The sequence below is a fragment of the Dreissena polymorpha genome, chromosome 7 (genome assembly GCF_020536995.1).
Source record: "Dreissena polymorpha isolate Duluth1 chromosome 7, UMN_Dpol_1.0, whole genome shotgun sequence".
NCBI classification, from domain to species: Eukaryota; Metazoa; Mollusca; class Bivalvia; order Myida; family Dreissenidae; genus Dreissena; species Dreissena polymorpha.
The window spans coordinates 109,329,712-109,473,890 of NC_068361.1; the positions used below are offsets into that span (position 1 = coordinate 109,329,712).

At 35.5% G+C, this 144,179-nt stretch overlaps 3 protein-coding genes across 3 annotated transcripts in view; 1 reads left to right on the top strand and 2 right to left on the bottom strand.

Moving 5' to 3' along the window:
• LOC127840026 (protein SCAI-like) overlaps positions 1 to 4,075 on the top strand; it is a 13,524-nt gene extending 9,449 nt beyond the window's left edge. Inside the window, exon 7 of the mRNA XM_052368414.1 lies at positions 1 to 4,075. This exon is cut by the window's left edge and continues 1,161 nt beyond it. The gene's annotated coding sequence lies outside the window, so the exon portion shown is untranslated.
• A 6,001-nt stretch (positions 4,076 to 10,076) lies between these two features.
• LOC127838264 (coiled-coil domain-containing protein 18-like) lies at positions 10,077 to 104,539 on the bottom strand. Its single transcript, XM_052365891.1, has 35 exons — positions 104,363 to 104,539; positions 99,725 to 99,932; positions 98,560 to 98,691; positions 97,476 to 97,580; positions 96,326 to 96,435; positions 94,777 to 94,905; positions 93,488 to 93,584; positions 91,683 to 91,804; positions 89,683 to 89,786; positions 88,480 to 88,673; positions 84,813 to 84,958; positions 81,815 to 81,951; positions 78,297 to 78,311; positions 76,776 to 76,855; positions 76,039 to 76,179; positions 72,965 to 73,126; positions 72,269 to 72,358; positions 68,500 to 68,634; positions 67,403 to 67,624; positions 66,846 to 66,986; positions 64,710 to 64,870; positions 63,851 to 64,094; positions 63,057 to 63,172; positions 22,631 to 22,730; positions 22,004 to 22,120; positions 20,603 to 20,746; positions 19,692 to 19,771; positions 17,492 to 17,609; positions 16,278 to 16,421; positions 15,319 to 15,435; positions 13,197 to 13,292; positions 12,283 to 12,403; positions 11,273 to 11,704; positions 10,836 to 10,911; positions 10,077 to 10,229 (listed from the first exon to the last, which is right to left on the bottom strand). The coding sequence occupies exons 1-35, from the start codon at positions 104,485 to 104,487 to the stop codon at positions 10,106 to 10,108; spliced, it is 4,785 nt and encodes a 1,594-aa protein (XP_052221851.1). The 5' UTR covers positions 104,488 to 104,539; the 3' UTR covers positions 10,077 to 10,105.
• LOC127838265 (uncharacterized) lies at positions 39,311 to 44,035 on the bottom strand. Its single transcript, XM_052365892.1, has 3 exons — positions 43,232 to 44,035; positions 41,554 to 42,557; positions 39,311 to 40,149 (listed from the first exon to the last, which is right to left on the bottom strand). Exons 1-3 carry the CDS (start codon positions 43,561 to 43,563, stop codon positions 39,797 to 39,799), a joined length of 1,689 nt encoding a protein of 562 aa, XP_052221852.1. The 5' UTR covers positions 43,564 to 44,035; the 3' UTR covers positions 39,311 to 39,796.
• Positions 104,540 to 144,179: the final 39,640 nt, after the last annotated feature.

The window sequence follows — 144,179 nt, forward strand, 5'->3', positions numbered from 1 at the left end:
CCATTTGCACAATGTTATATATATATATGCTGCATCATGCGAAAATGGGTCTTATGCCATGTGCGACTTGTCTCCAGACCAGCCTGCACAATCCTGCATTCTGGTCAGGAGCTCTGCTGTACATAAAGTCAAGCAAGGTTTCATGGTCCCATTAACAGACAGGGTAACCCCTTGCCAGACTATGCAAATGCCCAGCCTGGTCTGGAGCAATTCTGGCCGCATATGGCATAAGACCCATTATCGAATGACACAGCTCATGTGTAGTAGATATATTTATTACAGACACCGATAATACTGGTAATGCTAGGCACCTGAATGATAGTGATTTATGCTATGAAAGCCTGTTTGTGCATCATGTATAGAGTTAAAATCAAATACTGTCTTTCAGTGTCATAGTTCATGTATATTGTATATATGCATGTGTGTGCCCATTTACCTTTATATTCATAAACACAGCTTTTCCAACAAACATGTTTTTTTTAATCTGCTTTTTTTCTGCCACCTTATATCAAAGCCCTTATATAACACACCCTTATTGCCAATTTACCACAATTGTTTATAAGTATAGTTGCAGCTTTTTTTTAACATAATCATGTTTAATAATTTTGTCATATGTGATTGTTTTTTCTTTGCAAGCATATGTTAAGTGCCATTTTCTGTAAAATACTGTTTTGTTCTGGAAATAGTGTTGCACTCTGGAAAGGCAATGATGTGTAAGTTGCGTGAAATCCACTATCACACTGTAGCTATTATTCGTTCATACAATTTATTTCCCATGACCAATTTCTCTTCCAACCTTATTGCAAGATATTGTTAAAACACCACCCTACTTATAGATTTTCCACAGTTATTTTATGTATAATCTCAGAACATTTTAAGCATACCAAAATATACGTTCAGTGTTTTGATATGTTGAGCTTTTGATCTGTTTTATCTTTACAAGTATTTTTTTCTGTACATTAGTTCCATGGTATACTGAATCATGATTTTGTAATAGATGTTTTGGGTTCTAAAAAATTATTTGTTATTCCATATTTATTTGGAACTATATCAAACGCATTCCGTTTTTACCATAGTGATCGTTTTAATATCATTCCAATCATATTTAAAGAATTGTGATTTATAATTGATCACTTATTTACTTCAGACTATTCCATATGTGGCAGACCAAATAACTTTCAAACTGTACACATACATTAAATTCCAGTATTTTGTTGTTTATTTTTGTTTGTTTTGTGCCACGTTAGTCTGTATTTTTGGCTAATATAACATAAATTTTTCAGTTTATTTGTTCCAGTTTTAATCCAAATTTCATGATAATTTGTTTGGAAAAAAAATTGATGGAGTAAATGAATTCTTTTTTGAAAAGAACAATAAAATAAAGAACATGAAAATAAATGTTGACACTTTGTTTAATTCTCAAAATAATGGGGTAATCACAAAACAACTTGTATTTATCTCAATGAAGTGTTACGAAACATCTTGTATTTATATCAATGAAGTGTTACAAAACAACTTGTATTTATCTCAATGAAGTGTTACAAAACATCTCGTATTTATCTCAATGAAGTGTTACAAAACAACTTGTATTTATCTCAATGAAGTGTTACAAAACATCTTGTATTTATCTCATTGAAGTGTTACAAAACAACTTGTATTTATCTCAATGAAGTGTTACAAAACATCTTGTAATATCTCAATGAATTGCTTTACACTAATTCTTGATGTGCTATAATATTGTGTTCATGTTTTGTTGTTAGGTTTTGTTGTTCTCATTATGGGGCAAACACACGAAACCATTATAAATTATTCCATGTGTTTTGCGATTTGTTTCTTGTGGATTTTTTTTTACATTTTGAACACATTCCTGTTTTTTGCGTTCAATCATATGGAAAATATCAGAAAGAACATGTGGAAGTACTGTTCAGAGATTTTAATTGATCATTGTTATCTAGTGTCATACAAGACAATGAAATATTTCGCTACAGTGAAATAGAAAGGTATTGTTTAGCCTTCATGTGGGAATAAGTTTAATGTTTATGTTATGTTCTTGTCTGATTTATTTATGTAATTATCTTGCCATAGCAACTGTGTTTTTAATTTGTTATTATTTTACAAGATTCTGAGGTTTTGTGGAGCATTATGACATGTGCCATGAGTCAATTAAATGCTTTTGTTGAAAAAATATATGATCAGATATTATATACACTATATTGGTAGCTTAGCGGATTAAAATTTACATTGAAATGCGTGGTTTAGATACTAAGCAAGTGGGCATCAAATAAAAGTTGTGCATTTATTTGTTACTTTTTTGGTCAGTTTTCATATTTACCTTTCAAACTATTGCTCTTTCAAATAATAATTGTAGAAATATTTTACTTGCATTCTGTGAAAACTTGCCTTTATGCATGTGCGTAGTGTCGTCCCAGATTAGCCTGTGCAGTTCATACAGGCTAATTAGGGATGAACATTTTTGCTCTTAAATCAATTTTTGTTTAGCAGAGACTTGCTTCAAACAAAAAATTACACAAAAACCTAAAGTGTTGCCCTGATTAGCCTGTGTGGACTGCACATGGTAATCTGGTATGACTTTACGCTCATGCATTAAGCCCAGTTTTGCCAGAGCACTGCCTATAAAGTTGACTAAGCTAGTAAGTAGAAGTGTTGTTCCCACAACAAAGTTTACACTAATGTACAAATACATGTGTGCATTAAGTTCATTCAAGAATATGTACCTACAGTGTACATGTTAATCAAACCTTTGTTTTATCTAAATTAGTATTTGAAATAAGTGTTTCGAATAAATTTCAGTTTGAAAAAGTGAGTGTTGTAGTTATGGCATTATTTTGTTTCATTTATTTTCTGTGATATTATTGTCTGTGTTATATTTATTTACCTTTTTTGTATTTTCCCCTTTGTTACAGAAGGCTTATCAGTGTAGATAATTTTGAGGTTTTCAAGTTGTCCTATTTATAGAAGTAAAATCAGATCTTGCTAGCAGTGATACAAGACACATATGTTGTTTGCATTTGCCTTTTTCTGTTTAATAATAAAATGGTAGCTGAATTGTCATGTATAAAAATCCATTTTTTTTATTGTCAGAAAACATTTGTCTCAATTTATGAGCAGTTTTAATCAAACTCATATTTGCTTAAAATTAATATAATTTTTCTTCTCATTAACTTCGAGGCAAAATTCCATAAACCAATTTCTTGATTTATTATGCCCCCTTGAAGAAGAGGGGGTATATTGTTTTGCACATGTCGGTGGGTCGGTCCGTCCACCAGATGGTTTCCGGATGATAGCTCAAGAACACTTGGGCCTAAAATCGTGAAACTTCATAGGTATATTGATCATGACTGGCAGATGACCTCTATTGATTTTTAGGTCACTAGGTCAAAGGTCAAGGTCACAGTGACTCGAAATAGTAAAATGGTTTCCCGATGATAACTCAAGAATGCTTTGGCCTTGGATCATGAAACTTCATAGGTACATTGATCATGACTGGTAGATGACCCCTATTGATTTTCAGGTCACTAGGTCAAAGGTCAAGGTCACAGTGACTCGAAATAGTAAAATGGTTTCCGGATGATAACTCAAGAATGCTTACGCCTAGGATCATGAAACTTCATAGGTACATTGATCATGACTGGTAGATGACCCCTATTACTTTTCAGGTCACTAGGTCAAAGGTCAAGGTCACAGTGACTCAAAACAGTAAAATGGTTTCCTGATGATAACTCAAGAATAATTAGGCCTATGATCATGAAACTTAATAGGTACATTGATCATGACTGGCAGATGACCCCTATCGATTTTTAGGTCAAAGGTCAAGGTCACAGTTACAAAAAACGTATTCACACAATGGCTCCCACTACAACTGACAGCCCATATGGGGGGCATGCATGTTTTACAAACAGCCCTTGTTAATTTGAAATCAATTGTTTTGAATCTAGCATAATTACCAATAACAAACATTTTATATTTGTTTATCTTCACCATGTAACTCAGTATTGTATCTCTTCAGTTTGAAGTGTTTTTACCATTTACTTGAATAATAAACACTTTGTAATTAGCTGTGTGTTTGTTATAATGTAATTGTTTTATGCCCCGGGTTGAATGATCAAGGGTATATTGCTTTCGGCCTGTCTGTCTGTCATTGAATGTGTCTGTCATTCTGTCCCAAAAACTTTAACCTTGGTCATAATTTTTGCAATATTGAAGATAGTAACTTGATATTTGGCATGCATGTGTATCTCATGGGGCTGCACATTTTGAGTGGTGAAAGGTCAAGGTCATCCTTCAAGATCAAATATATGGCTTCAAAGCGGTGCAGTGTTTCTGACAAACACATCTCTTGTTTAAGTGATGTCACTCTTCGTGGTACGCAGGCTTCCTACTGGTCCCTACTTTCCCCTCCTTTTTTTTCTTAACCCTACTTTTTTCAAAAATAGCCCTATTATCCCTACTTTTTCATTTTGCAAGTAAAATAAATAAAATGTAAAATGAAGGCTTCCATGATTCTTCTTTAGATATTTTCAGAATTTCCATCCATTATGAATCTTTTGTAACGAGTACAGTTCAGATGTATTTGGAATCTTTGTGACATAGCCAAATTGTGGGGGCATCTGTGTCCTATGGACACACATCTACTTTAAAATTAATAAATTGATTAGAATTTGATTAACACCGTGGCTTTCGCAGTTTGATATAAGACACTGCATTGACCAACTGCTTTGACCAGCCTTGATTTGCTTTGTGTCAATACTATGTTGCAGCAGTGACATACTAACAACATAGATCCATACAATGTCCATTTTAATACTATAACTAGTCAGTTTCACTAACATGAAAAATTACTCGTAACCACTCTTAATCATTTAATTTGTATATGCATTTGCGTTAAATGGTGGACAATTGTGTTTACTAAATTCTTTAACACATTCATTGTCAATATTGGCTGTATTTTGGTTTTGAAAAAAGAAATCGTAATAATACTGGATTATTGGGTAATGAATAGAATTGGAACATGCAAAGATCTATCAATATAATATGTTTTTACATTGTACAGTATACTAAAAATGTGAAAATCTTAAAATGTTCTCTTCTTTTTAGACCTCATTTTAATTTTTGTGCTCTGAGAATAGCAGTATTTTGTCCCTCAAAATGTCTAAATTTGTTAACAGTCCCCTTGATCCCCGGTTTTATCAGTTACTATTCCACAAAATCCTTCGCAATCATAATGACATTTCTGTATGGTTTGAAACTAATTTTGCTTAACCCTTTACTCCATGTATACTCATTTTAACACCTTAGGAAACGGAATAGACCTTAGTTTATGTTTGCTTATACACTTATAATAAAAATATAATTCTTCACTATTGCCTGTGGTGAGATTCTTTGTTTTAGTACTAGTGCAAGAATACTGAAAAATGGTAATAATTTTCTTATTTAGCCCTACTTTTTAACAGTAAAAATCCCTACTTTGCCCTACTTTTTGCTAAAATCTTGCCCTAGCTTTTTGTGGAGAGGCAGTAGAAAGCCTGGGTACGTTGTTCTCTTAATAACTATTTTTGGAAGTTAAAGTTATTCTAGCCCAGGTGACCTGGTCCAAAATCAAGAAATAGAAATAAGACATTGAAAGAAATTAAATCTTTAAATGAAAGAATTTTAATCTTTAAATGCTAGCGATTTTGTTTAAGCAGTCATGTATATACTGAACAAGTTCTATTTGGTCACTTGATAAAGTTAAAATAAATGATAAACCAAAAAAGTTTATTACACATGGAGACTTCAGACGCAACACTTTTCAAACTTAAATATCTAAGTTATGACTTATGAGTAAAGATTTTGATTTAAAATGGTGCTCATGATTTTTTGACTACATTCTATGCAAGCATGTGAGGAAGGTAGGGTTTAATCTTTTTGCTTGTGGAAATGGTGAAACGCGATATAATTATAATTTTATTTCAATTTCATCATACAAGTTGGTTTCCTACACCAGAAAAAAAATCAATTAAAAATAAAATGGCTTGTATGAATATTCAGGAGCGCAACCACGCAGTGGTGTGTTGCGGGCCGGTCAGTCATATCACATTTCAACATTTCCACGTGTAAATAAATCATACCTACACGTTGCTAAAGCGTAAGATCCTCGCCCATTAATTATTTTATAGTGAGCTTACACAGAATGTAGTTAAATGATCATGAAAAGGTCAAGATCACCAGGACATGCAATATTAAATAATAAAAAAATATCTACGATGTGTTAAATAATCTCATTTTTAGCTCATCTATTTTTTGAAAAAAAATTATGAGTTATTGTCATCACCTTGGCGTCGGCGTTGGCGTCCGGTTAAGTTTTGCGTTTAGGTCCACTTTTCTCAGAAAGTATCAATGCTATTGCATTCAAACTTGGTACACTTACTAACTATCATGAGGGGACTGGGCAGGCAAAGTAAGATAACTCTGGCGTGCATTTTGACAGAATTATGTGCCCTTTTTATACTTAGAAAATTGAAAATTTTGGTTAAGTTTTGCGTTTAGGTCCACTTTTCTCAGAAAGTATCAATGCTATTGCATTCAAACTTGGTACACTTACTTACTATCATGAGGGGACTGGGCAGGCAAAGTTAGATAACTCTGGCGTGCATTTTGACAGAATTATGTGCTCTTTTTATACTTAGAAAACTGAAAATTTTGTTTAAGTTTTGTGTTTAGGTCCATTTTATTCCTTAAGTATCAAAGCTATTGCTTTCATACTTGCAACACTTACTAATTATCATAAGGGGACTGTGCAGGCAAAGTAATGTAACTCTGACTGGCATTTTGACAGAATTATGTGCCCTTTTTATACTTTACCCCTAAAGTATCATACATATTGCTTTCATACTTGGAACACTCTCAAACTATCATAAGGGTACAGTAAAAGGACAAGTTGCATAACTCTGGTTGTCATTGTTACGGAATTATGGCCCTTTTTTGACTTAGTAACTTTGAATATATGGTTAAATTTTTAGTAACTTTGAATATATGGTTAAATTTTGTGTTTCGATCCACTTTACTTCTTAAGTATCAAGGCTATTGCTTTCAAACTTCAAATACTTTCATGCTATCATAAGGTTACTGTACCTGGCAAGTTGAATTTTACCTTGACCTTTGAATGACCTTGACTCTCAAGGTCAAATTATTAAATTCTGCTACAATTGCCATAACTTCTTTATTTATGATTAGATTTGATTGATACTTTGATAAAACTACTCTTACCTGACATACCACAATAGACTCCACCCAAACCATCCCCTGTGCCCTCCCCCCCGCCTAATTTATTTTTTATTTTTTTAAAGATCATCTCACAAATGACCACCACACCCTCACACTATACCCCCCCATCCCCCAAACCCCACCCCCCCCAATTTTTTTATTTTTTTTTTAAGATCATCTCACAAATTACCACCACACCCTCACACTATACCCCCCCCCATTTTTTTTTTAAACGGTTATGTTTGAAATACCGTCCAACCATCGCACCCAAAAATCCCCCCCCCCCCCCCAATTTTTTTTTTTTTCGCTTTTTTGGAAGATAATGTAATAAATGTCCACAAACCCACACTATACACCCCTCTTCACTCCACCCCTCCCTCCTTTGTGATTGAAAATGAGAGTCCCTTCACCTTTAAAAAGAAAATAGATGAGTGGTCTGCACCCGCAAGGCGGTGCTCTTTTTTTACTTTAAAATCACATGCATGGAAATGGAGCAATAACGTTGAGAGGCAGAGAACTTGGAATAAACAAATACATGTATGTTCCTCATTGAAGGTATGTTTATTTCATATAAAACTCTAAACAACTATACATACAAATTTTACAAAACATATAAATATATGCTGGATTTATGACAAACCAGAAAATTCATATATTCCATAAAATACCGTCCACCTGATTTTATGCATATAACTTGTTCATAGCCCAAAACATGTCAGTTTTAAGGGTTTCCACATCTTATCATGAGACAACTAGTGTAAAACTGAACATTTGTATAAAACAGTAACACAATCAATGTTCATACATTACAATTGAGATTTTACCTTTTGTTAATCTACAAAAAACGTACATTTATCACATACCATACGACCTGCATCATGCGAAAATTGGTCAGAGCTACTCTGTCCTTTATAAAGTAATGCAAGGTATTGTGATATTGTAAAGAGACAGCATATCTCCAGACCAGAGTATGCAAATGCTCAGGCTAAGCACCTTATGGCATAAGACCCATTTTAGCAAGACATGCATCATATATTGTTTTCACAACAGTAGTCATAAATATTTTTATCTTTTATATTAGTAAAATAAAATTTTAAACATTGTAATTGTGACCAATTACGTGTGAGGCTTTATTATGGTGAATTAGATCATGGAAATCCATTTATTACATTGCCAAAGGCTTGCTTACTGAAAAATTCCTTAACATGTTCATTAAAACAGTATATGAAACAAAAACCTAAGATCCTATATTAGCATGACAATATTACTTACTTACAGACTAGAAGTTTAAGTCGAGTTACATGCGTTATGAACATATTTTCTGCTCAATTGTAGTTACATTAGCCGTCAAAGTATATAAATAGGGAACAACTACTCAATGTCATATAACAATATTTAACAAATGATTCATGTATAAAATGCCCAGAAGAATACTTGAACAAAATAACAGAAATTGAGATTAGATATGTGTTAGAGATTTGTATATTACCGATCAATAAAACTTTGAACAAAAATCTATAATTGAGTCTAAAACATACATTTAAATACATTTTTCTGCATAGTATTTCTACATGAGATATGGTAGTTTCAGGCTTAACGATTAAAATGTACACTCAGATCAAAATCACTTAATCTTAACAACAAATATGGAATGTATGTAGGCTACACCAAACAGCTGCCATATATGATACAACAGAGCTATTATTAAGAGTTCGTTTATATGAATTTATTCAGAGATCATACAGTGTAAACTCTTCTTTTACAGATTTTTCCCCCATTTCAAATACCATTTGTATGATTCTGATTTGTTTCAAACCCTGAGGTAATGTTGATGAATTGCCCTTTCAACTTCTTACTTTAATTAAGTGTGTAGTTGTTCGAAGTAGAATGAAAGCAATGGACAGTGGGTTTGATTGAAATCAAACATTCAAAAGGGATACATCTAAGTATGATTGTAATTAATAACATGTAGTTGCTCAAACACACTGTAAAACGAAAGAAATAATTACACAGTGTGCATGTTGTTTTTGGTAAACCATTAGAAAGTTACGTGAAACATGAAACAAATTAATACTTCTTGGGAGAATAAATAATATAATGAAAAAATGCTAAGTCCAAACTTTAGATGCATATTCATACACCTAACAATATAGGTTCATACAGCTATATGTCCATAGTTTAAATGCCTTAATAAAAGACACGTTTTTGATGTTTAATTTATCACAGACATTTATGGTTGTTAATTCCAACTCCATAGCCACATCCTTATGTAGATTTCCTCTCCTCTATACTATTACGGTCCCCCAACCCTATACAACCCTATAAAACAAATCAGAACTTACCCACATCTACACAATTAATTCCCCCAAACCATGTACCCCTAAAAAAATTACCCGCCGGAACCCAGCCATTTTTTCATATACACTGCACATGCAACTGATACCATCTAAATTGCCAAAGCCAGGATCAAATAATTTATTTCCCATGTATGCAAAATGCTTATCAGCCATATTGAGGTTTAAATGTGACACTGTTGAAGCTGCTTTATATTGAGACGGTGATTGAAATAAGCACAAGACCTGTAATGGTAAATTTTGAATCTTTTTTGCCCACGTTCTCAGTTTCATATGAAGCATGCATGCATCATCGTCTTGGTCTCCAGAAATAATATAAGAATTTGGTCTTGCTTGGTCAAACTGCTTATTTCTGTGTCTTATGTCAGACACAATAACTTCCGACTTAAACCTTGAAACATTCATTTATTAAATGCCTAACCCCCCTCCTCCCCATCACAAACACGATAAATATTTCTGAATACAATTGTCTATTTCTACGCTACATTTCAAGTGTCATCTGCTGTGCCACACTCTTCATTGTCATCGTCCAAGTCTAGATTCTGTAGCTGCCTGTCAATGTCCTTCTGTCTCTGCTCATTGGCCCGCAGTTTGTCCTGTAACGCCTTCATGCTGAAACATCAAATGAGTCCGCACAGGCTAATCAGGGACGACACTTTCTGCTTTTATGATATTTTCAGTTTAAAGAAAGTCTCTTCTTAGCAAAAATCTAGTTTAGGCAGAAAGTGTCGTCCCTGATAAGCCTTTGCGGACTGCACAAGCTAATCTGGGACAACATTTTACGCACATGCATTTAGCCCAGTTTTCTCAGAACACGACACACATACATTAAACCCAGTTTTCCCAGAATGGGGCTCAAATATGCAGGAATTGAAATACATGTAGACAATAATTATCATGTGTTAGTCAATGTTAGATTGGCAGAGGGGCTGCTGTTATCTATAACCAGTTTGATAATTAATTTCATAGGAGCCATTGTTTATTACTTGGAGGTTATAGAAGAAAATGTGTAAGTTAATGATTTTCCCAGATGGACGGACAGACAGACAGCATGGAATGGTGAATGAAGCATACCCCACTCTACTTTCTACTTTGTGTGTTTTTCTTTTTTTGGTGGCGGGGGGGGGGAGAAGAGGGAAGTATATAAAAAAAGATTGTAGAAATAAAAGGCATTTCAAGCCCCCTGTGGGGTTAGCAGTGTTATATCTTTCAACATACCATTGCTCAGGGTCAAGATCAGATGTTTCAAGGTCAAAGGTATCGGCACTGTACATCCGCATTGCGGTCACTGGTTCTGAAACAAAAACACTTATTTATCAAACCTAAGTGAATAACAAAACATCTCAAAATTACTATGTTAAATCCAGTTCAAATTTTAGGAAAAAGAATATTAAATATTTTCAAAAGCGAAGAAATAAATGTTAACTTCAACTAGAAATAGAATTTTTATCAAATGCAAATTGCCCCACAAATAATGAGCCACTCAATTGCACCAACAATATTAAGAGTTATTTACTTAAGCTTTAAGTAATGATCTTTGTAAATTATGAGTATACATGTCATACATATATTTTTAATTTATTTACTTAAGATTTATGGGTCAATGTAAATTATGAGTATTATGTTTCTTGATCATCAAGAAAAATAAAACAAACCTTGTCCAATTTCACCCGGAAATACTGGCTCCTCTTTTGGCTTAGGTTTATCTGCAATGACTCGAGAAAATGCACTGGTTTTCTGCTCTTTTTTATTTCCAGCAGACTCTTTAGAATTCCCATATACTGGCCGATCTTTCTTACTGGTGACTCCCTTTGGCAAGACTGGTTTCGGTCGGTGAAGACCTGAGGTTTTTGACTGGTTATCTTCAGCAAAGTTCAAGACACGCACTGGCCCTGTAGGCTCAATATTTTCCTGATCCGCTTTCTCAGAATTATTGTTCCTTCCTCGAGGAATGTAGCGGATTTCCACCTCTTGTTCGACTTCAAAAGCCTGTGTTCCATACTGCTGGGTTGGAGCAGACACCGTCACGTCTGTGAGAACGATTTCCCTCCCCTGGCCATCACTTTGCCGATGTGACCGCGACATGCCTGTGTAATGATAAACTGAACTAGAGTTTTGTCACAAACATGGCTAATATCCCTGCATATCAATAATTTATCACTGACGAGGACAATCATGTCTTGAGCTTTTACTTCTTGGGGATCACATATTTTAATTTGAATAGAATCTCCTGCAAATGATGAACATGCTTGCTCCAAAACAATTGCTTGCAAAGGTATAACAAATGCTAGATTTATAACTATAAATGCACTGCATATGCAGAATATTGGCCTCACATGTTTGCAATATTTAAAAATGAAATAGCGAATCAAACCGAGCAATGGGTGTTAGACACTTGAGAGTTTTAAGTGCATACACAAAAGCTTAACTTACCAAGGATGGTAAATATTCCCTCAATGTAATAAATAATGTTGTATTCTAGGAAAACTGGGCTTAATGCATGTGCGGAAAGTATCGTCCCAGTTTAAGCATAGCCTGTGCTGTCCGCCTTAACAGGATTTTTGTTTAGAAGAGACTACCTTTTACACACATGCATTAAACCCTGTTTTCCCAGAGCAAGGCTCAAATATACTTATAAAACAAGAGCCTCACAATGTACACCTACCAAGGATATCTGATTCCCTGCCCTGGATGTTGGACATGAGAGAGGAGTCAGACATCCTCATTGCTTGCAGTGTTCTCTCCAGCCCTGAGATCTTGGCCTGCAGGCGAGCAATCTCCGAGTCCTGTAACATGCAGACCAGAACGTTATACTATTGCTGCAAAACAGGGCTTTTCTTGCACAGTCTTTGGCGTTAAATATCCATTTTTTGGCATTTTTTTTTTTCGGGGGGGGGGGGGGGGGGGGGGGGGAAATCATTCCAAAAGGATAACAAGAGCTGTGTTTGTGAAATACAATGCCCCCCACCCATATATTTGACCTTTGACATTGAAGGATGACCTTGACCTTTCACCACTCAAAATGTGCAGCTCCATGAGATACACATGCATGCCAAATATCAAGTTGCTATCTTCAATATTTGACCTTTGACCTTGAAGGATGACCATGACCTTTCACCACTCAAAATGTGCAACTCCATGAGATACACATGCATGCCAAATATCAAGTTGCTATCTTCAATATTGCAAAAGTTATGGCAAAGATTAAAGTTTTGGGACAGACACACACATACAATGACAGACAGACACACACATACAATGACAGACAGACAGGCCGAAAACAATATACCCCCGATACCCCCGATCATTCGCGATACCCCCGATCATTCGATCTGGGGGCATAAAAACTCTGGCGTTAGAACAGCTTTGCATTTTAGACTGAATATGAGTTATTCACTCCTGTTTGCATTTTTCCATAACATGATTTTTGTTTAAATTTTAACATAATCAAAACGACAGGATTATTTAAAGAACTGGCCCGATGCAAGCACTACCTTGAATATTATTTTGATTACCCACTTAGGCATGCTTCCAATATATAATATGTGATACCTAAAGAACAAGGCTTTGGCATTTTACCTTAAGTATGATTTGTTCACTGGAATTTTCCATCTGCTCCTTGCGTGACTCCATCTCTTCATTGATATTGTCAAGCTCTTGGGCCGCCAGTCTCACCTATGGAGAGCATGTACACAAATATGAGCAGCGATCTGGGAAATCTGGGCTTAATAAACCTATGTAAAGTGTCGTCCCAGATTAGCCTGTGCAGTCCACACAGGCCAATCTGGGACAACACTTTGCAATTTTATAGAATTCTGTGTATAAATAAAGTCTCTATTTAACAAAATTCCAGTCTAGGCGGACTGCACAGGCTAATATAAGACGATATTTTACATGCATTAAACTCACTTTTCCTAGAGCATATTTTCACCAAACACAATAGTCAACAAGTATTTACCTTATAGACACAGTATTAGGAAAGTTAACTGCTCCAAAAACTTATAAACATTTGATGCACACTGACTGATTGCCAAAGTGTCTGATAAAGAGACCACCAAGAGCTGCAAAGCCACACAGAAGCTATATCACAATTGAAAACATCATGACAAAGTTATGGTAAAAAACTTTGACAACAAGAAACCGTCGGAGACAGGTGATGCTCCCCGTAGTTTTTTTTTGTCACAATATTGCACTATATATTCAGATAAAAGGACACGTCTTGAGGGGCATAACTTTGGACAAAAGTATACGATGGATGGTTTAGCAACTTAAAAATGTCAAAGGGCCATAACTCTCTAAATAAATCATCTAACCAGAACCCACTTATAACATGCGCATCTCCTCAAGGTAGTTAAGCTTCCCATAAAGCTTCATTATAAAAGTTTCATTTAATTCCCGTAATAAGTTGCTGAGAAATAGCTCGGACAAGAATTGCACTATATGTACAATGGAAAATTTCAAAGGGCCATAACTCTGTGAAAAATCATCCGACCAGAACAGGCTGATAATATGCACATCTCCTCTTGGTAGTGAAGCTTCCCATAAAGTTTCATTGAATTCCCGTAATAAGTTGCTGAGAAATAGCTCGGATAAGAAGTGCACTATATGTACAATGGAAAATTTCAAAGGGCCATAACTCTGTCAAAAATCATCTGACGAGAAACAGCTGATAATATGCACGCTCCCCCCAAATTTTTTGGGGGGGAGCATAAAAATCAATGGACTGGAACGAAACTCATGCCAAATATCTGAAAGCCTTTCATATAGAATTCTCCAGAGAATGATTATTATAGAGAACAAGGCCCATAACTTCGCCGAAAAATTAATTGGACCGGAACGAAACTCACACTTCATTTGCAAGTCATGTAGGTAGACTTACATACCTAAATCAGCTAAATATCTGCAGGCTTTCTTAAAAAATATCTTGAATCGGTTATTACAAAGTAAATAGATTATAGAAGGCCCATATCCTCGCCAAAAATCAATGGACTGGAACTTAACTCAAAGTTGATCTGTAAGTCATGTAGATAGAGTCACATACTTAAAATCAACTGAACATCTTAAAGGGTTTCTTTAAAAAACAACAACACAAACCGTAATTGAACAGATAATCCTAGGCCATAACTTCGCCAAAATCAATGGACCTGAACAAAACTCTGACTTCATTTGTAAGTCATGAAGGTAGACACTCATACCAAATATCAGGTAAATATCTTAAAGCATTTTGGAAAAAAAGTCCAAAATACGGAATGCTAGATGGACAGACGGAAGGAAAGCCCAATGGCTATATACCAACCTACCAGGGGCATATAAATATGCCCTCGTTAGCATGGAAATAATAACACTTCTTGTTCTACATTCTCATAGTCAACTTTTTAAAAAGCCAGCATATAATAACTGAATTTGTCTGGCTCTTGTAATTATTTACTTAGAATAGTACAAGCTAATAAATTCCATCATGCACACACAATTACCAAGGCCTGTTTTCTCAATGCTTTTCAGCAACATGTTCAATCAATTATTACAGTTTCTATTTTGTGTTATGGTCATTTAACATTACCATGTTAAAGACAAGTATATTGCTAAATGTGTAATTCTGCAAGCAGAAAAATAATATAAACATTAAAATTGATCTAAATTTTTTTCCTTAGTCACAACTGTTTCCAGGGTTTCTAAAGGAGGTGTAAAATACAGTACACACCTGGTCTGCGTAGTGTTTCTCCATCTCTCCCAGCTGTCTGGTCTTGTCCCTCAGCTGTGCCTTCAGGATGTCATTGGCCTCACGGTAGTCTCCCATCTCCTCTCGCAGCGCACTCACCTGTGGGGGTGAAATACAGTATTGTAAATAAAGCTATGGGTACACTTTCTGCAGGCAAATATCATTCATAAAATTTAAAACAATATTTGTTGCGCCTCAAAATTGTATCTATATTGGTAGTCTCTTATCTCCTTTCCCAACAAGCGCATCTTTGGTAGGCAAATGTGGTATTGTGAACAAACACAAGCTCTACAATGGTGTGAAATATGGTATCATTAATAAAGCAATGTGCTAACATATGGTAAGAAAATACTGTTTCATACATAAAGCAACATTCTCTCCTATGAGGGAAAACATGGTTTTATAAATCATGCAATGTGCTCACATACAGCGTGCAAATATTGTAAAAATATATAAAGTACAGCCATCCCCGACAGCAAATCTACAATTTTTGGCAGGTCTTATGTTACTAAAATTATTTAAGCATGATTTAGTTTTTCTGTACACCACAGCCAATTGCTATTTTTCTACTTGTGATTTTAACAAATGCGGTACTTATTATCTCTACTTTTTCACAATAGTAAAAGCTGCTCATTAATTTTTTACAAATGAGCCATGCTCTGTGAAAAAGGGGTTTAATGCATGTGCATTAACTGTCGTCCCACATTAGCCTGTGCAGTCCACACAGGCTTATCGGGGACAACACTTTCCGCTTTAATGATATTTTCTGTTTAAAGAAAGTATCTTCTTAGCAAAAATCAAGTTTAGGCGGAAAGTGTCGTCCCTGATTAGCCTGTGCGGACTACACCTGCTAATCTGGGATGGCACTTTACACAAATAAATTTAACCCCCTTTTCATAGAGCATGGCTTAAGTACAAACCCATGACACTTCTCCCCCTACCTCAGACTGGTACTTGCGCTCTCTATCATCATGTTCGTCTGAGAGTTTCTGTACCTCCACGGAGGTCTTAGACTGTGCCTCATCCACCCTGGCCTTGGCTGCACCCAGCTCCTCTGCCAGTCTGGCCTTGTCGGACTCATAGCTCTGTAACACACATGTACATTTAACCCTTTCACCCTACATATGCACTTTGACGTGTTTGAAGTCCATTAGAAAATCAAATTAAATTTAAGACATTTCTTAATAGATTCAAGTTTTAAAGGTTCAGTTTTCAACCCTCATAATACTGATGGGCAGCAAACAGCAAAAAACCTGAACAGGCTGCGATTTAATCACAAAATGTTCTGGTTTAATGCTGGTTGCATATAGCCATTTTCACTTTAATCCTCTGCCAGTCTGGCCTTGTCTGACTTCATAGCTCTGTGACACACAGGTACAGTTGATTGAGCCTAGCCCTGAGAAAACTGGGCTTAATGCATGTACTTAAAGTGTCCTCCTAGATTGGCCTGTGCAAATCGCACAGGCTAAACAGGGACAACACTTAACAATTTTATTGTAGTTTTGGTTTAAAGAAAGTCTCTCTTTAATGTAAATCAAGTTTAGACAGAAAGTGTCTTCCCTGATAAGCCTATGCATACTGCACAGGGTAATCTACGACGACTCTATTCAAGGCACATGCATAAAGCCCCATTATCCCACACTGAGGGTCAATTACAGTTAATGAGAACAATAATTACATAGTACAATCTTGCTCCTTAACTAGCAGAATTATGGTACGGTCTATGTACCAGGTGTGTGATTTTGCAACCACCTACTGACAGTCAAATACCATCACCCATTAAAGGAATCACCAAAGCTCTTCACTTTTAAATAAAGTTAAGAATTATTTGTAAAAACTTTCTGGGCATTCTGGGAAAACTGGGCTTAATGCATGTGCTTAAAGTGTAGTCCCAGATTAGCGTGTACAGTCTGAACAGGCTTATCATGGCCAACACTTTCCGCTTTCAAGGAATTTTTTCATTAAAACAAAAATCCAGTCTTGGTGGAAAGTGTCATCCCAGATTATCCTGTGGATACTGCACAGGTGAATCTGGGACAACACTTTACAGACATGCATTAAGCCCAGTTTTAACAGAAAAAGGCACACATATACTTACATTATCACTATTTTTCTTAATTTTCAACTCATTCTTTAAACAGACATATGGCCTGACCTCGAGTGTGTTTCTCAATTCCTCGAGTTCTCTCTGCCACTTCTCCTGCTCTCTGTTCGAGTGTGCCAGCTCCCGTCTGGTGGACATGAAGTCAGTGTGCTGTTGTTGCAACTGCTCCCTGTAATGCAACATGTGTAAATAAAGCTTACTAACCCTTTCCCACAAAATGGCTATATGCAACTAGCATTAAACCAGAACAGCCTGCGAGTAACTCGCAGCCTGTTCTGGTTTTATAATGTTTGCTGCTCATCAGTATCTTGGATTCAGAAATGATTCCTTAAAAGCTCGTATTTTGCCAGAAAAGTCTAAAATTTAATATAATTTTCTAAGGGCCTACAAAACTGTCAAACTAGTGGTAAAGGGTCAATACAGTGAGTTGTAGTTTAGCAACTTAAAATAAATCAGGCACAGATTTAAGAAGGCTTTGTTGACATTGGTCCGAAATATGAATTTGTTCTGAAATCACAGTTTGGTGAAATAAAACAGCAATTTAAGCTACAGTTTCTTATTTGAAACAGTGTTTTCGTTATTTTTTTTATAAATTGGCTGTATGCTACTTGTATGCAATTTTACAAGAGGCATTTTAAGATGAGAAATAAGTCAAGCCAATGAACCTTGTAAGTCTAAGATACTAAGTTATTCAAGGTAAACAACCTTGTAATTATTATTTCCTGAACAATTCATGGGAAGAAACCTTGCAATTCTAAGTTCCTTAACAATTAAAGGGAAAAAATATTGTCAGTATAAGTTCCTTTAACAATTCAAGAGAAGCATAATTGCAAGTCCAACAAATATTGGGGAAGCATCATTGAAAGTCTCAGTTACTATGTTTTTAAGACTCATCTACTTAGCAATTGATGGGAAGCAATATTATTAGAATCAGTTCCATAACAATTGATGGGAAGCAATCTTGTTAGAATCAGTTCCCTTAATATTGATGATCTTGTTATAATCAGTTCCATAACAATTGATGGGAAGCAATCTTGTTAGACCATTCCCTAGCAATTGATGGGAAGCAATCTTGTTAGTCAGTTTCCTTACAATTGATGGGAAACAATCATGTAAGAGCAGTTCCCAAACAATTGATGGGAAGCAATCTTGTTAGAATCAGTTCCCTAACAATTGATGGGAAGCAATATTATTAGAATCAGCTCCCTAACAATTGATGGGAAGCAATCTTTTTAGAATCAGCTCCCTAACAATTGATGGGAAGCAATCTTGTTAGAATCAGTTCACTTACAATTGATTGGACAGGAAGCAACCTTGTCTCAATTCCGAAACAACTTTATTGTTAATAAATGAGAAAAAAAAGTCTTAGTTCAGTACCAAATCAAGGGAAGCAACCTTGTAAGTCAAAGTTCAGTACCAAATCAAGGGAAGCAACCTTGTAAGTCTCAGTTCAGTAACAAATCAAGGGAAGCAACCTTGTAAGTCTCAGTTCAATTAAAAATCAAGGGAAGCAACCTTGTAAGTCTCAGTTCAACAAGAAACCGTCGGAGACGGGTTATGCTCCCCAAAGTTTTCTTTTGTCACAATATTGCACTATATATTCAGATAAAAGGAAACGTCTTGAGGGCACAGTAGTTGGGGGGACAGTAATTTTTTTATAGAAAATTTCAAAGGGCCATAACTCTGTGAAAAATCATCCGACCAGAACCCGCTGATGATATGCACATCTCCTCTTGGTAGTGAAGCTTCCCATAAAGTTTCATTGAATTCCGGTCATTAGTTGCTGAGAAATAGCCCGGACAAGAATTGCACTATATGTACAGTTAATGGAAAATTTCAAAGGGCCATAACTCTGTGAAAAATCATCCGACCAGAACCCGCTGATAATATGCACATCTCTGCTTGGTAGAGAAGCTTCCCATAAAGTTTCATTGAATTCCGGTCATTAGTTGCTGAGAAATAGCCCGGACAAAAATTGTGCACGGACGGACGGAAGGACGGACGGATGGACGGACGGACAGACGAAGCGGCGACTATATGCTCCCCACCAAATTTTTTGGGGGAGCATAATTACAAATCAAGGGAAGCAACCTTGTAAGTCTCAGTTCAATTACAAATCAAGGGAAGCAACCTTGTAAGTCTCAGTTCAATTACAAATCAAGGGAAGCAACCTTGTAAGTCTCAGTTCAATTACAAATCAAGGGAAGCAACCTTTTAAGTCCCAGTTCAATTACAAATCAAGGGAAGCAACCTTGTAAGTCTCAGTTCCTGAGTTATCTCCACATTCTCTTCTTTCTGCTCATCAAGTTTGGTCTTCTGTCTCTCAACAAGCTGAAATATACAATAAAGCAATTAATTCTTTCAAAGATGGAAACTATTAAAATTTAAAAAATTTAAATAATTTTTCACTCAATTATGGCTTCAGTGTTTTTTTCGTTTGGGTTTTTCGTATTTAAACTTGGTTTATGTCACAACCAAATGATTAGATGTCCGTCAGATATGTTCGCCAAACAAAACTTTCGTAAAATAAAATACATGCATATCTTGTAATTGAGTGTACATGGTCTAATTTGTCCTCCATTGGAATTTTTTCAAACATAATTTTTTAAACTATTCATTTTACTAAAGCCTTTTATTATTTTTGTTAAACAATTAATATTACAAAATGAAATCTTTTGATAAGTTTCATGGATTCAGCAGAAATTTTCTACAAATATTTACACTTTCTTATCACTTTTATCCATTATAAAAATTGGAATGAAAATATTATTATTTAAATGAGCCCACTCAGTACAAATTTTTGCCGCAAAATTCCGTAGAATAATTGATAAATTAGTAGTCCCCTCCCAATGCCTTAAATAGGTTTCCAAAGTAGTATAAAGGAGTTCAAGCAATTATCCTCTTTTAAAATTTGATGTATGTTTTGGGGGTTTTTGGTGGCCAGGGTTGAGTGAAATCTCACTTGTAATAACTTTCTTTTTTTTTAATAGTTCTTTACAACTTGTCATCAAAGCAAGTATATATCAGCTTAAGTCAATGCAGCAAACATGTGCGGTTAATATACCAACTTCTGCATTAGTGAGTATAGTGATTATACTGCTGAATTTTTTAATTTAACCAGATTCTAGAGATAAGGAAAGATTAACAGTGAAATTAAAATACCGTTTCAAGTTCCTGGAGTTTTGCAGTCTTTGACTGAAGCTCCATCTGCTGTTTGTTACAGAGTTGTGTCCCCTGCTGGTGCTGAAGGGTTACTTCTCTTAGTTGTGACTGCGTCTGCTGAAGCTTATCATCCAAATCGGCAATCTAAAATTTTTTAATCATTTAAAAAAAAAATAATTTTGTTTTAAGAAATGCATTATTGAATGCATGAATGCTGTCTTGCAAAACATGTTGCAAAAAATCAAACTCCCAGCTACTGACCCTCTGGGTCGCTGGAAGTTGCAACTCTTTAAGGTTTTTTTCATGTAAACTCACTGCCTGGAATCCAGGTGGCACTCTCATCGGTAATATAAGCCACATAAAATGTTCTTGCATAAATAAACAAAAACATATATAAATATATCCCTAATGCACAAATTAAAACAACCCACATAGTGATCTGGTGTGCTTGCAGAATTATTATAGTAATCCAAGTTTTCAAACAAGTCAACGGTTCATGAAAATGGGTACGTTTTTGCAATGGAATATTCAGAATTTTTAATATGCTAAAAACAGATATTTCATATTTGAAAATAAATTGTGATACATCGACTATCTTTATAGCAATGCAAGATAAATCTTGTGTCTTATCAACGTGATACATTGACATTCGTGCAAGAGATTGAATCTTCCATTCAAAACCTTTTGGATTGATAACGTTTTTAAATCATGTTTTTGTTTTGAGCACTTAACTGCAAAAGACACACATATTAATGTAAATGGTAACAGGTATGTTTTTTGTTACGATGTATGAATTGATTGAACTTGAATTTATAGTTATGCGTGAGAAAATTTCTTGTACATGGTTTTGCCTATACCAGGGAGAACTTTGATTTGTTTGTATGTACTCATAAAAGCTCAAAGCATTCAAGAATAACTATCATTATATTTGGATCTAAGCATACTTCAAATCAAATGCAACATATACATTAAACAATTGTCCTTCAATCTTTTATACCCCACAACAGAAAATGACAACCAGAATATGAGTAAAATGGATTTTACTTTGTTTGAATGTTGTTGTTTATAATAAAATGTGTCTTGTTCTGAGAAAACTGGGCATAATGCATGAGCGTAAAGTGTCGTATCAGATTAGCCTGTGCAGTTCGCACTGGCTTATCAGGGACGGCACTTTCTGCTTAAACTAGATTTTCGGTAAAAAGGGACTTCCTTTGGGGACGAAAAATACCATTAAAGCGCAAAGTGTTGTCCCTGATTAGCTGGTGCAGACTGCACAGGCTTTTCTGGGACGACACTTTACGCACATGCATTATGCCCAGTTTTCACAGAACAAGACACAAATTATTTAATGTACATATCCATTCTTCCTTTGAGGCAAGTTATCAACACTACTGCCCACACCTGTTTTGTCCTCTCTTGAACCTCCACCTCATGTTTCTGGACATTCTGGTCCAGTTTCTGTATGCGTCTCTCCATCTCCTCATGCTCTTTGCTCAGTGTGGACTCTAAGTGACCCACCTACAGATGGGTGACAGATTGAAAAATAAATCATTTTTATTAGATAATATGACTAAAAACTTTAACAAACAGAGGGACTATTCTTTACTGAATGTCTAAAACAGTACTGTTGATCTCCCCCTTTTACATTTTAACTAAACAAAAGAAGATGAGTAAAGGTTTATGGATGTCTAACCTAAAACAGGGTGGTAACTAAATGTGGTGCGATTCAACAAAATGAAGGGAGGTAAGTGATTGTACTTAATATGCTCAATTGAATAACAGTGGTAACTGATTGTACAGTTGAAGTTCAATTGAATAAGGGAGGCATTAACCAAACATTTTTAAACTTGGCCAGAAGAAAAGGAAGGTACTAGGGAAGTTTTTTCTTGAATAAGGGAGGTAACTTAGTAAATCTTAAGTTGAAAGTCAATATTATAAGCATGATAACTAGGTTGCATAGTTGAAGTTGGACTTAACAAAGGGAGGTAACTGAATGAAATGTTAAAGAGAGACAACTCTGTTGCCTACCAGAGCCACACGTTCCTCCAGCTGGAGTTGTCTCTCCTCCAGCAGGGCCTTCAGACTGACAGTCTCACTCTTGGAGCTGCTTAACTCCTCTTGAATGGACCTGCAATCAATGTGAAACACACAGGATGATTAAGTGGCTTATCATCCCCTAATGTTTCTTGAGGGGGGGGGGGGGGCTGTAAAAAGTTGCAAGTTAATTTATCATTGACTATCACTAATATATTTTTGTATACAAAAGAATGTTTGGAAATACATTTATTATATAAATCCAACTTTTTAACAAGACTGTTAAATCACTAAAATTGATTGTTTGTTGCAGATTTTTTGTAAAATAATTTTCAACATTCAATCAACACTTTAAAAGGATGAATCTTTTTAGTTTTATGTTGCAATAGAAGATAGAGATGTACGTTCTTTAAAGATATAAGGCTGAATCAACAAGAAATAGTCGAAAAAAGGTAGAACACGGATGCCGTTAATTTTGCCTTTGTCTGAAAACTCCAAAAATTGAGGTTTGCAAATTCACTGATTAATGTATTTGTGACGTTTAGGCCACTAACAGAAATATTTTAACTGATGTATGGAAGATAAGAATTGTAACTTTGCTAAAAAAAGGGCACTCAAGCCAAAATATGAAAGTAAACAAAATACCATGCATGTTATTATTTTTGAAAAGTTTCAGCCCTCTTGCAGCAATACTTGTTGAGTAACAGGCAACATGTATTAAAATCATGTCCTTTTTTATACAAAGAGGCCACAACTCTGTTTTTGTCCATAAGTTTAAAGTAAAATATTGAAGTTTCCAATTTTACAAAGGAAGGAAATACCAACCGACAAGGGCAAATATATTGCCCACCCCCTCATCCTTATAAAAGGTGGCATTAAAATGACATCAGCAAGGAGCAGGTGGCATAGCCCGTTAGAAGACCTTGGTATGGCATATATTTTTAACACTGTTAATTAATTTGGTCCAAAGTATGAATACATAATTATGCCCATCTCATTCTTTAAATACTAAAGCAATAAATTGTCTGCATCACTGGGTACTTCTGGGCACAAATTAATGTAATGGGACACGGGGGATGTTAGCTGTTTTTCATCAAAAGACAAACAAAAACAAGTTTCCAACAGTAAGTGGTAAAGGGCCAGACACAAACTTCATGCACAACTTTCCAACATGAACTTTCAGCAATATACTCTCTGATGCTGGACTCTCTCTCAAGTGATCTGATAGATAACATTATATTAAATTAACAGTTAGTCAAGTATGTCAATCTTGCATTCCACATTCGGTTGATAATCTTTTGCCATGTCTGAACTAGAGTAGTAGGATGTTTGCAAATAATTGTGACATGACTGACAACTGCCATATTTGAACCTCAGATACAGGCAAAATAAAAGTATTCGCAAAAAATTGCGAGTTGTTAAAATTTAAACTCGTATTTTGTCTTTCCAACTCGCAATACAAGTTATAAAAAAAATGCATCCTTTGGTAGATCTAAACTCGAAAAATAAATTCCTGAACTTGTAGTGATACTGTGGTAACAGATACACAAATATAAAACTGGTAGAACTATGTTTATTTTAACTTAAGGTTTAAAAATGCAAGAACAGTGCAAATAACGCTATTTTATGGTATACTATGATCTAGGTCTTTCACAGCAACTCATTCAGCCCTTGTGACATCTTGTCAAGTATTTTTCTTTTAAAATTAAAGTATACAGTGATTGCACAGCTCAACAAGACCACCGCCTTGCGGGTGCAGACCGCTCATCTATTTTTTTTTTTTAAGGTGTAGGGACCTATCTCAATTTCAATCACAAAGGAGGGAGGGGTGGAGTGGAGAGGGGTGTATAGTGTGGGGGTGTGGTCATTTATTACATTATCTTCCAAAAATGCAAAACAAAATGCAAAAAAAAATATTTTTTTTTTTTTTTGGGGGGGGGGATTCTTGGGTGGGATGGTTGGACGGTATTTCAAAAATAAAATAATAAAAATAAATATTTGTGTTTTTTAACCATGTTTGAAAAAAACAAGAGAGGTGTTTGTCAGAAACACAATGCCCCCTATTGCGCCGCTTTGAAATGTTTGTTTGTTTGTTTTTTACCTTTGATCTTGAAGGATGACCTTGACCTTGAACTTCCACCAATCAAAATGTGCAGCTTTATGAGAACGCCGCTTTGAAATATTATTTTGTTGACATTTGACCTTGAAGGATGACCTTGACCTTGAAGGATGACCTTGACCTTGAACTTCCACCACTCAAAATGTGCAGCTTCTTAACGCCGGTTTGAAATTTTATTTTTTTTACATTTGACCTTGAAGGATGACCTTGACCTTGATGAATGACCTTGACATTGAACTTCCACCACTCAAAATTTGCAGCTTCATGATAACACTGCTTTGATTTTTTTTTGATTTTTTTTTACCTTTGACCTTGAAGGATGACCTTGACCTTGAAGGATGACCTTGACCTTCCACCAATCAAAATGTGCATCTTCATGAAACTGCCGCTTTGAAATTTTTATTATTTTTTTTTTACCTTGAAGGATGATCTTGACCGTGAACTTCCACTACTCAAAATGTGATCCTTCATGAAATACACATGCATGCCAAATATCAAGTTGCTATCTTCAATATTAAAAAAGTGATGGCCAATGTTAGTTTTTGGACGGACAGACGCCATATATTTGACATTTGACCTTGAAGGAAGACCTTGACCTTCACCTTTTACCACTCAAAATGTTCAACTCCATGAGATACACATGCATGCCAAATATCAAGTTGCTATCTTCAAAAGTGAAAAAGTTATGGCCAATGTTAAAGTTTTTTTTCGTGGTCGTTATTTATTAGATGATGGAGTCTAATGTGGTATGACAGGTAAGAGTTTTTTTGTCAAAGTATCAATCGAATCTAATCAGAAATACAGAAGTTATGGCAATTTTAGCAAAATTTAATAATTTGACCTTGAGAGTCAAGGTCATTCAAAGGTCAAGGTAAAATTCAACTTGCCAGGTACAGTACCCTCATGAGAGCATGAAAGTATTTGAAGTTTAAAAGCAATAGCCTTGATACTTTGGAAGTAAAGTGGATCTAAACACAAAATGTAACCATATATTCAAAGTTACTAAGTAAAAAAAGGGCCATAATTCCGTGAAAATGACAACCAGAGTTATGCAACTTGTCCTTTACTGTCCCCTTATGGTAGTTTGCGAGTGTTCCAAGTATGAAAGCAATATCTATGATATTTTAGGGGTAAAGTGGACCAAAACACAAAACTTAACCAAATTGTCAATTTTCTAAGTATAAAGGGCCCATAATTCCGTCAAAATGCCAGTCAGAATTACATAACTTTGCCTGCACAGTCTTCTTACGATAGTTAGTAAGTGTTGCAAGTATGAAAGCAATAGCTTTGATACTTAAGGAATAAAATGGACCTAAACACAGAACTTAACCAAAATTTTCAATTTTCTAAGTATAAAAAGGGTACATAATTCTGTCAAAATGCAAGCCAGAGTTATCTAACTTTGCCTGCCCAGTCCCCTCATGACAGTAACTAAGTGTACCAAGTTTGAATGCAATAGTATTGGTACTTTATGAGAAAAGTGGACCTAAACGCAAAACTTAACCGGACGCCGACACCGACGCCAAGGTGATGACAATAGCTCATAATTTTTTTTCAAAAAATAAATTAGCTAAAAATGAACTGTCTGATCAGCAACCAGACGTTTTAACTTCTTTTTGGGGTGAACAACTATGTCCCAATATAGTACACATCTGAAAAATCGGTTGGGGTTACATTCTGCTTTTTGTTTTAAACACAAAACATATAACAATCTTAGATTGGTTGCTATTTTAAAAGTATGACGTTTATCGGATGCGCACACATCGCTCTGTGTTGGTTTCGCATGTTCAATGGGAATATCCTGTATATATGCATCATATTGTGTGTTCCCTCATGCTATTAACATGCACCTGGCCCTTCCGACAAATGGCGACAAGTTGTGTTTATTCAATTCTTAAACAAAATATTCATTCATTCTTGGTCTGCATTTGTGTCTAAATATTTAAGTGCTGGATTAAATAATAATCTGGGATAATCAGGTAATATATGCAATATGTGATAATCTTAATTTTTCTCCAACTTGCAAAAAATTGCAAGTACCTAATTTGTGCACTCGCATTTTAGACGCGTTCTTTGAAATTAACTCGCAAATGGCCAGTTTGCGAGTGCTTAATTACAGACCTGTAATTTGAAGGTACATCTGGCTTTGTTGAAAGAACAAAATGTTTCTATGTGGATACTGTTTTACCACGCCTTATAAGAAGGTCCATGCATAATACCACAATATTGGGGACCCCGTCTTATAGTCCATCTGTTTTATAATCTAAGAAGTACGGTATCAAAAAAACAAACAACACAAATACCAATAGTTCTAATAAAGCATTAGCAATTTAGCTAAAGCACAATGGCAGGGGGGGGGGGGGGGGGGGGGGGTGGCCTTCCAATCATATGCCCTTCCCTTTTAAAATATTTGAATTTTAAATACAGACACAACCTACATGATAATATGATAAACATGCAGTATTACTTGGTTTAAGTATAATTTTATTTTTTAATAAGATTCACACCTCATGCAATATATGCTTGATCAATGCTTGAAAAAAGTAAAACATCACAAGGTACAAAGATTGCCATTTTACCATTTTTCACAAAAGAGATTGCCCCCTTTCCCATTTGCAGGCCCCCTGCCACTTGTTTAGTTTGGCCTAATCCCTGAGAATAAATGACAGAACAATATTTAAAATATAACATTTGTTCCCGACAAACAACACATACAAGAAGTAATACTAAAAAACTAATCAGAATAAACAGTATAGATAGTTGTTATAAATAATTTAATTATTGTACATAACAAAAGAAAAATTCTTCAAGTTTTTTTCCTTACATATATGTTGACTTCACTGACTCAATGTGCCATTCAAACAAAAACCTGGAAATTGCAAATTTCAGTGTTTAGTTCAAAGTTTTTTCCACTGGAAGAGCTATTGCAATTCGATAACACTGATTTTATTGTTTCTAAATAAGCCCACAATGATCTGGTCAGTTTTTGTGTTGTAGCAAACAGATGATGGGTTGGTCATTCCATTTTTCTTTGACACCAGCGTTGCCAGTTTCTTTATTCCCTCACAATCCACCTGTATGACAGTATGGGAGTCGGTTCCACAGACAAGGACTTGTCCTGAAGGTGTAACATGTACACCATATGGGGTTATCAGTTCAGGGTCTGTGAAGGTGGCTTTCAGTGTGCCATCTGTAGCCAGAGTGATAAGCTTGTCATTAGTGTTGTTGGTGACATAGATCCTGTCCACAGCAGGATTCACTGCACATTTGAACACTGCAATACATTAAACATGTTATAAATAGGTAGATCAAGATTATAATATATACATTTACACTTATGTTCATTTCTTATTTTTGTTCTCAATAATAATTTTACAAATGTTCATTAGTGTTTAACAATATCAGCAGAGGTAATCTTTTTATCTGTATGTATAAAAATACATTTGCCTGTTAAATTGCCTTTCTTATCCTCATACAGCCTTTCCAAGTGATCCAGTCAGAGTGTATTGGTACAGGGCAGTGTCAGAGGTGTAATACAAGGCTCCCTCATGATGGGCAATACCAGCTGGAACTTCCTCCCACTCACCAGCTGCCCTTTGCTCACAGAGATAAACTGGACATCATAAGCAACAGTTACAGCCACCTCACTGGATGAGATTTGGCAAATGCCGCTTGGATAATGAGACACATCACAGTGACTGGAAACATTGCAATGCTGGTCCAACAGCTTCACTCTTTTGTTAAAACGATCTATAACAACGAAATAGCTGCTAGGCAGGCTGCACATGTCAGTGATGACGCAAGTCTCCATTGTGTCATTTGATATTCTCACAATATACTCATTGCTCTTGACAGTCATCACCTGGTCTGGATTTATCTTGACTGTGAGAGACTGCATACGGTCTACAATTCTTCCAAGACTTGCCTGTTCAGACAGGTACTTCTCAATGTCAACGTTTGTCTGGAATATTATTGAACTATGAACACTCACTGTTTTCTTCTTCAGAAATGACTCAGACTCTTGTATTTTATTTAAACATTTTCTGCTGGCTATGAGCTTAAGTTCTTTCTTGTTCTCATCACAAAAGCCCTGTACAGCTTCACTGAGTGTTTTCAAGTCATCTGTCAATCTGCTGCAGCTGTCAACGCCTTTCTTCAGAGAAGTTTGACCAATAAGGACCTCATTTCATCCAGTTCTTTAAGGTTGCAGTTTCTAGAGAATCCAGGTAAGCATTTAATTTCTTTCGCAGATCTCGGATTTCTTGCCGGTTTTCACTCCATGATGCCTCCACAGCCTGAATGCTGGCCTCTTGTTTACTTTTGAAAGAATTAAGTTCATCAAGATTAGTTTGAAGATTCTCTGACAACTGTTGCATGTCTACTGACATCTTTTTTCATGAGTCACAAATTAGAGCCACATTGGTGCAATGTCTGAAAAAGCAAAATGTACCATTATTACCACAAGTAAAATAAACATGTATGGAATACCTAAATAAATATCAAATATCAAGGGGTATCAAACTTCAATACTTATAATATTCAAAACAGGCGTTGTATTGACAAACATTGAAAGAATAAATTAAAATCTTTTCCTGAGAGAAAAATTAAACTTGTGTACTACATAGTTTAAAGGTATATAAACAAGACTTGGACAGTAATGATAAGCAAGATGAGCAACATAATCTAATACCACTGAAAAACCTTATTGCTTAACCCTTTCCCACTGAAAAACAAAGTGAAAATGGCTATGAGCAAACAGCATAAAACCAGAACTGCCTGCGAGTAACTCACAGTCTGTTCAGGTTTTATGCTGTTTGCTGCTCATCAGTATCTAAGGGTTGGAAAAGAAGCCTTAAAAACTTGAATCTAGTTAAATATAACTTTCAAAAGGACTACACATGCGTTAAAATATGTATCTAAGTGGTAAAGGGTTAAAAAAAGATAATAATCAATTTATTCCCAAATCTGTAATCTAGACATCTAAGATTCATATCTTTAAACCACACAACCATCACCTATGTAGCATTATTTAAAATAACTGTTAAAATGCCTAAAACAATTGTAACAAGGGACAAATTTAAATTGTCACAAAACCAGGTTTTCAATAAAAACAAGGCCCATGTTCGAACTTGGCCATCTAGATCAAACTTGTGACCAAGTTTGGTGAAGATCGGATAAAAAGTTTTTGAATTAGAGAGCGGAAACCATTCTCAATGTTTAAAACGCACTAAGTGACCCCGTGACCTAGTTTTTGACCCTAAGCTGAATGTTAAAACATACTATGTGTCCCCATGACCTAGTTTATGACCCGACAAGGCCCATGTTTGAACTTGGCCTTAAGATCATCTAGATAAAACTTGTGACAAAGTTTGGTGAAGATCGGATGAAAAGTATTTGAATTAGAGAGCGGAAACCATTCTCAATGTTTAAAACGCACTAAGTGACCCAGTGACCTAGATTTTGACCTGGCAAGGCCCAAGTTCGAACTTGGCCTTAAGATCATCTAGCTAAAACTTGTGACCAAGTTTGGTGAAGATCAGATGTAAACTACTTCAATTAGAGAGCGGACATCATTCTGAATGTTTAAAACCCACTAAGTGACCCCATGACCCAGTTTTTGACACAGCAAGGCCCATGTTCAAACTCAGCCTTAAGATCATCTAAAAAAACTTCTGACCAAGTTTGGTAAAGAAGGGATGAAAAATATTTGAATTAGAGAGCGGACACCATGCTGAATGTTAAATAACGCACTAAGTGACCCAATGACCTATATTCAAACTTGACCTAGACATCATCTTGATACAACTTCTGACCAAGTTTGGTGAAGATCAGATGAAAAAAACTTGTAATAGAGAGCGGACACAAGCTTGTTCGGCCGCCCGCCCACCAGCCCACATTCGCCAATCTAATAACCAGTTTTTTTCCTTCGGAAAACCTGGTTAACAACTGTGAAATGAAGCTGAATAATTAACATACATTCTATATTGATTCCATTAAAAGCCGCCAATTTTCCCCATTTATTGCATGACAGAGTGCACCTTACCTGTGATTCATAAAAGCACATTCAGTGCAACACAGCTGACTGTGATCCTGGCAAAACATCTTTAGTTTCATATCCTTGTGGACATCACATTTCAGTAGAAACTCCTCTATTGTCTTTGTAAGAGGCCATCTATTTATTTGTCCTCTTCCATATTTAAAATGATTCGCATATAATTGATCATGGTGATACATGCATTTTGCACAGAAACACTTCATACATGATACACAAAAATAATCAGCACTTTGTTCAATATTTTTACTTTCGCAAGCACCGCAAACATAGTCCTTTACTAAATCTGAACTGTTATGAACTGAACATTCAGAAGTTGCCATTTTGAAATAGGTACTGGGAACTGCTCTTTTATTGAAAAGTATTAATTCAATATTATGATCCTTCCTTGTAAATAAAATGAATATTTGTGAAGTAACACACAGTTTTCAAAACTAATACCCTCTGCTAAACTTCAACCACTCAACCTTACATTACATGAATAAAACAAGCTATTTGCCACAAGCCTATTTCAATACACACTGAAGTACACAGTCAAATGTCAAGTTACAAAATGGCGATAAACATACAATTTGGCTCAAGGTTTTACTGATAGCAGAGGGACAAACCATTTTCTGAATGAAACCACAGGTGTTAGGTGCTTAGGATGCAAAAACCATAGCCCAGTCGGATATGTACAAAGATTACTGCTTTTTTAATGACTTAATCCTTTGTATGCTGGGAAATTTGTCGTCTGCTAAAATGTTGTCTGCTGAATTTCTAAAATTAGCATTTCTTCGATTTTTTTCACAGAATACTATCAGAATGGCAAACAGTTTGGATCCTGATGAGACGCCACGTTTTGTGGCGTCTCATCTGGATCCAAACTGTTTGCAAAGGCCTTCAAAATTTGGTTCCTGAGCACTGAAAGAGTTAATGATATAACTGTCTTAGCAGCTTGTGAAGCCCTAAAGCAGCATCAACATAAAAATTTTTGGAGGCAAAGCCCTCAACAGAGACAAAACATTCAAACCTGTAAATGACTACAGAGTTCATCACCTGAAAGTCGACCCCTGTCCAGCACATGCTGATCAGCTGTTCAAGTGGTAGATCTGTCTCACGCTCTGCCCCTAGATTAAAACCCTTTCCCACTCAGAGACAAAGTGGAATTGGCTATGTGCAAACAGCATAAAACCAGAACAGCCTGCGAGTAACTCGCAGTCTGTTCAGGTTCAATGCTGTTTGCTGCTCATCAGTATCTAAGGTTTGGCCTTTGAAACTTAAATACAGTAAGAAAGGTATTAAATTAAATATAACTTTCAAAGAGACTACAAATGGTAAAATACGTATCTAAGTGGTAAAGGGTCAAGACCCAGTTTTGTCAACTGACATTTTTGTGGATAAAGAACAATGCTGTGTTTGCAAGAAGTACTGACAGTGCACTTCTCTGGACAAACATTCCCTAGTTATTTGTACATGGGCGCAGTAAAATGTCCCATGCTGTTTTTTTATAGTAGTTTTTATAGTTTATTTACCGTTTCATTCACAACATTTTTAACAAGTGTTTGTTGCTGTTATTTAAAATTATTTACACCACATTTCTGAACATGAGCGCTTGAAATTACACCACATAGATTTCACAAGATTTGGAAACTACAAACTAATGTCATACTTTTGATTTCAGAATTGTCAATACTTATGTGTTTTTTATGTGTATGTTATTAAATAAAATATGTTAATGTCGTGTTTTAATTTTCTTGATAGTAACCATATATGTATTTAAACAATAATACACAGCTGAGCTGGGCCAGACGTCTATAATCAGCCCGCTGCCAGCATAACGGCCTGAGGGCCTTTGGCTAAAGTAGTTCAGGGCAACAGATAAGGATCGTTTTATCGTTTTTAAGATTCGTATTTGACAGAAAACAAATTGAAACAAGAGCACCGCCTTGCGGGTGCAGACCGCTCATCTATTTTCTTTTTAAAGGTGAAGGGACTCTTATTTTCAATCACAAAGGAGGGAGGGGTGGAGTGAAGAGCGGTGCATTGTGTGGGGGTGTGGACATTTATTACATTTTCTTCCAAAAATGCGAAAAAAAAGGAAAAAAAAATCGGGGGGGGGGGGGGGGGTGGGGGGGGGGGGGGAGGGGGGGGGGGGGGATTCTTGGGTGCGATGGTTGGACGGTATTTCAAACATAAAATAATAAAAATAAATATTGTGTTTTTTAACCGTTTCATAAAAAAAATGGGGGGGGTGAGGTAGGGGGGGGTATAGTGTGAGGGTGTGGTGGTAATTTGTGAGATGATCTTAAAAAAAAAAAAAAAAAAAAAATAGGGGGGGGGGGATTCGGGTGGGGGGAGGGGGGGTGGGGGGGATTCTTGGGTGCGATGGTTGGACGGTATTTCAAACATAAAATAATCAAAATAAATAGTTTTGTTTTTTAACCGTTTAAAAAAAAATTGGGGAGGGGGGTGGGGTGGGGGGGGGTATAGTGTGAGGGTGTGGTGGTAATTTGTGAGATGATCTTAAAAAAAAAAAAAAAAAAAAAAAAAAAGGGGGGGGGAGGGGGGGTTGGGGGGGGGGGCATGGGCGATGGTTTGGGTGGAGTCTATTGTGGTATGTCAGGTAAGAGTAGTTTTGTCAAAGTATCAATCAAATCTAATCATAAATAAAGAAGTTATGGCAATTTTTGAGAAATTTAATCATTTGACCTTGAGAGTCAAGGTCATTCAAAGGTCAAGGTAAAATTCAACTTGCCAGGTACAGTAACCTCATGATAGCATGAAAGTATTTGAAGTTTGAAAGCAATAGCCTTGATACTTAAGAAGTAAAGTGGATCGAAACACAAAATTTAACCATATGCTCAAAGTTACTAAGTCAAAAAAGGGCCATAATTCTGTAAAAATGACATCCAGAGTTATGCAACTTGTCCTTTTACTGTACCCTTATGATCGTTTGCGAGTGTTCCAAGTATGATAGCAATATCTATGATACTTTAGGGGTAAAGTGGACCAAAACACAAAACTTAACCAAACTTTCAATTTTCTAAGTATAAAGGGCCCATAATTCCGTCCAAATGCAAGTCAGAGTTACATAACTTTGCCTGCACAGTCCCATTACGGTAGTTAGTAAGTGTTGCAAGTATGAAAGCAATAGCTTTGATAATTAAGGAATAAAATGGACCTTAACACAAAACTTAACCAAAATTTTCAATTTTCTAAGTATAAAAAGGGCACATAATTCTGTCAAAATGCACGCCAGAGTTATCTTACTTTGCGTGCCCAGTCCCCTCATGATAGTAAGTAAGTGTACCAAGTTTGAATGCAATAGCATTGATACTTTCTTAAAAAAGTGGACCTAAACGCAAAACTTAACCAAAATTTTCAATTTTCTAAGAAAAAAAGGGCACATAATTCAGTCAAAATGCACGCCAGAGTTATCTAACTTTGCCTGCCCAGTCCCCTTATGATAGTTAGTAAGTGTACCAAGTTTGAATGCAATAGCATTGATACTTTCTGAGAAAAGTGGACCTAAACGCAAAACTTAACCGGACGCCGACGCTGACGCTGACGCAGACGCCGACGCAGACGCCGATGCCGACGCCAAGGTGATGACAATAGCTCATAATTTTTTTTCAAAAAATAGATGAGCTAATAAAAAATCAATCATACAGTTAACGATCATGAAAATGGAATAACAAATTGCAATTTATTGTTCATCATTTTAGTTTTACCGTTTCCAGTTGTACCGCTTTCAATTTTAATGAGTACACTACATTGTGACCTTAAGTGCCGCCGTTATATTTGTTGTAAGTTTATATATACACTGTTTTTTTGGCCCATGTCTTTATAAAAATTTACTTTCGTCGAAAAAACTTCTGGAAAGTTTTGGCAGCTAAATGCGGAATGTTTATGAAACTTTCATTCATTTTGTGTTCATCCAATATTTTACAAATTGTACTGTGGCGACCGGTAACGTCCAGGAAAGATGTTGTGGAGAGTACACTCTCAGATTTAATAGCTTTTGAAATATTCGGCTCATATCACCATGGCAATTACATGTCTGAAAAACAAATAAAAGCGTCTAAAAATAATGTATACAGGCTTGTCGTTGATGGAGAAGGTTCGGAAATGCGCCTTTAAAACAAACTAACTAATTTACATCCATGATTTGTCAATAGACATTTATAAATAGTTACAATCATTGACAATATGAATTTATCATGACTATTAATTGAATTAAGAATTGATGAGAATTATCAATGCTCCAAAATTAAGAGCTCATCTTATCAAGAAATATTGAGCTTTTATCAAATGGTAAAAAACTGATTACAAATAGTTTTAAGGGAAAAAAACTATTTGTTTCAAAAAGCTTGTAGTGAAAACAAATAGACATGAAATCTTCTCTGTTGCCCTGATGCATCATATTTAAATTTCAGAGACATGATTCCAACAAATTGTAACAAATTCCAAATCATTATTTTTTCAAAACCATTCCATTGTTTGTTCACTTGTTTGTTTCTTTGCCACAACCCGGAGAGGCTATTTGTAAGGTTTTAAATGATAAACTATTCAAATTTGTGTGGCAAGGGCCTTCAAAAATCAAAGCAAAAGTCGTAACAAAAGATTTCGATAAAGGGGGACTCAAAATGGTGGACATAAATGCATTTATGAAAAGTTTTAAATTATCATGGATAAGAAAAGCTATTCAAGGCCAAAACAAATTTATATCCTTAGCTAGAAAAATATTTGACTTAAATATACTATGCAATACAGGCAGTTTATACGCCACTTCAGCTGTAAAAAAAATGACCAACACTTTTTGGATAGATGTTTTTACCATATATTCTGACTTTGTTAAGAGTATTAATATCGACTCTGTTGATAAACTGTTAGATTTGCCTTTGTTTTTAATAACATTCTATTAATCAACAATAAATACATTTTTTGAAAGTATTGGTATGATAATGGCATTCAGTATGTTAAAGATATTATTAAAGACTGAGGGCAGATTTTGTCACTGCAAGAGCTAGAATTTAAATTGAATAAACCAGTAAATTTTTTACATTATGAAGGTATGAAGAGAGTTCTTTCCACATAGATGGCCTCAGTTCAAAATGTAAAATTAGAAGAGTATAAAGTTACATTCATATCCTATTGTGTTGACCTATATAAAACCTTTTATTTTGAATTCATGTAATAAATTACTATACAACATGTTAAAATCAAACTCTGAAATCCCCACATGCCAAACAAAGTGGAATGACTACTTTGCAGAAGATTCCATACAATGGAAAAGAGTCCATGGACAAGTGTTTAAAAAAACTAATAATACATGTATTCAATGGTTGCAAACTAGGATTATCCACAGAATATTGGTAACAAACTCACTCCTTTTAAAATGGACTTGTCAGATAGTAATATATGCACTTTTTGCAAAATGTCAGAAGAATCAATTACTCATTTATTCTGGGAATGTGACACAGTAAAAATACTTATGAAAGATATATCCGATAGCTTAAAAAATACAAATACAGTAGTCTCTCTGTAAACCAGACGGTCTGGGGACCGGCGTGATTGTCCAGTTTTCAGAGAGTTCCCGTTTACCAAGTGTATGCATATTGCCGAAATATAAATTGGATTCATTGTGTACAAAATCACATAAGAATAAAACAAACCATATACATTTACATGTACCATGTGATAACTGTACTCGTGTAATGATTATGTTTATAGCATTCTTCAAAAAATGTGTTTTGATTCCGTGATCAGTTTAATCTTATCCTCTAACGTAAGCTCTACGCGTCTGCGTTTAGCTGGAGGCTTCGACATTTTAGATTTGAGAAGACTTGTAGATTTGAGATTAATAATGCTCAAGATGCGCTTGAAATTAAGAAGCGGCAATGAATGAATTTGCAGACAGATGGATGAATATTTAACAGTAATATTTCTCACAGTTTTATCTGACAAACAAACAAACAACCATTTAAGCGTTTAAAACATGGCTATAAGATCTTTTAAAATACCCAAGAAGATCACAAGAAACGGCATGCATCATTTTTTTAATTAAATTGTTTATCATAAGCTTAATAAAACGATCGATTCAATCACTTTTTGGTGTTACCGCACGTCTATTATATACGTTCACAGTTTGTTTTACATTACTTAATCGGACTTCCATAGCGCGGTAACGACTTGACACCTTTATGGTATGTTTAATCCAATTATCGATAATTGCGCGAGCAAAATGTGTGACACCGCACGCGCTGTGCTGACTAGGTATTGTAATTTTCACGCCTCGGGCATCTTGAGAGTTTAGACTGTCCGGTATACACAATGTATTTTATGTTGAAAAAGACCAAATTCATGGAGATATCCGTTTGGTTTCCAGTTTTGAGAGAGTTCGGTTTATTCAACATTTTTTAACAAAGAAATAAAAGGAGAAAATACGGGACTGGCCTGACCATTCGGAATCGGGAGATTTCCTGTATTCAGAGAGTCCGGTATTGGCAGAGTCTACTGTATACAAATAGTAATAAACTGCAAAAAGTTCCTTCTTGGAGATACAAATGAAAATGACAACTGCTTTATTCTGCTCATGGAAGTTAAAAAGTACATTTTTGAATGCAATAGGAAAGAAGTTATTCCACATTTTCAGGGATTAAAAGCTAGCCTAAGATTAGCTTTAAATATTTATGCAACCACAACAAATGAATCGAGTAAAGAATATTTTTGGACAGTTATAAGAGGAATATGTAATTCGTAATTACATGATTAACAAAAATAACTGTCTATAACTCCCAATATATATGAAATGTGCAAAGTTTGTTTACTTGATCAAATTTTACTATGTTGTTTGCGTATTGATCATATATTTAAATTGATTGTGTTTGTAAACTGCACTCTTATTGTAAACCAAAACTTTGTTATTTAACAACACTAGCAAATGATACATAATTGGGTTTTGTCCTTAACTCTCATTATATAATTTATGAAATGTGCAAGTTTGTTTACTTGATCAAATCTTACTATGCTGTGTGCATATTGATCATAAATGTAAATTAATAATATTTTAAAACTGCACTCTGATTGTAAATCCAAACTTTGTTATTGATTAACACTAGCAAATGATACATAATTGGGATTTGTCCTTAATTTTCATTATATATGAAATGTGCAAAGTTTTGTTTTACTTGATCAAATCTGACTATGTTGTGTGCATATTGATCATAAATTGAAATTGATTGTTTTGTAAAATGATACATAATTGGTTTTTATCTTGTTTGAACTTGTAACCATAGTAAAATTGTTGTGGTTAATCAAAACCCTTTGTTGTTCAAGACGCACTTATTATTGTGATGTACATAATGAATATTTAAGTCAAGTCGATGAAGTAAAAAAGGTTGAATGATGATATTAATTCAAACTGTATAATGAATTTAATGATATGGTGAAAACACATTACATATGGTAGATTAATATATGAATGTGCATTACTTTGTAAATTATGTATGTATATATATTATGGAATGAATAAAAGCATTTAAACAAGAAAAAAAATAAAATACTTTTCCAAAACATAATTTATGAAGTACATCTCAGGCAGGCTTTTCCAAGGCAGTTTTAGCGCAGCAACACTACTGTATCTTCCCTTCAAAATCAATGTTAATGCAACGCTTTTCATATCATGTTTATTCATCTCTTGAAATTTTCACAAGCGCTTGCAAGTTCTGATGTAACTGTTGTTTGCATTCTGCTATGGACCCATCAAATGATGGACATTTAAATGAGCTGTTTGTGTAAAGGTGCTTACACACATCTTGTGCGAAATGAACTGGTTGAATAATAACTAAATTTGGTCCAGATTTTTGCGTCTTCATAGTACATCATATTCCAGCTTGCGTTGAGTAGAGCGACAAACATTAACCTAATTTGTCCAACATCAAGCATTTACAATTCAACGTCATTCTGCTTGCAACAACTTACTCTCTCAGCATCCAATTTCTTTAAAGGGATCTTTTCACGCTTTGATAAATTGACAAAATTGAAAAAAGTTGTTTCAGATCCGTAAGATTTCGTTTTAGTTATGATATTTGTGAGGAAACAGTATTACTGAACATTAACCATGCTCTAATATAGCCATTATATGCATCTTTTGACGATTTTAAAACCTAAAAATTATAAAGCGTTGCAACGCGAAACGATTGAATAATTTGGAGAGTTCTGTTTTTGTCGTTAAATTTTGTGAAACTACGAAGATTGCTTATATAAGGTATAAAATACGTTCAGCATGTGTACTCGGCGGAATAGCTCAGTAGGCTAAAGCGTTTTTACTTCAGGACTCTGGCAGGACTCCAGGGGTCACTGGTTCGAAACCTGCTCCGGGCAATGTTCTTTTCCCTTTTTTAATTTTTTTCTTGATTTTTTACTGGAGCTTTTATGATCCAATGTTTACATTTATCAATATATAGCATTTAATGAATAAGTTAAAAAAATGCCAAAATCTGTGAAAAGGCCCCTTTAAAATAAGGTTCATACCTCATGGAATATATGCTCAGCAGATGCTCGAATATATGTACTTCGTTGGAAACAGCACAATATATATAAAGTTTTCAATACTACAAATTTTCTGGAAAGAGGATGCACTGCCCATTTTAATACCCCCTGCCATTTGTTTAGTATGGCTATATGCCAGCATAAATGACACAAACATTTTTCACTTTAAACAGTTGTTTACTGACAAACTATGTATTAAATGAAGCCAGACTAAAGAACTTATAAGCATCAACATTATACATGCAGATAGTGGCATTCAAATGATTCTATCTTAAGAGCATTAGAACAACACATTTAAATAAAATAAAAATTATTTAACAAAAGATAGAATGTATAAATACCCTAATTTTCTCTCAAACTAGATAAAAATGTCTATGGCTAAATGAGCCAATCAAAGTTAACATGAAAATAACATATAACACCGTATTAATATCAATTTTTTCCTATTGAAGACCTATTGCAATTCCATAACAATGATATTATTATTATAAATTAGTCCAACAATGATCTGGTGAGTGTTGGAGTTGTAGCAGACAGACAATGGGTTGACAACTCCATCTTTGTTTGATACCCGAGTTGCCAGTTTCTTTTTCCCCTCTAGATCCACCTGTATCACTGTACATGCGCATAATTCACATACTAGCACTTGTCCTGATGGTGTTACATGGACACCCCATGGGTTTTGTAGTTCAGGGTCTGTGAAGGTAGATATCAGGGTGCCATCTGTAGCCAGAGTGATGAGCTTGTGCTGCGGCTTATTGGTGACATAGATCCTGTGCCCAGAAGGGCTCACTGCACATCTCCAAACTGAAAAACATGTAACATGTTATATATAGGAAATATAACATGAATGATGTTCTCCTATGGGTTGCATTGCGCAGTACACGTTAATAGTGAAATTGTTATTACCGGTAACAAGCCCACAAGGTAAGGGGACTATAATTCTACAAAATCATTAAGTGTGATACAAACCATTACAACACAACGGCCATGAAAACAATTGATGTTGACACATGTATAATTCCTGTCCATTGTAAAGTAAAAAGAATAATGCAAATTGGTTATTTTGTCCAAGACGTTGTCTGACTTTCTTTGTCTGTCAGCTTGCATTTCTTTCTGTACAATGTAATTGACAATTTAAAGATTATCATTATATTAAAATTAAATTCATGAAAAACATTATGAATGTATGTACTTGAAAGCAAACGACTTAAAATGTAATTTTAATTTTCTTACCATTACAAGTGTTTGTAATGTTGATTGTCTTGTATAGGTGAGTTAGAATTTTCAATCACTAATCCTACAGTGCAACTTTAATTTAACACCCCTGATTATTTTCACTTTACAACAAATATCAATTCTTATTAATCATATAGCTTTTTGCTTTTTTGAAAAACCATTAAGTGATGCGTATTTTTTTCTTGAATTTTTTTTTGTTGATAAAAAATTACCAGGAAATAATTAAAATGGAGAATAATATTCATGGGAGAAAAACTGTAATTTTATACAGGCAAAGATTATCTTACTTATCTCAATTTTAAGGGTTCAAAAACTTAACATAAATATAGCATGTTCATATTCGCATAGTTCCATTATAGTCTTATGTTTATGTTCAGAATTTATAAATCATTTGTTGCATTTGTGAGTTGTTATGTTGCTTTTCATTGTTATAAGGTAATTAGAATTGTTTTCATGCTATCAGATGTCATTGTATCATTATGATGTGATTCTGTACATTTATATCATCAAATACAATTTTTTTGCATTAAGACTTTCATCGTGGTTCAGATCGTATACAAATTTTGTATAAAGACTTTCTTTACATCATTGACCATCTGTGTCTATTACTTTGTAGTAATGTGTGTACTCAAGAGCTTAAAGCCCAATGTATGTTGAAATCAAATCTAAACTCTATCATCATTAAAAAGTCTTTTTTCTCACTATATTTTTGATAAGCAAACGATTTTACACTTTTAGATACAGATTCTACTCTGGTTATCTGTATTTCATATATATACAATAAATACACCAGTATTTCAGTCAGAATATCTATAGGTATCTCATAAATCAGTTAATCAGGATAATTGTATATGCATTCACATTATTGCTCTTTTCTTATTTTTGTTCTCAAAACAAATTTCAAAAGTGTTCATTAGTGTTAAACTATTAAGATAATCTTTTATTCGTATTACAACACAAACAAACATGTACCTGTATTTGAACCACTTGCATCCTCATAAAGCTTTTTCACAAGTGATCCATTAAGAGTGTAGTGGTACAGGGCAATTCTAGAGGTGACATACAATGCTCCATGATGGTTTGCTATACCTATAACTTCATGCAGTAACTGGAACTTCCTCCCACTCACCAGCTGTCCATTGCTCACAGAGATAAACTGGACATCTTTATAAACAGTCACAGCCACCTCACTGGGTGTGATTTGGCAAATGCCCTCTGGACCACTGTGCACATCACAGTAACTGGAAATATTGTAATTCTGGTTTAACAGCTTCACTTTTTTATTATCGTAATCTGTGACAATGACCTGGCCACTTGGCAGGCAGCAAATGCCTCTGATACTGCAAGTCTGACTTTTGTCACTTGACATTCTAACAATAAACTCAGATTTGCTCTTCACAGTCAAGGTCTGGTCTGGATTCCTGTTGAGTGTGAGAGACTGCATACTGTCTACAATCTTCCCCAGACTTGCCTGTTGAGATAGGTACTTTTCAATGTCTGTGTTAGTCGTGAATATAATTGAACTCTGCAACTTCCTATGGTTCTCTTTCAGATATGACTCAGACTCGTTTATTTTGTCCAGACATTTTCTGCTAGCTATGAATTCAATATCTTTTTTACTCTTATCACAAAGGGCATTTACAGCTTCACTGAGTTGTTTTAGCTCATCCTTCAGTCTGTTGCAGTTGTCAACATCTTTCTTGAGAGCAGTTTGCAATGTGGTCCTAATGTCATCCAGTTCTTTCAACGTTGCGTTTTCTAGTTCATCCAAAGCAGTATTTAATTTCTTTCTATGCTCTCGGATTTCTTGCAGTTTTTCACTCCATGATACCTCCAAAGACTGAATCATGGCCTCTTTTGTTTTTTGTGACATATTGATGTCATCAAGAATAGTATGAAGATTGTTTGACAACTGTTGCATATCCACTGAAATGTTTTTGACAGAATCAGAAATCAGAGCCACATTGATGCACTGTCTGAAAAAGAGCAACATGAGTCATAATTACCACAAGCATCATTTAATTTTTAAATGGTGTACAATTTATAATTTCCAAAATCGGCGTTGTCTTGACAAACATTTTCTGTCTAAATTAAAATGTGTTCTGCAATGAAATTAAAAAATTATGTCAGAACAAAGAAGGAAGGTTTTATAAATAAGATTTTGACAATAAATGTAAGAAAAGGGAACAATAACATCTGGCAGGCTATCAATAAAAAAGTCTAATTGATTTATGATTATGCTTAACTAACAATTCATGCCCCATTGTGTAATCTAGATGTCTATAAATTATGTCTTCAAACATTGCAACAATGACCTATTAAACATTTTTGAAATTAACTGATCAATGCATAAAACAACTGTGATGTGTAGCAGACAAAAATAACATAAAATATTTGATTGATTCCAGAGAGCGCAGCCAACTTTCTATAACCTCAATAACATACAATCCAAATCCCATATTGAGCTTGAAATACCCACTAATGCAAAAAAGGAAAAACATGAGTGACCCATTTATGCAGCAATGGTAGATACATGCAAATTAAAACTTATGATATTGATGCGATTGTGTAAGAATTTAAATGGACCATTTGTGTTTGTACTGTCTGAGATTGGTTTTCCCCATTTATTGCATGACTGTTTCCAACTTACCTGTGATTCAGAAAAGCACAATCAGTGCAACACAGTTGACTGTGGTCCTGGCAAAACATTTTCAGTTTCTTCTCCTTGTGGACATTACATTTAAGAAGCAAATCCTCTATTTGCTTTGTGAGAGGCCATTTATTTGTTTCTTCTCTTCCATATTTGGAATGATTCACATATAACTGATCATGTTGATAAATGCATTTTCCACAGAAAAACTTCCTACAAATTTCACAAAAATAATCAGCAATCTCTTGAATATTTTTACATTCACAGGCTCCACAAACATAGTCCTTCACTAAATCTGAACTGTTATGAACTGAACCTACAGAAGTTGCCATTTTTAAGTAGAAGTTGTAAAATGAAATTTTATTGACAAGCTACGTATGTGCTATAATCCCTTCCCTGCAAATAAAATGTATATTTATGAAGAAACACACAGTTGTCAGTAACTAACTATGTTAAACCCTCTACTTAACTTAAATCTTGCAAAAAATTATTTTTACAAGTTGTTTACACTCACAACCTTATTTAAATGAACACTGAAGTACAAAGTCCACAGTCGAGTTACACAAAGACCATGTATATATTAGCTGGCTTAAGGTTTCGCTGATAGCACACAGACAAACCATTTTCTGAAAATAGGGTGAAACATGATACTCAGATATCAAGCACGCTTCTGATTTATGATAAACCTTAACGTGTATTGATTAATCACAGTTGCACATACAGTTTCACAAAATGTTCTGTTCAGAACTGCTTATAAACTTGGAAACATTACGAACCTTAAATAGCATTTAATTTAAGATAAAAGTGTCCACTCCTGAGTTAAACCTGTCAACTCACCCCATTAAGTTTAATCTGTGCTTTTCTAAATCAAATTGAATACTCATCTTCATCTCAGATAAACAGATTTTCAAGTTAATATGAGTTAAGAAAAAACAATTAATTAACAATAGCATCCTACATTGAACTGATAAGACTGAGCAAAGGAATTTCATTTTTTTCTTCTACAAAACGACTATATTTTAGAGCTCATGGATTTACAAACAAAAGTAGCCAGGATTCAAGTTTCAATGTTTATTGCTATATGGCCTCCGGCCCTTGCAAGTACAAATAACATCATATAGCAACAAAATTTCGAAGTATACAAAGTATAAGCAAACATACATATATACACTACCTCTAGCGCAATTTCTGCCATCCACATCGCATCACTGTGATTCAGCCCAGAGTGAACAATAACTATATCACCACGATACACCGTTGAACACAGTGATTTTGCTGTGGCGAATTGCGGTGTCAGTCGCGGCGTAATCGGGAAATTGATCTTACAGTGGGCCACCACGATTGTGGTGTGCCACCGCGATCGTGGTGGACCACCACGGTCATGCCTTTAAATACTGATTATGTTATAAATATGATTTTGTTATACATGTATAATTTTTTATGTATTTCTATTTATTGTACATGTGCTGTATAACAATACGAATAAAACGCAGGTTTTCTTACGAAATAATGATGGACAATGGGATGTCTACATCCATTTACTATATCAATATAAAATGGAGAATTTGGTGTCTACATGAATTTACTATATCAAATAAAATGGAGAATTTGTTGTTTACATTTATTTACACATAACAGAACAGATGGTATTTGAACGCATCTTCTCACTTCTGTCGGTATTTTTTATTACAATCAAAACAAATATTCACACTCTCATTTACTCGATTATAAAGACGGTGATATATTTTGATATAATAAGGTTAATTGGTAAATAAAGAAACTGTAATTTGACATTCACAGGAACTTATAACCAATTAACATATCTTTTATAATAAATAAAGTAATAATCAACTCTACATGGGAGTCACTAAAATAGTCAAAATCAAATTACACGTTACATGTTGATATGTAATTATTGGCAAGCTATACTTGCACAAACAAGAAAGCATTCCCAAAGTTTTAACAAAAACAAACAATTCTTAAAATAAACAACTAGTAAATCTTCACTTAGAAACTGTAGAAACAAAACATAAAGTACATCACGCTCGATGTACGACATGTCAAATGATTCTGGAACGAGGGTAAACAATAGAAAATAATGACGATTGTTAACAATCAAGTTACAATGTATACAAATGTACATAAAAATGTAACAAAACATTCTAGAACTTTGCAATAATTATACGGTCTGCAATATCGAAATATACATGTTCATTCACATTTATCTGTATTTCGCCGCAAACCACTAAAGCCGTGGTGGACCACCACGATCATGGTGGTCCACCGTGAGATCGATTTCCCGATAACGACCACGGTGTTCAGCCACTGTCAACGCAATCTATTTTGATGGAAACACCTTCCAATTGCGGTGATGTTCCACGCCCACGAAAAATTGTCCATCATGGTGGGAGTGTGGTTCTGGGCAGAAATCGCGCTAGACGTAGTGTAATGGTACAGCTATAAATAATTAATTAGCTGCTATTTAGTAACTCATTTCTTCTTTCAAAAGCATAATACAAGAACATAGCAGTACCCCTGATCACCTTTTCTTCCCAGGAGCTCATGATTATATTCAATTTATTTATAGTAGCAGGTGAAAAATACTTAATTGGTATATACCATTCTCAGAGGTCTAAGTATGTTGTGCATATTAATAGAAAATGAAATTCATTTTCAAAATCAGTTTTGCAAAAAGGACAGAACCTTTGGTCCCTGTCCAAATAGCGGCCCTTTTCAATCATGAGCTTATGGGAAGAAATTTGAAAACATACAATTAGGCATTTCGAAATTTACGAATTGTTAATATTTTTAAATATACCTCAAAATCAAAGTTACTTTTAAATCCATGGTATGTTTTAAGTTTAGGGGCACTATTAAACTTTTCTACCCACTGCTGTACAAAAATATCCTTTAATCGTTGAGCATAATTATGCAAGAACAATGGTTTATTAACAACCGATTGTGTTTCCCACACATATTCAAAACCTATGGATTGCATAATCTATTACAGGTTACAGCATAAATGCAAAATCCACTCTGAGCTTAGCAAATTGGCTTGCAAGGCATACACCTCTGTACTGTAGCTCTCAAATCTAAAGAAAATGTTCACAAAGACCAGCATATAAAACCCTCAACAATCATTGAGTGATGCGATTGTTGATCCGGGTGATGCCATGCACCATTATAATTATCTGCATTAGAAGCATCTGCGCACAACACTGAACAAAACAAAACAAAATGTAGGTCTGTCTCATGTTGAGCAACTAGATGAAGACGAAGCAATGTCAACTGATGACAACACAGCGGATGGAGAAAAAACGCTGTGTTTGCAAGAAATACTACAGCACTTCACAAACAAGACATTTCCTGTTGATTTAAACATGGGAACTGTGCAATTTTGCCAACCCGAGACACATTCCATATTCTGAACATCTGTAAACGCTGTCAATAAAAACACCCTATATGTACCCCATATTGTCGATAAAAACACCTTATTCAATGTTGCAAAAGTTAATTAAATAAAGTTTTTTAACGTTTTATTTACATTTTTTGTTAAATGTTTGTTTCTGTTAACAAGAATTTATTACATCCCATTTCTGACCAGTCAGCAATTGAAGTGACGTCATAGAAAATTGGTTCATTAGACTTGGAAACATGTGTCACACTTTTGTTTTCATAATTTTCTTTACTTGTTTGAAGAACAATAATTTTTTGCGTCAAAACTTAGATATTTTTATAATCTTCAACAAGATATTTTTTCCTTCAAAATGTTTTATCAATCATTCAAAAATGACTTATAACTAGAAGTGTTTTTTAGTTAAGGATTGATAACTACACTTGTTTGTTTTTAAATATTTTCTTTAGTCCAATTATTTAACCTTAATAATTATTTAGTATCATAAACACATATATACCATTAATGCACTTATGTATAAATAAAAACCATATAATTCTAGCTTGATCAATATTTATGTTTATATATGATAATTAAGTAAAAAAACGGTTCCAAAATGGGGTGAAAAAAAAGATTGGCCAACTTGAAATGTCTGAGAATCTTTAATTGTTCAGTAAATGTTTCTTTAACTTTGATTTTGGATTTAGAATACCATAACAATAGGCCAAATATTAAAACAAGAGGGCCATTATGGCCCTGAATCGCTCACCTGACTAACCTTGCTACATCAACTTAAATTCTATCAGACCCATATACAATCTCAAGAAAGATTTCATTAATTAATACATTCTGACAAAATGTCATAAAGACGTGATGAAAACTGTGACCTCTTTCATCTTCACAAGGTTTTACTAGAATTGGCCCGGTGACCTAATTTTTGACCCCATATGACCCATATACCATCCAAAATCAGATATTATCAAGAAAAACATTCTGAAAATACTTCATTAAGATCAGATGAAAACTATGGCCTCTATTGTCTACACAAGGTTTTTCTATGATTCGACCTAGTGACCTACACAGGTGGAAGTAACGTACCCTGGATAGTATTTTTTTTTTTTTTTTTTTTTTTGGAGCCCAATATATTCAAATAAATATATAAAATCATGTTTAATGAGAAAAAAAATGACAAATGGCCATGAAAAAAAAAATCCCCACCCTCTGATATTGGAATCATAACAAGGTCATTAACTAGAATTTATCATAGACCTGTCTTCGCTGGCCGCAAAAATGTCAAAAGTAGCTTTAATCTAAAGCATCCATTTATCCTCCTATGGGCAATTGGACAACCTTCCAAAAAAAGTTAACTTCAAAAATATCTGTCCAGCCGTTAACTCACAGTCTGTCAAAAAACGAGCAATATTTCGAGTCCGTTTGTCAACCCGAATAAATCTTCTACAGACTTTCAAACAATATTTTTGAGTTTTTGCCCCTTCATCGATAGCTCGCGTCCTATTCCTTTGAAACAACGAAGCGTGTCAAATAATGCATGCATATGCAACCACTTACCCCTAAAAACTAATTCCAAAATGTTATATTTTCTTTGCAACAACTGTTTTAACTCTAAATTTGATTTACTTGAAAACGAAAGAAGCCATCGCTCTTGAACCCGGCTTAGCAGTGAATTACACTGACAGAGCCAGGCACATAAATATCCAATCAACAACAACAACGATGTTTTAATAAATGTGAATAAATGGAAATTACTTATCATTCTGATTGTATTGGAATAAGTTTTTAGGGGTGTGTGGTTGCATATGCATGCATTATTTGACACGCTTCGTTGTTTCAAAGGAATAGGGCGGGAGCTATCGATTAAGGGGCAAAAACTAAAAAATATTGTTTGAAAGTCTGTAGAAGATTTATTCGTGTTGACAAACGGACTCGAAATATTGCTCGGTTTTCGACCGACTGTGAGTGTACGGCTGGACAGATATTTTTGAAGTTAACTTTTTTTGAAAGGTTGTCCAATTGCCCATAGTAGGATCAAGGGATGCTTTGGATTAAAGCTATTTTTGACATTTTTGCGGCCCGCGAAGACAGGTCTATAATAAAGTCTAGTTAATGACCTTGTTATGATTCCAATATCAGAGGGTGGGGATTTTTTTTCATGGCTCTTTGTCAATTTTTTCTCATTAAACATGATTTATATATTAATTTGAATATATTGGGCTCCTAAAAAATATATATATGAAAAATACTATCCTGGGTACGTTACTTCCACCTGTGGTGACCTAGTGTTTGACCACAGATGACCCAAATACAATCCCAACCCAGATTTCGTCAAGATTTACATTCTGGTTAAATTTAATTACGTTTGAATGAAAACGGTGACCTCTACTGTCTACAAATTATTTTTTTTTATTTGACCTAGTGACCTAGTTTTTGACCCAAGATGACCCAAATTCAATCCCAACACAGATTTTAACAAGACAAACATTCTGACAATATTTAATTAAGATCTGATGAAAACTGTGACCTCTATTGTCTACACAAGGGTTTTCTATGATTTGACCTAGTAACCTAGTTTCTGACCCAAGATGACCCAAATACAATCCCAATCCAGATTTTATCAAGATCAGCATTCTGACCAAATTTCATAAAGATTGGATTTAAACTGTGACCTCTATTGTTTACACATGTTTTTTTTTATTTGACCTAGTGACCTAGTTTTTAACCCAAGATGACCCAAATACACTCCCAACCCAGATTTTATCAAGATAAACATTCTGACCAAATTTCATAAAGATTGGATGAAACCTGTGACCTCTATTGTCTACACAAGGTTTTTCTAATATCTGACCTATTAACCTAATTTTTGACCCCAGGTGATCCAAATACAATCCCAACCCAGATTTCATCAAGATAAACATTTTGATCAAATTTTATAAAGATTGGATGAAAACTGTGACCTCTATTGTCTAAACAAGGTTTTTCTATTATTTGACCTAGTGACCAAGTTTTTGACCCCAGATGACCCAAATACAATCCTAATCCAGATTTCATCAAGACAAGCATAACATTCTGACCAAATTTCAAAAAGATTGGATGAAAACTGTGACCTCTATTGTCTACACAAGGTTTTTCTATTATTTGACCTAGTGACCTGGTTTCTGACCACAGACGACCCAAATACAATCCCAACCTAGATTTCATCAAGATTAAACATTCTTACGAAATTTCATTAATATTGAATGAAAACTGCCACCCCTGTTGTCTACACAAGATTTTTCTATCATTTGACCTAGTGACCTAGTTTTTGACCCCAGATGACCCAAATACAATCCCAACCCAGATTTCATCAAGATAAACATTCTGACCAAATTTCATAAAGATTGGATGAAAACTGCGACCTCTATTGTCTACACAAGTTTTTTCTATTATTTGACCTAGTGACCTAGTTTTTAACCTAGTGACCTAGTTTTTGACCCCAGATGACCCAAATACATTCCCAACCCAGATTTCATCAAGATAAATATTCTGACCAAATTTCATTAAGATTAGATGAAAACTGTAACCTCTACTGTCTACACAAAAAAATTGTTGACGGACGAACACACACACACACACACAACGGACGTAGGACATCACACGGTCACATAATCTCACCATGTCACTTCGTGACAGGTGAGCTAAACATAAAAGAAAATCAAAATGTTGTGTTACATTCCTTAATCCTTAAAATATTTGCCTTCTGACATTTGGATTGTTACATAATGCCTGCCATGTTGGACACACTTCCAAACAGAACACAGATTTTTGCTTAATGCAAAACTAAATTTTTTTTACAAATAATGAATAAACATTGATATTAACACAGAGATTATAAGTAATAGCAGAAGAAAGATGCAAAAGAAAAGTCACTATGTATGATAAATGACTTGCCCTACAAGCTACCAACTCTTTAAAATTAGTTGCTCTCACAAATTATATCCCACAATTCGAAAGCGTGCATCCGCTTAAGTTAGACCCTGCTTCTATCATTTAAGAGGTAACATATGTCAGTAAGCTGTATTTAAACCAAAATTGTAAGCCTAAAGAAGTTTAAATGTCAAAGTAATGCTTCCTGGCGATCATAACATTTTATCGAATTCAAAAAAACAAAATCTTCCAAATAATAAGTTATAGACCGCATCTTCAATTGAATTTCAGTGTACGCTTCCAAAGACAGTTTTAGCAAAGCTGCTCCACTGTACCTTAACTTTCCAATCAATGTGGACACCATTCCTTATCGTCTCATCATGTTTCAGCGCTTGCAATTTTCATAAGCGTTTTGCAAGTTCTGATCTGACTGTTGTCACTATTCTGCTATATATGGACCAATCAAATCATGCACATCCTAATTAGCTGTTTGTGAACAGCTAGGTGCTCAAGCACAACTTGTGTGAAATTAACTGGTTGAATAATAACTAAATCCAGTTTGGTGCAGATTTTTGTGACTTAATTGCACATCTCATCAAGGCCTTTGTAAACAATAACCTGACTTGTCCAACATCACACATTAACAGTTTAACATCATTTTGCCTGCAACTTCTCACAACATACTCTTTAGCATCCAATTATTTTAATTAAGGTCCATACAGCATGGAATATAATGCAGAATAGATGCTTTATTGTAAGTACATCAATCGAAACAGCATGATATATAAAGTTTACAATACTACAACATTTTTCCAAATAGGTTGTCCTGTTCATGTTCAGACCTACTGCGATTTGTTAACACTGGCTGCACCCCTGAGTATAAAAGACAGCAACATATATCAACTGTAATATTTACTTCTTGACAAACAATATATAAAATGGAGCCAGACAGTAGAACCAATCAGTATCAACATAATACATAAAAATAGGCTTTTTGTTTATACAACATTTACATAGCGCCCTTTTTCATACTTGAGATGTGCCTTCAAAGGCGCATTACCATTGTTCCCTGATCACTGGGTCATAAGTCGTCCGTTAACATATTGACGCAGTATACAGCCATGGCACATTGGCTTATTTCCTCCACAGATACCCATTTATACACCTGGGTGGTGTTGAGCAGATGTGTGATTCATTTCTTGCTCAAGGAAATTCCAGTGGTTGGGGCGGGATTCAAACCAGGGACCTCTTGATCCCTAAGCCAGCGTCCTACCATTAGACCACTGCTCCCACGTTGTCATGCTTGCTTGTTTTAAACGATCTTAAAAGCATAAGAACAACACATTTAAATAAAAAAAAAAATTACTTAACAAAAGACAAACTATATAAATAGCTTTTTCTCTCAACCTAGATAACATTTCTATTACTAAATGAACCATTCATAGAAAACATGGAAATAACATCTAAAACCGTATTCATATAATTTTTTTCCAATGGAAGACCTATGGCAATTCCATAACATTGATTTTATTGTTATTATGTAGTCCCACAATGATCTGGTCAGTCTTGTTGTTGTAACAGACAGACACTGGCTGGTGTACTCCATCTTTGTTTGATACTAGAGTTGCAAGTTTCTTTTTCCCCTTCCGATCCACCTGTATGACAGTATTTGAGTTGCATCCGCAGACAAGCGCATGTCCTGCAGGTGTGACATGGATACCCCATGGTTTTTGAAGTTCATCATCCGTGAAGGTGGATATCAAGGTGCCATCTGAAGCCAGAGTGATGAGCTTGTGCATTTTGCAGTTGGTGACATAGATCCTGTCCCCAGCAGGACTCACTGCACATTTAAACACTGTAAAACATTGAACATTTTATACATTTGAAAATATAACATGAATGAGGTGTTCCAATGGGTTACATTGCGTAGCACAAATTGATTAAGTGACATTGTGATTCAAAAGCCCACAAGGTGAGGGGATTTTTATTCCATACAATCAACAAGTGTGATATGAACAATTGGAACACACCAGCCATGCAAAATTCCAATTACTTATTATCTAATTACATTGAAAAACAACATAATAACTCACAAATGCAACAAATGATTTATAAATTCTGAACATAAACATAAAACTATAATGGAACTATGCAAATACATGTATATACATGCTATCACAATGTCATTATATCATTATGATGTGATGCGTCCATTTATATCATCATTAAAAATCTGGGTTTTTCTATATTTTTGATAAGCAAATGATTTTACACTGTGAGATACAGATTCCACTCTGGTTATCTGTTTTTTCATACAATAAATACACCAGTATTTCAGTCAGAATATCTATAGGTATCTTATAAATCAGTTAATCAGGATAATTATATATGTAATACCATAATTGCTCTTATCTTATTTTTGTTTTCAAAACTTATTACAAAAGTTTTCATTAGTGTTAAACAACGAAGATAATCCTTCATTTATATTACAAAACAAACAAACATTTACCTGTATTTGAAATAGATTTAATGCCATCCTCGTAGAGTATTTTCACAAGTGATCCCTTCAGAGTGTAGTGGTACAGGGCATTGTAAGAAGTGACATACAATGCTCCTTGATGGTGGGCAATACCTACAGCTTCATGCGGTAACTGGAACTTCCTTACATTCACCAGCTGCCCATTGGTCACAGAGATAAACTGCACATATTTATAAACAGTTACAGCCACCTCATTGGATGTTATTTTGCAAATGTCCCAAGGATCACCTGACAAATTACAGTGACTGGACAGAGTGTAATGCTGGTCCAACAGCTTCACTCTTTTGTTATTTTGATCTATTACAATGACCTGGCCACTGGGCAGGCTGCAGATGCCACCGATGAAGCAAGTATCATTTGTGTCACTCGGTATGCTTATCATAAACTCAGATTTGCTTTCCACAGTTAAAATCTGGTCTGGAATTATCTCTTAAATCCTCCCTAGACCTGCCTGTTGAGACAGGTACTTCTCAATGTCAGTGTTTGCCTTAAATATTATTGAACTCTGCAACTTTATCTGGTTCTCTTTCAGGTATGACGCTGTCTTGTTTATTTTGTCCATACATTTTCTGCTGGCTATGAACTCAATTTCTTTCTTGCTCTTATTACAAAGGACATTTACAGCTTCACTGAGTTGTTTCAGTTCATCCTTCAGCCTGCAGCAGTTGTCAACATCTTTCTTGAGAGAGCTTTGCCGTGTGGTCCTCAATTCATCCAGTTCTTTCAAGGTTGTATTTTCAAGTGCATCCAAAGCAGCATTTAATTTCTTTCAAAGGTCTTTCATTTCTTGCAGTTTTTCACTCCATGATACCTCCACAGACTGAATGATGGCCTCTTGTTTGTTTTTAAACGTATTAAATTCATCAAGAATAGTTTGAAGATTGTTTGACACCTGTTGCATATCCACTGACATCTTTTTGACTGTATCAGAAATTAGAGCCACGTCAGTGCACTGTCTAAAAAAGAAACATGAATCATAATTACCTTAAGAATCATTAAAGAGAATTAAATTCCTTAACTAAAATAAAAATAAATAAATACAAATATTATTATTATTATTATTTAAAATGTTATGGTTTAAAAAAATAAAATAAAAACAGGCCATGTCTTAAACTAGAAATGGTGCGGCAGAGGCTGACGCGTATCCCCACGCAGCATGTTTGACCCAGGGAGCGCCCCAGGGTTGGTAATGGGGCCATGCATAGTTGAGATTTTCTGTATTGTCATAAGAGATGTTCAGTATCAATTGGAAGTAAATCGGTGTAGAAATGAAGAAGTTAATGTCAAATAACATAAAACAAGAGATGTGTTTGTCAGAAACATAATGCCCCCTTCTGCACCGCTTTGATTTATTTTTAAAAAAATTATCATTTGGCAGGTCCATTAATTACCTCCCTTTAAAGCTTATTACTTCCCTTGGATATGTTTGTTTGACCTTTAACCTTGAAAGATGACCTTGACCTTTCACCACTCAAAATGTGCAGCTCCATGAGATACACATGCATGCAAAAAAATCAAGTTGCTATCTTCAATATTGCAAAAGTTATGGCCAATATTAAAGTACATAAAATAACAAAATGAGTGAAAATCTCTGACCCGGCCCCACCCCAACCCCCATAACATTTGACCAAGGGGTCAGATCAAAATTCCAAATAGTGCAGGGTCGCACATATACTCATAGCTACCATGCGTGTAAGTTTCAAGGTTCTAGTGCTTATATTGTGGGAGGAGATAGTGGACAGACGGACGGCAGAGATAACCACAAAATCCCCACGCTTTGTGAAAAGCGTGGGGATAAAAACATTTTAAGTCTTAATTTAAAATTTGACTGAAGGAAAATTAAAAACTTAAGTGTGCTACATAGTTACAGTTTAAATAACAATATTTAAATAGAAACTGTGAGCAATGGTGTCCACTAATTTGAAACATCTTATTGATTAAAGATTATGCATAACAAACATTATACATGTATGCCCCAATCTAAATTATTAATTGATTGATATCTATCAATAATGTATTCAAACATTACAAAAAATTAAGGATATAACTTTGTTTACATTAAATGTTGAAATAATATATAAACAAGAGCACCGCATAACGGGTGCCAACGCTCGGCTGTGAAAGCTTGTCAGAATTTTTTTTTTTAAAGAGGTCACAGTGACCTTGAACTTTGACCTAGTGACCCAAAATAGGGTGTGGCATGTAGAACTCATCAAGGTGCATCTACATATGAAGTTTCAAAGTTGTAGGTAGAAGCACTTTAATTTTTGAGCCAATGTTAAGGTTTTAGCACGAAGCCTATGGCAGACGCCGGACGGCGGATGACGAGTTAGCCATGACAATACCTCTGGTTTCTCCGAAAACAGCAGAGCTAAAAACTATGAAATGCGGCTAAAGAATGCATAAAGACAGATATATTTAATTGATTCCAGTTAAAGCAGCCAGCTTTTTATAACCTTAATACGTGTAACTCACGAACAATAAAGATTGCGCTAGACTTTGGAAATACCCACTAATGAAAAGTTACAAACAAGGCTGACCCATTTTATGCACCAATCATAGATTTATTCAAATTATACAAATTGATATGGTTGAGATTTTGAAAGAATTGTGAATGGGCTAGCTTTGTTAGTCTGAGATTGGTGTTTTTTTTCCAATTATTAACATGACTGTGTCAACTTACCTGTGATTCATAAAAGCACAATCAGTGCAACACAGCTGACTGTGATCCTGGCAGAACATTGTCAGTTTGTTGACCTTGTGGACATCACATTTCAATAGCAAATCTTCCATTGTCATTGGCAGAGGCCATTTATGTGTTTCTCCTCTCCCATATTTGGAATGATTTGCATATAATTGATCATGTTGAGAAATGCAATTTTGACAGACAAACTTTATACATGTAACACAAAAATAGTCAGCACTTTCTTCAATAGTTTTACTTTCGCAAGGGTCACAAACATAGTCCTTCACTAAATCTGAACTTTTATGAACTGAACCTACAGAAGTTGACATTTTGAAATAGATATTGTTAACAGTCCTTCAATTTGAAAATCTAGTATGTATTCACTATCATAATGATCCCTTCCCTCTTATTAGAATTATAACTTATGCAGGCACAAACAGTTTTGGTAAATATTTAAAACCCTCTACAAAACTTCATCCTTGAAATAGCTGAATTAAACAAGTTGTTTATGTCCACAACTGTGTTTTAACCCAAACTGAAGTACAAAATCGATTGTCATGGAGATTGTCATGTAATAGGTGGCTTAAAGTGTTGCTGATAACACAGGGACAAACCATTTTCTGAACATAAGGTGAACCTTGATGTTCAATTAACAACCCCCGCTTCTGAAATGGGAAGTTACAAATCCTCTGATTTATTGATTAATTCAATTTTTGAAAGTTCTCTTCTGCATTTGTACCAATGTTCCGTTCTGAACTGAGATTGGCAAAATTGCAAAACATAACAAACCTGAATTGCCCTTGATTTAAGATAAAAGTGTCCACTCCAGAGTTAAACCTGTTTCAAATCATGAGGTAAACTAACCACATGCAATTTTTATCTAGGGGTTTATAAACCACTTTGAATACTCTGTTAAAGCCTTTTCACGCTCTGGTAAATTGAAAAAATTGCATAAAGTTGTTTCAGATTCGCAAATTTTCGTTTAAGTTATGATATTTGTGAGGAAACAGTAAAACAAAACATTTACCATGCTCTAATAGCCATTATATGCATCTTTTGACGATTTAAAACACTGAAAATTATAAAGCGTTGCAACGCGAAACGATTGAATAATTTGGAGAGTTCTGTTGTTGTTGTTATATTTTGTGAAACTAGGAGGATTGCTTATATAGAGTATAAAATACATCGCTGATTGTGTGAGGACGGCCAGCCGAGTGGTCTAAATGGTAAACTTTTACTCAGAGACTCAAGGGGTCAGTGGTTCCCACCCTGCTGCGGGTTACTTTATTTTCTTTTTTAATTTTTATTTTTGATTTTTTACTGGAGCTTTTTAGATACAATGTTTACATTTATCAATATAAAGCATTTAATGACAAACTTCATAACATGCCAAAATCTGTGAAAAGGCCCCTTTTATATGAGTTAAGAAATCATTATCAAGTCAAGAGAGCCACATCTCCATCAAACTTTTAAGAGTGGCCCAGGGAAAAAAAGTTAATTGTGGGGTGTTTTGCCCATTGCAAAAAAAATGTTGCCAGCTGTCAAACCTAATCCAGGCCACGCCAGAAATGCAACATCCACTATGATGTCTGCAAACTGGCATGCAAAGAAAACAACACTGTAGTATAGCATGAACATATGAAGGCATTGTTCTTTGAAGTTTTTGTTTCTGTTTACAAGAATTATTTACACCATATTTCTGACCAGTCAGTGCTTGAAATGACACCATAAATCATTGATTCAAGAGACCCTGAAACAGGTGTCACAGGTTTGTTTTTTATATGTAAATTATTTGTTGAACCCATTTATGCTTAGTGGACTCTCCCATCCTTCTAAATTGGATCAATTTATTTCCAAAATTAGGGATGTCTAGCATATTTACTTCTATATTTATAATATTTCTTACAGAAATTCCTTTAAGCAAACAGCGCAGGCCCAGATGAGACGCCACATCATGCGGTGTCTCATCTGGGTCTACGCTGTTTGCCAAGGCCTTTTTTCTAGACGCGAGGCATAAATAGGTTATGTTTGGTTGCTCCGTTTTTTTCTTCTGATAAAGCACATGTGTATTTGTTGATAACTCATTATAAGAGGGCCTGAATGCCCAAGGCTGCTCACCTGTGACATGAAAAAAAACCCTGTCATGTGTAGATTTTGTGATATTTGTGTAATAACTGTAGTTTTTATCAAGGTTTCACTATGTATGACAGATACTTAATATTGTCTGAGACAATATTAGAACAATACAGTTTTTTTCTATAAACATACATACGGAATATTACGCTAGTCAATTGTTCCATATGTTTGAATCAGTCAAGTGGCTTGTGTGATGACGTATCTCACAATAGGCGAAGCCTCGAGTGTGATTCGAAACAGGGCAAGCCACAACACTAATACAAACACTTGTAACAATTGACAAGCGTAATATTCCTTTTATTATATACAACTTTGAATCATTTAAGTAAAACAATGAGTTTAAGAGTCCATAATTAACCAAGAATGCTCTTATAATTTTCTGCATTCAAAGTGACGTCATTAAAAGTAGTCCGTCTAGTATGGTAATACGGAATAGGAAATCTAGCGAGTAGCATAATACAGGAATTATTTCGTGCCATTGAGTCAGAATATTTACTTAAGTATATAATAAAAAACAAGAAGTAAACCTATGCACGGGATCAACTTTGACTCCAAGTTCATGATTTGAACAAACCTTGTAGAGGACTACAATACGATGTCTAACACCAAATACCAAACCCCCTAAACCTTGTGGTTTCAGAGAATAAGATTTTAAAATTTATTTATTATGTAAGTCTCATTTATAATGACACTATTGGAGTATGATTAATTTTAATCCCAGGGGCATGATTTGATCATATTTAGAAGAGGAAAACTATACAATTTATAGCATCAAATATCAAACCCTTTTCTGAAATTCGCTGTTGCGTAATGGAAAAGATGTTCTGCCTAGAATTCAGGTGATCACATGTTCGATCCCCACTCGGAAAGCTTTCTCTAGATCTTCCCCAAAAGACAACAGTACTGGTTATAGGCCCAGGAAACTGACTCGAGAGTGTTCTTTAAGCCTGAGGCTTTCTATGCAATCAAGCTTAAATAAATAGGTTTAAAAAAAAACCTGTGTCTTGTTGTTTCAGAGATGTTAACAAAAGCAACATTTACTATACAAGTCTTTAAACATCATTTGACACCTGGAGTTGGAATGATTTTGACTCTAGTTGAACAATCATTATGAATATGTATACTGTGATTCTATGCATTGCTATTGTTTAATGCTAAAGCTTGTGGTTACCAAAAATTACCTGACTGTTCACAGTACAGTTTGTTTGGTAAAAGTGGAATTTCCTCTTAAATATATGTGTCTTGTTCTGTGAAAGCTGGTCATAATGCATGTGCGTAAAGTGTCGTCCCAGATTAGCCTGTGCAGTCCGCTAATCAGGGACGACACTTTCTGCCTAAACTTGATTTTCGACAAAACTAAGTTTAGTTTTTAACTTTGTTTCCTTGAAACTAAAAATACCATAAAAGCGGAAAGTGTCGTCCCTGATAAGCCTTTCGGACTGCACAGGCTAATCTGGGACGACACTTTACGCACATGCATTATGCCCAGTTTTCTCAGAACAAGACACATATTACCATTTACCCTCAAGCTTGAATAAAATGATGGAATATCTTGTTCAAACAGTCAAATCATATTTTTAACAAGGGCTGTTTGTAAAACATGCATGCCCCCCATATGGGCTGTCCGTTGTAGTGGCAGCCATTGTGTGAATACAATTTTTGTCACTGTGACCTTGACCTTTGACCTAGTGACCGGAAAATCAATAGGGGTCATCTGCGGGTCACGATCAATGTACCTATGAAGTTTCATGTTCCTAGGCAAAAGCATTCTTGAGTTATCATCCGAAAATCATTTTACTATTTCGGGTCACCATGACCTTGACCTTTGACCTTGTGACCTCAAAATCAATAGGGGTCATCTGCAAGTCATGATCAATCTACCTATGAAGTTTCATGATCCTAGGCGTATGCGTTCTTGAATTATCATCCGAAAACCATTTTACTATTTTGGGTCACCGTGACCTTGACCTTTGACCTAGTGACCTCAAAATCAATAGGGGTCATCTGCGAGTCATGATCAATCTACCCATGAAGTTTCATGATCCTAGGAGTATGCGTTCTTGAGTTATTATCCGGAAACCATTTTACTACTTTGGGTCACCGTGACCTTGACCTTTGACCTAGTGACCTCAAACTCGATAGGGGTCATCTGCAAGTCATGATCAATCTACCCATGAAGTTTCATGATCCTAGGCGTATGCGTTCTTGAGTTATCATTCAAAAACCATTTTACTATTTCTGGTCACCGTGACCTTGACCTTTGACCTAGTGACCTCAAAATCAATAGGGGTCATCTGCGAGTCATGATCAATGTACCTATGAAGTTTCATGATCCTAGCCCCAAGCGTTCTTGAGTTATCGTCTGACAACCACCTGGTGGACGGACCGACAGAACGACAGACTGACATGAGCAAAGCAATATACCCCCTCTTCTTCGAAGGGGGGCGTAAATATGTTTTTAGCTCAAATCATATATGCCAATGTTCACTTTTTAGGAATGTGATGTCAGTAAACTTTTCAGTATTTCTTATGTTTTAAATGCTACCAGTCAGATATGATGTATTTAAACATCACTTCAAAACTTTTATGTATTTTTCTCTTTACAATAGGAAAAAAAGAAAATATTTAAAAAATTAGCAGTAGATATTTGCAAATTGGTTTCTGAAAAGCATTAGGAGACTGATTTTTTCTTAAAATCAAAGAAACTTGTTCTGTCATCATTTTAATAGATTTAAAAATCATAGGTTAATTTAACCATAGTTAGGAAATCCTATTAAAAAAAAAGAAGAAATGTATTTCAAATTTAATTTTATTTCATTTTATTTCCTACTACTAAATTTGGTGAAGATTCAATGAATACTGTGCGACAAAGCAAACAGACTATTTTGCATTTTGTATTAAAAAAGGTAAATAACTCTAAAGTGCTTGATGCAAATGGCACCCATTTTATGTTAACAAATATTGCAAGAAAGTTTGGAGCAGATTAAATGAAATGCATACGACTGAGAAAGCTAAAAGCCCTTCAATCAAACCCTCAGCCCGTCAAGGGTGTTACCCTTAATATGCCTAGTCAAGATATTGGCGTATAATAACTCAAGTGTTTAACCTTGACAATACTAGGGAATAATAATTCAATAGATGTTAAACAAAAATTGCATGAAAAATGTAGAAAAAGTTGTGCACAAAAGCTTTTCTTGTCATTTAAAACAAAGGTAATTAAACTCTTTTAAAAATCACACAAAACCGAAGAAATGAAAGTTTACACGGTAGTACTTTGAGACACACATTCTGTTAAAGTTGGAAAAAAAAACATAAAAAATGTAGGAGTTGCGCACAGAAGATTTTATTATCTTTTTGTTAAAAGGCCAATAAAATCCTTAAAAATAATATGTGCTGTCGAACTTGGAGATTATTACCCTGTAAAAAATTACTTAAATCATATGCAAAATGTAGATAAGTTGGTCACAGAAGAGTGTAACCGAAAGAAGCACGTAAACACGCATGGACAGAAGGACGCCTTTTTCTTTAGATAGCCCTATGCTTTTTGGCAAAAGATAATGATACCCAATCACTGGCAATTGAAAGTCCTGCAGGGCCAATGTTTTCAAAGCTCATCAACCAATTCTTATCTAAAGTTGTAAGTAAGAGTAAAATTCTGATCAATTAAGAAATTTAATAATTTTGAATTACAAAGATCAATTTAAACAACATTAACTAGCTTAAGGCATTTAAATCACAACAAGACCTGTGTATGTGAAACACAATTCTCCCTACAGTGCTTTGAAGCCTCACATCAGAAAATTGTTAAGTCCAAGGCCCGTATCTTTCCCAAAACTTTATGGACCAAGACACAACAAACACTTTATCTGTAATAGCAGGGGTGTCAATTGGCCAAAATCTAAAATCCTGGAAATAGGCCTATCGTTTTGGGGCCAGAGCAAAAAAGGGTTAATAATTCAAGTAACTTTGCGTACTATTGTATATAACTTTGTAAACAATGTGTCAAAGTAAAATAATTTGTGTTTAAGATGACATTTTGTGACATAATCTTAAAATTCCAGATAAAAAATCCTCTGATTTATATCAATATCAAAATTGGTCCTTAAGGGCCAAAATCCTGATTTCAGGCATAATCCTGAACTTTGACGCCTCTGAGTAGGGGTATTCCACTACAACCTGATTCCCCTCGATTTGTCCTGATTTCCAGTATTTTGAGGTCAGAGACATTTGTAGCTCAATCTGCAAAGGTCCTAACTCATTCGTAGCTAGTCGTGGGCCCGTCGTTAGTGATTCCTGCAACTCGTGAGCTCTCAAAAATCGTGGCCAGATTTTAAATGTGTTTAAAATTTGGCCAGGACCTCCAAGACTGAATTTAATCGCAGTTGACTCGTAACAGCGTTGTAGTGCGTTCTTGGGCGTCGTAATGGAATCGTAGGTAATTCGTGACTCAATCCGGAAATCGGTTATCACATGATTTGTCTACCAATCAGCTACGAATTTGTCAAGACTCTCACAAGTTCACCCCGAGTGAGTTGCGAGCCCGATAAGATTCTCGCGATTTAGATCAATATCAATGGATACTGGCGCCTAATTCATGGGTGCTTTCGGTGAGGTCCTAGCTTAGTCGTGACGGATATGCATCGTTCATAGTACAGTCACAGTAGATTCTAACACATCGCAGTGAAGTTGCCACCCTATTCCCAAGACTTAAACCGAAACCCAAGATTCGTCGTAACTCAATCATACCAGTGTCTTAACTGAATCGTAGACTTCACGAGTCTTCCCGATTCAATAAATGTGATAAATCGTAGCAAATCATGGGCTTGTTTTCGTAGTGGAATAGGGCCATATGTCATGTAGGAATACTCACATACCAAAAATCAGCTAAATATCTGAAAGTGTTGCGTAAAAAAACCTCAAGATAACCGAATTCCGGACAGACTGACGGACATACAGTGTGACATCCTTATGCCACTCTACAGGGGGCATAAAAACACCAACATTGCAATTGCATGATAATTAATGAAAGAATTTTACCAATTTTATGACTTTTGTAATACTCTGTGGAAGTTGGTGAACACAGGCCCATGGGTCCCACAACTTAACAAGCCCATCTGGCAAAAAAACAAGTAAGAGAAAATCACTGTACCTGAGAGAGTCTTTGAGATCATCAATCATCTCATCCCTGGCCTTGGCCTCATAGCCTGCCTTGTCCAGCTGCTTCTCAAGATCTGCTATACGCTCACAGTTACCTTCATGGAGGTCCTGTAGGAACCAATGGCATAGCGTGAAAAATAGAACAGCTGTTATACAAGAATTGTTGCAAGCTGGAAGTCAGTTTTAGTTACCCATCTTCTACAAAGTCAAAATCAGCGAGTAACACATTTTCTACCAAAGTTAAAATAATTCTGTAACTCATTTTCTACACATGTCACCATAGTTCAGTAACCTATTTGCTATGAAAGTCAACATGTTCTACAACAACTCATCAGTCCATGAACTCTGGGAATCCTTAAAGTCAGATCTTACTGCTACCATGCATGGGAACATCCTTCCAAAATGAAAACTAACAACAATTCGAAGCAGCCTTGTAAACTGTTGCAAAAATGCCTAGATAGCACATGTCCGGTCAAAGCTCATATATGCCGGTGATGTATGAGACCCCTTCAACCAAGAGCGTGTCCAGCAATCAGCCCGCACAGGTCATGGTTGTGTCAGAGACACAATACATAAGTTTCTACAACAGTCACCATCACTAAGTTGAAAGTTTACTACCCCAAAAAAGTACCATAATTCATACGACCAATTTTCTATGCAAATCCCCATAAAAAATCCATTGAACCATTTTCTATTGAAATACAAAATTTCCACCACCAAAACAGTACCACAATACCGAAACCCATTTTTCTTTTAACAAACAAACAAAGGTCAGAAAATCCCCACCTGGAAGCGTTTGATCTCGTGGTCAAGGTCACCCACAAGTTGCAGCTGCTGCTCCATATCCCCGTTCTTCTGTGTCAGCTGCTCCTCAAAGTCTGTCACCAGCTCGATCTTGTGCTCGAGTTGTACCCGCATGTCCCTCAGGTCACGCTCGAGCTTGGCAATGCGGTCACTCTTGGAATCATGCTCGTCCTGCTCATCATGTAGCTGGGCGTCAAGCAGGTCCACTTCGGAGGACAGCCGATTCCTGAGAGTGGAATTTTCAGGATATTTTTCTTATCCAAGTCAAATTAAGTATCAACCATGACCACACTTCAGTGGTTAGTAACACACCATAAGGTGAGTATAATCATCAACAGTCCAGCTTTTGCAAGGTTTCACAATGACTCAATGTCCAACTTAGAGACTTCTTTTTAATTGATGTTCGGATAAATAACTTTAAAAGGTTGGCAATTTGCCACGGTTCAATTTTTTATGAATTATTCGCAATTTTTATATAATTTCTTTATTTGGTACAGTCCCCATGACAACATTTCACAGAACAGCGCTAGCTGCCTGTCATTATGGAGCAGATATGAGAATCCATTACAGTGTAATATTGATCCGTTCATCATTCTTTTGCACAAGAGTGGTCAAATGATCAAGGGTCACTAATTGGTTTTTAAGCAGTTTTCATTCAGTTTTTTTTTTCACTAGTTTATTTTAAATTGATTTTGAAACGGTTTTCAGGTGTTTTTTCTCGTCATTATCAACTGATAATCAAGACGGACAGACGTAACCTTTCCTTTACATGATTTTGGAAGAGCTTTCCAGGGTTTTGCGGCATTGTTATTTATGTAAGCACAAGACAGTGAGACATTACCTTTCCTCCTCTACAGACTTGAGTTTGCTGGAGAGCTCTCTAAGCTGGATGGTTTTACGCTCGAGGTCCTCACAGGCGTTCTTCAGCTGCACATCCTTGCTCTGCTGGTCACTCATCCACTGAGCATTGCCGTTCAACAGCTCACGCTCTAGGCTGGAGATCTTATAGAGGGAAAAATTGATAAGTACAAGGTCAGTGAGGAATACAACTAAGTGTTTTCAGCTAAGCTTAGAATAGCTTAATGCCTTTGCGAATTGAATACAGATAAGTTTATTTAGCTTACGAGGTAGCTTAGTTACCATTGAGCCTTGGCAAGTTAACCCATTTATGCCTAGTGGACTCTCCTATCCTTCTAAATTGGATCAATTTTTTTCCAAAATTAGGGATGTTTAGTATACTTATTTCTATATTTAGAATATTTCTTACAGAAATTCCTTTAAGCAAACAGCGCAGACCCAGATGAGACACCGCATCATGCGGCGTCTCATCTGGGTCTACGCTGTTTGCAATGTCCTTTTTTCAGGACGCTAGGCATGAATGGGTTAAATACAGATGAGTTTATAAAGCTTAACTTAGGAAACATTTTAGCCTTTGCCAGTTGAATTCAGATGAGTTTACTTGGCTTTGCTTTAAAAAACCTTTGAGCCTCGGCGAGTTGCATACAGAAAAGTTTATTTAGACTCGCTTTGAAAACTTTTGAACTTTGGCAAGAGGAAAACAGAGAGGTTTATTTAGTCTTGTTTAGAAAACCTTTGTGCCTTGGCGATTTGATCAAAATATTTTAATGTGGTTAAAAGCCTAAAACATGAGATTTGAAGAGTGATTCATGGCTTCATTCTGAGCAAATAAGCTTATTTGTATCCAAAGTAACCTAGTATTCTTTTTATGCCATAATTTGTATTTATTTCTTTTATTTCATTTTGATAACACACTAAAGAAAGTGGCTTCACAAGCACAAACAAAATCAAATGAAAACAACCTTATCAACAAATCCACATCTATTATCACTGTAACACTCACCACATCCTCCCTGTTACACCTGTTCCCACTATTACCCCTCCCCTATTCTCACTGCCCCACCTTAAATTCACACTGCCACACATGGCCTATTCCCACTGCCATACCAAACACATTCCCACTGCCACACCACACACATTCCCACTACCAAACCACACACATTCACACTTACACACTACACACATTCCCACTGCCACAACACACACATTGCCAATGCCACACCACACACATTCCGACTGCCACACCTCACACATTCCCACTGCCACACCACACCCATTCCTAATGCCACACCTCACATTCCCACTGCCACACCTCACAAATTTCCACTACCACACCACACCTATTCCAACTGCCACACCACACACATTCCCAAACTTCACACATTTCCACTACCACACCACACCCATTCCCACTGCCACACCACACACATTCCCACTGCCACACTGCAAACATTCCCACTGCCACATCACACACATTTCCACTGCAACAACTCACACATTCCCACTAACACACCACACACATTCCCACTGACACACCTCACACACTCCCACTGCCACACCACACCCATTCCCATTTCCACACCACACACATTCCCACTGCCACACCTCAAACACTTCCACTGCCACACTACACACATTTCCACTGCAACAACTTACACATTCCCACTGACACACCACACACATTTCCACTGCCACACCTCACACATTCCCACTGATACACCACACACATTCCCCATGCCACACCTCACACACTCCCACTGCCACACCTCACACAGGTCCACAGACAAACATATAACATTCCCACAGCCACAAACTCCCACTGCCACACCTTACACATTTCAACTGCAACACCACACACATTCCCACTGACACACCTCACACACTCCCACTGCCACACCTCACACAGGCCCACAGACAAACATATAACATTCCCACAGCCACACCTTACACATTTCAACTGCAACACCACACACATTCCCACTGACACACCTCCCACACTCCCACTGCCACACCTCACACAGGCCCACAGCCAAACATATAACATTCCCACCACCACACACTCCCACTGCCACATCACACACATTCCCACTGCCACACATCTAACATTCCTACAGCTGACCTGTTTCTGCAGTTTTGCCTGCATCTCTTCCAGGTCATGTATGCGGGCTGTGCTCTGCTCAATCATGGCCTGGCTCTCTGTCTCCGCCTTCTCCAGATGTTCGCACTCCTGACCTTTCACCTCCAGCTGGTGACCTAGTACCTAATTAATTCATAAGTTTAATTTAATATTTGCATAAACAAATATTTGAATACTCTGTAATTTGGCCATTACTTTTTACATATCTACACATTCCTAAAATTCATTTTCTATCCTACTAAAAGTTAATATGCTGTACAATATTTATTTAATAGTAGTTTCTTTAAAACTATGAAAAACTTCAGAAATGTTCATATACATAATGACATTAACCAATCATCCAGCTAATAAAACCATTTTAATCAAGACCCTAAAGTGTTGATATAAGCAAAGTTCTACTATACAATACACAACCGTCCACTCACCATATTCTTTCTATTGAGATTGGATAATGAGCATGTTCAATTTACTAATAGTTTTATTATTGAGACCCTTAAGTGTTTGTATAACAGGGCTTTACTGTATAAAACAATACAAACCTTATTCTGTCTAGTGAGATATTTGATCTTCTCATCGCGGTGCCTGACCTCCTTGTCATACTGGTCCTTGTTCTCCTCAAGGGCCCCTATGTACGTCTTGATCTCGTCCTTGCACAGGTTCAGGGCGGTCTCTAGCTGCCGTATCTGGTTGGTGCCGTCCCTCGCCTGGGACTCCAGCTGTCGTAACATCTCACGAGTCTGCTCCTTCTTGTCTTCTAAATCCTGAAAACAAGAAACTTTTCCCTGTCAAGTAGTCCTAAGGTACTGATGAGCAGCAAACAGCATCAAACCTGAACAGACTGCGAGTTACTTGAAGGCTGTTCTGGTTTTATGCAGTTTGCATATAGGCATTTTCCTTCTTGTTTTCTAAATCCTTCCATGAAAAATGTTTAAACCTTTCCATCTCAGACATGCACTCTGCGACATTTGTAATCCTTAAGAAAATCAAATTAAATTTAAGACCTTTCTTACTAAATTCAAGTTTTAAAGCCTTCATTTCAAGATATCATTAGAACAAATGTTATAATCAAGTTTAAAGAAGATTGCACTATAAATTTAACTTATAGAGTGTTAACAAGCTTGTTCTTTTACTTGACCTGGGCTGGTATTCATAAAGCTCCTAAGGGTAAACTTAAGAAAGTTCCTTAAATAATTAAAAATTCCTGAAGTCTTTTGTTCTTTCATTTTGGTGTCTTTTTTCATTTAATTGCTTTATTCAAGTAAATTTTGCATAGAACAGTATTTTGAAATTACAAAAGTGAAATCATTAGCATTTCAATAGAAAATAGAAATTTTCCCTTAAATCCAGCTTATGTAAAGATTTGCCTTGGGAGCCTTATGAATACCAGCCCTGGTGACCTATTTGTTTTAACTCACATAAACCTAGTGTCAAACAAAGCCTTAATGTCATTGAACTAATGATCTGACTTACGGTAGTTTCCTGAAGATTGAGCAATAAACGTGACCTCTAGAGTGTTGACGACACACAACAAACAATGCACAACAGACAAAAGGTGATCACAAAACCTCACCAAAGCTGAGCAAAAAAAAAAAAATGAATTAAATATCAAACAAAATAATAATCAATTCAGGTTTACCTTTTCTGCTCTTGCAAGAGCTTGCTCGGTGTCATGGAGTCTATGAGATTTATCCGAGATTTCCCGCCGCAAGATGTCAGTCTGCTTCTCCCACTCCAGGGCCTGACTAGACTTGTTCTCCACCCTCTCTTGCAGCTGTGGGGAAATATGTGTTGTGTTGTTGATACAACTTGAAAAAAGCTTCAAAATTGTATACATATCTTCATCTGTAGAAACATCTAAATGAGCCGTTCTCTGTGACAAGGGGGTTTACTGCATGTGTGTAAAGTTTCATCCCAGATTATCCTGTGCAGTCCGTACAGGCAAATCAGGGATGACACTTTCCGCCTAAACTTGATATTTGCTAAGAAGAGACTTTCTTGAAACGAAAAATATCATAAAAGTGGCAATTGCTGTCCCTGGTAAGCCTGTGCAGACTATACAGGCTAATCTGGGATGACACTTTACGCGCATGCATTAAACCCCTTTTTCACACAGCAAGGCCCAAATGCATCTTTTTTCATAAAAAGTCATAATATCTTACTTTTTTTAAATATTACAATACAGATAGCTGTAAAGAGCAAAATTATTTTTGTGAATTTTAATTAGAAGAAACATGACATACCACTTCCACTTTAGAAGCAGGCACAACTACAATTAGGTTAAAATTCCAGTTTTGGTCTCTCACAGGACAGTATGTATACAAATTAGACTAGATGCCTGTTGACAACCAGTAGAGCTAATAGTAAACAAGAGCACCGCCTTGCGGGTGCAGACCGCTCATCTATTTTCTTTTTATAGGTGAAGGGACTCTCATTTTCAATCACAAAGGAGGGAGGGGTGGAGTGAAGAGGGGTGCATTGTGTGGGGGTGTGGACATTTATTACATTATCTTCCAAAAATGCCAAAAAAAGGGGAAAAAAATCGGGAAGGGGGGGTGGGGGGTCGGGGGGTATGGATTCTTGGGTGCGATGGTTGGACGGTATTTCAAACATAAAATAATAGAAATAAATATTTGTGTTTTTTTAACCGTTTAAAAAAAACTTGGGGGGTGAGGTGGGGGGGGAGTATAGTGTGAGGGTGTGGTGGTTATTTGTGAGATGATCTTAAAAAAAAAAAAAAAAAAAAAAATTTAAATAAAAATTTGGGGGGGGGGGGGGGATTCGGGTGGGGGGTTGGGGGGGGGGGGGGGATTCTTGGGTGCGATGGTTGGACGGTATTTCAAACATAAAATAAGCAAAATAAATAGTTTTGTTTTTAAACCGTTTAAAAAAAAAATTGGGGAGGGGGTGGGGTGGGGGGGGGGTATAGTGTGAGGGTGTGGTGGTGTTGAGATAATATAAAAAAAAAAAAAAAAAAAAAAAAAATAGGGGGGGGGGGGGGGGGGGGGATTCGGGGGGGGGGGGGGGGGGGGGGAGAGGAAAGTGGGGGGGGGCACGGGCGATGGTTTGGGTGGAGTTTATTGTGGTATGTCAGGTAAGAGTTGTTTTGTCAAAGTATCAATCAAATCTAATCATAAATAAAGAAGTTATGGCAATTTTAGCAAAATTTAATAATTTGACCTTGAGAGTCAAGGTCATTCAAAAGTCAAGGTAAAATTCAACTTGCCAGGTACAGTAACCTCATGATAGCATGAAAGTATTTGAAGTTTGAAAGCAATAGCCTTGATACTTTAGAAGTAAAGTGGATTGAAACACAAAATTTAACCATTTATTCAAAGTTACTAAGTCAAAAAAGGGCCATAATTCCGTAAAAATGACATCCAGAGTTATGCAACTTGTCCCTTTACTGTACCCTTATGATAGTTTGCAAGTGTTCCAAGTATGAAAGCAATATCTATGATTGTTAAGGGGTAAAGTGGACCAAAACACAAAACTTAACCAAACTTTCAATTTTCTAAGTATAAAGGGCCCATAATTCCGTCCAAATGCCAGTCAGAGTTACATAACTTTGCCTGCACAGTCCCCTTACGATAGTTAATAAGTGTTGCAAGTATGAAAGCAATAGCTTTGATACTGTAGGAATAAAGTGGACCTAAACACAAAACATAACCAAATTTTCAATTTTCTAAGTATAAAAAGGGCACATAATTCTGTCAAAATGCCAGTCAGAGTTACATTACTTTGCCTGCACAGTCCCCTTATGATAGTTAGTAAGTGTTGCAAGTATGAAAGCAATAGCTTTGATACTTAAGGAATAATATGGACCTAAACACAAAACTTAACCAAAATTTTCATTTTCTAAGTATAAAAAGGGCACATAATTCTGTCAAAATGTACGCCAGAGTTATCTAACTTTGCCTGCCCAGTCCCCTCATGATAGTAAGTAAGTGTACCAAGTTTGAATGCAATAGCATTGATACTTTCTGAAAAAAGTGGACCTAAACGCAAAACTTAACCAAACTTTTCAATTTTCTTAGTATAAAAAGGGCACATAATTCAGTCAAAATGCACGCCAGAGTTATCTAACTTTGCCTGCCCAGTCCCCTCATGATAGTAAGTAAGTGTACCAAGTTTGAATGCAATAGCATTGATACTTTCTGAGAAAAGTGGACCTAAACGTAAAACTTAACCGGACGCCGACGCCGACGCCGACGCAGACGCCGACGCAAAGGTGATGACAATAGCTCATAATTTTTTTTCAAAAAATAGATGAGCTAAAAATGATTGTATTAATTCATTAAGATAAACCATGCCTTTTTTTAACGATTGACCTTTAATGTGGACTTGACCTTTGCCCAAGAGGTCACATACGTCCAAAAGATGAACCTTTTTATACTTCATTTTAAGTTTGTATAAATGATATCTAGTTATGGTCTGAACAAGCTACATGTATTTTGCAGCTAAACTTTTCCATTGACCTTTTTGAGTGACCTTGACATTGGAAGTTAATATATATACAAGAAATACACAGGACCTCTAATATACAACTCTTAAAATCAAAGAAACTTCCAAAATGATCAGCATAGAGCTAGGTCTGAAAAAAAACTTTACTCTTAGCAAACACAACCTACCATGTCTCCTAAAAAACATAACCTACTATGTCTATTAGCAAACATTACCTACTATGGTTATTAGTAAACACAACCTACTATGTCTATTAGTAAGCACAACCTTCTATGTCTTTTAGTAAACACAATCTACTATGTCTATTAGTAAACATAACCTACTATGTCTATTAGTAAACACAACCTACTATGTCTATTAGTAAACACAACCTTCTATGTCTATAAGTAAACAAAACCTACTATGTCTATTAGTAAACACAACAAACTATGTCTATTAGTAAACACAACCTACTATGTCTATTAGTAAACATAATCTACTATGTCTATTAGTAAACACAACCTACTATGTCTATAAGTAAACAAAACCTACTATGTCTATTAATAAACATAACCTACTATGTCTATTAGTAAACACAACCTACTATGTCTATAAGTAAAGACAACCAACTATTTCTATTAGTAAACACAACCAACTATGTCTATTAGTAAACATAACCTACTATGTCTATTAGTAAACACAACCTACGATGTCTATTAGTAAACACAACCATGTCTATTAGTAAACATAACCTACTATGTCTATTAGTAAACATAACCTACGATGTCTATAATCAAACACAACCTACTATGTCCATAATCAAACACAACTTACTATGGTCTATAATAAAACACCACCTACTATGTCTATTATCAAACACAACCTACTATGTCTATAATCAAACACCACCTACTATGTCTATAATCAAACACCACATACTATGTCTATAATCAAACACAACCTACTATGTCTATCTGTTTCTGGTAGTCCTTGCACTGCTCCTGGTGTATCTTCTGTACCCGCTCCCGTTCCTCTCTCTGTACATCTGCCCCACCCTGTAAAGGAACCAGACATAGCTACAACACATGAAACACATGCTTCAGAAGTGTGGGTGTTTGTTATTAATTTGTAGCAGATGCATTGATATTCTTTACCTTTGACAATATACAAGGAAAGGCATTGTATTGTTTGACTAGAGTTTTGTATTGTTAAGTAGGAATTTTTGCTGTTATCAACATTATTTAATTACTAATACACTGGTCAGTTTATGAACTCGCACGTTTCCTGGTATAGCTGGTTACACAGTACCAAATAGCTGGTTACACAGTACTAAATAGCCCATTAAACCTTACTAAATGCATTTAGTGCACTTACTTATACCAGTAAATGACAATGGCCTTACCTGAATAAGAGGTACAGGATAAATGGCCCTTGAAATGATTTTACGACCAATTCCCCCACACAAATGTAGCCAAGTTTGGGAATCCTCATATCTGTAGTCCAGCACTTAACCAACAGAGTTATCTGCATTGTCAATTTGACCAGAGAAGTTATTCTTTGCCCTTCAACCATTTAATAAAGAGCTCTGCCAAAACAATTGAGAAGGATCACCTGTTTTTCCTAAAAAAAAATAACCATGCAAAAACAGCTCAAGTGTTCACCTGTTTGTCCCTGAGTTCTCTGTGTAGAGCCTGAGCCTCCTCCTCTCGTGCTGTTATCTCCGCCTCTAGCTGCTTGATCCGCGCAGTCTGGTGAGTGCTCTGTGATGTCTTCTCCTCCAGTTGCTCTTCCAGAGAGGAAACCTGCCGCGTTTTCTCACGCACCTGTTAGGAGTATCAGTTTTTACATTTTACCACTCATATATGCCCTTTGAGGTGTTTGAAAATCAAATCTAATTTGATTAATGCTTAAAAGGCTTTATTTTCAACCATAAGATACTGCTGAGTATGAAGCAGCTTAAAACCTGAACAGACTGGTTGCATATAGCCCTTTTCACATTGCTTCTTAGCAGGAAAGGGTTTACGCATTGCCTTTGTAGCCAACTCTTAAACATTTAAGAAACACCACTGGCAAGACAGGAAAATACCCCTTCCCTCAAAATGGGTTCAACAAAATTATTTGCTTTTAAACAGATCCTATAATGTAAACAACTATTTGTAACTAGAGCTTTGTCACAGACGTGAAGAATACCCCCACATGCCGCATTGACACATAATATTTTGCATGCCATCTTCACCAAAAAACAACGGACACCGTGCTTAATTTTTAAAACGCACTAAGTGACCCCTTAACCTAGTTTTTGACCAAGAAAGGCCCATTTCTAACTTGCCCTTAATATCATCTCCATAAAACTTCTGACAAAGTTTGGTGAAGATCCGATGTAAACTACTTGAATTAGAGAGCGGACACCATGCTGAATGTTAAAAAACGCACTAAGTGACCCCGTGACCTAGTTTTAGGCCCGGAATGGCCCATGTTCAAACTTGTCCTAGAGATCATTTAGATTAAACTTGTGACCAAGTTTGGTGAGGATTAGATGAAAACTTCTTGAATTAGAGAGCGGACAACATGGTGAGGTGTTTAAAATGCACTAAGCTTCCCCGTGACTTAGTTTTTGACCCAGCATGACCCACATTCAAACTTGACCTAGACATCATATAGATACAACTTCTGATCAAGTTTGGTGAAGATTGAATGAAAACTACTTGAATTAGAGAGCGGACAACATTTTGATGCTTTAAACGCACTAAGTGACCCCGTGACCTTGATTTTGACCTAGCATCACCTATATTCAAACCTGCCCTAGACATTATCAAGATACAACTTCTGACCAATTTTGGTGAAGATTGGATAAAATCTACTTGAATTAGAGAGTGGACAACATGGTGAGGTTTAAAACACACTAAGTGATTGGTGACCTAGTTTTTGACCCGGCATGGCCCATGTTCGAACTTGACCTACACATCATCTAGTTACAACTTCTGACCAAGTGTGGTGAAGATCGGATTTAAACTTCTTGTATAGAGAGCGGACACCATGCTCAATGTGTAAAATTGACCAAGTGACCCCGTGACCTAGTTTTTGATCTGGCATGGCCCATGTTCGAACTTGGCCTTCAGATCATCAAGATAAAACTTCTGACCAAGTTTGGTGAAGATCGGATGAAAACTACTTGAATTAGAGAGCGGACAACATGCTGAATGTTTAAAACGCACTAAGTGACCCGTGACCTAGTTTTTGACCTGGCAAAGCCCATGTTCGAACTTGGCCTAGACATCTTCTAAATACAACTTCTGACCAAGTTTGGTGAAGATCGGAGGAAAACTACTTGAATTAGAGAGCGGACAACATGCTGAATGTTTAAAACGCACTTAGTGACCCAGTGACCTAGTTTTTGACCCAGCAAGGCCCATGTTCGAACTTGGCCTAGATATCATGTAGATACAACTTCTGACCAAGTTTGGTAAAGATCGGATGAAAACTACTTGAATTAGAGAGCGGACACTTAATATGGACCGACAGACAGACTGTCAGACTGACTGACCGACAGACAAGTTCACTCCTATATACCCCCCTAAACTTCGTTTGTGGGGGTATAATTATAATTTTACTTTCATAATTTTGCTATTACAAAGAATGAAATCTGCTGAAAGGAAGAGAAATCACACCCCTGTTATTATACGCTTAAGTTTTATGTTGTAAATATTAGTTACATGTAGAGCTTAATTTATTTCTAAAAATATAGCACACTAATCTGGAACATCTATTATGTCCATATCTGGATTATTTATAACAGATTACTAATAAATATTATAAAGCACAATAAAATCTTTCTTGGGAAATTAAATATAAATGTGATCAGTTAACTATTCACTCAAAGATCCTCAAGAATGGAGATTTTTTTCGATATCTATCAATACCTTCAAAATTAAGTTCATCCACTTCAGGGCTTCCACTGGCTAAAAAGTTTCTTTAGCCAAATTCGCCTTGCTATGGCAAATTCTTCTATTTTGGGCTATTTTATATGTTTAAATGAAGAACAAGAGATGTGTTTGTCAGAAACACAATGCCCCCTAATGCACCGCTTTTTTTAAAACCTTTGACCTTGAAGGATGACCTTGACCTTTCACCACTCAAAATGTGCAGTTCCATGAGATACACATGAATGCCAAATATCAAGTTGCTATGTTCAATATTTCAAAAGTTATTGCAAAACTTTACTGTATTAAAGTTTTTAATTTTGACCTTTGACCTTGAAGGATGACCTTGACCTTTCACCACTCAAAATATGCAGCTCCATGAGATACACATGCATGCCAAATATCAAGTTACTATGTTCAAAATTTCAAAAGTTATTGCAAAACTTTAATATATTAAAGTTTTAAATTTTTTACCTTTGACCTTGAAGGATGACCTTTACCTTTCACCACTCAAAATGTGCAGCTCCATGAGATCCACATGCATGCCAAATATCAAGTTGCTATGTTCAATGTTTCAAAAGTTATTGCAAAACTTTACTGTAACCTTAAAGTTTTGGGACAGAATGACAGACAGACAGGCCAAAAACAATATACCCCCTGATCTATCGATCTGGGGGCATTAAAAGTTGTAGCCAAATAGAATTTTCTTTAGCCAAATAGGTCAATTTGTAGCCATTGGCTAATTTGGCGAATGGCAGAGTAAGCCTTGCACTATATTGTATAAATGTATTATGCAGTATCTGATATTAAGTCACCTTATTTTCCAGTTTGGTCAGCTCCACAGACTTCTCATTCAGCTGCTCCTGGAGTTCTATCAGCTGTGAGTTCCTCTGTGTGATACGGATCTCAAAGGAACTGTTCTCTGAGTCTCGGTCGGACAGCTCTTTACGCAGTTCCTGAAAAAAACATTTGGTCAGAGTTTGTAGTCTAACAACTCTGTTTTTAAGTTATTCTGAAATTATCATACTGGTCGCGTACGTAATTCCGGCCACTTTTGGGACTATTTTAACAAAATATTTTGTTTTAGGCAACTGGCTGAAACTAAACTTCACATATATAATCATGGGTTCAAAACTCACCTAGCATGAAAATTTCAATAGAATTAGATCAGTGTATGTTACTTTTATGAACAGAAATTAATGACATATAAACTATCAATTTTCTGAAGGCAATTGTACCTAAATAAAATCGGCCACTTTTCAGTTTAATCTGCAGGTACAATTACAAAGCAATATCTTTAGACAAATGTCCTCATTTTAAGAGTATTAATAAAGGTTTACATTAAAAAAAATTCAACTTGAAACTTAAAATATATGCGACATTATTATACCAGTTACTCCCCCTACCTATTTTAATAAATATAAACAGGCACTGTTAATGGGAAACTGCAAATTCATAATAATAATAATTCTGGTCATTTTCAACAGTTTTTTAGTCAAATCAATACGGTCAGTTAATTCATCCCCACCTTTCCTACAGTTTGATATCGTACCTTGACCTGGGCCAGTAGTCGGTCCTTTTCCTGCCCCAGCCTGGTCACCATGGAGTCCAACTCCTGAGCCTGCTCAGCGCCTGCAGAAGAAACATAGACAGGGTTGAGCGGGAAACCATTGCAGGGTTGTATTTAAATGTTCAAAGACATTTGCCTTACAGGCCTTACAAATGACAAAATCATATGAGTATGCATTTCAGAGTTTATGAGGTCCCTCCGCGCATGAGGCTGCATTGTGTGAGGACCCGGAGTATGTCCCAGCACTACTATCTTATTAACTTACCTTACACATAAAAGTTGGGAAGAATTTTGATTATAGCTACAATGTCAATTTTGGTGGGGTCTTTTACTGAGAGGGGTGGGGGAGCCAGAGTACATGGAGAAACCCCATCTATCCAGTACTGTGACCTTCAACCAAACTCACATGCTGCCTGGAATGGGGATCAAACCCGCATTGCCTAGGTGAAAAATGCGTGTACCAACCACTGCACTGCCTGGCCAAACATTGACAAAATAATGTGGCCCTTACTCTATTTGACATTTTGCAAACAAATTATCTCCCTGTTCATGTAAATAGTAAACCCATTCGCCATCAAATGGACTTGGTTCTGTTACGACCAGTATGAACAACTTATTGATGAAGTATCAAGTATTGACATGGTCTTATCATGTTGCTACAAAACAAACACGTGTAACAAAATATTGGACCAAAAAAAAAAAAAAAAAAAAAAAAAACTTTTTTATGACATAAAAATTGTTATATGCAGATTCATTCCTCCTACTTAAAATAACAATCATTTTATTAACTGTATTATATAAATTTCATTGACTCTTTGTTAATTGCACATGTTGATAAATGCCATAATATATTAAGTATAACAAGACTATTGCCAAGCAATATATGTCCCCTACCGGCTCCACCATTGTCAGAAATTCTACCATTGTCAGAATTGTTTTTTATTTGTTTCCATAGCAACCAAAATTTTTGATGTATGAACAAAATGAAATGACATGCATAATGTCCATATTGCCATCTATCCATGCTTCAAGTTTCATGAAAAATATGAAGAACTTTTAAAGTTATCGCAGGATCCAGAAAACCACCATTTTCAGCAGTATTTCTAGTCTATTTGTTGCCATAGCAACCAGAATTTTTGACGTAGGAACAAAATGAAATGACGTGCATAATGTCCATATTGCCATCTATCCATGTTTAAAGTTTCATGAAAAAAATATTGAGAACTTTAAAAGATATCGCAGGATCCAGAAAAGTGAGACAGACAGACAGACAGACAGACAGACGCACAGAGCGAAAACCATAAGTCCCTTCTGGTGAAACCGGTAGGGGACTAAAAAAAATAATTTATAAGTCATAAGCTGAGTTAATATGAAAGTATCATAAATAAACTTTTTGGCACATGGTAAACAACACAAATAACAAAAAATATTAAATATCATGCCAACTGCAATTTAACAGTATGCTGCATACATGTTTAAGAATTATGTAATTTAACCTAGTACCATACAAATGCACATCTTAAAAAAAGAAACAGAAATACCAAACATCTGAACATCAAAGATCTTAATTCTAATTCAAACTTAATACAGTTACATTTTGTCCCAGTCAGATTGCTGACACGCACTATTTAAGTTTCTCCTGTGTTTTACCAGCCTAATTATTGTTCTTATTATTGTTCTTTGTGACAATTTGTCCATGTATTTGTTTATTATCAATCATAGACGGTGACTGGTAATCCGATAAATACCAACATACAACTTGTCAAATGCAGTATAATCATTATGTGTAATACTTTCACATTTAAGTGATCCTACCCGGTAGTTTTGCAATCTAACTAGGATATCGCTTACATTAAAATCAATAATAATAACTGACAGACGCTGACAGCTAATGTTTCAGCCACTTCTGTTTGGTTTGCAGTATATTTTCAGAGACTATCTTTACAACAAGAGCTGTCAGAGGACAGCGCGCTCGACTATTCAAGTGCTTCACAGTATAACATAAGCCATCATGGAGAGGGGGGGTGGGGGGGGGGGGGGGGGTAATAATATGGGTGTGTGGTCATTTAATAGATGATCTTTCAAAAATAAGGAGGGGGATTCTGGGGTGGGGCATGGGGGATGGTTTGGGTGGAGTGCATTGTTGTTTGTCAGGTAAGTGTTGTTTTGTCAAAGTATGAATCAAATGTGATCATAAATAAAGAAGTTATGGCAATTTAAGCAAAATGTTCAATTATCTAAGTATAAAAGGGGCTATAATTCTGTCAAAATACTTGATACAGTTGTCTGCTCTTATTTATAGATTGGGATCATGTTGGTAAAGAAGTATGCAAAATATGAAAGCAAAATGTCAAAGGACATAGAAAAATATTTGAGGTGGTACCCAAAATTTAACATAGATTTATCAATAATATGCATATTCTCAGTATAAAAGGGGCAATAATTCTGTCAAAATGCTTGATACATTTGTCTGCTTTTATTTATAGATTGGGGTCATGTTGGTCAAGAAGTATGCAAAATATAAAATCAATATGTCAAAGGATAAGGAAATATTTGGGGTAGTATGCAAACTTTAACATAGATTTATCAATAATATGCATATTCTAAGTATAAAAGGGGCAATAATTCTGTCAAAATGCTTGATACAGTTGTCTGCTCTTGTTAATAGATTGGGGTCATGTTGGTTAAGAAGTATGCAAAATATAAAAGCAATATGTCAAAGGACATAGGAAATATTTGGGGTAGTACGCAAACTTTAACATTTGCACGCAAACGGACACGGGAACAGCAACGCCGGGGTGAGTAGGATAGCTCCACTATATATATTTCATATATAATAGTCGAGCTAAAAATTGCAAACTGTTAAAGTTTGTCACCACTTTATCTTCAATATTGCAAAAGTTATGACCAACCATAAAGTTTTAAGACAGTAACACACAAACAATGACAGACAGGCCAAAAACAATATACCCCCAATCATTCGATCCGGGGGCATATAAATTTAGTTGTTAATTGGAGCCGTTGTGTTAAATTTTACACCACTGAAACTGATACAGAAATAGTAGGGAATTACAACAGTTTCACACTCAATCCACATTTAATAAAAATGAAACAAGAATTTAAAGTACGCAATCAAAGCTATTGTATCTGATATTGTTTGTTTAGTTTGGATTTAAACCATTTTTAATGGTATTTCTGTCATTAAACAGCAATTAATAAACCTTCTCACACTTTTCCTTAGTTAGCTGGTTTAGGGAAAAAATGGCCATACACAGTATTTTATGATCATCAATCCACACAGAAGTTATAAGGTCCTTCCCGGCATCAAACCTGCAATATTCATATTTGGTGTCTTGCACTCTATTAACTGACATAGCCGGCCCATTTTTTATCTGATCTGATATAAGAATGTTTGGTAAAAGAAAAACAAGGATATCATAAAAAGTAAATTTCATTTAAAACATTTTATAAAATTATAAAATCTGCTCTTATACTATACCAATAAAGAATTTCAACTTTATGCTTTTTTGCAGCACTAGCAATGAAACAAATGAGCACAACCATTAGTTAAAGGCTCCTGGATCATGACAATGATTTACCCTTTCCTGTTGTGAAGCAAATCAAATTGAATGATATGCAATCAGCATTAAATGAGAAGAGACTGCGAGTAACTCAGTATCTCGCAGTCTACACCCTACTAAGACATTTTTTAAAAATTATTTTCTTTTCATTTATTTTACCATGTTTGACAGATACATATGCAGCATTTACATGTTCATACATAACACATTGGTAATATAATATAACCAGGGATCATATTTTCCCACAACATCAATTGGTCTGGATTCAAATTCGGGGAAAAAAGTATTCGTAAATTTACATCCCAAGTACATGCCAGAATTTTTCAGGACGAAATCAGGACACTCCATAAAAAATTGTTGGGATATTTTACCAAAAAGCAGGATACCTAAAACGATCAATCATTCAACCTTTACTTTAGTAAGTATATTACTCACAAAGACTCTAATTTTCTGCCCAATTTTGATGATACATGTGTTTAAGAAATTCATGAACACAGCGTTCTTCATTGTCCGGAATTTAACACGCTCTATAAACTGAATTGTGGGGTTTCCCTGTATGCCTTGATTTGACATCCAAATAGTACAGGGATGTCCCCTTAAACATATGTAAATCGCGTGACGCGATGTGAGCGCATCAAGCACTTTTCTTATTCAACCAATCATCAAATAACTCTAAATTTAGAGTCATGCATTATGTTACAACATGTTGAAAATCCGTCAAAAAAGGAAAAAAAAGTTAATTTATGTGAAACATTGATGCGTAATGGTCAGCATCCAATTTGTTTGATGTACAAAATGGGTGTTTTAACAGGTTTTATAACCTAAGGTGGTATAATACACAGGATAATTAGTGTCATTGGCTTTTATTTCTGTATGATATATCTTTCGAAAGCAATTAGAGACCCCTTTCATAAAAACACTGTGGTGTGAATGCCTGATAAAATCAATAATTTGCCGATAAATCGCCGATGAGGTGTCAAAAACAACACTGGTCCACTTGAGTAGCAGAAGCGGGTTGTTAATTGGGGGCAATAAAGGGATTAGCGATGGTAAATTTTAGCCAGAATGAGCTTGAATAACGAATTTTATTGGGAACTTTTAGACTTTACATCGTCTTCTTTTACGGATGTTGGACAGAATCGGACCGACTGTTTGGGATTTTCAATCGGTCTTTCATGACCCCAATCGGTCTAGGACCGACAAAACCGAAAAACATATGATCCCTGAATATAACCCTACTAAGACATGACTTTTCTCCTAATCAATTGCAAATATAGAGCAGTTTTGATACTTTGCAGGTCAATAATTGTTTAAATGGCCAATATTATTCCTATGCTCACACAAATTGAAATGTTTATGTTATGAACAGTATAAGCAACACATTGTAGGGTATCAAGCATTGACACAGTGTTATCCTATCGTTACAATACAAGAACGTACTTCTCTGATTTTTCTCGATCATGTTGCTTAGATCTGTGCGCAGGTTTTCAATCACACCGGCCTGCTCTTGGACCTGACGTTCTTGGTTCCCTGCTTTCAACTTCTCGATTTCTGCATCTTTCATCGCCAACTTTAGCCTATTAATAAATGAGTCTCATTATTTTCACACTATGTATGGTACCCAATCAGATCCCTTGCATTTTTGTTTCTTACAGGTGAACCAGACTTACTGGTCACCTGAGAACAGCTGTCACCTGACTACAGCGGTCCCTCTAAATCCCCCCTGCTTCCGACAAAAATCATTCTAAATTACATCTGAGTATAACGGTCATCTGGCTATAACAGCGAATGGCCGGTATGTTTCTCTCCGAAAGCCATTTCCCACCTGTGCAGTGGTTATACGATGCAGGCAGTCATCGAGGTTCGAAAAGTAAACACTCAAATCAATATGCGTTGTTGTGTCTTACATGTTGTGCATCTATTATGCAGCTAAAGAATCTGATTGCGGTTACTGCTTTTGATATGATAAATGCAGCCATTGTTAGAAAAAATTATAAAAGGGTGTTGAGAAGGGATAACATGGCAACAACAACACTTACTAAGTGACTGTTGTTATAAGCAAGCCATAAAAGGATGAGTGATTGTCTAAACAGACAGTTAATTGCAACTTTAAGAACAAAGGAACGAAAGTAATACACACTGGTGTTTTACTGAAACAAGCGGGCCTCAAAGGCCCAAAGTCGCTCACCTGAGATAACAAAATATTATTGGGACAAATCTTCTGACCAAGTTTCATGAAGATCAGAAAATAAATGTGGCCTCTAGAGTGTTAACAAGGTTTTACTATAGCAATGTAAGGAAAAATGCCCAGCCCCCTGCAGCCATGTTTTTCAACCAACCGGCATCCTTTTTGAACTCTTCTAAGATATTATCGGGATGAATCTTCTGACCAAGTTTCATGATGATTGGACAGTAAATGTGGCCTCTAGAGTGTTAACAAGATTTTTCTATAGCCATATAAAGAAAAATGCCCCGCCCCTTGGATGCCAAGTTTTTCAAGCAAACATAATTATTTTCGAACTCATCCAAGATATCATTGAGACCAATCTTCTAACCAAATTTCATGAAGATTGGTAAAAATAAATGTGGCCTCTAGAGAGTTGTTAACAAGGCAAATGTTGACACCGCACAACGGACGAAGCACAACGCACGACGGACAAAAGGCAATCACAAAAGCTCACCATGAAAAATAAGATGTAGAAATATACAATAAACATAATCGTTGATAAATTCCTAAGTTTAACAATAGATATGAATTGAAATCATTTGATAAAAAGTTTTACAATAGATATGAATTAAAATCATATAAAGATATTGATTAGTACAATTAATAGAAATAATTTATGTTAGTATCCCTTTTTATCCGTAAAGAGCCTTTGTTTAAACTTCACTTTATGCAAATGACTGGATGGGGAAACCTTCTAGCAATACTTCCAAATGACCAACCATCTAAAAAGTGGTCATCTGCTAACAGCGGTGACCTGTATACAATGGTCAATTTTGCCATTTCCCTTGACTGACCGCTGTTCTAAGATGGACTGCACAGGCTTATAAGGGATGACACTTTATGCACATGCATTAAGCCTGGTTTTCTCAGTAAATCTGAATAGATGGGATACATTTTTTTTAATTAAAGGTGAAAAATCAAAATAGAAAGGTGAATTTTATTGAAGGGTGGTACAAAAATGCCAATCACATTCGTCCAGAATGAACAATTTTTTTTTAAATGTCAGTACTGCAAACATTGCCATTGTTTATATAACAAGAGGATGAGCTGCATTCAAAACCATGCTTAATTGCAAAGATTTAGATAAATAACTGCTATCAAAAGACATTTTAACACAAGACAATATTCCCGAGCTTACTCACATTGATACAAGGGAGCTAACCTAAATGTAATAACCACAGTTCTTATTTTTCTTATTTATTTTCTTAATTTTTCCAATATATTGGAGATGAATCTATAAGCCTGTGGTTAAGTTAATAATATTTTGCTGTACAGAAATAGGAGATTCGCCGTAATGGAATCAAAATATTTCACAATAAAAATATGTATTGCGGTTCCTATGGTGGCTATCAAGCCACTCTGGTATATTCCTTGACATAAAATTCCAACAAATTGGAACTAAAACAAGATGTGTTTGTGAAACACAATGTCCCCCTATATGATGTTTGACATTGTAGGATAACCTTGACCTTGTGAAGGATGACCTTGACCTTTCACCACTCAAAATGTGCAGCTCCATGAGATACACATGCATGCCAAATATCAAGTTGCTATCTACAATATTGCAAAAGTATTCATAAAATAAGCGATTTGGGCCACATATATTTGACCTCTGACCTTGAAGGATGACCTTGACCTTGACCATTCACCACTCAAAATGAGCAGCTCCATGAGATGCACATGCATGCCAAATATCAAGTTGCTATCTTCAATATTGCAAAAGTATTCATAAAATGAGCGATTTTGGCCACATATAATTGACCTCTGACCTTGAAGGATGACCTTGACCTTTCACCACTCAAAATGTGCAGCTCCATGAGATACACAAGCATGCCAAATATCAAGTTGCTATCTTCAATATTGCAAACGTATTCATAAAATGAGCGATTTTGGCCACATATATTTGACCTCTGACCTTGAAGGATGACCTTGACCTTGACCTTTCACCACTCAAAATGTTCAGCCCCATGAGATACACATGCATGCCAAATATGAAGTTGCTATCTTCAATATAGCAAAAGTTATTGCAAAATGTTAAAGTTGGTGCAAACAGACAGACCAACAGACCAACAGACAGACCAATAGACAGGGCAAAAACAATATGTCCCCCACTACTATAGTGGGGGACATAAAAATTGGTTATTATTGCAATAACCAAAACTCATAAAATATTTATAAATGTCATGCTTAACGTGGGTAAGTAATATGCACCTGAGATCTGAGAGGATATTTTTAGCACTGGCTGTGCTGGACTCTGTCCCATTGGCAGCAGATTTCTGCAGAGAGGACTGGGTCATATCACTGGGGTTACGAAGGCTGAAATTACCACTGTCATTTCCGCTGAAGCTGTTGTTTCTCTGGAAGGAAAAAAAGACATCAGATAAATGTTTTTCAAATATATGATCCTTGTTGGCAACATGTTGAGCCAATTATCAATAATCCTTGTAATTATTCAACAAGCTGCACCATTCACATGTTTGACTTTTGACCTTTTAGTGGGATCTTGACCTTTACCTAAGGGATAAAACACCTTTACCATATGGTGAGTATTTGTGACAAATTATTTTTAAATTGCGTGATCAATAATGAAGTTAAAGTCATGACATTTTTTGTGCCTTTTTAATCCTGGCTGGAGCACTGCATCACATGGTGTCTACAAACTATTAAAACCAAAATTTCTTGATTATTCTATTTTTTTTCTCAAAAAGAATTTATTGTGGCGCCAATTTAAACCTCTGTACATATACAGGATTTCAAGTTCTTGTTGTTTATGCCATTTAAATCACGGCCGTTAATCACACGCGCCACCTCTTTTTTGAGATGCATTAATAAATGAGCCAATACTACTTCCGAGGTGGCGCTCAGGCCCGGATTTTTAAAAATTTAACGGATAATTTTATAGGGTGATTAGGTTTAGTATGTTTTTCAACATATTTCGCAATATTTTTATAAAATCAACCAATGTGGTGCGATTTAGCGATTATAAATTCAGCTAAAAATGTGCAGAAACATGCAATCACAACCCATTTGCAGACGTGAGGACCATTATAAGTTGTGGCATGGTAGAATTTGTAAAAGCAAATCCATGCACTTTGCCTGTGTGACGAGCAAATTCCCTGCCAATTAAATCACCCATTACATAAAACGATTGCTTTGAACCTGTACAAGTTAATGCATGCACAAAAACATCAGCTTCTAGCCAATCTAATAGATAAATTTGCATTTTTCAAAAAGAGTTGGGGCCAATGCCAAGGAGGTGGCGCTCAGATTAGGAGGTGGCGCCAAAGCACATTTATATTAACGTGAAACTTTTTAAGTTATGGTTTCTATCATGTTTACAGGACTTACATTATTTTTTGAAAGTTAACTACTTCAGCACATTTGAGTCTTGTGCGTTTTAATTAGAACAAGTGCTGTTTGTAAAACATGCATGCCCCCCTATATGGGCTATAAGTTGTAGTAGCAGCCATTGTGTGAATACGTTTTTTGTCACTGTAAACGGTGGTGGTGGTGGTGGTAGTAGTGGTAGTGGTAGTGGTAGTAGTAGTAGTAGTAGTAGTAGTAGTAGTAGTAGTAGTAGTAGTAGTGAAGTAGTAGTAGTAGTAGTAGTAGTAGTAGTAGTAGTAGTAGTAGTAGTAGTAGTAGTAGTAGTAGTAGTAGTAGTAGTAGAAGTAGTAGTAGTAGTAGTAGTAGTAGTAGTAGTAGTAGTGGGAGTAGTAGTAGAGAAGTAGTAGTAGTAGTAGTAGTAGTAGTAGTAGTAGTAGTAGTAGTAGTAGTAGTAGTAGTAGTAGTAGTAGTAGTAGTAGTAGAAGTAGTAGTAGTAGCAGCAGCAGCAGCAGCAGCAGCAGCAGCAGCAGCAGCAGCAGCAGCAGCAGTAGTAGTAGTAGTAGTAGTAGTAGTAGTAGTATGCATTACAAAAATGCAGTTAGCCTTGCATTTGGTAAAATTTAAAAATATATCAAGGGAGGCAAATGCTGTAACAATAAATTTAAACTTATTGCATTTGTTTCCCCTGTATATAAGAAAGATATTATAGTGTATTACCTCCCCTGTCCTGCTTATATTTATATTAATCAACAAAATTAAACATTAACACAATATTTAATATACAAAAAATACAAAAAATTTCATATTCTGATAATATTTTTACTGATCCACTGTATTTTACTAAAAGGGTGATGTTTCATTGGACTGATAATTATAGATTTAGGATTACAGACCAGTTGCTTCAGTAATATTGTTCACAGTGTGCCCTGTTGGCCGCGTATGCATTCTTGAGTTATCATTCAAAAACCATTTTACTATTTCGATTCACCGTGACCTTGACCTTTGACCTAGTGACCTCAAAATCAGTAGGGGTCATCTGTGAGTCATGATCAATGTACCTATGAAGTTTCATGATCCTAGGCCCAAGCGTTCTTGAGTCATCGTATGACAACCACCTGGTGGACAGACCGACCGACAGACAGACAGACCGACATGAGCATGGCAATATACCCCCTCTTCTTTGAAGGGGGGCATAAAAAGTAGTTTTCTAGTAATGTCTTGATGGATTTTAACGTTCGTCTTTGTAAGATTACAACATTTAACATGTATTATACAAAAACGTTCAAGGAAAAGACCGAGCTATCTTCATTTTTTGGAGTTGATAGTGGGAAAAACAACATAAATGAGCCTAATTAAGATTTGTTGACCTTGGCCTTTTAACAAATTATGCATTTGGATAAAGGGCCACAATTAATAGTTTCAAGAGGAAGTATTATCTTATGTTTATTTCGTGAATTATCATACTGTACACAAATATTGATGTCAATGAATTATTTTGATTATGTTGAACATTAAGTTATTGGTTTTATTGAGAAATTACAAAATTTTGGTATACATCGTTCAATATGTTTTATTCATGTTGGTGACTTCTCAATTGAGTTGATCACTTATTTATTAAAAAACTACATCTTATTTATTATAGATGGTGTTTATGTTATGTGAGGATTTGGGTCTTTGTATGTACGTTGAAAAAAAATAAATATATAACAAACAACATTATCTATCAAATGATCGTCATGTGATAATGTCATTGCGATACGACTGTTAATTTATACATCCTGAATTGGCGCCACCTCCTATCATTAGCGCCACCTCCTAAGCATTGGCTCCATCTCTTTTGGAAAAATGCAAAATTATCTACTACTTCGGCAAGATACCAATATTTATTTTATGCTTTCCTGTGGTTTATAGAGAAATATCAGTGAATTAAAACTGATAATTTCACTGTTTCAAACAATGAAAATTATCAGTGAAAATTATTGATTTTCACTGTTTATGTTAAATGACGTCATTTTTGTGACGAAATGACGTCATTTTCCCAACGAAATTCTTTAGTTTAACTCTTTAACAATGTATATATACTGTGAAAAACGCATAAAATAAAAAGAAAATGTGTTGGTTTTGGTGCATTATCGATTTTAATTCACTCGTGATTATATAAAATATATATTTTTTCTATGATCACTTGTGAATTAAAATCGATAATCCACCGAATCCAAAAAATATCCTCTATATCATTACACAATAATAAATTAATCAAGGACATTGACCTCTCTGATTGGGAATGGGAATAAGTAGCAAATGTGTAAGTATCCCACTGTTATAGTGGGAAGTGTTCGAGACAAAATAATTAAATCTTGCTTCAGAAACAAGTACAATACCAGTCTTAAATAATGAACAGTAATAAGGCAAAAGGAAACGATAAGATATTGTTACCAAAAACTTACACTTTTAGGTCTTCTGTTGAAGGAATGCTGAACTTTTTTTGCGAGCTGGGTAACAAATTTATAAATAGACTTGAAAGTTCTGAATTGATTGACTTCAAACTTACACTTGTAGGTCTACTGTTGAAGGAATGCTGCACCTGTTGTGCGAGCTGCTCTAACTGGGTCAGCATCGTCCTCGACTCCTCAATCTCCTGTTGGCACTGCCCCAGCTGTTGCTGTTGTAGGTCGTTCTCACTGCGCAGTTGACGGTTCTCAAACTGAAGGCTTTCCAGGAGCTGGGAGTCAGCCTCCAGTCTTGCTGCGGAAAAATGGGGCATAATGCATTTGCCTTAAGTGCCCTCCCAGATTAGCCTGTGCAGTTTACACAGGCTAATCAGGGACAACATGTTCCGCTCACACTGGATTTTGGAAGAAGACACTTCCTTTAAAATGAAAAATACCATTAAAGTGCCGACTGCACAGGCTAATCTGGGACGACACTTTACACACATGCATTAAGCCCAGTTTTCCCAGAATGAGCCTCATTATTTTAAAAATCACCTTTTGAGTAGAAATGTAGTTTTACATCACCTTATTAGGGGGAATGTATATTGTTTAACATTACTTTGTAAAAGGAAAGGTATTTTATTTTAACAGCACCTTGTAAGGTGGTATGTTTATAATTTTACATTACCTTTTGAGGGTGAATGTATATTGTTTAACATAACTTTGTAAAAGGGAAGGTAAATTGTTTTACATCACCTTGTGAGGGGGTATGTTTATTGTTTAACAACACCTTTTGAGGGTGAATGTATATGGTTTTACATGATTGTAGTTGTGAGAAAGCATGAATACAATTCTTATTGTATTGTTTCTTAAAATATCATAATTTTCTGTAGTATCTCAATTTATCTATAAACATGATTTCATACTAAAACTTATGTTTTTATCACATTAAGTCGTTCACTCAAGTTTTAGGAATAAAATTGATACTTTTCTGTTTCATCATGTTTAGAAAACATCATTGGTATGTGTGGGTCAACGTTCTTTGTAGGGAGATTGGTGAAGTTTAAATAAATATAATTCTCATTCATTACCTTAAAACTACATACTAACATTTTTAAATAAGATCTAGTGAGAATGAAAATAAAATCTGTATTTGCTGTAATATTACACTCAGCCAAGAGTCTAGATTGTCATCAAACCAATTGTGCTTTGCAATTATGATTTAATTCCTATGCATTACAAACAAAAGAAGCATTGCCCTTTAACACTTGTGCAGTTTACAGAAAACAACAATGGTAACGCTTTCGGACACCCATGCATACTTATTTTGTTGGAGAGTTTGGAGATCTGTGCTCTCAGCTCGTTGTTCTGCTGTTCTATGCTGGTCTTGTTGTCCTCATCCACTTCCTGTTCTGACTGCAGTTGCCTGACAATAAACATATTTTATTACGTAATATCACATATCGTTACTATAAATAGTAACAAAATGACGTCGCGACCGGGCCGTTATTCGTATCTTGCGGGCCAATATAACTTATATCAGCCCTTGGGCCGATTTTTCATATCAGAAAAGAATGGGATCGCGCGGCTAATACTGAACAATATGGCGTCCACATTGATTCTTAGCCATTAACAAATAAAACATCATCTACTCAGACTACTGGTTATTGTTCTACTCACCGAAGTTGTGTTATAACCGTGTTTATTTTCGTAAAATTTAATTTGCTTCCATGACGAAGTAAATTCTGGACACATTTCTTCATCACCATCCATCTTTTCCATTTAAAAGAGACTGGATGTAAGCAGGCAATTCTTTGAGGATAGACATTCTTTGATCGACTGACAAAAGAAGGATGTATTCATCAAAGAAATTACTATTTGAATTCAACATCGATTTCCTTCAAACAGTTAAAGAACCATTCACTGACGCTTATCTTAAATTTAGGCATAATCCATCAATTGTTCAACAAAACATCGCATTATTCGAGTCGACATTTTAACGAAATCGAAAATGCAGTCTCACCAGTTTCATTCCAGTTTTATATCTCAATACTGTTATTCATATTCATAATATTATATTAATCCATCGTAAACACACACACTAATTGTTCGATGCTTAACAAAATATTTAACTATTAAATAAAACACTCCAAGTCCAATTTGTTGTTGTCCTAAAATCCAGAGAGTCTACGTAGTTTCGTCATTGAAATGACGTCACATTAGGTACGTCATAAATTCCGTAATCAATTGAATGAAAATAAAAGTACAGAAAGCTGTTTTTGTATAAATTTTTGTGAAGGACAAAAATAGTATTATATGTGATATAAACTATAACACACGACAGAGCTGGGCCGGGCGTCTACAATCGGCCCTTGCCGTTTAATGGCCATCAGGCCGTTATGTCAGCAGCGGGCCGATTATATACGCCAGGCCCAGCTCTGCCGTGTGTTATTGTCTAATTATCAATAACTGGTATATGTGTCTTGTCGTTGTTTTTTTACAGTATTTCATTTTAAGCATAAACCAACTCACTTGTTCTGGGTGTGCTGTTTACCAGTTATAAGTACACATACTTATGGCAGTAACTGACAACTGCCCCTCTTTAACCCTTTCCCACTCAGAGGCAAAGTGAAAATTGCTATGTGCAAACAGGGTTGGAAATGAAGCCTTTAAAACTAAATATCTAGTAAAGAAGATATTCAAATAAATATAACTTTCTTAGAAAAGTTAAAAACAAGTCAAAATACGTATCTTAGTTGTAAAGGGCAGAATGGCAATAACTGAAAGATTTCATGACCAACCATCGCGCAAGTTATGTGGCTGGCTCGGGATCAAAACGAAGATTATTGGAATTGCACATAGCACTCTTCTTACTGGGCTAGCCACCCCAGCATAAAAATGGATTAAAATGCCCTATCACATGACCTGATATTGAGTGGGTCAAAACCATGTTGTGGGCTAAACATTCATATCCGCAATAATCACAAATTATCATCAACAGAAACAACATAACAAAGCGATGCCAGCACTTCACAATGAATAAGCTTCAGAGCAGATAGTTTTAGCCAACATATTTTGTCCTGAAAAGTAAATATTGAATTAAGAACAAATATTAACAAAAAGTGGGGGAGTGGACTATCTCCTTTCTTAAAACAGTGTTTGTACCTACCCCCACCGATATACTGGTGAAGAGAATTTTAAAATGTTGCATCTGACTCTGAGAGGTGTAAATAATGGTCAAACAAACCTCTTGCTGTGACTTGACCTTTTACCCTGTAAGCTAAACTTAAAAATTTTAACAAATACAAGCCCAGGCATGTACCTGATCTCTTCTTGTTGTGATTTGACCTTGCTCTGATAGTACTGGACCCTGTCTAGGAGTTCTTCCCTCTCTCTGTTGGCATGTGTGAGACTATCACGCAGATCATCTTCTGTACCCTCGTACTGCAAGGAGAAACAGAAGATAAGCCAGTCTCTGAAAAAATGGGGCTTAATGCATGTGCATAAAGTATTGTCCCAGATTAGCATGTGCAGTCCACACAGGCTAATCTGGAACGACACTTTCCGCTTACTCTGGATTTTCATTAAGGAGAGACTTCCTTTGCAAGACAAATTCCCCATAAGCGGGAAGTTTCTTCCCTGATCAGACTTTGCAGACTACACAGAACATTCTGGGATGATAATCTAGGAGTGCTCGGTTTACCAAGAGACTGAACAAAAATATGTTGTTTTTTTAGGGGGTGTTTTTACCGTTATCAATAATACTTCAGTACATAATGGTGGTCAGTTAACTGACATATCTCTTGGAAGGTCTAACCAAACTGAGAAGTTTTCCATTATGAAGTGTTCACAAAGTATGTTCATAATAACCCTTGTAACTGACCGAAGATATTGCTGAATCTGAGGTAGGAAAATAATGGTAGTAGAGAAAATTATCTAACACGGGTTTTTTTATCTTATTTTGGGGAAAGGGCCTGGCCTTTTTTTAAGGGGAAAAATAATCGCGAGAAATGCTGGATTTTGGGGAAAAAATCACACGAAACGCCGGATTTTGGGGAAAATAAGGAAAGTCTTAAATAATCAATTTAACATATTTTGCTGTTTACAAATTCAAGGCAACAGATAATTTAATTATGCAATATGTTATATTTTCTACACTGAATCAGGTTAACTTATGTATTTAAAGTCTGGGGGAAAATTTACCTGCTGAGGGGAAACAAATCTGAGGGGAAAGGGCCCTTTTTTCGGCAGGTCCCAAAGAAGGAAAGAAAGCCCTGTAACATGTCATCTTTTTTCTATAGAAAGGGCCAGTATTAAGTGTTATCCTCTTGGAAATAAAAATTCAAACTGAGCAGTTTCCACCTTAATGTTATCTTTCATCAGGATAGTTCATTCACTTGCTAAAGACATGTTATGCTATAATGTCAAAAATATTGTTATATTTCCCAAAATAAGAGTCTCATACTTTTCCCCCAAAAGGTCAAAAAGAGATGTAGAATCTATAAGGGTGCATCTTCTCAGACTTATTATTTCAAATGATGCACTCCTACCCAAAAACAGATCTTAAAAGAGCATTTTTCATTCTCTTAATTGGACAAATGTTTCTTAAAATACCAAACAACAATATTTCCCAACCCCCCCCCCCTTTCAAAAAATGCTTCCAAATGAACCCATACAGAGATTTGATTATGGTTACACTGTAGAGGAGAATAAAAACCTTACACTTCTAATTGGGTTCACCATACCCTTCACTTCGTTAAAGATTTAGCAAAGTTCAGAGCTACTTGCAAAACTATTCAAAGGAATGATCTTAGCTGGAATGAAGAAAAATCAATCCCTGTCTGTTTGTGTTGGTAGATAAATAAGCCTTGGTACGACTGGGCTTAATGCATGTGTGTAAAGTGTTTTCCAAGATTAGCCTGTTCAATCTGCACAGGCTTATCAGGGACAGCACTTTCCACCTAAACTGGATTAGAAGAGACTTCCTATTAATGAAAATTCCATAAAAGCAGAAAGTGTTATCCCTGATAAGCCTGTGCGAATTGCACAGTCTAATCTGGGATGACACTTTACTCACATTCATTAAGCCCAGTTTTCCCTGAACGTGACTGCAATTGCCCACCTTACCTTCTTCAGTTTGTCCTTGGTTTTCCGCTGGTACTCTCCTAGGGTGTCCTGGGCCTCCAGAAAGTTCTGCATGGCCTCGTCTCGCTGGGTCTCAAGGCTGCAACAGGCACAGAGAAGGCATAAATGGGATGCAGACAATCAGGGGCCAGTATTCACAAAGCTCCTTAGGAACAAATTAACTTATGTTATACTTATGTGAACAAGGGCTGTTTGTAAAACATGCATGCCACCAATATGGGCTGTCAGTTGTAGTGGCAGCCATTGTGTGAATACGTTTTTTGTCACTGTGACCTTGACCTTTGACCTAGTGACCTGAAAGTCAATAGGGGTCATCTGCCAGTCATGATCAATGTACCAATTAAGTTTCAAGATCCTAGGCCTAATTATTCTTGAGTTCTCAACAGGAAACCATTTTACTGTTTCAAGTCACTGTGACTTTGACCTTTGTCCTAGTTACCTGAAAATTAATAGGGGTCATCTGCCAGTCATGATCAATGTACCTATGAAGTTTCATGATCCCAGGCCTAAGCATTCTTGAGTTGTCATTTGGTAACCATCTGGTGGACAGACCGACGGACTGATGACATGTGCAAAACAATATACTCTCACTTCTTCGAAGGGGGGCATAAAAATGTCAGACACAATTTTGATGTTTTTTGCTAACAAAATGATACAGTATTAATCATAAACCCAATATTTTCTTTCTTCTTATAAAAGGAAATTTAATTTAAACTTATGTAAAAACAAAACAGTCTGAGAATTATGAATTAAGGAATTTCCTTCTGTTTTTCCATAACGAGCAACAACTTGTCTTGTAAATCATGAACTATTCCCAGAAATTGTCTTTACTTTTTTAATTATTTATTACTTATGTTTCTTTCACAAAATTTGTTTGATTGTTATTCCAAAAACACATTGTGTTTTGACCACATGTGCAGTCTCTAACATGAAATTGCTCTTGTAATCAAAGGCTGTTCAATATAATTGGTAACAAGGTCATAGACGAAAATATATACCAATAATAAAAAAAGAACCCAAATATCTGAAGTTTGGTGTAATTTCATTCAATAGTGAACAATACAATAGTGCTGAAATGGTAAAAGTTAGTTTTTTGTGTAAACAAAGGGCAATAACTCAGCAGTGCCTGGTCCGATTTGGCTGATTATCAAATCTGATTTTATGGCAATAAACACCTGGAGCATGCTTTGTGAAGGCTCAATGAAAACTGTATCAGTAAGAATGCAGAACTGGATAAAAACATGTTTAAAAAGTTAGGTGAAGCTTTCTACCTCCTTCGTAGTTTCCTCTCCTCATACAACTCTGTCCTCACTTCCTCTAGGTCAGACTGTGCCTGCTTCAACTTCCTGTCTGTTGACAGGACTTCACGCTGACACGTCTCAAACCTCTCCTCTGCCTCTCTGAGAAATATAATTATTTAAAAGTGAATTTGTTTTAACATAACATTCTAAACAAGAGCACTGCATAACGAGTGCCAACGGAACTTTTCGGAAATGTTTTTTTGTGTGTGTTTTTTAAAGGTCACAGCGACCTTAACCATTGACCTAGTGACCCAAAAATGGGTGTGGCGTGTAGAACTCATCAAGGCGCATTTACATATGAAGTTTCAAAGTTGTAGGTAGAAGCACTTTGATTTTAGAGCCAAAGTTCAAAAGGTTAACAAAATGTTAAGGTTTTAGCACGACACGGACAACGGACGACACGATACAAAGAGCTGGCTATGACAATACCTCAGGTTTTCTCCGAAAACAGCCGAGCTAAAAGGACCTTAAGTGTCCTCCTGATTAGCCTGTGCAGACTGCACATACTAATCTGAGAGGACACTTTAAGCACATGCATTAAACCCCAATTTCCCAGAGCATGCTCATTTTTTATTTCAGAATAGTCTGCATGTTGACCAATATCATCAACTTTGTTTCCTTTATGGTACAAGTATACCCCTCTTACAAATTGTAAATGGTGTTTCAATTACAAAAATTTAATGATCCCTCAAGCTCTGCTCTTTTAAATTTCGAATCAGAATTCCTCAGAATAACGGTTTCATAGAGGTGGGACGAAAACATTTTCTTGGTGTTAAGTAAGAATTAGTACTTTATTGGTAAAGCTTCTTAACATTGGTACTTGCAACATGTAATTACATGTATACACAAAAATCCCACATATCTGGAGCTCCGAATATTTATTATTACCATCTTCTTGATTTCAATATTTATATATATTTTTTTGGTGACAAATGACTTAGTGTTGCAATGTGCTAAACACAGGGTTAGTCGTATCATGTGTTCATCCAGGGACCACAGTGTGGTGCCAGTGGTGACCACCATTTTGAGTTGAAGTTAATTACAAAACAGGGTTTCTTTTGTAAATTGGGAGAAAGAACATTGTCCTCCAACCATTTGTTAACAGAAGTAAGAGAAGGGAAGACATTTTCCACAGAAAACTTCAAATCTGGGTAAAATTACATCATTTTAAATAAATTATGTAAGGCGAATGGCCCTTTATATAGCCGATGCCCCTGCTAACCAATAAAAGAAAATCAAAGCAAAAGAATGCACATATTGGGATTATTAACCCTTTACCACTATAATACTTAATTTACGCATTTGTAGTTCCTTAAAAAGTTAAATATAATTAAAAACCTTTCTTACTGATTTCAAGTTTTAAAGGCTTCATTTCCAACCCTAAGATACTGAAGAGCAGCAAACAGCATAAAACCTGAACAGACTGTGAGTTACTTGCAAGCTGTTCTGGATTTATGCTGTTTGAACATACTCATTTTCCCTTTGCTTCTGAGTGGGAAAGCGTTAAAGAACTATTTACCTCAAAGCTTTCTCCTGTGAGTCTGTCTCAGCCTGCAGACCCAGGATCTTGTCTTCTAGGTCTGGCACAGTCTGGCGGAATTCGTCCAGCTCATAGCTCAGCTCTCGCACCTTGGGGGGATAAAACAGTCATCATTACATGGGGTAGGTAACTCTTGTGTTGTGAATTAAGTCTATTGTGGGTAAAAGCAAACCAAACACAATCTGCTTTATAATGAAAGTATGCACTTAACTTAAAATAAAGAAATCAGAGGAACCCGATGGAAGCACTGACACATCCAGAGTCTATTTGGCTAATTTTACAGCAATTATTGCAATTAATTGAATATAATTCAATGGTAAAGGTATCTTTCTTGCCAGACTTCAAATAAATTGTTTGACTGTGCAGTTGAAATAACCGTTATAGCAATTTGTGCTTGTTTATGACTGTCTATTATATGCAGTCAATTTATCAACTATTATTCAAATAATATTATAAAATAGTTACATTTTTTCAAACTTAAAAATAACTTGTCACTTATCTTAGAATCTGTACAGGTATGTCTTGTTAGAAAGAGTGTTAATTTTCACCTTTTGGGGAAAGGTGGCATAATCATTGGATGGGGAATTTTACAACAAAAAGGTTTTGTTGTTTAAGATAACAAATGAGAACAAATGCTTTGCTACAAATGCTAAATTAGATAAAAAATATATATTGATTTGATAAAACAAATGAATCGATTTCTAATAGCTGCTAAATTTGTTTTTTCCAGTTATAGTCATCTTCTTTATCAAACTAAAGCTTTTTAGTCAACTATATGATATTTTAAATACCTTTTGAGCAGGGGAGTAGGATCAAATTTTGGCATAAAATTGGCCCTAAGAAAATCACTGCCACAAAAAGGTGAAAAAATGCCTGATAACCCTTCACTACTTAGATACACATGTTCACGCATTTGTAGTCCCTTATATAGAAAGTTATATTAAATTTAAGACCCTTCTTTCTAGATTCTAGTTTTTTAAGGCTTCATCTCCAAACCTAAGATGCTGATGAGCAGCAAACAGCATCAAACCTGAACAGACTGCGAGTTACTTGTAGGCTGTTCTGGTTTTATGCTGTTTGCACATAGCCAATTCCACTTTGGCTCTGAGTGGGAAAGGGCTAATTGTACCTTTGCTCTGGCAGCCTGGAGATCATATGATGTTTTCTCCACCTCATTCATCAGCTTCTGGTTCTGAATCAACACCTTCTTATTTGCCTCTTTCAGAAATCGGACCTGAATAAAAGTAAAAATGTCTCCTAATCAACACAGCAAATGTGCAGTGATACAAACTTCTGAAGTGAAAGTCCGGCCCTTGCATAACTGGCTAAAGATAACAGTCATCCCCAACAACATTTTTGTTTAAGTTGCCGGTCTATGCACAAAAATTGACATGATCGAAAAAGACATGTCCATGTAAACGAGTGAATACTTCCCCTGTAATGTGGACTGACATATTCATAAAACATGCCAGTCCAAGTGAATTTTTTGCTTGAATAGGCAGACAATTTGGCAAAGACTGAGAGTCTCAAGGAGCACTTTCAATAAAGATATTAGTAGTAGGTTTATACCACTTGGTCTTCCTGCAGTTTTTCAATTCATCTTAAATAAATCGCTATCTGTTGAACCTTAAAAAATGTAATATTGAAATCACTTTCATTCTCAATTTTAAAGAATTTGCTGTAAGCAAGAAATCAACAATGGTAATTTCCCATTTTAGTCAAAACAACACGATTTTTTCTAATACAAAGGGACCCATTCCCAAATTGGTGAAAAAATACTGGGAATAATACCACTGCAAAAGAGCAACCTGCCATTTTCAAATCATATCTAGTGCACTGTCTACATGTATGTACCAATATTGTCCTGCTTGTAGTATTTGTTTTGATTTGTTTATGAATTTGTCTTCTGTTCTTTTAATTGAAAAAAATCAATATTTATCTTGACTGACTTCAAACTAACTTTGCGATTGTGACTACAAGAACCTGATTTTGATCAATGGAAATGATTCTTTGTTTGTAATATAAATGTGCTGAAAAAAAGAGATTACACATAAAATCTACTGTGCTATTTTTTTTGTCAATAACAAAGATTTCCCTTCATTGAATGAAAATCTCAATAACTCAAAAGTGTGCCAGAACAAGCCTTAGGCTATCAAATCAATCTACATGTAGCTATTACAAACATTTGAGCTAAAAACAATCCCTGAGCCTACCTTAGCCCTACCGTCAGACCTCTCCTCATCCGGGACACTAGAGACACTGGGTGGTCGATGTCGCTCTGTTGGCACTTCATGATCCTCACGTGTCTCCATCATCTCTAGTAGGCCTGTAAGTCGACTCTTCAACTGTCAATGGATCAAAACTGGGTATCAGTGGGAGAAAACAGGCAGTTTTCAGTGGAACCGTTTCAATATTAATAGTAATGAAAACTAAGCAATTTTCTTTCAATCCCTTATTTCGTTTAAGACTGGATCACGCCTTCACAAAATTAACAAAAATGTTAATCTGTCAAACAAGACACTGGTTTTAAGGACTTGGTTGCGATTATTTGCCAAGAATGTATTAAAATTTGGTAAAAATGTTGGAAAAGAAAATATGGGCACCAAAGTATTTTGTTTATTACGTTGTGAATTTTACACTAGTTTCATAAATCTTCGTAAGTCTCATAGCTGTGATGAACATTATTGCAGCTGAACGTCAAGGAAGTATGCGCACTTACTCTAGTCATGGTATTTAAGTTTAATTTGTTTCACACTTATGTATATAGTGCACAAAATCCAAGGTCGATAATAATACATGTACATGTATATCATTACCATTCCTATATGACCGTCAATATTGTCTGATGTGAATGTTATGCTACATGTACTTGTGAATGGAAGCATGTCCTTTGTTCTAATATGATATGTCATTCACAGCGTTTTTTTCATAACAAAGGCGATTTGTGCATTTACATTGGCTTATATATATATAATAAATTGAATTTACTCTATGATGAAACTCCGCCTACAGGGATGTGCCCTGATTAACTGGGACTTCAATCTGTCAAGATTTTCGGAATAGTAAAGATTGCTTTGACCATTTGTGCACAGACTTAAGTGGGTTTTTTGGTTTTGTGATTTACAAATGTAATAAGACCATTGTTACATAAGAGATAAGCTTACACTAAACTCAGGTTGGCTAAATTGATAAAATAGGTGTGCAATGGACAGTGTCTCTACATGTATGTGCAATACAAATCCTTAAATGACCTGTAGTGTAACAACAAGCCAGTGCAAATAAGAAAATAAATGACACAAAATATAAAAAAAAAGAAAGAAAGTAAAATAATATTTAAATGATTTATACAGGTACCAATTTCCATGAACACACATATACCTGAGGTCTATTTGGGGTACTACTAGGGGGCACAACCCTTTCAAATCCTGCATAACTTGAATCAGGAAGTGTAGCAAGCTCAGACCTCACACTTTCCCGGTCCTCCTCTATCACATGAGCACCATCACGATGGTGAAAGTCTCCTGCTAACCCTGTGTGACGCCTCGAGTCCAGCGAAGTTAAAGACAGGAGATCGTCAATGTCATCACTGAAAAATATTAATATTTTAAAGTTTGTCATTAATTTATGTGACAATTGTGACAATAATTAATTGGTCTCTAACAATAATATAGCTATAATAATAAATAAAGTTAAGGTTGCCAAGTGGATATGGTGTCTGTCTAGATGTTAGATTTTTTTCTGTAAATTCTGCCACTCAAAGGTAACATTTTTATATGAATTTTTATATTGAATGAAAACATTTTCAACAAAAGTGAGAATCTTAATAATTTTGTATGCATTTTTACAACAAGATCAGTGATTTTTTTTGCCCAAAATTACCGCCGAATTTCATCTGCTTCCCAATCGCGAAATACCACGTTTTTTCCCAAAATCTGACCAAAATTTCCCCCCAAAAAATCCAAATTCCCCCCCCCCCCCAAAAAAATTTTTTTTTTTTTTTTTTAAAGAAAGAAGTGTCTTATGATTTCTTAACTCTAGATTTCAACTTTATTTTTTTTTAAACATCTTACAAACTATATACCTTTAATTTAGTCCTTTTTGTCGATAAATAATTCCCAAATTTGCCATGTTTATTGATTAAAAAAATTCCCAATTTCACCAGACTCCTTTTCTAAAAATGGCTAGAAAACCCCCTGAACATGCACTTAAAAACAATATTAATTCTGTTACTTACACTCATATTTATAATTCTTAATTTTTCCCAATTTCATGGTTTATCGCGCTATTTTTCCCAATTTCACGGTTTATCGCGCTAATTTTCCCAATTTAAATGGCACAGGCTGTAACAAATAAAAGCAAAAAAAATCACTGAAGATAAAGGAAAAATAATTAAAATATCTGATATTTTCTCTGTAACAGGCTAAATGTATAACCCACCCTAGCAACCCTGATTTGTTCATATTTTTCCTATCAATAATTTTTTTTTATATATTCAGACATTTTTTTGATACCAAAAAAATAATATTTTGTAATAATTTGTATATAAATCATTTAATAAATCTTTTGATACACTAATAAACACTAGCATACTGTTAAAGGGTGATTATTTTCCAAATGATTGGCATTTACACAACACACGTAGCTTAATTTTATTTAAAAAGCGCACATTTAACGCACATAAAAGCGCACATTTAACACACATGTGCGCTTTTATGTGGGTTATAACTGCGCTTTTCGTGAGTTAAATGTGCACTTTTTAAATAAAAAAGCGCACATTTAACTCACAAAAAGCGCACATTTAACGCACTTAAAAGCGCACATTTTACACACATAAATGGCAGTCAAAAACGCACTTATAAAAAGCGCACGTTTAACGCACGTAAAAGCGCACTTTAACACACATGTGCGCTTTTATGTGGGTTATTACTGCGCTTTTTGTGAGTTAAATGTGAGCTTTAAAAAAAAAAAAAGCGCACATTTAACTCACAAAAAGCGCACATTTGACTCACAAAAAGCGCACATTTAACGCACTTAAAAGCGCACATTTTACACACATAAATGGTAGTCAAAAACGCACTTATATAAAAAGCGCACTTTTAACGCACATTTAACGCACATAAAAGCGCACATTGAACACACTTATAAAAAGCACACGTTTAACGCACACAAAGGGCACATTTATCCACAAAAAGCGCACATTTTCTTGTTTGTTTGTTTGTTTTTGTTAAAAACTCACTATGTAAGAAAAAGCGCACAAAAAACGCAGTGCCAATACCGCCACGTTTAACGCACGCAAAACGTACGTAAAACGTACATTTCACACACTTTTTTGAGAAGGGTAATGTTGATAAATTTGTACGAAAATTGTGTTTTTTTCTAAATCAAATCTAAAAATCACATGATGTTAAAAACCAAAATAAAAACTTCCATGAAAGACTTTTTTTCCTTCATAGAGAATGGCTGTTTTAAACAAATCTCAGAAACTGCAAATTCGTTTTTACAATGAAAAATGACGTCACGGGAACATTAAAAATTATTCTCGAAATCGGCTGCGCTTTTTTCATAGGTGTCAGTGCTCTTAGCTTATCAATTAAAAGTGAAAACAAGAGATGTGTTTGTCAGAAACTTAATGCCCCCTATTGCGCCACTTTGAAGCCATAAATTTGACCTTTGACCTTGAATGATGACCTTGACCTTTAGCCACTCAAAATGTGCAGCTCCATGAGATACAAATGCATGCCAAATATCAAGTTGCTATGTTCAATATTCAAAAAGTTATGACCAAACTTTAACGAAGGTTAAAGTTTTAGGAACAAAAAATACAATGATATTTGACCTTTGACCTTGAAGGATGATCTTGACCTTGACTTTTAACCACTCAAAATGTGCAGCTCCATGAGATACACATGCATGCCAAATATGAAGTTGCTATCTTCAATATTGCATAAGTTATAAAACTTTAACTAAGGTTAAAGTTTTGGGACACACACATACAATGACTGACTAACACAATGACAGACAGACAGGCCAAAAACAATATACCACCGATCTTTCGATCCGGGGGCATAAAAACATAAAAAAGTAAAATATGTTGGTCATTCCGTGAAGAATAAAATTTCATTTTAATGTTAATATCAATACAAAAATAATACATTACTGGTTAATTATAATACTTCTTATATTTAATTAAAAATAAACATAACAAATAATTATTAATAAACAGAATAATTCGTGATCAGAAGACTTAGCCAAAATTTACCATATTGTAACCATTTGTCAATCAAGCGTGTCTTTCAGTAAAAGTTTGTCTGAAATATTAAAACTCAGCATGGGAAAGGGTTCTATTTTAAAATATCTGCAAGGTGGCAGGGCGAGTAGCTCTGGAAAAATTCTTCAAGGCCTGCAACATTTTTATTAATTTAAAGGCGACGTGTAATTTATAAATAACTAGCTAGAATAGTAACAACCCATGAGAAAGACATCGGACCTCGGACATTTCCGATAAAATTTGCCGAGGTCCTGTATTATTCCCGACATTGTCTAACCTTGTGTCCGACCAAAAATAAATTGTGTGTTTTGGTAAAAAAATGAAAATGAAACTAGAGTATGAACAAATACCGATTTCAATGTTCAAAACCAAAATATGATCAGTATTGATGCTAATGTGTTTAAGAATTTTATAAACACAAACGTCCGCCATTTTACGCAAGCGCTTATGAAAAGTGAATTTTCAGATGGGATCATTCCCATTTAACATGCGTTAATCAAGTGACGCAATGTGCGAGCATTTTCATATTCACTGGTAATATTTGGTTATTACGACCCATCAATTGGCGAATTTAATTTATTTTTCGTAAATTTACGTATTTTGTCTATAGTTTCAATGTGTCATTAATGCTAATTTATTTTTTTCATTTTAAAACACTACATGTACCGAGTTGCAAGTCTAAATATATAGTTACGGCACATGGTCTGTTTTGACATGTACGCTTTACATGCGTGGAACTCAACTATGTCAGCAAAAATTTCGCGTTCTTATTAAAACACTGGTTTTACATGGCATCATGTTTAGTGAATGGTGCTGATGCGTACACTATGACTTAAATAATTTTATTACGTGTCTGTAGAAAAAAATGTGTTATTCAATTCTAAAAATGGACATGATGAAATTACTTCTACTTAAATTAAATTGTTACCGCATGCAAGTTGTTACGGGTATTATTTTCACACCTTGCTCGCCATAAGTTATTAATTGCAAACCATTTGCATTTGATTTCTTATAAGGAAAAATAATTGTTTATGGTAAAAAGGTGCGATGATACCCGACACCGTCGTTCATTAACCGATTTATTACCATTGGATATTGTCACAGAGTGTATTGTCACCTAGACTAAGAGTCCGTGGATATTGCGTAAATTTTAAAACAGTGATTCCTTGTAAATCAATCTGCCATGAACACTAACTTCAAGACTGATGTCAATCAAAAATAATGATCGCCAGTTAACCCTGCCCTTATGATACGCATTCTCGTTACCGATAGGACGCTGAACAGCACAGTTTGGCGACTGGAAAGTTACACAAGAAGTTTTTGTGGTGCCTCTGTGTCAGCATACATGGCCGTGTAATGTGACTATTATTCCATATTAGACAACAATATGAGTGCGGATTATCGGAAGTCCAAGTGACTTTCGCCATTTGTTAAAAGGACATAATACTGTGATTTTGGGAGTAATAAACTGCAGGAAGCGCTGACTGTAAATTTTTGTTGTTATTTAATTGTATTTCGAATTGTTAAACATTGTGAACACCATAAGGATAACAAACTATATTTTTTATTGTTTGCTTAAAGGAGAATAAGGTCCGGTAAAATGCGGTGAGGTCCGGTAAATTTTAAAAGTTATCAGACCTCATGTCCGGTAAGATTTTTTTGTCTTTCACATGGGTTGATAGTAACCAATCCAAATCATACTATTGTCAGAATTACTTTCATTTTCAGGTCTCTACAGAGACACTTACTTGTCAACTTTTGCCTCTGCTTTGGAAATCTTATTCAGTGTTTTCTCCGTTTCCATAAGACGCTTGCGGATGTCTCTAACATTCTGCATAAGCAGATGGGGCGGCGCTGACTCTTTAACGCTCATTTTGTGAACTGCATTGCCTCTAGAACTCGATCGCTCAGTAATATCCACAACGACCGATGTGTTCACTTCACCTTTTCCAGTGTTTACACTTCGGCTTCGTCTGATTGACAGTTCATGTTCGGGCATGCAAATTTTGAAATCGGTTCCACGTGATTTCGCCATTACACTTCTTTCGTTTCATCTGTTGATGTGAATTACTTGATACGTTGATAAAATTGTCATGTGTACATACGTATAACTATGGTTATATTGTTTTAAGCTGAAATATATTTTCTTACAAACCGAAAGTTGTAACCGCGTTATTTTTAATTTTTTTAACCCAAAGTCACGTTTTGTTCCAATGATAAATTACAAGAAAGCGTAATGCTTCACTATTCCGGGACGGAACGTTTATTTCTTCAAAGATTATCATCACTGTTTATTGTTATTATGACGATTTTACTATTTTAGTTAATAAGACGATTGTACTATTTTATTTAATAAGATGTTAGTGGCTAACTAATACGGTCTACAATTGGGTAATTTCGAACATGCCACAAATCTGCTATGTATCTGTGTAATCTTCACCGCCAAAGATGGCGAATCCCACCTTTACCACACTAGTAACTTTATACACGGTTTTCACAAGTATATCACACAGTACGTATATACACACACGACAGTCATTACACGGTTTTCACAAGTATATCACAAGGTACATATATACACGCAACAGTTATTACAGACACTGAAAACGTATCTGGACCACATGTTATTTTTCCTCAGCACATCACACGGTACATATATGCGCACAGCAGCCATTACAGACACTGAACAAGTATCTAGACCACATGTTATTCAACCAAGAAGTCCTCAGTTTCCAGACAGTTCTTTGTAAAGTCTATATCTTGTGGTATGTAAGTGGAAGAATAGTCTTCGTACATGGACTTCTAGTATATGTGCATTTTGTCTCTACATGAGGGTTGGTTTGGGACTATGGTTGACCAATCAATAAGGGTCTGGGTAAGTAGTGTAGGGGAATTAATTTGTCTGATGAGATCCATAGACTCTAGGATATTCAAAATTTCGCAAATAAATGGGTCTCTTACCTGTTTCAGTGCAGAACAATGTAGCAAGAAGTGTTCAACTGTTTAGTCATCCTCTTTACAGTTTGGACACACTGCGTCTATGGCATTCTGGTTGAAGCGGCTCCTATTCACTTGGAGTATATAGGTGCCGGTCAGTAGCCTGAATCTTGTAGGGAGTCTAGTTACCTCTAGTGCTGAGGAACATACAACTTGTAACAGGGGATGAAGTTTGCCAGGTAAGTATTGAGTGTTCATGTATTTCAGAGAGGAATAAGTGGGGACAATCTTGTCAATATATTTTTTTTTCCAGTAATTCACTACCGTTTTATGTACATGTAATCTCCACTGGGATTTATTAAGGGGGTTTTGCAGATAATCATTAACCTCTCCTAGGTCATATTTCACAAGGAGAGGGAGCACGAAGTTTATCTAAGATGAGGATTTCCCTGATTTCACAGATAGTTGCCGTATCACAATTTGGCGTTCAATACTTTACTCACCTTGACCACATATGTTGTTGAAAAAATTCAGTATTTTCAGATGATAGATTTGATCAATTTGTAGAAGTACTGTAAGGATAAGCACACATGGGTCTGCAGCGTTGTTTGGTGGAGAAAGTATCTGTTTAATGGTTTTTCTTTGGAATAGGTCCAATTGTTTGATTAAAGTTCACTTTTGTGTGAATATTTCTATACCGTAAGTGAGCACAGATAGAACAAATGACTTGTAGAGATCCAGCATCGACTTGTGGTCCAGACCGTTGTGACCATGCAACCCGGCTCCAAGAAGACTGTACAGAGCACGTCTTGCCTTTGAGATGTTCCCGTCTACGTTCACTCCAGCTGTTTCACAGACAGACGTCGTTCTTGTTATCCCCAAGTGGACTGAGGTATCCACGCAGTTGAGGTTAATTTCACCCAGTTTTAAACTTTCACTTTTAGGGATTGTTGTTCAAACAAACTTTAACGATACATTTTGTTCTAAGACATGAATAGAATTTAATATTAAAAGGGAATGATAGTTCTTAGAAATGGTAGGGTTATTGGACATTTAGAGGCGAGTGACTTAACATAGAAAATGATTATACATACATGAGATACTTATCTTATCCAAATTTAACATGTCCAACTGCATAACACAAATAAGCATCAAAACCCAGAAAGCAAGTTATTTCATTCTTATGAAGTAGGGCTGGTTCCTCCCACCATTCCAATTATTGCCCTTTAAATGTAAACTATCTATTTATGTAATGCCCTTAAGTTAATTTGATAAAATATTTAATAATTATATGTTGTGGTCGATATTATTGAGACTTGATGACCGTCTCAGAAGTATGTAGTGTAACGTGTTTGTAACTTGGAGTCAAGCTCCTTGGTGCAATCTTGAATAAGGATAATGTCCGGTATATTTATAACACGGGCGCACAATTAAAGGTAAAACTAAAATAGATAACAATTAATTTCTTAAGTTCGTCATAAGAGTTGATCCCTTAACGCCTCCTTAGGGGTAAGATTTTGGAACCTGTTCTATTACACTTAATACAATGCTTTTTGTAAATTTTCTAGCAAACGACTAGATTAATACTCTATGTATTGGATCTCCAGAGGGAGGAAATTATTAAAACTTTATACATTTATAATAAAAGAGTAAATGACTAGATTAAGCATTTTGACGATTTAAAGAAACCTATGTTATGTACATGAGCTGAAATCTGGGGGCAAATTTACAGTATCATATTGAACTAACTTGTGCAAACATATTATGGTTAAAATTTTTCCTTTTAATTGCATCGCTATTCATCTATAACGTTGAATTCGCTTACTGGTTGAAGATCTTTCGCGCTATCACAGTGATCTACGCGGTCAGCCAGTCTCGTTATTTGGCCGTCGTAAATGAAGTTAATGCTGTTATTATTAAGAAATGTCAAAATATTTTCGGCATTATCGTCAAAGTCACACCGCGGATCGCCCTCGAGGTTCCAACAGGAGTGTTTATAATATTATTATCTATGTAATTCATTTGTAATCGTATTATCTGTAGTTTGTGCATATACGGATTGAATACGGTATAATTGGTGTAAAGTCAAGTACAGTGTTATGGCACACGATTCAATGGGACATTCCTGATTTATGTCAAATTCAGAAAATGAATGCCCGATTTAACATATATTGCTACCCCAGTGCCCATTTTCCCCCCTTTGTTTAGATCGTACATGTTCTTGGTAGCATTTTAGGTGAACTTTCCGGCGATTGCTTTTACAATTTGTTTCCTGTCGACATATTGCATGCACTTCATTATTGTTTATAACATTTTGTAACTCATACATTTTGTCACTTAAGTAATGATTGCCAACCCAGTGGGCGTTACACGACATAACGGTTAGATTGCTTTATTGAATGAATGTTTGATAGTGTCGCAGACATTGAGGGATTGATGGTGTTTCTTGAAGGCAACCTGAGGGCTTAGTATGGATAAGGGGTTATTAATAACGACCGTACGCGTGGCGAAAGAATGTCCGAAAAGTCGGCGCGAAAGGTTTCCATCTGCGGAGTCTTGTCTGAATGAGGAGGGTTAGAACTATTTCTAGCTTTGCGCAGCCAGTTTATATGGATATATAGGGGCGAATAGTGCTCTTGTTGTTTGGGCTGTTGTTTTCGATGGCATAGTTGCCGCGGGGATTGTTGTTGTAGTTTTTGCGGTTGAGTGTTGAGTTGGTGTTTTGGTGGATTTTGTGATTGTGAGGTGGTCGGATTTTAGTGTGTTTTTGTTGTTGTTGTTGTTTTGCGGGGGTTTGATAGTTGTTTTTGTGTTTATGTTGCTTTGGGTGTTGAGTAGCTGAGTGTTGCTGGATGATTGATGTAGTTGGTGAAGGTTGTTTGGGCGGTATTGGTGCAGTTCGTTCACAAACATATTCTGCCTCGTTTTGGGGGTATTTTTGTTTAAGGATGGAAATGATTTCGGCTTCCGATTTCCCAATCAACTGATCAGCTTATTCTGCCATATTGGGTCGCTTGTTAATAGATTGTAAATTAATAAGGTATTGGTTGGTGTCTTTTATATTTCTATCATTAATACTAGATATATATATAATATAAACCGGGCAGCCTTTGTAAGCCGCACTGTGTCCCACGCCGCATCTTTTTTTCGCTCCTCGCCCGGCAGGCTGTGTGAGAATGATTACCCGCGCAGTGTGTGCACTTCATGATCTTTGTACATACTTAAGCCGAATGGCCGAATTTATCTGTGAAAGAGGACAAGTGTGTACCACAACTTCCTCTTACGGATTTGGCCTGTGACATTTTGCACCTTTTTGAGTTCTTGTCAGAGGGTATGGTTAGATATGAGTCCTAATAAATCATTGTTTGGTGTGGTGTATCGAATTAAATGGATGTGTAGTGTACTTGATAAGGTAAACATCAATTATGTTGATTCATCATCTCTTATTGTAATAGAGTAAAACTAGTTTTTAGGGACTTGAATGGGGAAGCTGAAGAGTTAAACAAAACTCAAAACTTGTTTGCAATATGACTTGGAGATTAAAATGGTCCAACACGACATGCTGTGTGTACACAGCCGTTAATATATTAAGATCGCACATATGTCCCCAAATAAGTTTTGTACAAATTTGTGGAATTAACATTGTAATTTACTTGCCCACTTTAAACCTTTATTGAGTATTGTAAATAGGAAGAAAATCTAGCTGTGTCGTGACTTAACAGAATCTCCGACATATTCATTTTTATTTCAACAGTCATTTTGCTAAGGACTAGATGGATTGTTCAGTGTGTTAGCATGGCAATTGTTCGACCTGTCGGATATTCTAAGGTCTTTTTCCCCCTTAAATATAAACTCCTGCATATGATGCCGATACAGGGGTAAGCGACATGTATAAAAATATTTGATATACAATTGGCGAATAAGGTAGTTTAAGTAATTAAACAATTTAAAATTAAACGACATAAATGGCCAGACAAGGGGTACAGACAAATCATTTATCGTTTAAGGCATAAAAAGCAATATGCCCTTGCACAAAGAGCGATAATAGCCGTTCTAAAATTCTAGGAGGACATTATGATTGTGTACTATTATGGTAATAGTAATAACGTCTGAAATCTTAGTGTAGACAGCTAAGCCGAATAAGGGAATACAATTGTTTTAAAATTGCATTAATCCGCTTATGGTAAGTGGCCATTCTGTTGGAAAGCAGAAAGATAATTCAAAGTTTTTTTTTTTAGAAATTTGCTTACGCTATACCTCTGGCAAGGCTCCTCAATTTATTGCGAGGGACACTTTTGCCCGCATTAGAGTATAATAGGATAAAGAAAACATTCGAAAAACTTTGTTTACTTCAAAAAGTACTACTTAGTTCGGTAGATGGTTACATTTTTATACTTCGACACACAGTTTTTAGTCACATTAGTTGTTTGCTTGCAAGCGAACAATTTACTAGGAAGGCCTACCTAAAACGTACAAAATTTAAATTCATATTTATATTAAAGTTATTTGTACAAAAGTAAATATAATACAACTACACGTAGAGTTAAACATTATACTTGTATGGTATAATCATAAAAATTAAATCAAACTATACATTTTGAATTATAATTATAAAATATGCTTTTTACAATGTAAAGTGTACCGCATACTTTATTTGTTACTGTGGAGTTACTTCAAGTTTCTCAGACCTAGCGACTAGTTGATTTCAGAATCAGTTTGTGAAGTGCATATATAATCGTTTCTATATGCCATAAGCTGCAAGTTGTATAACGTACATGTATTATATGGCAAATATAACGAGTTTGTTGCTCGATCGCTCAAGAGATATAATTGAAAACAGTTTTAATTTAATGAACGGTTTGCTTCAGTCATTGTGAATTTAAAGTATTTTTGTTAGTTTTTTTACACGATAATGCGTATAATCCTCCTCTGTGATGCGTTGGATCAAAACTGTTGTTTGGTTCCACTTACGTCTCAAATTGTAGTTTTGGCTTAACGTCGGCAAAACTTGTATTGTTATTTTTTTATACTATGGACACATTTTTCACACTTAATGGGAATGTTGAATGACTTAAATCTTCCAAATCAATTCATCTTTCTCTACATGGGTCCGTTAATTTTGCTATTTTAATCGACTTTAGCAAAAAATAATCAAACACATAGTCTGGAATACAAAACAAAAAAAAGTTTAGGTTCGGTTGGTTTCGTGGCAACAGACAACTCTTTAGGCCTTCAAACGTGTCACAGAATGTTTAATTTCAGTATAACTATAACTTTCTTCATCAATTTCAAGTACACTGTCTCACTTGTTTGTATGCTGAACCATACGCTGGAGCATGTGCGCGTCCTCATTTTTGTGTCGCCGGACTATGGTCAGGTGTAACTTGCTTCGGCGGTGTCCGCGGCGTCACACTTTTCGAAAAAAGGCTAATAACTTCCCTTCAGATATTGCTTTCATATTTGCTATGCATGTGTATCTAGTCTACACCTTTCCATGCGCATACCATTTTTTACCCCTGTGACCTTGACCTTGAGGTCAGCGTTTAGGTTTCGAAATCAACGACCGCGGTTCGAAAAGGCTCATTCCAACCGTGTCTCTTCAGATATTGCTTTCATATTAAGTACGCATGTGTATCTGGACAACACCTTTCCATGTGCATGAAATGTTTGAACTTGGGGTCCGCGTTAATTTAGGTTTCGAAATATGCGATCGCGATTCTAAAAAAGCTCATAACGTCTGTGTCCCTTCAGATATTGCTTTCATATTTGCTATGCATGTGTATCTGGTCAACACCTTTCCATGCGCATACAATTTTTTAACCCTGCGACCTTCACCTTAAACTTGAGGCCAGCGTTCAGGTTTCGAAATCTGCGACCGCGATTCGAAAAAGGCTCATTCCTACCGTGTCTCTTCAGATATTGCTTTCATATTCGGTACGAATGTTTATCTGGACAACACCTTTCCATGCGCATGAAAATTTCGAACTTGGGGTCCGCGTTCAGGTTTCGAAATCTGCGACCGCGATTCAAAAAAAGGTCATAACGTCTGTTTCCCTTCAGATAGTGCTTTCATATTTGGTACGCATGTGTATCTGGACAAGACCTTTCCATGCGCATACACGTTTTGACCCCTGTGACCTTGACCTTGAACTTAGGGTCCGCGTTTAGATATCGAAAACTGCGACCGTGACCCCAAAAAGGTTCATTACTACTATGTCTTTAGCTCTACTTAAAACATTTTTTTTTACATTTTTATGCCCGCTGCATCGGCATATAGCGTTTGTCCTGTCCGTCCGTCCGAAAATCTTGGTTAACCCATTTTGACCGTTTCGTCTGACATCAATACCGCTTGCTACAGAGCTTTGATACTTGCATGGATGTGGTCTCTCATCACCCTGCACACACCAGCATCACCCAGCCTCATTTGACGTTGACCTTGACCTTATTTTGGACTAAGACTTATTGAAATGGGCCAATTTCTTGGTCAACCCATTTTGACGGTTTCGTCTTACATCAATACCGCTTAGTACAGAGCTTCGATACTTACATGGATGTTGTCTCTCATCACCCTCCACACACCCACATCACCCAATCTCATTTTGACATTGACCTTATTTTGGACTTATTTAAATGGACCAATTTCTTTGTAAACCCATTTTTGTCGTTTCGTCTATCATCAATACCGCTTACTACTAAGCTTTGATTCTTGCATAAATACTGTGTCTGATCACCTTCAACACACCCACATCACCCAACCTCATGTTGACCTTGACCTCATCTAGGACTTATATTATTTAAAGGAAACAATTTCTTTTTACCTATTTCGAAGCTTCTTATTTTTGTTTGATACATTACTGCTTGTTCAATATAATGCTGGACAAAAATAGGACAAAAAAGGTACAAGTTTGATTGTAACAACATTAAGAATTAATGTCCCATCCCCAATATAGTTGTAAACAAGTAACACAGGTATGGTTCCATCAGGCGACACATCTAACTCGCGGAGTTCTAGTTTAAAGTTAATCTTAATACTCTTGACTTAAATAACTTTTTCATTTTAACCGACATATTTCCGAAGATATAAATTTGCGAAACTGTATATGACATAGTTCAACTTTGTATGTTCTTTTTCTTTAAACTTTATCATTAATAATTGATATTTCTTGGTTAAGTTTCAATTAAAAGTAAATATTAAGATCAATAGCCTAAAATGAACTTTGTGATTTTATGTTAAAAACATTTGATTATGCTTACTATTTATTAGCTCCTTTGCAAATCATCAATTATCAGCACATGTATTTAATTTTTACTATTATTATTAAATAATGTAAAGATTAGCACAGATGATTCGGGATTTCGGATGAAATGTTGTTTGAAGCAAATCGTTGACAACGGACGACACATATAAGAACGGACGGCCTGCTAGCCAATCACAATTAGCTAACAATCAATCCTTCGTACAAAGCTGAGATACGCACAGACGTTATTGTTGATTTCTTATGATCAACATAATCCACCTAATCGTCGTGTATATCAGGACACAGCTTTATTAATTGTAAATAGGCAACATTTCCAAATATGAACGAAATATATGTATATTTCATATGGTTTAAAGAAATAGCAAGTTCATGAGATTTGGTGTGCTAATGCTTGAAAAGCGATTCAACTTGGATAATTATTCTTTTCGCAACGTGGCTTTACTGAATTTATGAGCCAACCAACAATATAAATTGACTGTAAATGAAATGTACTGTACAAACACATATTGTTATACAATCCACATTTTATTCCAATATCAACGTTCGTCTTAAATGAATCTATATACTAACAAGTTCCCGAAAATTAAATTTATAGTATATAGATAAGACATTTTAGCATTAGCTTTAAATAACTATAATTAATTAATCCAGTACACTAGGCTAGGTATATTAGCCCAAAAAAACACTTAACCTCTAACTAATTCCTTCACAATTGGTATCTACAGTTTTCTATTCTAAAATGAAAGGAGAAGCTTAGAAAAAAAGTCCTAAGCTGTATTTTGATGGGAAATGTGTTTTTTGGGGGAAACATGCCCTTTTCTTAATTTTCATCACACATTTTTGGAATTCATCTACTACGAAAGAATAATCATACATTTTCCATTTATTTCAATGTTAATTTATCATTTTATGGTGGAATATGATATATATGTAACATATTTCAAATTATCTATCTTTTGAATAAGTGATATTTTTTTAGAAAGTACATTTTTTAGTCATTTTGTAAGTAATTTAATGAAATAACATGTGATAAAGCATGAACCCTTATCGTTTCAACGCTAGCAATAATACTAATCAATCATAGTTCATTCTAAGACTTTGCATGAAAGAGAACTCTAAATGTATGACAGTTGATTTAGCTTTATGTTAACATGAAAATATTTCATTTAACATATTATGACAAAATGACTAAAAAATCGAAATTTGCGTTAATTCGATGAAGTTTTTTTATAATCAAGATATTTCTGCATTTTCAATATGCTTATTGAATAATTAAAACATAACAACTAGCATTAACAACTTAACAATAATTCTTTGTTAATTGCAATATTCAAGCTACATTACAGTTTTGGTATAATATTATATTAAATATATATATATATATTAAAACATTTAACACCGAAAGAGTGTTAGAAATATACAATCTCATCTAATTATTGATTTGAATTTAAAAAAATGGATGATACGTAACAATTAAAACTACTAGCTGAGCAACTATGCTTTGCTTATGTCAAGTTACAATACATTTGATGGTTTATGTTAAACACTTTACCAATTGCATTTACATTGAAAGATATCTGATTTTTTTTATGTCTAGATATCCAGCTCTTCAATAATTGACTGTACGTTACTACAACTTGTTCCTTTGCATTCACCACAACAACCCGTGCATTTTAAACTATGTTTCCGACAGCTACATCTTTTGGTATCACAACCGGTTTTACAGTTACATCGTATGACATTTAATAACCGCTCAGGCGCTGCTATCATATTACACTTGACAGGTGTCAACACGTCATTCTCTTTTCTCCAGCCCTACTCTAATGGATTTAGTTCACTACCGACCCAGGTTTGGACTTGTAAATATGTTCTAAAGCTATGAAACCTTGCTGCCGCCTTAGTTGGAGGAAGAGTTTCAACTTGTACCACATTGTTACTTGTGTTAACCTTTTGCACAAATTTTCTAAATCGAAGAGCATCCAAATCGTCAATCTGATTTCCGTTGTAAACACATTTGAATGCCAGGCTTTTTCCGCTCCATTTTGGGAAAACGCCATACTGGAATTTTGGGAATTTCGCGTCGTGAAAACCCCCATTTTGGGAAAAAAAAATTATCGCAAAATTGGCTAAATTGGGAAAAATTATTGCATGTAAATAGTGTTTCTTATATTTCAAAGAAGCCGTTAACTGGTATAAAAAGACTATTTTGATAACTTATTATTCAAATTTTACTAAATATTATGAACATGTGTGTTAAGTGCAGGTTTTTTAATCAGAATTTGGGGAAAAGGCCTGGCCTTTTTTGAGGTGAAAAAAATCACGCGAAGCGCCGGATTTTGAGGAAAATAAGGAAAGTCTTAAATAATCATTAACATATTTTACAGTTTAAAAAAAAAAAATCAAGGCAGCAGACTATTTAATTATGCAATATTTCTATTTTCTACACCGGATGAGGTAAACTAATATAGTTTAAGGTTAAAAAAAAAAAAAATTTTTTTTTTTTTTTTTTTTTTTTTTTGGAATTGGCAATTATTTTTTTAAATTGGGAAAAAAACAACCAGATTTGCATTGGGAATGGGGCCGAATTTCGGACCCGTGGCATAGGGCGGAAAAGGCCTGAATGCGTTTTCTCCTGCTTCCTCAATTGTAGAATGTGAAGAAGTGTTCATAAATACATTTGCTTGGTTTTGGAGTTCGAATCATTCAAAGCTTTTTTCAGAACAACACCCTTTCCAATACCATATATCCTCGATGTGGTGTCACAATCTGTAAATGCATGTATAAATGGTAAAATGTAACAATTATCAGACCCCAGCACATTTTGTGTTTCAGTAATATCCAATATCTTCTTTTTTTAACACTAGTCTTTTTGTCCGACTTTAGGTATATTCTTTTTCTGTTCAAATGAGCATGATGACAAAGCAACACAAGCAGGTTAGTGTCCTCTCCAACAACGACTACATTATCATCAGTTGAAACATCTACAGCAGTTTTAGCGATCAGAAGGTCGGCATCATTGCTGGCATTAAGTACATGACAACCTTTATCAGTTAGATGTGTACCTAATAATTCAATGAAGCATTGTTTGTTGTTTGGATTAAGGAGAAACTTTTCTTTTTTGGTTATGAACGGTGTACTTTCATTAAATAAAATTCTAATGCCCGTAGCTCCCTTTGATCGACGCTGATGTGTAACATCTTTTATTGAAGGTCCATTAATGTATCCGTCAAAAACGATATGTGCTTTTCCATATTTTTGTTTCACCAAAGTTGTATATTCAGCACATATTTCGCCAAAAGATGCACCATACGCCCAAGGTATACGATGTAGAAGTGAGCCACCATCAAGTACAAATTCAACATCTTCTGGAATTTTATCTACTCCACAAGCTCCCAAATCCCAAATTCCATTTGCAAGTAATGGCTTCTGTGCTTCCCGAAGGAGACCAGACGAATCAAATATTGAGGATGGATTGGTGCATAACTCATATCTAAAAAGTGTGTCTGTGTCTTCGATAGTATAATCTGCTGCAGTGATCAGTCTTTGGAACAGGAGCTGTGGATCAACAGAAATTTCATCACCGCCAACCCTCAAATTGTTCTTAGAACCAAGAGTCACGACCTGATTGGTGCGCTTAAAGCAATATGTCAATACATTTTTTTCTTCCATTTCTTTAATTATATTCTGTCCTATACTTTTAGCATCATCCACATTAACATTATTCTCAGCAAGGGCACCAGTTTCAATGTTTCTTAAGCATTGTTCATCAAGGAAGGGATTATGCTCTTGTAGAAAATCCTTGAAGGTGCCCCTGTCCTTATTGTCATGCTGAATTCTAGATTTAGAGCACTCTTTGTGTTGGGGACTTGTTTCATAGGTTTAACCGGAAAAGTCCTGCATTGCACTGTTCATTTCTGAACAGGCAGGCATAGAGAGCAGCCATTGTGCTTGTTGTACCTCAGACATTCCTCTGCCACGTGTCATCCCCCCTACTGACTTCACACTTCTCATTAGAACTTGTTCTATTACTAGGTCTGTTGAAAGACCCGCCCAATAACGCTCGCTTCTTCGTATAACATGATTGCCTTTACAAAAGTGATGGTAAATGTCTGGGTTTGTTTCTTCCAAATTTAACATTTGTTGTAGATATATGTAACCGGATTTGAGTTAGAGGTTGCGTCCAGCGGAGGCAAAGTATGGAAGCATCCGAAGCAAAGCATTCAGGTGTCCTTTCCAATTTCCTAAGCGCTCAGCTGCTATGAATTGTTGAAGGATGTGAACCATTTCCATGTATTGTAGCCATAATTTTGCAGTTCTGGATTTGGCTACCTCTATTTTGGTTTTGTCATATTGATCCATCATGTTGGCTAGCATCAGTTTTTCATGCAGTGTCTCTGGTTTGGTTTCTTTCGTGAGAATTTTATCTATTAAGTCTTCAACAAAAATGTTATTGTTTGCATCAATATTAGGTTGTGTATCAGCAAATGATTGCTCAACTAGCAATGTTTCTAAGGAATCATTTACAAGTATATGTCCTCTGATCGCTCTGCTAATCGCTTTACCATTTAACATGTGACCTACTGCATTTGGAGCATACACAGTTGAGAGAAGTTCTGTCAGTCCAGTATTATAACTGGAAATATTGAAAATATGTTTAAAGCTACATGCATTTTACACAAATAGTATATTACTATATATTATCAAGTACTTTTTTTCCCATCAAAAAAAGTTTATAAATGCAGCCATCAGGGCTATGGAAATATAAACAGCTATAATCCTAAAATAAAGATAGACTTAGCCATTTACTGATGTTTTTGTAAATGATCTCACATATTACTAGTTCATCTTCTAAAACCATATATATTGTTAATTTATTTAAGTACAACACAAAATTTGGTTACCTCCTTTTTTGTTATATACAGTTGTTTCCTCATATGCAGGGAAAGCACAGTTGTCTCATGACATCACACACAGGTAAATAATTGACGATAACAGCAGACATGATTCTGAAAAAGAAGGGACAAGCATATTTGTATTAGTGTTGTTTGATTCTTAATCCAGACATTATTGTATTATAAGTTAAAGTATTAATGTTTCAGTTACATTATTACATCTGTATATAATAATTAAAAAAACAACAACAGAAACTAGACCTTATCCAGTTTATCATGTATATTGTATTTTTATTCATATAAAGTTTCTTACGTGTAGAGCTATGTCTAAATGGTTTAAAGATTTATAAATATTAAGTTAAAATACCTTTATTTTATCTATATGAAGCTGAAAAACCAGCAAGCTCATAATAGCAGACGTGATTTTGATAAACAAACATTTCCCCCTGAAAAAAAAATAAAAACAAAACATAAGTTCTTTATTTAAATTTTCAGTTTTTTAATTTTGATGGCACTTTCACGCTTCCGTAGTTTAAAAAATGAATCGTGCGATATATTGTTGTTTGTCTATTTTATTATTTAAATATCAATCATATGTGCATATATTATTGATGTTTTCATAATTTACGATGTAGAAATCTAAACAAATATCTTATAATCCGAAAATTGAAAAAATACATAATGCCAAGCGAAAACGAGTTTCCGTCGTCTGCAACGATTTTCATTTTTAAGAAACGGGTACAAATATTAAAATTGAATTTATATAAGACTATCGTTATTTGTATTATATATTTTTGATTCTGAAACACATTACTTACCTAGAAAATGCTGCTTATAGCTGTAAATAGCCAAGAAAGTGATCTAAATAATGAACGCTGCTCAGAGCACATTGTTTACATCTACACCGGTTCCGGTAAAATACGGTTGTATGGTGTAGTAACGGGCCCATCGCTAATTCTTAGAATCGACTTAACTTTAAACAGTGATATCTCGGAGACTGCACGGAGATTTTTTTAGGACTTTTTTTTGGATTTTGATATGTTATTGATAAATCGTTTGTTGATAAAAACTATTGTGAAGGAATTTGTTTGACCCCAAATTCCTAATATACCTTGCCTACACTGTTTTACAACTAAAATGATTTCACAAACACATAACACTTTGAATTCATTTAAATGTCAGTTAGGAATATATATTGTATATGCATATTGATTTCGAAAAACAATTTCAAACTGAAAAAATGATAAGGAAAAATAAGTATTGAAACTTATTTTTCCATCTCATATAAGTTAATATAAGATGTAATAAATTGCTAACAACACCAACAATCTTTTTGACAGGTATTCGATATGCGATCTGCCTATTGAACTACTGGAGACCGTATTCTTGCACCTGGAAATCTAAGAAATTTTGACAGTAATCTGCAGGGTCAACTCTCTGTTCTACAACATTGTAAACAACTCGTCACAAGTTTGGAAAAATATACAGTTCAACCATTGTGTTCGCGTTGACTCTACTGCATTAAAATCGATTAAGAAGCATTCCAGAAACGTGGAAAAACTATTATTGCCGTACTCTATCTGGTCGATTAAAACATCTGAATTAGATTTTGTACTGACTCACAGTTACTTTGAAAAACTTCGCTGTTTAAACATAGCAGAGGCCCCGCTTTCGACGCTGTGTTATATTCATAGTTCTACAAATCGTAAAGTGGTTGATGTATCAGGCTGCTCCAACTTATGTGACCGAGACTGCGAAGTTCTTATTGATTGTACAAAACTAGAAAAACTGTATGTAAGCTTTACAAGCATATCACCAGAAACACTTAAATGCATTTGTAATCGAAAATTATTAAAAATTTAGGATGCCAGTTATGTACACTTACAAATAGTTCATTGTGAATATATTTTAAGCAACATCGTTGGAACATTATTATCAATGCATATATCTTAATGTCCGTCAGTCAATAGAAGGAAATTTAACAGACGTGTAAGCGCCCTTTTTTGAGTTAAGTGTTCATATTTATGAACTTCAAGTATGGGTAGATTTAACCTGTTGGATACGCCACGTCTTTTAGACGAGTATGGAAGTGATCCTGAAGAGCATTTAGGCAATGATGAACTGTTCGCCAACAAGAGTAATGACATTTATGACACAAACAATGCTCCTAGATCGCTTTTTCGCGGATAACTTTGATATTGTTAGTGATCAAAACATTTTTCTTAATATAAATGTCAATAATGAACACTTTGTGATTAACCAAGAAATTCAGCCACTTCAAAAGAATGTCTTTACTGACAATGATATCGAAAACGTGAATGTAAATGGGCATGAACAAAATTCTGTAGTGAATACCATCAAAACATTCTACATAGCATAAGTGCTAACGAAGACCGCTTTGTGGCTGAAAAAGAAACAGAACTGATTGGAAGCAATGACAATGTAAAAAAAATATTATCGACAAAGAGAATGTGAATGCTGATAATAATACCACGTTACTAGCCAACCTGCTAACAGATGACAGACAATTAGAAGTACGTGATGCTGCTATGAACCATGAACACATTTTACCAGAAAACAGTAGACCACGAGGGAAAAAACATAAAATAGACCTTATGTCCTGGGCAAAGAATGAAAGGAAGGTTAAAAGACAATCTGGGCAAGAACATGCAACTTTAAAAGGTGTTATTGTTCTATTATTGTCAAGAAACAAACATACGGGAAGCGTTCGCTACTTTCAAATGTTGAACACACTAAATTGGGTAATATTATTATTACAATCAATACATCCGTACATTTCCTGTTTAACACTTCCATACTTGTATAAACCTTCCAGTTGCAATTATCAAAATAAAAATAAATGCGTATATGTTATCAATACGTTAACAACTGTCGATGAAACTCATAAGTCGTATGTCATTTTGAAGCCAAGAAATAAAGGCAATGTCTTTCTATGAGTTCCCTATTCTGGAGTGCGTGTTTACGTCTCTCGATTCTACTTTATATAAATAATTGCAATTTGACAACTTCTTAGGACAATATCCGAAATCCGAACAAGGCTCTTGACGACTAACAGTTGTCAAGGTAACCGCTCTTCGCCAATAAAAATCGCGTGATCACTTCCTTATGTCAACTGGAACAATTAATTTGAGCTTTTCCTTCAAAAACCAACGCGTTATTGAATCTCTGATCAGTCGTCCTGTCATTGCCAGTGATTAAGAATTCACTTGTTAACAGGAAAGAGCAATTGATGCATTTTTGGAGAAGCGTCTTTTTGTAGGAGAGTCATGAATGCATTTGGGATGTGAAATAACAGTGAGCAGACAAAAATGGGTTCTGATTCTGGAGCTGAGATCATTTAAATACATATACCAGTTTCAAAAAATGAATCAGAACTGGTCGAGTTGAAGTTATGTCGTCAGCTTGCCATACTATGTTAAATGTTTAGTTAAACAAGTTTTTCATAAATAAATATTGTAATGAAGTTTAAAAAGATGTTGAATTTAATGTCTGTTTTAAGGTTTGTCATTACGTTATTCACGCGATTTGCATAGTCAAAATCAGTCGACGTAGTTTTCCTCCCCTGGAACTTCACCTCAATCACAACCCTTAAAGCATGCGATATGTCGCGATAATAGTCAGTGATTCTGTTATGCGAGATGCACTTTTTTATGAACAATCATTTGTTTTATCCCAACCTGCTTTGATTACATATGGCATTACCACAAAATTAGATTCTAGATGCATAAAGACACATGAATAATAGTAACATTATTAATGTATGTAGTTTTTGCTGACATAGGATGCCATTATAATGCATAATTAAATTGAAATAACTCCTTGTGAAAGCCTAGTGATTGTACTGAACTTTCTGTAATTACAATGTATCAAATGACTGCATTACTAGCAATTCTTTTTCTCCATTTTATTCTTATTCTTTCCACGACCCTATACATACAGTTTTGTAAGAAAAGGGGTTGACCCGAGGTTAATAAAAGTTGGGACAGATATCTTACAGCTTAAAAAAAAAATAATGACATTTTCTATATTTTTAGAACTATTACACTTAACATTAGTAGTTGTTTGTATTTAAAATGTTATTTGTTTGTGCATTATACAGAGTAAAGACTTCATAAAACTCCTTAACAACATACAAAGCAAACTGTGCTCTAAAAACTTAATTTAAACAAAGAACTTAAGAAATTGATTCTTGTTATTCCCTTGTAGGTATGGTGTCATTATGCTGGTCAGTCAGTCGGTTTGTCTGTATAAAATGTTCTGTGTCTTTAACGAAAACTATTTCTAAATGTCTCAAGTGCTTGATATAACATGTGTAATAACCACAAGTGTAGATGTATAAAACACAATTTTCATGGGCAGTCATCTACATATTCATAAATTATGTGCACATGAACTTAGAGTCATGGCAGGGTTGCAAAGCCTCTGACAAAGCATTGGGAGCTATACATTGGTAATGTTTGGGACAAACCTTTCTTTCTTAAGCCGATACAGCTTACAGAAACCTTGATATAGCTGTAAAAATGGTTGAGTGTATGTGTGTGCGTTTGTGTGCCTGCTATTGTAAGTGTGTGTGTCCGGTTTTCAACGGACGGTACATTTATCATTCAGCATGCAAATTTAAAATAAATACATGTAACTACAAATGATCACCATGAGGAGACGGCGTTTAACATAAAACACCTGTCTACCTTACTTAAACGTTAAGGGTATGCTTACAGGTCGAATGTAAAATTTGTCCAAACTGTTACTTTGTCATTCATGGAGCAATAACTGGCAACATATTTTCACCATCTGAAGATTGCATTTTGCATGCAAGAACCACGACCCTGGCTTAATGTCAGACTTAGAGGTCAAGGGTATATCCGATCTGCTACTCCAATAGTAATGATGCAATTTTTTATAACTTGCCAAATATGTTTTACATGTATAAACCTTGTTTCATGTTTAAACTGCTGTCCCTTGAAAGTAAAGGTCACACTTAGAGGTCAGTTGTCATATTTGAGCATTAAACAGCTTTGCAAAAATTTAAAATGGTCACGCAAAAGGCATGTTCTTTGTCAGGTTTGCAGAAATGATATATTTAGATGGCAGATCGATCATGTGTTATTGCGAGTTTAAACAAAGTCCTTTTAAAATGAAATTTTAGCTAAGTAACCAGTTTATGTGATTTGAATTTTAATCGCATGTTAATGTCAACTTGTTGTTATTGCCATCAGTTTTGTTGTACATGTATGTCATATTCCTTTGCATGCACTTGCTTAAAACATGGCTGAAATCTGGAAACATCAGACTTAAACCAAAGCATAAAGTTGTCCACTAAAAATGGACTTTTGAAGTCCCGCATGCAAATTCAAATTATAATTACTATAACTAATTATTGCACATAGCTTTTCTTTTAAGGACTTTATGGAAAGGGGTTATATCCTCAGTATAACATTTGCTTTTTTCTTAATATTATGTAATTTAATTTTCATTCTATGCGAGTCAGTTAATACATGGAATTTCTCAGGTGTTCAGTAGCCAGGTAGGCGCCTTTCATATCATTAAAAACAGGATAGCATCTTAAAATGTCACATACAAATGTTTTCTCTGTTTACAAAAAATGATCTTGGTGAGAAAAGACAGAAACAAACATGTATAATTTCTATAATACCGTTCTATAATGGACAAATACAAAAATCTTGATAATACTCTCAATTTTTATTTTTTTTATTTTTGTATTCAGCGTACTTTGATTGCAAATGCTTAACCTGGCAAAATATTAAAAAGTATGTTTTCATTAAACCTTGAAACTGTTGAAAAAGCAAATGTTTATTTTCTTTGAAATTTAAGAACCTATTCTTAAGTCTGTGTAGTCATTCTTTCACTAAAATTTGCCTGTTTTCAATATCTTTCAATAATCTTACAATAATTAGGGGATTTTCTTTTAACTAGATCACATAAAGAGTCCAAATATTGTCAATAGGTCAAACTAACTATATCTAAGTTGAGATTCAATTTGTAAACTTATTATAAAACTTGAAACAATCTCAACAATATGCTATGCAAAGTATTTGTAATTGACTGACATTTTAGTTATAAACCCCAGTGTATTAAAAAACACCAATGTGTTTTGTAATCACCTGCCCCATTATAGTACTTGCATATTACTGCCTGTAAAATTATTATCATTTATCTTTATCATTACGGTCTTTAAGTTAAGTTATTATTACAACAGTTATTGTACTGATTAAAAAGAACATCCGGAAAAAAACTAGATTAAGTGTTGGGCGTTACGAAACCACGCTTAGCATGTCTACTGATCTATTGTGTATACTGTGGTTTTATGGCAAAATGAATTAACATCTGTAAATGTAACTATGCCGATTTGGTCCATAATTGCCAGTATAATATATTGTTTTTATTTTTAAAGCAATACATTCTTATAAATATACTGAAGAAAATAAGAAGATGGTTTTGAAGTCGCATGAAGAGTAAATTTATTTTACTTTAAATGGTTTCTAATTGGTTTCGGGGGGGGGGGGGGGGCTTCGTCCCCCATGCCGCTCCCACACACAACAAAGCTTTGCTCTGCACCCACCAGGGGCGATGGGGGGCCCCCTGGACACCCAGCAAAAAATATGGGTTTCAGACATTTTCAACTTTCACTAATTTAGTAATCATTCGACAACCACCCGCAACCAGTTTTCTTTAGAGATTGAAGTAAAATAAAAGTTATTCTGCAATGAATTATCTTTTTATTTTACAATAAATCATGGAGTTATTCTGCAAAAAGCATAGGGTTATTCTGCAATAAATCATGGGGTTATTCTGTTATCAAAGCCTATAGATATTGCAGTTATTTTTTCCTTCTTATGAGTGTCATGGGATCGCCATTTCCCAATTTTGACCCGATTTCACAAATTTTAACCTGTATTTTACGAAAACAGCTTCTGAAAGCTGTTTAAAACTTACTTGTTTAGTTAAAGACTGTTATAAAAAGGATTTTCTTTTTAAAATTATGATTTGTTTTACTGTTTTTTTATAAGCTTTTATTATCACTTTGTGTCTGGCGTGCGCCGTCCACATTAACCTTGTTAGCAACATGTATTGTCCAATATTCATGAAACTTGGTCAGAACTTTTGTCCCCAAAATGTATCAGCTGAGTTTGAAAATGGTTCCGGTCCGTTGAAAAACATGGCCGACAGGCGGAGCAGTTTTTATAAAGATATATATATATATATATATACATTGCAATCTGCATGAAACTTGGTCAGAACATTTGTTCTAATGATATCTCAGCTGAGTTCAAAAAGGTTCCGGTTGCATAAAAAACATTGCCTCCGGAAGGGGGGGGGGAGGCATTTGTCCTTATATGACTATAGTAAAACTGTCTTAACACTCTAGAAGTCACATTTATTGTCCAATCTTCATGAAACTTGGTCATAACATTTGTCGTAATAATATCCTGGCTGAGTTTGAAAATGGTTCCGTTCTGTTGAAAAACGTGGCATCCAGGGGGTTGGGCATTTGTCCTTATATGGCTACAGTAAAACGTTAGCATTCTTAAAGTCACATTTAAAGTCCAATTTCCATGAAACTAGTTCAAAACATATATTCTTATGATATCTCAGCTGAGTTCCAAAATGGTTCCCGTCCGATGAAAAACATGTTTGCAAGGGTTACACTTTTGCAATTTTGATGATAAGAAAGGCATGATATACTATTTTTTCCTCATTATTTTTTTCTGTGAATATTCGTTAAATTGTATTAAGAATATAAAAACTGACAAGCTTTAACTTTGTAATATATTGATTTTGTAATAAATTGGTATAAATATAAATCATCATTGGTAAAACTTTCGCAAATGGCACCCAGGTCCCTAAAGGTCAAAAGTCAAAGTTGCTATAAATATGCTCAACAATTCCTTTCTGTGCCATATCTTTTCCATGTATTTATTGATTTTAAAATAATTAGTTGCACATGCACACAATTTTCAGACAACATGTCGCATGTAACAATCATTTCCCTACCTCAAAGGTTAAGGTCACACTTAGAACTTATAAGTTCAAATTTGGCCGGAATGTTTTATTCACTATTCAATTTTAAAACATCACAACCATAAGAGAATTCATGTTTCATGTAACACGTGTCTCCCTAACTCAAAGATCAAAGTCACGCTTAAAGGTCCAAGTTAAATCTGCTGATAAAACAGCTTGGAAAGTAACTTTACTATTTATCATTCATCCACTGCCTTAAAATAACAAAAATAAATAATAATTAGATCTGTAGGGCGGTCATTTACCATAAAAAATATGTACACACTAAGTACAGATCATTGCACTTGTCTACAATCATGCAAATAAGTATGACAGTTACTAGAGAAAAGAGGATGATGTCTATGGACTGATCAAGCTATATATTTAACAATGCACTAAATTCCTTTGCTGGCTGATTGATCACATTAGGGTATTAGACATCATAAAATGTGTGGGTGTGGGAGAGGAGGGACTTATGTTTTACAACGATCTCATTTTATTAATTTGTTTTGTTCTTTGTATGTGTATGCAGAGAGCATGCTCATAGATAGTGTGATGGTGAAGAAAATGTCTCGATATTTCATTCACAGATGGCTGTTTTTGAGAAACGGGCATATATCTAGTATTATTATTATTGTGAAATCAATCTTATGTCAGTTTTGCTTGTTTATTGTAATATCTAATAACAGTTTTGCGTGAAAGCCACCATCCAGTTCAAGTGTACAATTGCTACGTTATTGTACATTGTGAAAAATATTTCTACCGGCTAAGATTAAAGATGTATGATAAACAACATTTTCTCACGGCATATACTTTACAGGTTTGCAAATATGATATATCTTGAAGCAAAAAAATAAATATTTCTACCGGCTAAGATTAAAGACGTTTGATAAACAACATTTTCTCACGGCATATACTTTACAGGTTTGCAAATATGATATATTGAAGCCAAATCAGTTACGTCTTATTGCTTAATTTGAGAATGGTTATTTGAATGTGACAAAAGCGAAGTATCCAGTTTATGTGATTTGCATTTTAATGACATGTTCGTGTCAGCTTGTCGTTAAAGCCATCCATTTAATTTGATATCATATTTCTCTTAATACGCTTGATTGCGTTTATCTAGTGACACCCACTTTCTATTACCAAGGTGTATAACCAGGCATGTTGACATAGACTTTGTGGTGGCTTGCCCAAAATGTTATAACATACTTTCTAGAGACTTTAAATAGTTAATTCAAAAGACTCTTGAAATTCTTGTTAAAAAGCATTTTTAAGCGACTTAAGTCCTTGTGATACTTTGATTTCAAATTATTCTTATTGTGACTGTTAATATAATGTACATACTATGAATCTATGCAAAGCACATTTGAATATTTATAGATTTTGCACTAAGTAATTGCTATTGTATCTGTATTAAAGCATATAGAGTTACAAAGCAAAATACAATAAAAATATCAGAAACTACAATCCCAGAGCTTTGGCATTTCGTTAGTAATATCATAAAGTTGTCCTCTACTAAATTCCTTCAAATCATGTCCCTTGGCTAAACATCGGCGAGGCCCGGGCTTGACATCGTTTATATAGACTTATATATCAAAATGGTTTAACAAGCATATACTCTAAAAGCACAGGTCCCTTTGCTCTGCTATTTGGTGTAAGATATCAAGTGTTCATTTGGCTTTAAATTCTAACAAAAATTATTACAAAAAAAAACAGACCATTTTCATAGAAAAAATACAACTTGCGCGCACAAGAAAGTTTAATTTAAAACACTTTTAAAACATGTTTTTGCTATGAATATGTGGTGGAGAATGCAAAATAGAGCCTTATGGTGACATTTTTACAATTGTTTGCTCTTCCTATTTTATTATTCTACAAAAAGGATGACTCCGTGGATTGTTCAGAGATTGTGCATAAAATGCTCCAGAGCCACTCTTCCCCTAAAATGATTCAAATAGGAATAGGAACAAGTTGTAAGTTACCAACATCAGTACATGAACTTAGTACTGGTTAACCAGCTATCCCAGGAAAGTTGTTAGACTGTACACTGACAATGCCGAGATATGACTGAAGTACTTTTGAACACGGTGAAAAATAAAAAGCAACAAATTAGTTTACAAACTTGTCAGAGTATTTCCATGAAAACATCAAGTGACCCTCATTTTACATTACATTTTGTGTACATTGACACCTGTTTTCCCGATATTTGTCGATATAGTTTTGTAAAAACAAATCTTATATTTTTAGTCTTACGCACCAAATATTCTCAGTGGAAAGCATATCGAGAATGTGTCTGCTAAAATGTATCACAGTCGCTTTAATTGCTCACAACAAATAAAGTGTTTTACAAAATTATTAATTTGAACAAAATCATAAAAAACCGTTGTCAATACAAAAAACAAGCTGTATAAGGTTAAATTTATTAATATAATTCTTAGGATAGTATTGATACAGTACCACACGTTCAATAGATAGCCTAAACTGCTGATATTAAATGATCACTTTGATAATTTACACACAAAAACACACAGTATTTTCTATGGGACTTGAGACATAAATGATAATTTATACACAAACATTAAAGAAACACAGTATTTTCTATGAGACTTGAGAAATTTTATTTATATCCAGTATGTACTATACCTTTATATAATTAAATAAATAAAACAAATCTGTAGATGTTATTATTAAACTAAATAATTATACAGTTTCACAAAATACTAAAACGTAAATATACTAAAACGTACCCGGGGTAATAAACTTCATACAATTAATAGTTAATTCGGCATTTAGATCTGTTCCGGAGAATACACCTGCCAACAAACTGAAAATACTCAATTTCTGATGACGAATACACACTGGGATATACACTCGATTACAGTCTGCCTTATAATCACGCGCGCAACCTCTTTTTGAGATGCATTAATACATGAGCCAATGCCACTTCCGAGGTGCCGCTCAGGCCCGGTTATTTTCAAATTTCGTGGATAATTTTACAGGGTGATTAGGTTTTATATGTTCTTTCAACATATTTCGCATCATTTTTAAAATCGGCCAATGTAGAGCGATTCCGCGACGATTAATTCATCCACAAATGTACAGAAACATACATTCTCCACCCATTTAAAAACGTAAGAACCTTTATAAGTTGTGGCATGGTGAAGTTTCAAATTTCATGGATAATTTTACATGGTGATTAGGTTTTATATGTTGTTTCAACATATTTCGCATTATTTTTAAAATCGACCAATGTAGTGCGATTCAACGAAGATTAATTCATCCACAAATGTACAGAAACATAAATTCTCCACCCATTTAAAACGTAAGAACCTTTATAAGTTGTGGCATGGAGGAGTTTCAAAAAGCATTTCGATGAGTTTTTCCTGTGAGACGAGCAAATTTCCACCAAATTAAATCGCTAGCGGTATCAAACGATTGCGTACAACAAACATCAGATGCTATATGCACAAAATATTGGCTTCTTGCTGACGTAGCAGATAATTTTGCATTTTTCCAAAACAGATGGAGCCAATGCTATGGAGATGGCATTAACGATAGGAGGTGGTGCAATTGAACACTTAAATTGATCAAAGATTGCGAAGGAAAGTGCCGATTTAAATGTACATGTAGTAAGGTAATTCCAAAAGAATCGGCAGATAAAATAAACAAAGAGTTTTGGTCACTTACTTATGATAAAGAGTATGTGCGGAAGAAAGTATACATACACATATTATCTGTTAAAAGACGATAAAAAGTTCAGAGTGTGTAAAGAATTTTACTTTGGGGTGATAAGAGTAGATGATTATAGAGACAGGAATTTGCATGAAGAGATTTCAAAAGGTGAAGGAGATTACCAAGATATGAGAGGACGTAAAACAAAAAGCGAATACCGCAACATGACACGGATTTTATTAGAACACATATACAGTTGTTTCAAAGACGATCGTCGCATTACTGTCGCGCAAATAGTTCAGTTGAATATTTAGATGCTAACTTGACGTTTAATGCAATGTATGAATTGTACATAGACAAATGCAATGCTGAAGGCTTCACACCGTTAAAGAATAGCCAATACAGGAATATATTTAACAATGAATTTAATATTTTATTCAAAAAAACTAAAAAAGATAGGTGTGATATTTGTGAAATATAAAAGGTGAACACGTGAGAAAAGCGTGGAGAATCCGAAATATATTGACCACATAAAAGATCGTAATGAATCTCACGCAGAACGAGAAAAAGATCGTGTATAGTCAAAGAGCTCAGATAATCGCCAAGTAACAGTGTGTTTTGCCTTGTTATTTCCCTACCCAGGGCAGAGGTGAAAAACTTTTTCTATAAGAGAAAGTTGTATGTTTATAATTTAACGGCCCATTGTTCAAAGCACAGGTCCTGCTATAATGTTATATGGACGGAGGCTGATGCGGGAAGAGGGGCAAATGAGATCGCAAGTGGACCTATAGCAGTACTATATTCAATTAAGGACAAACACCTAGATGTAAAAAATCACATTGAGGTCAGATTCATGTGTTCCCCAAAACCCTAATAGTGCGGTGACACTAGCTTTGAAATTGTTCATGAACACCAGTGATGATGAAGAAATTGTCCAAAAGTTCTGCTGCCCCGGGTATTCTGAAATACGGGAAGTTGACAACGTTCATAGTGGCATTGAAAAGGTACTCAAGTGTGTGAAGTGTACAGTCCAGTTTCCCTTATTAGAACCATGAAGACTGTTCGAGGTAAAGCCGATTTCAATATCATTCTAATGACCAAAATACACTATAATGACTACTTAAAAGCAACACAGTCATTGAAATTCAGCAATATACCCTTTAAAAAGGCGAAGCGTCTTCGATATGAAAAACACCGACCTGTTTTGGTGAACTTTGTGAGTTTTTTTGGTGGTGTTATTGATGTTTAAAAAATATTATACTCAATGAAATTACCTTATTTTCTGTTGGGTTATTACATGTACGTATTATACTATATAGTATTCATATACTATTAAATGGATCACAAGATAATAGGTAAATTTGAAAAAACTTACATATGATTATGACCCATGCACAAACCCCAAAGCATATTATATTGTAAATATTTCAGTATAACATACTAAATGGTGTTAGCAGAGTGAGACAATATTAATATTATTCGTATCGCCTTTTAAAATTGTTGTTTGTTACAAGTCTGTGTAGTAAATTATTTGTATTAAGTATTATTGTTAGTGTACACACTTTTTTACCAACATATTGATTCTATCATAATTTCTTAGAAAATTAGGATTATAATTGATACTGACAAGCATACATAATATTTTTTGAAACTCATTTTTTTAAGACTAGACCATAGTCTATTTTTTATATATTTGTTTATTTATTATTTGTTTTAAATTTATTATTATTATTATTTATAAGTTGATATGTAATTGTCCATTTTGTAGTTGTTGCACTGATTTACCAATTAGTCCTCAACAATTCGCAAAGGGTTCAAATTACATTGTTTTGTTATAAAATATAATATATTGTATATTTGTATACAAATAATGACATTTTGAAAATAATCCTTATCTGTGAACTACTTAAGGCAGTACAATGATGCATGTTTCTTGTAGTATTAAAACATATAGAATTTGTCGCGAAATGTAAGAAAATATATAAATCGTTTTAAGTTATCGAATCCGGTATGTGTATTTTAAAATTTTGTCTGCACGTTCCTTGCACCCGAAAGCAACACGCATTTAACCACACCGAATAACTATTTGCGTGCAAAAACAGTTGTGACACACGCTTTCAATGAAAAACTATAACAAAATAACACAATATCGATTATCAAAGTTGACCATCAGCGAGATATGTTCAATCTCCAATGCGTAATAACAATGGACGAGTTTCCGTGTCATGCGCGTTGTGTTAAATTGACAACACTACCAAAATAGGTGGCGAAAATACCCTAGCGTTCTAATGAAAACAAAATCATCGTGTTTAAGTATCAAAATGTTTTTTGTGTGCATTTTCTTGGTGATTCCAATCGTTTTATAATTTATTTATTTATAATATGACAATTTTCGTCTTGAAAACGGCATTTCTCCTTTAACATAGTATATATATTTTTGTATGTGTATATGTTGACTTGTTTTCGTATAAAATTAAAAATAAGAAACTTGTTCACATTAAAATGGGTAGCTAACAACATCTTAACGAAAGGACAATTGGTTATTCCTTTCAAACTTATAGAACTATTAAGCTTATACTAAACATAATTTATATGATATATACGAGTAGCAGGTGTATCTCTAGTATCGGCCCTCCTAATGAATACATTTAAATATTTTAAGTGAAAAGATTGAAAAACATACATGTTTAATAAGTAAATCAATAGTTTTATTTGTATTCTGGGACATAGCAACACAAACTGCATTAAAATCGGTCATGTTTTGCCAAAATACTGGCGAGACTAAGCTCCATGAGTAATCATTATCATTTACTTCGTTTCTCATAGTATCGGCCCTTCTGAATGGTTGCTTACTAGATTTGTTACTATGCGCATTTTCGTTTTCTATAAATAGTTTCTTTATGGAAAAACGAAACTCTTGTTCATGTTTTTCTTTATTTATTTTTTTTCAAAAATAAGCGGCTTATACAAAATTTGATAAACCTACTAATAAACCAAAGACAAACTAACAAAATTATGTGTAATTAAAATATCGGCCTTGAATAACAGTGGAAGAAACTTCCCGTTCGGGAAACTAGGGAATTCCCCATATTGGTTTCCTGATCAGGAAACTCATGGACACAATTTGCATTTTTATTCCCGATTGGGAAATAAAACATCAATGGTTTCAGAAAACGGATTGGGGAATAACTTAAATATGTATACAAAAAAAATCAGTTTTCAACATTACCTTTATGTAGAGGAAATACATATCGAAATTTGTAACGTGCATTTTTTAAGGCCCTGGTTTTCTTTCAATATAGTTGCAAAATGTGTATAATCTACGTAAAAACGGTAAAATCATTCGTTTCCCGAATTTGAAACCAAATTTCCCGATCGAGAAGCTATCAGAATTGACAGTTTCAGAGGTTTCCTGATTGGGAAATATAGTTTCCCAATCAGGAAAAAGAACATAATCCAGTTAATGTATACATGTATTATTTCTAGACATAAACATAAACATGGCATCAAAAGTTGAATGTGGATGCTTTCCTAAACAATGTTGCACTATTTCTATGCATTCAAACTGAAAAATTCAGCCTAATCAGAAAATGGTCCAAAGAACTAAGATCAGAAAAGTACGAAAGCCCATAAGTACCACTGAAAATTAAAAACAAAGTAGTTCGAAGTCGTATTAATGCAAATAAAGGCGTTACTACGATAACAAACACGAAACAAGAAACCGTCGGAGACGGGTGATGCTCCTCAAAGTTTTTTTTTGTTACAATATTGCACTATATATTCAGATAAAAGGAAACGTCTTTGGGGCATAACTTTGGACAAAATAATACGATGGATGGTTAAGCAACTTAAAAAATTCAAAGGGCAATAACTCTCTAAATAAAGCATCTAACCAGAACCCACAAATAACATGCGCATCTCCTCAAGGTAGTTAAGCTTCCCATAAAGCTTCATTGCATTCCAGTCTGTAGTTGGGGAGAAATAGCCCGGACAAGAATTGCACTATATGTACAGTTTATAGAAAATCTCAAAGGGCCATAATTCTGTGAAAAATCATCCGACCATAACCGGCTGATAATATGCACATCTCCTGTTGGTAAGGAAGCTTTCCATAAAGTTTCATTTAATTCCCGTAATACGTTGCTGAGAAAGAGCTCGGACAAGAATTGCACTATATGTACAATCGAAAATTTCAAAGGGCCATACCTCTGTGAAACATCATCCGGCGAGAACCGGCTGATTATATGCACATCTCCTCTTGGTAGTGAAGCTTCCCATAAAGTTTCATTTAATTCCGCTCATTAGTTGCTGAGAAATAGCCCGGACAAGAATTGCACTATATGTACAGTTGTTGTCTTTGTAAAGACAATTTATGTCTTCTAGAAATCGTCCCTCTAAGCCAGAATAGGTCACCGACATTTGTACGGAATCCTGTTAGTACAATCCCCTATGAATAGGTTGATTGTATGCCTATTACTTTAAAGTACGACGATGCTGTTAGTGTAACCATCCACATAGGAAGGCGACAGTACGTCAAAATGAAGTCAAATGATCACATGAACACGTTTAAATCATTTGTTTACTAATATCTGAGATTTTCAAGTTTGAAAAGTGTTGCGTTAGAAAAGTTTCCAAGTGTACGTTTACGACAGCTAATTCTATTAGGATTAAATCGTCTATAACAATATGTGAGACTAGATATTGTGACGTGAACAACTCTTTATTTTCTGGGAGGTATCTTTCTGTTTTGCCCACTGTTAATATATTCAAATGTTTTTAATAATTTGATACCTTTGCAACGTATAAATATATGCCATATAATAGCTATGTTATTGGATGAGTGATTGATCAAATATATATAGTGTTTCTTTAATTTGGCGTAGCTCTTTTACATGGCGTTTGACGTAGATTATTTGCGATAATTTATGCAGCAGGAGCATTGAACACTTATCGCATAAGGAAAACACGTGGTGATTTATATTAATATAAGAAACGTATAATCGAGCTAGCAAATAAACAGTTAGTGTTTTATACGCGACAAAAGGCTAAAATGCTATTGGGTTGTTGTTGTTGTTTGCAAAAAGGGCCCTTAAATATGGTTACATGTTCAATGCATCAAGATACTAAAGTGCATACATTTACATGTTGAAAATGTGTTTGTTAAGTATCCTCCCTCTAGCAAAACTACTATAGATTTACGTGTTACACAGTTTTACAGTCCTTTTTTTGCAAATTATGGGTCATTACTGTGCAAACGTTAACATGATCCAAAATATTCAGACGCGCAAGTGCACATGCTGGTTAATATATGTTTTTACAGTTCATCGCTCAAGCAGCATTACGAATCGTATTACGAGCTACACATGTTCAAATGATATTTTAACTGAAAATGGGTAATCTCTGGTTATGTTGAACAAGAAATACCTTTGAAAAAAATGCGTATATCTTGATTTCACAAATTTAAGTTTAAACTATACATTTCTAAATAATTAACCCATTTATGCCTAGTGGACTCTCCGACCCTTCTAAATTGGATCAATTTATTTCCAAAATTAGGGATATCTAGTATATTTATTTCTATAATTAGAATATAACTTACAGAAATAAGCAAACAGCACGGACACTGATGAGACGCCTCATCATGCGGCGTCTCATCTGGGTCGACTCTGTTTGCCAAGGCCTTTTTTCTAGACGCTAGGCATAAATGGGTTAAATTGATGACAACTATTTAATTGTCGTGTTTTCAGTTGTTAATTGCATTCATCACATACAAATAAATCTGTATATTTCATGTTGGTTTATAAATGAACAAATCTAGCCACGATACTTAAGATTGAAAATTGAAATCAAGCTGTTTACTAACTGCAAACGGGAATATGTACACAATCCTGATATGGATATTGCCTCTGAACGGCTTGATCTTAAACGCAATACTCGATATTACTACGATGCAAACGCGCACTCACGATGATAGTAGCTTGATAACGAAAACGCAAAATAACGACAGTACGATGACGATAAGGCGATACAACTGTGCGTTGTCACCATCGTACTGTCACATTTTCACCATCATAATGTCGTTATATAGTGCGTTTTCAGTATTGTACTGTCGCGTTATCATTATCGCATTGCCGTGATATTGCATTTTCATAATCAAACTGTCGCGTTATCATCATCATTATGACGTGTTATCGCCATCGTACTGTCGCCTTCCGGTTTGGATGGTTACAATAACAGCATCATCGCACTATCAAGTATTCCGTATAAAACCAATCCATTCATAGGGGATGGCAATAAGTTGATTCCGTACCTATTCTAGCTTTCAGTGACGATTTCCAGAAAAACTGAAATTGTCTTTACAAATTCAATAAACTCAAATGTACTCATAACGCTTTGGTTTAAATTGATGTCTTCAAAGAAGCCATCACTTATATAGTACACTAGGCGATATTACGCCTTTTTAAAGCGTTTGTACGCCTTTGAAATTGGCGTTATTGCGCCTTTTAAAGCGTTTGTTCACAATTTAGTTTGCGTTATTACGCCTTTTTAGCATGTGTACGCCTTTTAGTTTGGCGTTATTACGCCTTTTTAAGCGTTTGTACGCCTTTAAGTTTGCGTTATTATACCTTTTTTAGCGTTTGTACGCCTTTAAGGTTGGCGTTATTACGTCTTTTTTAGCATTTGTTCGCCTTTAACCTTGAGTTATTTGCTCTTTTTAGCGTATGTACGCCTTTAATTTTGGCGTTTTTACAACTTTTTTAAGCATTTGTACGCTTTAAGTTTGCGTTATTACGCATTTTTAGCGTGTGTATGCCTTTATTTCGCACTATTATGCCTTTATTTCGCGTTATTACACGTTCATTAGCGTTATAATGCGTTTGTTTTTCGATATTACGTGTTTATTTGCATAGAAACACCTTTTTTCGCGTTAAAACGTTTTTGCACTCTTTTATTTATAATTTAAGTGGTACTAATAGGCTTTCATATTAAAGAGCAATTGTCAGTTCTAGATAAAGTCCACAAGCATAAACAGCAATTCAGTCAATTTTGATAGTTTCCCGATCAGGAAATTTGGTTTCTAATTCGGGAAACCACTGATTTTTACATTTAAACGTAGATTATACAAATTCTGCAATCTTATTGAAAGAAAACCAGGGACTTAAAAAAAAAAAATTGCACGGCAAAAATTTAGATATGTATTTCCTCTACAGAAAGGCGGTTTTAAAAACAGATTTTTGTGTATTAAAGTTTTCACCCAGCCCACTTCTGAACCCACCATAAAATTGATGCTTTATATTTCCCAAATGGGAATAAAAATGCAAATTTTGTGCATGAGTTTCCCGATCAGGAAACCAATATGGGGATTCCCCTAATTTACCGAACGGATTTTTTCCAATGGATTATCATGACCTACTTTGGAATGAAAACCGGAAATCTTGATAAAGTTCGCCATAATAGTCATAAATAAACAGCAAATAAGTTTAAACTTCTAAAAATGGATTTTTTTCCAGCACTTCCTGGGGGGGGGGGGGTTCGTCAAAGGCACAATACAATGAGGAGGGCCGATACTACGAGAATAAGGGTTTAAAAAATATATAATTAACTTTAAAATTTACCAAAGCGTCCGACTCAGCCATTTTGTAAAGAAACAACTAATCCCGTGTGTGTATCACTAAGCCAACTGTTAACACAATGCACGTCGTAGCTCTACGATAACTTTAATAAGTCTAAACCCGTTTCGGATAAATACGAACGTTTTTATCTTCAAGAATTGATCTCGAAACGATTTGTAAAAAGCCTGCTGTTAACCTAACGTATATCAAACGGGCACAAAAAGTGCTTTCATCTCGAATATTTAGGAGGCAGTCTACAGTTTTCAGCCCTATTTGCGCATTGGCCCCGGTCAATTTCCTGACTTTAAGGTGTATGGCCTAAAACTAGTTTTTGACTCCAGAAGCTGAAACGTAAGTATAAATGGTCAATAATCTAGTAATTTCACTTGTTTTCAGTAATTCGAAACTTAGTGACCTGGATTTTAGTCAATATTCTGCACATGATCAGTGAGAAGTAAACACATGTACTTCCTGCTTGAAGCAGCCGACATTTGGCAGATTTCAACGGCGGGTTTTAATAAGTTAGTAGTGCAAAAAAGTGAAATGGTAATGCCTCATTTTGTTTGGCTCAGTTTGAAAGCATGTTGTCGACTGTGTGCGTAATGTTATCCGGAAAGATAAATGTGATTGCCGGGTTTATCTTAAAATGGGTTTTTTACGACAAGTTCTGAGACCCCCGAAAAGGTCTATTCTACCCCTGATATCAAAGAGCATTTTCTGCATTGTGTTGTGCTTTATTTTCAAGTTGTTGATGAGCTGCACTGAATTTTGTCTGAATCTATTTTCAGGTTGTGACTGAGGGCCTTGTTTTAAGGGTGTTTTGCAGACCAGTGATTGTCGGCCTGGGGATTTAAAAAAATACTGTATCCTGCCTCCTTAATGAGGGTGAGCAAAGTACTTATGGTAGGATCCAATCAAATGATAAAGGAAAATAACGTAGATTTTGATTCGTTGGCGGGTATTTAGTGGGATCCAATCTCTTGCACGACGGTTACATTACATTTATAACTGTATATGAGAGCGAGGAACGACAACTCTGCACGTAGATTGCGCGGGAACCGCAACTTTATTTAGGTTAAATTACAATGTATTATTTTGTATTCCTCCGTGGTCCCTACCGAGTTCTTTGTATCTTCTGGTTTACAAGAAATGTTTCGATAGCACTCATGCCTTTTGCGGTAATTTCAGGCATTAAATGTGCGTCTGCAACATTTTGGTGCATTTAAATGGGGATAACGTTGAAAGATGAACGTTTGGGCTTAGTTTATTAAAGTACGGTACTTTTGTCGAAATCTCACTGCCGAAACCATGTTTTGCATTTGGACGAATGTAACTTTCATGAATGGGATTTAGGTAGGTGATATGAATACGAGAGACTGAGTGAGTGAGTGAGAGAGATAGAGTGTTGTGAGTGTAGGTCAATGTGTGGCTGTTGAGTTTAAGTTAGTAATGGCAGTAGAGGTATTAATGAGCTATAATGAATCACTGTTCAAAGCAAGTGGTTGACCACTTAAGTTGAGAATGAGTGTGTTGAATCACTGGTCTTGTTGGTAACCTAGTGTATGTCTGCTATAATTGTGCCTATGGTGTAAATCTAAAAACAAATCTTTTGTGAAAATATGGAGTTATTTTGTGAAAATATTGAAACAATAAAAGTATTTTACTAAACTCTGAAAGTATTTTTCATTTGTGTGTATGCATAAATTAATCATCTAGAACCTGGTTCAGAAGCTCACTTGAGCTTATGTTTGTATATATTGCTGTCATGCCGTCTTGAAATAAAACTTATCTTATCTTATCTTAACCCATTAACACATCAATAGTTTGAATAAGGAACGAGCTGACTAAGGTACGATTCGACTATCGTGCGAGTTGACCCAAGAAAACGTGCGATTTGACTACTGTGCGAGTTGACTTAGGTACGAGTTGACGGTAAACCTACGGGAATTGGAATTAGTGTAATCCAACCTTTATCAACAACATAAAGAAGCGATTAAACGGCATCTCCAGAAAATACCTTATAGATGAAGAAAACACAATCGATTTTTCGTTCCGATCATATTCCAATCATCAAGCGTGTGGCAAACTGTATTGTAAGTAGAAATTTATGCGAGTTGTAAGTAGAAATTTATTCGAGTTGATTTAATAAAAAAGTATTGAAAGGTTTCTACTTAATAATACAACTCAAGTCCTTGATAATTTACTAATAAGATGCTTTATTCTGGTTAATGTACAGTAAAATTAGAGAGTTGTAATGGCTTCGTCTTGTGGTCGTCTTATGCCCATGCTAGTCCGCGCAGCTTTTGACAACACTTCCGGTTTGGCCTAGTCCACGTCTCGTCTGGCCCGGTATCGTCTAACGACGTTTCACACCATTCCCCGCGACTTTGATGAGGCGGACCCGCTGCAGGGTGGGAGTACCGGAACCGGAAGTAGCGATGTAGACTTAATGAGGTGGACCAACTACCGTGTGGGAGCACCGGAAACGGAAGTGAAGATGCAGATTGCAACATACAGAGGACTGCATTAATATTCAACGGACAATTTGCTTAAAAACAAAATTAAAATACATTTTAAATTAAACTCTCTCTTTAACTTTCTGGGATATTTTAAAAACCCAATATAAAAGTTTTAATAACATAGGATTTTCATTGAAAACCCCAATATTAAAATCGAGTTCTTTGTTCATTTTACAAAAACCAGATTTATCAATACTTCACATTTTTTTGTTTAATGGGAGTCTTTTTTCATATCCCCATTTTACAAAAACAAGAGATTTATTAATACTTTACAGCAAAGGGGGATTTTAAATAAAACCCGAATACCGACATAGCTGAAGTATTAATCCTTGATCCGGTACAACGTCTTGGCATTTTCAGCAGTCACATACAGGATGCGGTCCGCTGACACTTGTCGAAGTTCGGCCACGAGCTCAGCTGTTCTGTAAATTTGGTTTGGTGAAGACCATAGCTGTCCCTCTAGCGTAAAGTAGGGCGCATCGGTTTCCAACAGAAGTCGGTATTCCTTCACCAAATTCAAAGGGTCGCGTTGGTACCGGTCAAAATTCTTTACCATGCTGGTGAACCCAAACCACGTCTCGGGGAACTGCTCCAACCATCGCTCCAACATATATGGATAACCAGTAAAACAATGCAGGTGGATCCTCTGCATGCGGGAGATTCTTTTCTTAAGATGATGAAGAAGCAGGTAAGCTTCCGTCCCGCAGTCATCCTTCGTCCCCCTACAATGAATTACCAGAGCTTGTTCCCGTTATACCAGGGGTGTTAGCAGCTGAAGCAGTTCCGATTGATATGCCCATTCGGATTCTGGGTCGGAGTAGTCTATCCCAATTTCTCCAAACGACGTTACACGCTCTGACCGCAACAACCTTTGTAGACGCTCCACTGCTTCGTCCAGTAACCGGCGCGACTTCCGGGCATGATGTAGATGGAGGCCCAATGCGACACTGATGTTGTTGGGTAGTGCATTCAGGTGACTGGTAGTAGGGTTAGTAGAAGGGTCACAAAATGCCGCTACCGACCCTCATAGGCGTACTCGATGGTTAGGTTCCACTCGTTCAGCATATGGAAGTTTGGTTATATTCGCTTCCCATGGGATGGAGGTTATCTAGGACAACCTCCTGGCAATCGTTCGGATGTATTCCCTCCATACTGCCCGTATCCTCTTCTTGATCACTCTGGGGCGTTCGGACAATGGGTCCCGTGAAGAACTTCTTCCAGAACGTACAACGCTCTACTTGGAGGCTGGCGCTAATGAGCTATAATACTTTCCAGTAGATTAATACAGCAACATAATTTGGCGGCAGTATCTAAAAGTTATCCGGAACAGGACGACCAAGGTACTGGCAAAAGTGCTTCATTATTTTCGATTGTCTTGGAGTTACTTCATGTTCTTTGAGTAGAGTATGCATCTTGACAAACTCCAGAAGTTCGTCCAAGGTACCAGGACGTCCATTCAGCCATGAGACTACCATTTCCAACGCATGGATACGGCCTTAGATGATATCTGTATCAGCTTCTGGAAGACTCTCCAAAATGCCAGGAACATGGTTATGAAACACATGTTTCTTAAGGTATTCGATCTCTCCAGAACATCCAGGAACAATCCACTTAACGATCCTTCTTCACTCGTTCCTAGTAAGCAAGTGGGTATCGAGCTTCCGGACCTTTCGAGGAAGTTGTATCTCGTCGTTTTCTCCAACAGTAACCCTCAGAGGAGGCAACTTTCTTCCTGATATAATGGGTCTTCCTGGATACTCTTTTTTCTCCGTTGACTTACTAGGAATCGAGTATGGAGGTATGTCCCTTTTAAGAGAATGGCTAACTGAAATCTTTTTTTTTGAGGAACGATCTAATGTCCTATCCGACGTCCAATCTCGGGTTAATGTACGTGCCCTATCCAATTTTAGTGATGTTTCCTTGGGATAAGGACGCGCTTGATGCCTTCTTTGAGCCTTGGCATAGGGACGTTCTTTCTCCTCTTCACGAATTCGGACTTTCCGGTCTCTATCCGAAGGACGTTCCTTACCCATTCTGCACGATCCGCGTAGGTTCGTTGTGTTTTCGATGTCATGGTTTCCTGAGTGCTCGCAGGACGCATGGATACTTTGTGGATGGTACGTTGGAAGTCCCTTTCCTTTTCTGGCGTCCTACTTCTTGGGATGGGAAATGTGAAGTCCCTTTTTCGTTCAGGCGTTCGGCTTCTTGGGATAGGACGTGTGAAGTCCCTTTCCCGTTCAGGTGTTCGGCTTCTTGGGGTAGGACGTGTGAAGTTCCTTTTCCCTGCTGTTGTCCTGTTTCTTAGGATTGAACGTGCGATGTCCCGTTCACCTTCTGGTGTCCTGTTTCTTGGCCTTACATAAGGGCACCCCTTATCTGGCGTTCTTCTGTGAGGTTCCTTTGCAGTGGGGCTTTCGCTCGAGAGCCCCAGTTTGACCTTCTGAGGACTAAATTGGATCGTGAGGGTCCTTGTTTTGGCAGGGCTACTCATCTTTGGTATTCCCTGTACTGGTTTGGGACTGGCCAACAGTTCATCTGGGTCAATATTGAACTCGTAGACGGTATTGGGGTTCTTGAGCAGTTCTTCCTCATCCAACTCGACCTCTTTGACATCCTTAATCCCTTCGTTGGATACCAGGAACAGCCTTCGTTCGACATTTGTACGAATGTCTTTCGACCCTGTCCCAGGCTGATAATCTTGAACTGTTTTTGTCTTTATTGGAGCCAACTTCCAAACGTTGTCACTGATCCAATTCCATCCCATGATCTGATAGGTATTCAGACCATTGGCAAACTTCCCAAGACAAGAGCTGTATTTCTGCTTATCCTTTGAACTGACTTTCCTCATCAGATCCTTATCTAATGCTGTAATCTTGACTATGTACTGATGAGCAAGCTCCTTGTGCGGTCTAGAAAGCAGCCCCAGTCGCATGGTGAAGTTGTCCACATCTTTGGGTAGTTTTTTATCCCACAGGTACTGCTTTACCTCTTCGATTAATTTATCGGATGACGCCATTCCTGAAACGAGAAGAATTAAGAATCCATTTTATGTTAGCCTAACTACCTGGGATTTGACTGAATCCAAACCCAATTACCAGAAGTTGATGAGTCTTGACCTTAATTGGGATTAAAAGAATTAACCCCAGTTGTCTCTTTACATGAAGTGCACTTATACTTGTCAATGTCCAGAGCGTCTGTTTGTGTAATGTTTACACAAGATCCATGATACCAAGTATCACAATAGTCGCACTGGATCATAAATCTTCCATCCCATGGTTTACGGAATGTGCAGTATATCTCTGCGGTGTCCGTTGAAGCGTCCGCTGGGGAACTTGTTAATCCGTTTTCTTTTACCCAGTTCGGCGATTCCCGATAACTACAGGGCATCAGTCGGACATGGTTAACGACAAACACTGAGTTTCTCAATCGAACGCGGTAGAGGTACGCAGACAGCTTTTGTATAATTAGTGCCGGACCTTTCCATGGTGGACATAAGTTCTTGCACTTCCCTTTCAAGACGGCGGTGTCCAAAATATACACAACGTCCCCTTTTGAATATGGCCTTAGTAGAACTCTCAAGTCATAATCTTCCATCCGTCTTGAATATTTCAAGGTTTTCCTGGCAGTGAAATGAGTCTGCTGAATGTCCTCTATTAACCTTGACACGTACACTTCCTAGTTGTCATATCTACATGAAACATGGGGGAACATTAACTGTGCTGGGGTGTTTACCGCCCTGCCTTACATTTACATATTGGCAGTAAAACCGGTACTTCTGTTCACAAATGCCCTTAGTACACCCGCAATCTGCTGAATGTTCTTGTCCCATGTACTTGGGTTCTTGCCTATAAATCAGCGAACAGCGTCCATCAAAGTACAGTTAAAACGTTCTACATGTCCATTTGCTGCAGGTCTATTTGGAGTTAAGCTTGTTTTGTGTATATCTAGAGTTTCGCATACTGCCTGGAACAATTTACTGTCAAAGTTGCGCCCATGGTCGAACAACAGCTGCAGTGGATAACCAAATCTTGCGAAAAAGGTGTCTATAGCCGCTTTAGTCGTCTTTCGCTTTCTGCGATGGTAATGGAACACACTCTACCCATTTCGTAAATTAGTCGACCATCATTAGGCAGTACTCGTTGCCGCTTGGTGTTTTGGGTAAAGGACCCAAGAAATCAATATGGACTCTTTCCATTGGACAACCAGCTTGATACTCAGTAAGTGGAACCCTTCCATAGCTCTTGGTTTTCTTATTCTTGCTGCAAACATCACATGTCAGAACATATCTTTCAATGTCTTTGGATTAACTGTACCAGTTAACATTAGGTCTCGAGAATTGTTATTGGTCTTAAAAAGAACATTGTCCACAAGTTGAAACGTCTCCTTGTTGATCCAATAACTTTTCGCTTTATGACTTGCTATAAATAGCTTCCCTTCCCCAGGAACTGTCTTGGTCTTTAACCATCTCAGCACAAACCTCATGATTTCATCTTCTTCTTGGGCTTTACTCAGCTCTGGGAAAGTGAATCCCCTGCATGTTGCTCCGTCGGGTGACCTTCTGGTACACTAACTGTACAGACACAGTTTCTTTGCAGACTTGTGCATATGCAATCCTGATGTTCATTAGGTC

Bases quoted from the DNA above. Each gene is read 5' to 3' on its own strand.
- LOC127838265 (XM_052365892.1), bottom strand. From the start codon at position 43,563: ATGGCAACTTCTGTAGGTTCAGTTCATAACAGTTCAGATTTAGTGAAG. The intron at 42,558-43,231 runs GTAAGTTGGAAA...GCTCTTTTTCAG, and splicing joins TGTGCTTTTCTGAATCACAG to ACAGTGCATCAATGTGGCTC. The intron at 40,150-41,553 runs GTACATGTTTGT...CATGTTTTTCAG, and splicing joins TGCAAGTGGTTCAAATACAG to TTTGGAGATGTGCAGTGAGC.
- LOC127838264 (XM_052365891.1), bottom strand. From the start codon at position 104,487: ATGAGCGTTAAAGAGTCAGCGCCGCCCCATCTGCTTATGCAGAATGTT. The intron at 89,787-91,682 runs GTACATGCCTGG...GTTTATTGTCAG, and splicing joins TCACAACAAGAAGAGATCAG to GCAACTGCAGTCAGAACAGG. The intron at 84,959-88,479 runs GTAAGTTTGAAG...TTTTCCTTCCAG, and splicing joins TCAACAGTAGACCTACAAGT to AGAAACAACAGCTTCAGCGG.